The sequence below is a fragment of the Apium graveolens genome, chromosome 11, assembly GCF_009905375.1.
Source record: "Apium graveolens cultivar Ventura chromosome 11, ASM990537v1, whole genome shotgun sequence".
Lineage (NCBI taxonomy): Eukaryota > Viridiplantae > Streptophyta > Magnoliopsida > Apiales > Apiaceae > Apium > Apium graveolens.
This window is the reverse complement of record NC_133657.1, coordinates 177,280,916-177,425,094: the sequence shown is the minus strand read 5'-3', so window position 1 is coordinate 177,425,094 and position 144,179 is coordinate 177,280,916. Positions and strand designations below refer to the sequence as shown.

General features: G+C 36.8%; 8 protein-coding genes across 8 annotated transcripts; all 8 read right to left on the bottom strand.

Moving 5' to 3' along the window:
- Positions 1-30,927: 30,927 nt before the first annotated feature.
- Positions 30,928-33,231, bottom strand: LOC141696186 (replication protein A 70 kDa DNA-binding subunit A-like). Its single transcript, XM_074500366.1, has 6 exons — positions 33,065-33,231; positions 32,278-32,402; positions 31,819-32,039; positions 31,575-31,732; positions 31,238-31,358; positions 30,928-31,092 (listed from the first exon to the last, which is right to left on the bottom strand). The coding sequence occupies exons 1-6, from the start codon at positions 33,229-33,231 to the stop codon at positions 30,928-30,930; spliced, it is 957 nt and encodes a 318-aa protein (XP_074356467.1).
- A 1,964-nt stretch (positions 33,232-35,195) lies between these two features.
- On the bottom strand, positions 35,196-39,270 carry LOC141696185 (uncharacterized). The gene is made up of 6 exons (XM_074500365.1): positions 38,949-39,270; positions 37,997-38,829; positions 37,178-37,290; positions 36,199-36,792; positions 35,388-35,432; positions 35,196-35,283 (listed from the first exon to the last, which is right to left on the bottom strand). Exons 1-6 carry the CDS (start codon positions 39,268-39,270, stop codon positions 35,196-35,198), a joined length of 1,995 nt encoding a protein of 664 aa, XP_074356466.1.
- Positions 39,271-39,291: 21 nt separating this feature from the next.
- On the bottom strand, positions 39,292-62,454 carry LOC141696184 (uncharacterized). Its single transcript, XM_074500364.1, has 7 exons — positions 62,148-62,454; positions 42,260-42,960; positions 42,123-42,212; positions 41,612-41,741; positions 40,541-40,895; positions 39,759-39,813; positions 39,292-39,480 (listed from the first exon to the last, which is right to left on the bottom strand). The coding sequence occupies exons 1-7, from the start codon at positions 62,452-62,454 to the stop codon at positions 39,292-39,294; spliced, it is 1,827 nt and encodes a 608-aa protein (XP_074356465.1).
- A 4,672-nt stretch (positions 62,455-67,126) lies between these two features.
- On the bottom strand, positions 67,127-68,411 carry LOC141696183 (uncharacterized). The gene is made up of 5 exons (XM_074500363.1): positions 68,405-68,411; positions 68,018-68,238; positions 67,774-67,931; positions 67,437-67,557; positions 67,127-67,351 (listed from the first exon to the last, which is right to left on the bottom strand). Exons 1-5 carry the CDS (start codon positions 68,409-68,411, stop codon positions 67,127-67,129), a joined length of 732 nt encoding a protein of 243 aa, XP_074356464.1.
- A 3,601-nt stretch (positions 68,412-72,012) lies between these two features.
- LOC141696182 (uncharacterized) lies at positions 72,013-76,101 on the bottom strand. Its single transcript, XM_074500362.1, has 6 exons — positions 75,848-76,101; positions 75,152-75,338; positions 74,828-75,082; positions 72,965-73,782; positions 72,217-72,261; positions 72,013-72,112 (listed from the first exon to the last, which is right to left on the bottom strand). The coding sequence occupies exons 1-6, from the start codon at positions 76,099-76,101 to the stop codon at positions 72,013-72,015; spliced, it is 1,659 nt and encodes a 552-aa protein (XP_074356463.1).
- Positions 76,102-76,161: 60 nt separating this feature from the next.
- LOC141696181 (uncharacterized) lies at positions 76,162-135,541 on the bottom strand. The gene is made up of 10 exons (XM_074500361.1): positions 132,764-135,541; positions 132,345-132,452; positions 132,226-132,261; positions 131,506-131,577; positions 130,988-131,059; positions 79,321-79,793; positions 78,950-79,271; positions 78,443-78,838; positions 77,410-77,726; positions 76,162-76,644 (listed from the first exon to the last, which is right to left on the bottom strand). Exons 2-10 carry the CDS (start codon positions 132,346-132,348, stop codon positions 76,162-76,164), a joined length of 2,175 nt encoding a protein of 724 aa, XP_074356462.1. The 5' UTR covers positions 132,349-132,452; positions 132,764-135,541.
- Positions 95,816-99,115, bottom strand: LOC141697485 (uncharacterized). Its single transcript, XM_074501890.1, has 3 exons — positions 99,062-99,115; positions 96,614-96,745; positions 95,816-96,505 (listed from the first exon to the last, which is right to left on the bottom strand). Exons 1-3 carry the CDS (start codon positions 99,113-99,115, stop codon positions 95,957-95,959), a joined length of 735 nt encoding a protein of 244 aa, XP_074357991.1. The 3' UTR covers positions 95,816-95,956.
- LOC141697484 (uncharacterized) lies at positions 98,330-102,250 on the bottom strand. The gene is made up of 12 exons (XM_074501889.1): positions 101,819-102,250; positions 101,519-101,731; positions 101,311-101,385; positions 101,115-101,237; positions 100,605-101,030; positions 100,253-100,516; positions 99,859-100,145; positions 99,606-99,776; positions 99,400-99,501; positions 99,238-99,304; positions 99,062-99,160; positions 98,330-98,727 (listed from the first exon to the last, which is right to left on the bottom strand). Exons 1-11 carry the CDS (start codon positions 102,248-102,250, stop codon positions 99,146-99,148), a joined length of 2,175 nt encoding a protein of 724 aa, XP_074357990.1. The 3' UTR covers positions 98,330-98,727; positions 99,062-99,145.
- Positions 135,542-144,179: the final 8,638 nt, after the last annotated feature.

Sequence of the window (144,179 nt, the reverse complement as noted above, 5' to 3'; positions counted from 1 at the left end):
AAAGGGGGTTACCATCAGGAGAAAAAGTTCAAACAAAGCAACCAAACCCAGCAAACAAATGTGGTACAAAACACCACAATTTTCCAAAGATTGGGTCCTAAAACAGAGTCCAAAAGTGATCACGATCCCCCTAGGCAGCAAAGGGAGCCCAGGCAAGAGCCAGAATGGACGCAACTAAACAGAACCCGGGAAGAGATACTGAAGGAGATCAAGGGAAAGCCATTCTACTATCCTCCAAAGCCAATGCAGACTCCCCCAGAGAGCAGGCCTTACAACAGGCAGTGCGACTATCATGAAACCCATGGACACAAGACTGAGAATTGTCTCTCTCTAAAATACTTCATTGAAGATCAAGTCAGGAAAGGCAACCTGAATCAATACATCTCAAGGGAGCAAAATTAGAGAGAAGAAAGGCCAAGAAAGGGTAAAAATGTGGTAAATGTGGTCCTGGGAGGCTCACACTCTCCCCCTAGGAGCCCGGGCTCAGGGGATGAGGTATTCTCAATCCAATCCTACCCGGAGATGATGATCTCATTCAGCAGCAAGGATTATGAAAGAGTCAACCCGAATCACAATGAAGCCTTGGTTGTAACACTTGATATCTTTGACAACGAAGTAAGAAGGATGTTGATCGATAATGGATCCTCTGTAAACATACTCTTCAAGCATACCGTGGACAGGATGAAGCTTGGGAGCGTACGCTCCAATGAATGCCAAGAGGACCCTCTGTATGGGTTCGGGAACAACTTGGTCCCGATCCAGGGAACTTTATACTTGCCAGTCGTATTCGGATCGGGCTCAAACCAAGTTACCCATGTGATAAAGTTCTACGTGATCAATACTCCTTCATCCTATAACGGCATCATCGGGCGCTCGGCCTTGACCAGGATCCAAGCAATCACCTCCGTATCACATTTGAAAATCAAATTCCCAACTCCGACCGGGGTAGGAGAAATCAAGGGAGACTATGAAGTAGCTGAAAGATGTTACAGCCAGGCTCTGGTAATGGCTGAAACCCACCAAGGCAACAAGAGAAAGGCCGTGGTACTCCGGAAACAACAAAGTATTAAGAAACATCGCCCCCACTCAAGAGACGATGCTAGGAAAGAAGTTCAGGTCATAGAGTCCCTCTCAAATCCGGAAGCAACCAAACCAAGCTCAAAAGAGCAAAAAAGCAACCAAGTCACAGAAGGGGTTGAATCGAGCCTAGGCCTTGGCCAAACAAACCCTACTGTGCAAGCAACCAACCCAGAAAAAGAGATGACAGCCCAGGCTCAGATTTATATGAAAAAGAACGCAGAGGCTCGGATACAGAAGATGGTATCAAATACGGATCAATCCAAGATAGAGGCTGCCGTTGAAACGGAAACAATTCTGATCAATACAAGCGATCCTTCCAAAAAGATAAAGATAGGATCCGGGCTCGACCCTAATTTTAGAAAAGACCTGGTTTCGCTACTCCAAGGGTACTCTGACATATTTGCTTGGACACCAAGAGACATGCCCGGGTTGGATGAATCCATAGCAATGCATAGCTTGGACGTCAACCCGGAGAGGAAGCCAGTCAAGCAAAAGAGAAGAAATTTCACCCCGGAGAGGCAGAAAGCAATCGATGAAGAAATTGAGAAACTACTAGAAGCTGGAATAATATGCGAAGTCAAGTACCCAGAATGGCTGGCAAATGTAGTGATGGTAAAAAAAGCAAACGGAAAGTGGAGAATGTGTATCGATTACACAGACTTGAACAGTGCATGCCCAAAAGACCCCTACCCTTTGCCAAATATTGATCAATTGATCGACGCAACCTCTGGGCATGTGATGCTAAGTTTCATGGACGCCTACTCGGGGTACAACCAGATCAAGATGAATCCCAGAGACATTCTAAAGACAGCCTTCATCACCCACAGGGCGGTCTATGCCTATGTAATGCTGCCGTTCGGATTGACTAATGCGGGAACAACATATCAAAGGGCAATGAATAAGATATTCAAGGACCAGATTGGAAGGAACCTGGAATCCTATGTGGATGATATGATTGGAAAATCTACAAGCGTCCCCGGGCACATAGGAGACCTGAGAGAATGCTTCGACAACTTGAGAAAATACTCACTCAGGCTTAATCCAGAAAAATGCACATTTGGAGTAGGGGCAGGAAAATTCCTTGGATTCATGATAAGCAACCGAGGAATTGAAGCCAACCCAGAAAAGATAAAGGCAATTCAAGAGATGAAGGCTCCCAGAACACAAAAAGATGTGCAGAAGCTAGCAGGATCGCTAGCAGCACTCAGAAGATTCATCTCCAAGCTAGCTGAGAGATGCCTACCCTTCTTTGACCTATTAAAAGGAGCAACCAACAAGAGAGAAGTTAATTGGAGCCCAGAATGCCAAAGCGCATTTGAAGAAATCAAAAGGTACCTTTCTCAACCCCCTGTGTTAACAAAAGCTCAACCCGGGGAACCCCTATCCCTTTACCTGTCAGCAGGGGCCCTGGCAGTTGGAGCAGCCTTGATCAGGGAAGAGAATGGCAAACAGCAACCAGTTTATTATGTGAGCCAAGTGCTAAAAGATGCAGAAACCCGGTACCCGAGGCTAGAAAAGTTTGCTTACGCCTTAGTCACAGCATCCAGGAAACTCAGACACTACTTCCAGGGAAGGGAGATACGAGTTGTAACAAATCAACCATTAAGAAAGATAATACACAAGCCAGATGTCTCAGGGAGATTGGTAAATTGGGCAGTTGAGCTAAGTCAGTTCAATTTAAGTTTCATTCCTAGAACAGCAATCAAAGCCCAGGCTCTAGCTGATTTCATCATAGAATGCAATTTTCCAGAAGAAGAGCCCGTGCCCATGAGCATTGACCCTGAGAGAAACACAGATCAAGAAACAGAAGCCTGGGCTCTCAAAGTTGATGGTTCTTCAACAAATGAAAGATCGGGAGTCGGCCTCATCCTAAAGAGCCCAGAAGGGTTCACAATCCAAACAGCAATCTCCTTTGCATTCTCAGCAACAAACAACCAGGCAGAGTACGAGGCCTTGATTGCAGGATTGAAGCTAGCAACAACACTCAGGATCCAGAATCTCAAAATCTACAGCGACTCCCAGATCGTCGTAAAGCAAACAAATGGCGAGTACATAGCCAAGGATCCAGTTCTAGCCAATTACCAGGCTCTGGTCCAAAGCTATCTAGCCTCCATACCAACAGTCCAAGTCATCCAAATCAGCAGAGAGGAGAATTCAGAAGCTGATGAATTGTCCAAACTTGTTCAAAACTCATCAGACCTGGATTGCTTCGTCTACTTCGAAGAATTGCAGAAACCAAGCACAGAGCCTGAGGAAGTCATGGAGATAGAAAACAGTCCGAATTGGATGACTCCATTCATTAAATACTTGGAGAAGGGAGAGCTCCCGGAGGATAAAGGGAAGGCTCAAAGGTTAAAGGCAAAAGCTTCGAAATTCTTCATGGAAGAGGAAATACTCTACCGCCGGACCTTTTCCTCCCCAATCCTCAAGTGCATAGGCCCAGGAGAGGCACAATACTGCCTCATGGAAGTTCACGAAGGAATCTGCGGAGACCACATGTCCGCAAAAGCACTAGCTCACAAAATCATAAGGCAGGGGTACTACTGGCCTACTATCCACCAGGATTCAATAGACTTTGTGAAAAAATGCAAGGAATGCCAACTCTTCAGCAATGTGACACGGATGAGCCCAGTCTTACCCTCCTCAGTCTTGTCACCAATCCCATTTGCTGTATGGGGAATTGATATCATGGGACCCTTTCCCAGAGCCAGAGGAGACCTCAGGTACTTACTAGTCTCAATTGACTATATGACAAAATGGGTAGAAGCAAAGGCAATGAGGACAATAAACCAACAAGACTGCATCAAGTTTATGGACAACATATTGATGAGGTTTGGGATCCCGAGGGTACTAGTCTCAGATAATGGTCCACAGTTCGTTGGTTCAGAATTCGAATCATACCTTCAAGAAAGGGGCATCCGGCACAAGAAGTCATCAGTAGCCTACCCTCAAGGAAATGGGCAAGTTGAAGTAACAAACCGAATACTTCTCAGGGGGATAGAAAAGAGACTCAGGGAAAGCAAAACCAAATGGCCAGAAGAGTTGCCTAATGTACTCTGGGCATACAGAACAAGCCCCAGAACAAGCACAGGAGAAACCCCCTTCAAGCTGGCTTATGGAACTGAAGCCATGCTACCAATTGAAGTAGGATCCCCCTCCCATCGAGCAATCAACTTTGATGAAATAGCAAACGAGGAGGGGCTCAGAACGAATATTGAGCTAATTGATGAAGTTCGAGACCAGGAAGTGGCAAGAATGGAAAAATATAAGCAGAAAACAAGAGAGCACTTCAGCAAGAAGTCCCGGGTCAAAAACTTTCAAGTGGGAGATCTGGTCCTACGAGACACAGAAGCTTCAGATCCCACTAATACCGGAAAGCTAATGCCAAAGTGGGAAGGCCCATACAAAGTCAAAGAAGTTTTAAGGCCAGGAACATACAAGCTCATGAACATGGATGACTCTGAAGTACCAAATACATGGCATGGACTCAGGCTCAGAAAGTTTTACCAGTAGAAAAGCAACCAAAAGCAACCAGAACTTGTAGCCTATGGCAAGCAACCAATCTATGATCCGATATTTTGTATGAAAAAATTTTCAAATCAATGAAAAGAATTTTCCCTTCTCAGAAAGTTATTACTTTTAAATTACCAGTTATGGATGCAAATAACAACCCGGGTACCTTCTCGCACCCGGGTTAGAAGCAAAAAACCAAAGCAACCACTATTTGCTTAGAAAAATTCTAAGTAGATGGAGCAATCACCAATCCGGGTTAGACTTACCCGGATTGAAAGCAAATTTAAATTCAAAAAAAAAAAAACAACCCGGATTAGCATTCAAATCCGGGCTACAAACAACCATCATGTACAATTTTCCAAGTACATAAAGCAAAAAAGCAAACATCAACCCGGGTGGTTCGTATACCCGGATTGAAAGCAAATTTAAAAGCAAAAAACAACCCGAATTAACATTCAAATCCAGGTTGCAAACAACCATTATGTACTTCAATTTTCAAAGTACATAAAGCAAAAAAAGCAAACATCAACCCGGGTGGTTCATATACCCGGATTGAAAGCAATTTTAAAAGCAACAAACAACCCGGATTAACATTCAAATCCAGGTTGCAAACAACCATCATGTACTTTAATTTTCAAAGTACATAAAGCAAAAAAGCAAACATCAACCCGGGTGGTTCATATACCCGGATTGAAAGCAAATTTAAAAGCAACAAACAACCCGGATTAACATTCAAATCCAGGTTGCAAACAACCATCATGTACTTAAATTTTCCAAGTACATAAAGCAAAAAATAATACTTCAACCCAGGTGGCCATCATACCCGGATTAAAAACAATTTCAAGGGCAAATCCGGATACGACTTCATACCCGGAGCAATCCGGATATAAAGCCCATCCGGATCGGGGGCTATAGCCACAACCTGGGTCAGGATCATTTGCACAATATAGCCATGATCCGGATTACTCATAAAAATAAAAACAACAGAAGAAAGAAAAGCAAACATTTTCTACAACGGGGAAAAAGTTCAAAGGAGGATCCGGATTGACATCAATCCGGAACAAATCCAAATATTACAAACAGTTCAAATAGTACGAGAATTGGAAATCCTAGAAAATGAAATTACATGGGCTGAGCCCGAGAAGCTTTGCAAAGCTGGTCCGGATTTAGAGGAAGCTGGGGCTCGGGCCATCATAGGGTTCCGGTTCCCCTTGACCCTGTTCAACTGCAGCCTTTCCAGCAAGAAACTCTTGAATAAAGCTCTCCCAAGAAGCAAAGGGGTCTGTCTTTATATGGCGCTCAGCAACAACCCAGGACCTGCGCACCTCGGGAACCCCGGCCTGAGCAACCTCGAAATCATAAACGTCGCTGGCCTTAAACTCAGCAATTATGGCCTCCTTATTCAGATTCTCCTTAGCAGCAAGCTCGGACTTGAGCCTCTCAACTTCTTTGGCCAGCCCCTCAGCCCAGGTCTCCGAATCCTTCAGCTTCTCGTTCAACCCGGACTCCACTACACGAAACCCCTCCCGGGCCTCCTCCAGCTCACCTCTCAGGGAATCAGAAAGCATCTTCTCTACTTTGGTCCGGTTGTTGGCCTCCTTGAGCTCAGTGAAAGCAACGTCGGAGCAAATGGATATTGCACTCCCAAGCTGAGAAAAGAGAAAAAAAAATATACTATGAGCAAAGCACAAAGTAAATTCGGGGCATAATCCAGAACTAAGAGCATAAAAATCCAGAAATTACCTGCCCCCATTGACCAGTGACCCTCTTCAAGGCAGCAGCCATGTTGTAGCCCTCGACCTCCTCCCAATCTTCTTCTGAGGGGATACTGGACATGAACCCGGCCAGATCAATAAGGCTCTTTGTCCCTACCCGGATAGGAGCCCCATCCGGTCCCTTTCCCTCCGAATCGCATATGACCCGGTCAGCAACAACAGTTTTTCCGCGGGGAGGCCTTCCCGGGGCGGACTTCCTCTTCTTCGAAGGAGGTTCCTCTTCAGAGATTTCCTGAACGTCCGGGTCCTTGGCCAAGGGCACATTGACCGGATCAGACACATTCCGGGGGGCAGAAGATTCGGAACCACCCTCTGCATCCACAGATCCGGATCCGGTACCAGGGGCCCCCTTTGTTGTTTTGTACGCCAATCCCAACGAGTTAAAAGCTGCTGCATAAGCTGAAGAAGACATTATGGCCCGGGATGCAGGGTTGTAATGCGGCAAACCTGAAAAATTGAAAAGAGAAACTATCAGCATAGGATCGATAAAAATGCAAAGACTACCGAATCCGGAAATAGAATAATGCAGTAAGCCCGGACCATGTCAAGACGTTTTATGCAAATCAGCTACAAGTAAAAAACAAAAGGTATGTTGATCCGGACCAAAGATTACAAGTTACAAGCAAAAGAAAGGTAATCCGGTTCTCCAAGCTTGGATGGAGACCCGGATCAAAAAAGAAAAAGAAAGAGCATGTTAAAAAAGAACTTACGGCCAAGTTGGAACATGAGTTTATGGTTCATAAACGTATCCCGGGTTGGCTGGAACCCGAGACTACCACAAAATTTTCTAACTTGGTCTACAGCCTCCCCCTCTAAAATCTCTGGGTTGAACTTCGTCTTAACCTCCCCAGTTGTGAAATAAGGAAGATACTCCAAATCGTAACCCTTCAATATCAGTATCTCCCCATTCCAATGCTTCAAAGAGGTCTGGTGCATAACTGGTTTGGACCTACCCGGACCGAATCCGCACTCTGCTGCCCGGAACCTCAGCTTGTAGAAAAGTTTCTGGCTTGACCTAGAAAGGTAAAAAATCTGGTGGAATAACTTGAAGGTAGGAAGGAGCCTGGACTTGTTACAGCAAGCTATGAACCAGGTCATAGACTTGATCCCATTCGGAGTTATCTGCATAGGAGAAATCCTGTAGACATACTTACAAAGGTGCTTCAGAAAAATGTGCCACCTGGGGCTCCACCCGGACCTTAGATGCTCCAGCCAAACCGGAACAAAACCATCCGCAGGACGATGGAAGATCCTCTCATACGGTTCGGGCCACCTCCAAGCAATATCACTGGTCAATTGAAAAGCAGCCCGGATCGCCTTGTCCATATCACCCGGGTCAGCCTCAGCATGAAAATCCTTCAGCTGGTAATGATCCCGGCTGATCCCAAAGGAAGCAAAAGCTGCTTCCAGAGCACCTTGGTCATAAATACCCGGGTGCCCATCCTCGTGCCTCTCATATCTGACCCGGGTATAATAAATGCTATCCTCGAACCCGGGTGGCTTTCTCACGAAATGATACTTAATATCAGACCAGCGGCCCTCTGGCGTAAAAATAACAGAGTTTTCTGGAAGCCTCTTGAACCGGAAGCTCGTAATTGTTCCCACGGACCCAGACCCCTTTCTAACCATCTCGCCCTGGATCTGTTCTCTACCAGACGAATCCGGATCACTCTCTTCCTCAGAAAAGCTTGGATAGCAATTATATACTTTCCTAGCTCGCTCCTTGGTCCGGACCATATACCTATTAAATTGAAGGTCAGTTAGTCTGTACCCTACAGATTTTATTTGTCTTCCTAAGTGGTCCGGATCAGGTACGTTATTTTATCATAACCTAATGATTCGGACCACCAATGCAAGTCCAACCCGGAAAAACATCAACGATCCGGATCATGTTAACTGCAAACCACAAAAGCAAACCCCCCATGGACCCGGATCTTGGTGGCAAATACCCAGATCCGGATTCATAGCAACAAAAAACATAAAACAAAACCCATATACCCGGATCCCAATGGCAAACACCCAGGCCCGGATCAAAAGCAACCAAAAACAGATAAAACCTAAGTTATACAATCCTATCATAAACCTCCCCCAAATCCAGACTCGGATCAAAGTTAAAACCCTAACCCACAAACAGTTATTTTGAGAATCAAAGAGCAAAACACACACACTTTTCATATACATACATAAATTTTCTTCCAAGAACAAGAACAGCCAAGAAAACCCAGAAAATCCCGAACAAAATCAACAAAAATCAAACCAAAAACGCACCAAAATACCCAAACATCCATAGATCTATACATACATAAACAAAAACGAGCAAACCCAATACAAAACAAACCAAAAAACACACAAATCTACCATTAATCCAAAGCATGCAAGAACTCGGAGAAAACTATGAAAATCGAAAAGAAAGTAAGGACTTACAGATTTGTAGCACGGCAGAAATCGGAGAACAGAGAAAGCAAAGAACAAAGCCCAAGCCTCCAAATTCTTAAAAATTACTTCGAACGGGAGAAGAAAATGGCGACTTTTGGTTTTCTTTTTCTTTCTTGATGTGAATAAAGAGTAAGTTGGAAGAGGAGGTGCAGCCTTTTATAGGCAAGGAGAATTAAAGAGCCCCGGCCACGTGGCAAAGGACAATTGGCCAGGGGGAGCAGTTACAAAAAAAATGCATAAGTAAATATTTGTTTATTTAAACAAATACAAATAATGACACATTTAAAACCCATAATGATTATGGGCCGAGTTTTTAGGAAATAACTGCCCAAAAATTCAAATTCGTGGGAGGGAATAAACTGAAAGACGTTATAACTCCTCGACTTTTCAAATTCCACTACACACTACCCGGATCAAGAGCCCTGATCCGGATCATTTTCATCCAGATACAGATTTGGAAGCAAAAACCACCCAGGACCAATCCGGGTACTTTTTCTAAAGCAACCACTCTACCTCAATCAGGATTGGCATCTACCACACCAGATCCGGATTGGGGGGCAACCAGGACCAGAAATTTTTTCTGGACCAACTATTCTACCTTAATCCGGATTGGTATCCACTACACCAGATCCGGATTGGGGGGCAACCAGGACCAGAAATTTTTCTGGAGCAGCTATTCTACCTTAATCCGGATTGGTATCCACTACACCAGATCCGGATTGGGGGGCAACCAGGACCAGAAATTTTTCTGGAGTAGCTATTCTACCTTAATCCGGATTGGTATCCATCACACCAGATCCGGATTGGGGGGCAACCAGGAGCAAAAAAAATTTCTGGACCAACTATTCTACCGTAATCCGGATTGGTATCCACTACACCAGATCCGGATTGGGGGGAAACCAGGAGCATAAATTTTTCTGGAGCAACTATTCTACCTTAATCCGGATTGGTATCCATTACACCAGATCCGGATTGGGGGACAACCAGGAGCAGAAATTTTTCTAAACAAACTACTACACTTTAATCCGGATTGATATCCATTGCACCAGATCCAGATTCAGGGGCAGAAATTTTTCTCTAAGCCAAATATGCGATCCTAATATACTCCCTCATCCAGAAAATCTGCATAAGGGAGTGGGGGCAAATGATAGGGCATAATAGACCCGGGTAGGTGTCAACCTGGACTAAAGGGAGGCAGGATCAACCAACCTGCTAAGACCCCCCTCTCCCAGGCCAATCAAGCATAGGAGCCCAGGCCCGGGCCTATCCTACTTCCCGGATCCGGATCCGCCTGCATACCCGGATCCGGATCAAGGCCGAAACCACAATGAGGGAAGTCCCAGCAAGCACATGCACATCCCACAACCCGCCAAGCAAAGGTACGTGGGCACGTGACTATGACAGCTATCAACAACCAGCACACCAGACAAGCACGGCGCGTGTCAGATGCCGTTAGGGTACTCTGGAGGTGGTCCTCCCCTGGACACGCGTAAGCAATCCACCCAAGCCAGGCGTCCTCTGGTCCCAGCATCCAACGGCCCATATTTAGAGGTAACTACCCCTAAACCCTACCTTTGGGCTATATATACCCCCAAGACTGAAGGGTTTAGGGGTTGGAAAATATTTTTTACTCTTACACTCACACACTTTCTCATACACTCAAAAACACACAGCAGCCATCACATATAAACACACACACAACAGCCTCGAAATTACATAAACACATATACCTTCATCTTCTCCAAAGCCTGTTCTTACTCTCACACCGGAGGCGCCGTGGGAGCCAAACCCCCCTTCCGGTGTTGTTTTGCAGGTGCCCAACCTGCAGCTACACCTCTCTCACGCGCACAAGGTCCAGGAACGCCGACGACGGAGCCGCCCGCTCACCGGAGTTATCAATAAGTAGGTTGATTACGTCACGAAATAACTTAGTATTAAAATGTCATATATATTTATCAAGAAAAAGTCATATAGCAATAACTCTATACATGTGTCCACCGGAAGCTTTTAATTAAAATGTGTTCGGGCAAGTCTACTTAAATTCGAACCTTTACTCGAAATTGTACTTAGGACTTTTAGATGATTAGACTAGTAAGTCTAGATTACAACCATCTGAGCAACCATGTGGGTTAACAACAAATCAATTTTACGAGCCCCTAAATTTAATGTTTGTTTTTATGTGATCACATACATTATACGCAGTGTTCTAAAAATCCCCGATTTTTAAAAAAATTCACGATTAATCCCCGATTAATCCTTAAAAAATATTTGGCCGATTTATTTTTTGAAATCTGATTAATATTTATAAATTATTTTTGAAATATATATTTCATAATAAATAAGGTAAATATATTAAATATTATTAAAATAATTAAATATATCTGATTTTTGTTCCGATTAATCCCCGATTTGCCGATTAATCCCTAATCGGTACCTAAACTGATTAGTACCGATTACCGATTTTTACAAACCATGATTATACGTCGATGCAGCCTGTTCATGTCTGTAACTTAATATACACACATAAATATAGAATGTAAAAGGTAAACGGCCAAGACCGACCTGTTCCCTAATAAGAGCAAATAAAAAGACTGGGAAAGACTAAAGAATTATGAAAAGAAGAACTGTAGATCCAGTAGTATGATAGTATACACCTGACTATAGTACATTATAAATCATAACTTAATCAATAAACCAATATATTATTCTAGATTTCAGCAATCCATCATATTGTTTCTCAATTGTAACTTCATCATCTTCTCCACTTCTTTTTTCTTGTCACGATCAACAGACATATATATATGCATAGTATAGTTGTTTGTGAATTATAAGAACAAGAACACATGTACTCAGAGATACGCACAAGTCTGCTATAACAATTTGGTTATTCAGAATGGAAACATACAAAGTTTTTTAACGAAAATACAAGAACAATATGCACCTAAAAATTAGGAGCTAACAGATACTGACTTCCTCGCAAATTTCCACCACCTCACGGTCCTAAAAACACTCCACTGATTATTTGACTAACTCAACAAACTTGAAATAAAACATTTATTTAGAATAAACTGGATATAAACTAATAAAGTTTAAGATTAATCAAATAATCTCCCCCTTAATCTTAAACTCCATCATGCTAGCTCACGAACACCCAGAAGCTTCCTCATCTTCTCAAACTTGGCCACGCACAGTGCTTTCGTCATGATATCAGCTCGCAAGAAATACCTTGCTATGTACTTAATCTCTATCTCCCCACGTTCGATACATTCCCTGATGAAATGAAAGCGTACATCAATATGCTTGTTGCGACCATGGAACACCGGGTTCTTTGAAAGGTTGATGGCTGACTTATTATCAACATATATGATCACTGGACTCACGGCTTCACCTGTTATTTGGCTTCGTACATTTCGCAGCCAAATACTTTGGCATGCAGCAGCAGTTGCAGCCATATATTCAGCCTCGCAGGAAGACAATACTACACAGTTCTGTTTCCGGGACATCCATGTAATAACACTGTCGTTTAGATAAAACACAAGACCTCCGGTACTCCTTCGATCATCATGGTCTCCAGCCAGATTACTATCAGAGTATCCACTTAGAATATTGTTCCCACCATTCTTAGAGGACACAAGTCCATAGTCTAAAGTTCCTTTGACATATCGAAGAATTTTCTTCACAGCATTTAGATGCATTTCAGTTGGAAGATCCATATAGCGACTCACAATGCCTACAGAATAAGCGACATCTGGCCTGGTATGAACCAGGTATCGAAGACACCCCACCAAGCTTCTGTACTGCGTTGCATCAACCAGCTTTCCCTGTTCATCTTTGGTTATCTGTTCTTTAGGATCCATCAGGAATTTTGACGAGTTGCAGCTTGCCACACCAGCCTTTTCGAGCATTTTCTTGGCATAGCCAGTTTGTCTTAATTCGATGTAGCCCCCTCCTTGCTTTACTTCAATACCCAGATAGTAAGACAACAAACCCATATCACTCATCTCGAAGTTGTGGTTCATCTGTTCTTTGAATTCCTCGATGAGTTTTATGTCCGTGCCCATAATTAGTAAGTTATCCACGTACACTCCAACAATTAAAACTCCATTTCCATCTTTCTTTACATACACAGCGTATTCATATGCACAGTGTTTAAAACCCAACTTCTCAAGACACCTGTTAAGTTTGGCGTACCAGGCGCGAGGAGCCTGCCTTAAACCATACAAAGCCTTCAGTAAGCGATATACTAGTCCCTCTTCTCCTTTCTTTGCATATCCTTCAGGTTGAGAGACATAGACCTCCTCACTAATTTCCCCATTCAAGAATGCCGTTTTGACATCTAAGTGGTGCACTTGCCAACCCTTTTTCTCTGCCAATACAAGTAACAATCTAACTGTCTCCAAGCGAGTTATTGGTGCAAAGATTTCTTCAAAATCAACTCCTTACTCCTGTACATATCCCTTTGCCACTAGTCGTTCCTTGTGCTTGATTATTTTCCCATCAGCATCCCTTTTTAGTTTGTAGATCCACTTCAAGCTAATCACCTTATGTCCTTCTGGTAATTTTGTTAACATCCAAGTTTCATTTTTTTCAATAGACTCTATTTCTCTGTTCATCGCCTATCTCCACTCTCGACTTCCCTTTGCTTGACTGTAGTTCTCAGGTTCTTCTATCCCCATGAGCATCAGTTCATCCTCCATATCAAAGGCCTCATATATATCACTGATTCTCCTGGTACGTCTCGGTTTACAGCTATCATCATAGTTTTTAGGATCCAACAACGGTGTTGGTGAGTCTGGAGGTGCATTCTGATCATCTCCCCCTGACTCCTGATCATCTCCCCCACTTTGATTGTTCTCTCCGTTGTCTTCAGCCTGATTGTCACCTTCAGCTGAGTTCTCAACATCTGGAACTGAAAAATAGTTGTGATCTTCGTAGTTATTTACTTCAGAAAAGTCCCATGACCAACCTTTCATTTCTTCAAACTCCACATCTCGACTTATGTATATACGCCCCTCTGTTGGATCATAAAACCTATATTCCTTGGTACCCTGTTCTCTGCCCAGGTTAATCACTTTTAAGCTACGATCATCTAGCTTCTTCGTGAAAACTTTTGGAACCTTCATATGTGCGATGCATCCAAAGACACGTACATGATCAATATTAGGCTTGCTTCCCTTCCAAACCTCATATGGAGTTTTAGTTGACAGAGCTCGAGTGGGCAAGTGATTTAGTAGATACACTGAATGTCGTACAGCTTTACCCCATAATTCCCTAGGCAATTTCTTGCCTTTCAGACAGCTCTGAGCCATTTCAACAATAGTTTGATTCCTTCGCTCCATGACACCGTTTTGTTGTAGAGTATAAGGAGCTGTGTAATGCCTTTCAATACCGTTTTCCTCACAATATGATGTGAATTCTTTAGAATTAAACTCACCTCCCCTATCAGTCCTGAACACCTTTATCCTCTTTTCTGAACCATTTTCCACCAGTGCTCGAAACCGCTTGAACATAACAAATGCTTCATCTTTACTCTTGAGAAAATATATCCACATATATCTACTAAAGTCATCTACTAACAGAAGAAAGTATTTATTACCTCCCATAATAGCTGGTTCGATCGGTCCACATAAATCACCATGTATCAATTCCAATGCCCTTGCAGCGGTGTAGTTTGCCTTGGACGGAAAAGGTTTCCTCGTTTGTTTTGACATCAAGCAACCAGAGCAAACTTCCTTAACCTCTTGAATACCAGGAAACCCACGTACCATGTTTTCTTTATGCATTAATGTAACACCCCCAGATCCGGGGTCGGGGATCCGGGTCGTCACGAGTTCTATTTCCCTTAATAACACCCAATCTTAATAATTACTCAACTACTCTGTACTGTGACCCCACAATAAACACACACACACCACACGTTATAGTCTCAGAGATGAACATCCAAAAATAACCACAAGTCATTTTATTCCACAATTATCTGCCAATACACCTTAAAAGGTTTTCTGAATAAATTTACATTTCTTTGCCATTATTACAATTCATAAATATAAATAAATCTGGTCCATCAAAAGTTGAAAGTCTAGCCTATTGGTAGTTCCTACCTCAGCTACGGCAGCATCAATGCTTCTAGAAAACTGCGGAACGTCTCCTAATCGCTTGTGAATCGGGAGCTTGGTTCTGTTCATCTTTTCTATCTGTTGTTGTGTGATGAAAGAAGAAAGCAAGGGTGAGCAGCAAGCCCACCAAAATAATATGTATAATGATTAATAGTATATGAGCCTACTCATAATACTCATGAAAGTCTTGGTCAAAAGAAATGAACCAAGTTTGATATCTTAATGTGATGAAGTCGCAAAATATTCAGTATATATACATATATACTTTTCAAAATATTGGAAGTCCTCTTCCATGCATAATATACACAAAGTCCCAGTGTATAACTGTATAAAAAAAATATCGTTGCAAGGTGATCTCATATATCTAACCTTGTCTCAACTTTTTTCTGAAAATCTTAGTCATTCATAAGACAATTATTAATTAGATATAAGTTTAAAAGATGAAGTTACAAGATACCCCACAATACTTATATCTTTCCCAAATACTACTTGAACTACCCCCGTTCAAGTTATAATCAGTTTCAAAGGTTCATCACATAGATGAGACTACAAGACAAGATTTGAATAGATTCAATCTTTGAATATCATTATAAATAATGAAGTTACGAGATACTTCATTAAGACCCGATATATAAATATATTCATATATATCTCCCATACATTTCCTGAAAACCTCTGTCATGTAAAGTATGAACAGAGTTGCAATATCCAATGAATTTGGAAGGAAAAGAATTTTGGCATAAACCAGATATCTTGCTGATCAGGCAAAGATACCAATAAGTAACCTTTTCTACTAGTAGATGGATGAATCCCCCACCGGTCATCACCCTGGCCACATAAGGACCTTGTGCTGGACCGCCACCCGGCCTCTTACGCGTTGATGGACTGCCACCCAGCCACTTACACTTTGATAGACCGTACCCCAGCCTGTCGCTTATGCCGACTCAATTAGATGGGCTTACTTCCCGAACATTGGGCAAGTAATCAATTCATTTATCAAAACAGCAATCTTGTTGCGAATATAAAATACACCATAAAGCCGGATCCCTCATGTTTTGAGCGAGTATTTAAATCCCCTTAAAAGGAAGATCTTAAATATAAAAATGAGTTTTGGGATCCGCTCTAACTTTTAAAAATCATTTTGAAGACTCGAAAACACTTTAAAGAGTGTTTGGAGTAAAACTGATTTAATGAAATAAATCAGTCTTGACATATTAGAAAATATCTGAATATTATTATTTAAATAATATTCTCATAAAGAATTATCTTTATAAAAATAATTGAAGTAGAAGTATTAAAACTTATACTTGAAATAAACATTAAATAACCAAAGATATACTTATATGAAAGTATTATCTTTATTTGAATAATCGAAAATAAGTTTGATTATTAACACTTTATTCTCTAATGAAATAAAGAATATATTTCAGTAATAAGCGGAGTCATAATACCTCGAATGAATATTATAAATAATATTCATTAAATAAAATAAAGGAGTCATACATCCTCAAATGAATATCCAAGTAATATTCAATAATAATATAAACTGAGTCATAAGCCCTCGAATGAATATTCAAATAATATTCAAATAATAAAATAAACTGAGTCATAAGCCCTCGAATGAATATTCAAATAATATTCAAATAATAAAATAAAGGTATCGAATAAACCTTATTCGATCCATAGTTTTAAAAACTATATCCATATATATATATAAATAAATATATATATATAATATACTCGGGAACATCGACTCCCGGTTTAGAAATATGTTCACCTTTTATCCCCTATACTAAGGGTATACGCAACTACTTGCTTATTTCTAGCATAGGTATTATGCAACTATAAGCATTGAAATCAACAGATAGATAACCAGATTACGAAACAGTCATGCATATATACCATATTAGCATGCTCCAATATATCGCAAAATTTGCTAATAACAATCATGCAATATCACAAGATAATGCATATACATATATTTACATCACAACAACAGTATAACGGGTAGAAAACTTGCCTGAGCGACTGGGGTTACGAATGGCTCGGGACGAGTCTGGTAACCTATAAACAACAAGTAAGTTGGAATTAAACCAAAGTCACTTGTAAATCTATACTTTAACTAACTTAGACTCTAACGCTTGTTTTGCGCTCACTGATTCGCTTAAGTCACTCGGGTACCCTCGGCTCCACCATTTTTAATAATTTAACCTTTACGAGTTTTAAAGCGATTCCTTCGCGAATGTCTTACCAACTGCCTAAAACACTTACCATAAATGTTTCATACATTAATTAACCCTTTTTGGTCTTTGACCTATGTTTCAAAGTAAGGCGAGGGGAAAAGTTTCGTTCGCGAAACGCCGTTACTTGAAACGGTCGTTTCTCCTAAACCGTGCATCGGAATCGAACGAACTACATATCAAAACGAAGCTCGTAACATGAGTTATCTAAACATGGCAGTGGTCATAATCTATCAGGGGGTTCTCGGGTCCTAATGCTATGCACAAAAACAGTCCAAAGAAAATCGGACGTTACGACGGCTATGTTTACGCGATTTCCCAATTTTAAACCATTCAAAACCATCCCAAATCAACCTCAAATCCAACATACAACCAACATCCATCCTTTTCACATCATAAAAACCCCAACCAATTCAATTTAATCATTCATACTTATGCCTAAGCTTAACTTTAATCATACTTAAGTTCTTTTAATCAAAACAACAACATTTACCAATCCAACAACATCCCAAAACTCACTAATCTCTACATACACAACCATCAAGCCTCTCATGAACTAAAATACTCATATTATGCCCTTAACATTCAATAACAAAGCTTGGTTAAGAGATTATACCTTCCTTGAAGCTTTTTAACACAACACAAGAGCTTTGAATGCCTAAAGAACCTTGATCCTTGCTTGTATCACCTTAATCTTTCATAAAAATTCAAGAAAACTAAAGTTATTTCTTGAAGGTTACTATTCACCATCTTCTTCCTTGATTTATAGAAAAAGATTGGCTTGGAATTAGAAGCTTAAACTTATAGGAAGTATGTAACTATCCATGGGGAAGCTTAGATAATTACCTTGCTAAATAGTAAGTGGTGGAGCTTGGATCTTCAAATTTTAAGAAAGAAGCCGAGAGTTAGCTTGGGAAGAAAGAGGTTTTTGTGTTTTGTTTGATGAAAATGAAATGATTTGCTTGGTTGGTTGATTTTTTGTGTTGTTTTTGGTTAATGACTTAATTAACCTTGATTTTGTGTGGTTATAATTCAACCACACTTCCTTCCCTTCTATGTCATGCCTACATCACTTTGTGATGTCATCACCCCTCCTTTGTCCCCTTTCTATTGGTTGGATGACATCACCCCCACTAATCCCTTTGATTAGCTTTTAATTGTTTGCCTAATGACCGCTGATCTGTTATACGGTTCGCTTAACTTTCATTTTCATTTATCGTTCGAGGGATCATACCCGGGATCTTATTACTTAGGTTCCCTTAACCTTTCTCAATACATTAAATTCCTTTTTATGATCCTCTATTATAATCCTTTAATTTAAATCCTTTTATCCTGTTACCTTATACTCAATTCTTTCCGTATCTATTGGATTTCCGGGAAAAATCGAAGTGTTCGGAATTGGATGCTGACGATCTTTACATACACTTATATACCACATAGAGTACTAATAATATTCCATAAGATCAATAACAGAACCCCTACATAGTGTGGCATGAAAATTTTTCTCATTCAGCAAAAACACTATTCATAAGGGTTTCAAAAAAATTTCCAAAAATTGGGGTTATTACAGTCTCCCCTCCTTTAAAGGATTCCGTCCCGGAATCAGATAGAAAACAGTTGGGGATGCTTTTCTAGCATTGTGCCTTCTAACTCTCTAGTCAATTTTCGACATTGTGGTCCTACCACCAACTCTGCCTAGTTTGATAATCCTTCTCCTAAGCACTTGTTCCTTTTCACTGTATAACCTTCCTGGTTGCTCCATATAGGTTACGTCTGGTTGCATGTCTATGCGCTCATATGCCCCTATTTGTCTAGAATCCGAATTACACTTTCTTAACATTGATACGTGAAACCCGTTATGACTTGCTACATGCTCTGGGGTAAGGCTAGCTCATATGCTAACTTCCCAATACTTCTTAATATATCCGAGGGTCCAACAAATTGTAGACTTAGCTTTCCTTTCTTTCCGAACCTCATCAATCCTTTCCAAGGCATACCTATAACATTACTAGGTCCCCTATTTCATACTCTTTGTCCTTTCATGTCATGTCCATCTTGGGCTACTACCAGCCGTCCTCTGATTAGATCTATCATATCCTTGGTCCTTTGGACTACTGCGGATCCGAGCATCTTGCGCTCTACAACTTCATCTTAACATAAGGGAGATCGACATTGTCTTCCCTCAAGGATCTCATAAGGCGACATCTCAATACTGACATATGATCTATTGTCGTAAGAAAACTCAATCTGTGTTAAGTGATCATTCCAATTTCTTTCAAGTCTATTGCACAGACTCTCATTATAGCTTTTAGCATTAGAGCTTCTGCTTCTCAATACCCATTCTTTTCCAGTTCATAATCGCTACTACCTTCCGTTCCTAATATTATACTGGTTATACTTTTGCTCGTTAGCGTTCTATAACCTTTTAATAACCACGTCAACCTTAGTATCACGAATGTGTTCCCATTCCGCATACTACCACCACTTTATTACTCCTTTTTCAGTTGTTTCTATTTTCCAAAATTTGATCAATCAAATAGAAGTAAAGGAATTTGTTGAGAGATCACTATGATCATGAACACTTGTTATATCGCTTAGTTAGTACAGAAGGTGGCCAGCCTTTAGTACTTGACCATCGATTAAACAATAGTTGGTATCCTACTAGGCTTCTATCACATAGATAGATAGTCATTCGGCAATACCTCCCCTTTCTGGAAGGGTTGTTCTTCTCAGCTTACATGAAATGAAAAGAAGAGAAAAGAACGAATTGAAGAGAACTGTATATGTGAAAAAAAATATACTGCCACAAAATATCTGGCTTGGAACCTACCTCTGAACTATAGAGGTTTGTCATAGGAGAACAATTCATATACGTATATAAATCAACATTAAGCATTATAGCCTCGTATTTCCCATGCCTAAATATTTTCGCTATCCCGTCCATCATTCTATGGACCCACACTCTTCCTCGAGCTTATACATAATCACCTTTGAAACTCCCTCGACATCGAAAATCGAATCTGGGATCTCATTCTATACATCATCGTTACTAGAATTCTAAGCTTGCACCGCAACCTTCCTCGTATAATAATACGACTCTCTATTGATAAGAAAGAATAATTATTCACTAGGTAGATACTCTACTTAATTAGTCTATCAATGATAACTTATACACTACCACGACCCGATTAGTGGTACTCAATCTCAACACCCATTCCAATACAACTCTCATGGTTATAATCAGCTTAATACTCGCATAATCATTGCTGCCTTACCATGGTCCACCACTGACCTACTGTAGTCATTCATTTTCCATGAAGTCTTAATAGCTAACCATACGGAGTCCATACATGTCGTATCAAATCCTTCTAAGGAGATAACATAATCACCATTCATGATTCATGGAGTACACTCCTGATTCTGACATACATACATGACATGAAGCATATAAAATTGCAGAAGAGTTTCAATCAAAGCACCGATAGCAGGTTAATACCATTCTTAATCATATGCCTTCAATAGAAGACTTAACTCAAAGGTTTGTTTGGTCCTTTTTGAAACATGGTCCTGGCTTATCTCAAGATGGGACCTTCTAAGATAGATAGCCCGTTCATGGTGATTACACAAATTAAACCTTTACCAACTACTATTACGGTTGGGTGTTGCACAGTCATCAGAAGGAATGTCAATCTTCCAAACCATAATTCAACCTTCACATTTTTAACCATCATCACTGTATTCTTTTGGCACACGCGCCTATAATTATCCACTTACCTTTAAAGTGTTGGCCACCTCTTTGGCCTTCCCTGATAGTAATAGTTCCTTATAATCAATGTCTTTTAACCACCTTCAACTAAATTGTCTACCTCATTTCAATCACAGCTTATGTGAAGATGTTTTCCTTAATATCTGATAAGTAAAAAAAAAATCACCATTTTTCCATAAGTTGTTGCCTCAGTCTTTAGAGGTTAATCAGTGTCATCACTGACTCTCAATCATAATTAGAACATCTTTTATCTTAAGTCCTAATTGCCCTGAATAATTTCGACCATTACTGGTTCGATCCATACTTTCTCGTGGTTTAACACGTGCCCCACTTGGCAACATTATAATTACGTCATATTTCCTTTATCAACATTTCTATTCTTGAAAATTTTGAATATTACTTTTCTCCTTGTAAAACCTCTAAGGTTATCCTTGATTCGTTCCTCCTGTATTCCTTAGATACAGGGCATATCAACATACCCTATACTAATACTAGAACCATTATCTATATGTTTCTGAAAAATTTTCTCCACTGATACTTAAAGGTCATCATTACCTTAATATTTTCCAATTCATACTGTCAAAACTCATACTATCCCTATTAAGGGTGAAATGCCAACCTTCATGCATTCCCCCTATGGTTCATCTCAAGTTATCGAAGTTATAACCTTAATCCCTCCTTTAAAAAGGTACTTGTATCCTTCCATGGACAAATCTAGTCATATATCCTTGATAGATTATCTTATTCGTCATTTCCACCTCGATAGTCTATGCCTAATTTCATAATAGCATCCTTATTCAAATTGAGGTCAATCCATATGGCCTCCAAAAGATAACAATGGTCATCCGCTTTTCTTGCCTAACTTGGTAACAATAACATGGATATTCTGGAAGATATTTGTCATGTTCAACGTGAACTTCTTCTTAATAATTCCTTATTTACTTTCGTTGTTTATCTCAACAGTCACCTCAATGTTGGGATATCTCTCATACCTGGCGCCTCCCTTTCTGGGTATCGAGCCACCGGTCTTACATTTCACATTATTGAAGGTCACTTCCTTCATCCAACTTTCCTACTTTCTTGTCTCCTTAGTCTATCCGCGTCTTATTATTTATCCTTCGAACTATCTAAAGGTTTCCTCGAATCCTCCCAACTTACAGGGGATAAATATATGTATCTCTTACACCTTCAACCATCTATTTTAACTCATGGTGAATCACCCTCATCCTGACAATTACATACTTTTCTATTTCTATTGCTACGAGTCTTTAGGGTTTCCTCATACCCAACTCCCTTATCATACCTCAACTCTATTGCCCTTGTATTCCTTTCCACTTCAGTTTCTTTTTATTTTCCTTTCTCTTACCATTTTTCTCTTTTTAAACCAACACAACATAAGCATTGATTTCAAACATCCCGTCATTCTGGATTCGTGTCCTCAGAACGAATCTTGATAACTTTTACAACTTAGATTCATAATTTATCATACTCGTCTGCCTTTGTTCTGGCTCTAAAGCTTTTACACTATCTCCTTATCTTTGGGAATTAATTTCCCAAAAACAATTGACTGAACTTAAATCAGTTTATTATAATCTCTTGCTCCGTGCCTTCCTTGGCCTTTCACCGGCGGGTGGTCTCTCTCTTAGGAGGGTAAGTGATAAAAACAGTCTTTTGTGATTCGTCAATCATTTAGAATCTTAAATGATTCCTATATTTCCTTTAGCCAGGCTCTTGCCTTGACTGGGCCAGCTTGTTCCTTGGAACTCTGAGAGCTTAGCGACTTAGAGGTTCTGAAAGAATTTCACACCACATTGTTTCCTCAAGGTGGTGGTTGGGAATAAAATATAAGTTCTGTTTAGACAGGTTCATGAATTTCCGTATAGGAGTACCGTCTCGGGTCTCCTTATCTCGCTCGACTTTTGCTTTCTTAGTCTAAATATTTCTTCCTACTCCCCATAATTGGAGTCATCTTTTAATTTAAAATCTTCATTTTCCACTTTATTATATTCCGGGTTCTTTATATCTTAATTGCAACCTCCCTGATTATCACGTTCCAGGTTTGCGCTTAATCTTTTTCCTTGTGGGGGCATATTACTTGGAAAATTTTTTGAGAATCTCCGGATATTTGTCTTACTTACTTTGCTTAAGTCTTCCCCTCGTTTAGTCCTTGCACGATTGCAAATTATGAATTCTTAAGTTCGATAAACTTCATGACACTCTCTTAAGTGCTAATAGAGCAATTAACAATGTGATTTATCACAAACAAACTGACCTGAACTGAAATTAACGAATATATACATAACCATTTATTTGAGGGTACAACAACTGAACATATTAAAGAGGATTACATCATATGAACTTATCGCTCCTATCCCAAAAGTACTACCATAGATAGTCATCTCGTCATTAAAACTAATCATTCATAACTTAGGCTAATCCTCCAAAAGCGGTGCTACATGAGACCCTTGTTTGATTGCTCTGGCTCTGCACACTACCATGGATTAAGAGATGCGAGCACGCACGACATCCCTAACCTGCTCCATCACAGAGGTGATGAGGTCTAAGATAGTCGCAAGTAGAGCTGGATCAACCTGACCCTCAAGATGGCCCCTAGCTGTAACACGGGTGGTAGCCTCAATCCTTTCCATGCTATACGCTAATCCTGCCGGAAGTATCCCACCCTCAATCCTTGGTGCAGTAAGTCGATCCAACAGATCACTCCTAACATTCCGGGCCTCTGACAGGCCACCCAAAGTCATATGATAATCAGCGATAAGAGAAGCCTGAGTGGTAGCATCTAGCAGTCCATGGGGGGCAGGTGGTGCAGACCCAGGGGATCCAAATGGATAACCAAGCACGGTATCAGGTGACAATGGTGCAGGGGACAAAGGTGGCATTTCCTCAGTATGTGCTGGGCTCTGTACAGGGGAGGGAACAGGAATTGGTGGAACCTCATGGATGTCTACAGGAGCCTCTGGAAGAGGGTCTGATACTGGTATAATTGGGGTCGTGGAAGGCCCCACTCCTTCTGCCCTCATTAACCTTTGTGCCCTTGGTAACTCTTCATCCTCTAGTGCCACCCTCGCGGCCATTCTTGCTCTGGTAGTCGCCCTGACTACGGTCATCTGTTCCTCAACGGTCCTCTTTTCATTCTCATCAGGATCCTCCATGAGATCCTCCTCAGCCACAATCCTTTCCGGAATAACATCCTCAACCGCAGCATTCTCTATCTGAACCTCATCTGGTCCCTCATTAGGGTACTCCATCGGATTCACAATTTGATCTCCAACTTGTAATAAAACATCCTCATGCTGATGCTCCTGAACCTCAAGGTTTGGTGCCCCGCTGCCCTATACGAGAACAAACTATGTTACTATCACGATACCTATAAGGGTTCCCATAAGTGTTTTAACTATCAGTGCTACGTCAGGTAGCCCGACTATGAACTTGGCAAGAGTTCTTATTATCTTAGTGAACTTATTATCTTAACGTCCCATCATCTCTGAGGTTTATAACGCTTAGCTCTGATACCATTTCTGTAACACCCCCAGATCCGGGGTCGGGGATCCGGGTCGTCACGAGTTCCATTTCCCTTAATAACACCCAATCTTAATAATTACTCAACTACTCTGTACTGTGACCCCACAATAAACACACACACCACACGTTATAGTCTCAGAGATGAACATCCAAAAATAACCACAAGTCATTTTATTCCACAATTATCTGCCAATACACCTTAAAAGGTTTTCTGAATAAATTTACATTTCTTTGCCATTATTACAATTCATAAATATAAATAAATCTGGTTCATCAAAAGTTGAAAGCCTAGCCTATTGGTAGTTCCTACCTCAGCTACGGCGGCATCAATGCTTCTAGAAAACTGCGGAACGTCTCCTAATCGCTTGTGAATCGGGAGCTTGGTTCTGTTCATCTTTTCTATCTGTTGTTGTGTGATAAAAGAAGAAAGCAAGGGTGAGCAGCAAGCCCACCAAAATAATATGTATAATGATTAATAGTATATGAGCCTACTCATAATACTCATGAAAGTCTTGGTCAAAAGAAATGAACCAAGTTTGATATCTTAATGTGATGAAGTCACAAAATATTCAGTATATATACATATATACTTTTCAAAATATTGGAAGTCCTCTTCCATGCATAATATACACAAAGTCCCAGTGTATAACTGTATAAAAAAAATATCGTTGCAAGGTGATCTCATATATCTAACCTTGTCTCAACATTTTTCTGAAAATCTTAGTCATTCATAAGACAATTATTAATTAGATATAAGTTTAAAAGATGAAGTTACAAGATACCCCACAATACTTATATCTTTCCCAAATACTACTTGAACTACCCCCGTTCAAGTTATAATCAGTTTCAAAGGTTCATCACATAGATGAGACTACAAGACAAGATTTGAATAGATTCAATCTTTGAATATCATTATAAATAATGAAGTTACGAGATACTTCATTAAGACCCGATATATAAATATATTCATATATATCTCCCATACATTTCCTGAAAACCTCTGTCATGTAAAGTATGAACAGAGTTGCAATATCCAATGAATTTGGAAGGAAAAGAATTTTGGCATAAACCAGATATCTTGCTAATCAGGCAAAGATACCAATAAGTAACCTTTTCTACTAGTAGATGGATGAATCCCCCACCGGTCATCACCCTGGCCACATAAGGACCTTGTGCTGGACCGCCACCCGGCCTCTTACGCGTTGATGGACTGCCACCCAGCCACTTACACTTTGATAGACCGTACCCCGGCCTGTCGCTTATGCCGACTCAATTAGATGGGCTTACTTCCCGAACATTGGGCAAGTAATCAATTCATTTATCAAAACAGCAATCTTGTTGCGAATATAAAATACACCATAGAGCCGGATCCCTCAGGTTTTGAGCGAGTATTTAAATCCCCTTAAAAGGAAGATCTTAAATATAAAAATGAGTTTTGGGATCCGCTCTAACTTTTAAAAATCATTTTGAAGACTCGAAAACACTTTAAAGAGTGTTTGGAGTAAAACTGATTTAATGAAATAAATCAGTCCCGGCATATTAGAAAATATCTGAATATTATTATTTAAATAATATTCTCATAAAGAATTATCTTTATAAAAATAATTGAAGTAGAAGTATTAAAACTTATACTTGAAATAAACATTAAATAACCAAAGATATACTTATATGAAAGTATTATCTTTATTTGAATAATCGAAAATAAGTTTGATTATTAACACTTTATTCTCTAATGAAATAAAGAATATATTTCAGTAATAAGCGGAGTCATAATACCTCGAATGAATATTATAAATAATATTCATTAAATAAAATAAAGGAGTCATACATCCTCAAATGAATATCCAAGTAATATTCAATAATAATATAAACTGAGTCATAAGCCCTCGAATGAATATTCAAATAATATTCAAATAATAAAATAAACTGAGTCATAAGCCCTCGAATGAATATTCAAATAATATTCAAATAATAAAATAAAGGTATCGAATAAACCTTATTCGATCCATAATTTTAAAAACTATATCCATATATATATATATATATATATATATAAATATATATATAATATACTCGAGAACATCGACTCCCGGTTTAGAAATATGTTCACCTTTTATCCCCTATACTAAGGGTATACGCAACTACTTGCTTATTTCTAGCATAGGTATTATGCAACTATAAGCATTGAAATCAACAGATAGATAACCAGATTACGAAACAGACATGCATATATACCATATTAGCATGCTCCAATATATCGCAAAATTTGCTAATAACAATCATGCAATATCACAAGATAATGCATATACATATATTTACATCACAACAACAGTATAACGGGTAGAAAACTTGCCTGAGCGACTGGAGTTACGAATGGCTCGGGACGAGTCTGGTAACCTATAAACAACAAGTAAGTTGGAATTAAACCAAAGTCACTTGTAAATCTATACTTTAACTAACTTAGACTCTAACGCTTGTTTTGCGCTCACTGATTCGCTTAAGTCACTTGGGTACCCTCGGCTCCACCATTTTTAATAATTTAACCTTTACGAGTTTTAAAGCGATTCCTTCGCGAATGTCTTACCAACTGCCTAAAACACTTACCATAAATGTTTCATACATTAATTAACCCTTTTTGGTCTTTAACCTATGTTTCAAAGTAAGGCGAGGGGAAAAGTTTCGTTCGCGAAACGCCGTTACTTGAAACGGTCGTTTCTCCTAAACCGTGCATCGGAATCGAACGAACTACATATCAAAACGAAGCTCGTAACATGAGTTATCTAAACATGGCAGTGGTCATAATCTAGCAGGGGGTTCTCGGGTCCTAATGCTATGCACAAAAACAGTCCAAAGAAAATCGGACGTTACGACGGCTATGTTTACGCGATTTCCCAATTTTAAACCATTCAAAACCATCCCAAATCAACCTCAAATCCAACATACAACCAACATCCATCCTTTTCACATCATAACAACCCCAACCAATTCAATTTAATCATTCATACTTATGCCTAAGCTTAACTTTAATCATACTTAAGTTCTTTAAATCAAAACAACAACATTTACCAATCCAACAACATCCCAAAACTCACTAATCTCTACATACACAACCATCAAGCCTCTCATGAACTAAAATACTCATATTATGCCCTTAACATTCAATAACAAAGCTTGGTTAAGAGATTATACCTTCCTTGAAGCTTTTTAACACAACACAAGAGCTTTGAATGCCTAAAGAACCTTGATCCTTGCTTGTATCACCTTAATCTTTCATAAAAATTCAAGAAAACTAAAGTTATTTCTTGAAGGTTACTATTCACCATCTTCTTCCTTGATTTATAGAAAAAGATTGGCTTGGAATTAGAAGCTTAAACTTATAGGAAGTATGTAACTATCCATGGGGAAGCTTAGATAATTACCTTGCTAAATAGTAAGTGGTGGAGCTTGGATCTTCAAATTTTAAGAAAGAAGCCAAGAGTTAGCTTGGGAAGAAAGAGGTTTTTGTGTTTTGTTTGATGAAAATGAAATGATTTGCTTGGTTGGTTGATTTTTTGTGTTGTTTTTGGTTAATGACTTAATTAACCTTGATTTTGTGTGGTTATAATTCAGCCACACTTCCTTCCCTTCTATGTCATGCCTACATCACTTTGTGATGTCATCACCCCTCCTTTGTCCTCTTTCTATTGGTTGGATGACATCACCCCCACTAATCCCTTTGATTAGCTTTTAATTGTTTGCCTAATGACCGCTGATCTGTTATACGGTTCGCTTAACTTTCGTTTTCATTTATCGTTCGAGGGATCATACCCGGGATCTTATTACTTAGGTTCCCTTAACCTTTCTCAATACATTAAATTCCTTTTTATGATCCTCTATTATAATCCTTTATTTTAAATCCTTTTATCCTGTTACCTTATACTCAATTCTTTCCGTATCTATTGGATTTCCGGGAAAAATCAAAGTGTTCGGAATTGGATTCTGACGATCTTTACATACACTTATATACCACATAGAGTACTAATAATATTCCATAAGATCAATAACAGAACCCCTACATAGCGTGGCATGAAAATTTTTCTCATTCAGCAAAAACACTATTCATAAGGGTTTCAAAAAAATTTCCAAAAATTGGGGTTATTACAATTAATGCCATAGACTTGAAATTAACGTGACCCAATCTTACATGCCACAACCGAGATAGTTCATCAGACTTTGACAATGGACAGTATGCTCCACGGTTTCGAGTATGATTTTGTACAGCCTATTGAATGACCTCTTCACCTTCATCAGCATTTTACCTTGCTTTTCATAGACCCACAAATGGCTGTTATTCATCACTACCTTGTTTCCTTCTTCAGCCAGTTGTCCCAAGCTCAGTATGTTACTGTGTAGTGTTGGTATAAAATAAACATCGCGTATCATTCTCTCCTCCCCATTCTTGCATTTTACGATCATTGAACCCCTTCCTTTTATCTCAACTGCAGAACCATCACCAAACTTGACACGGCCCGTGACTGATTCATCCAATTCACAAAGCTTCGATTTTATTCATGTCATATGGCTACTTGCTCCATTATCTAAATACCAAACATTTGACTCAGTTTGATTTCCTTTGTTGTCAGTGTTCAGTTTTGGACTTATGTTCCTTTTATTTAACAAAACCATCTCAACCTCTGTTTTCACATAATTTGCCAGTAGGAGAGCTGGTTCATCCTCTTCAAACTTAGCTAGACGAGCCTCCTGATGTGCCTCCTTCGCCCGGCGTGGTCTCCTACACTCAGCTGTGAAGTGCCCCAGCAGCTGGCAATTAAAACATCGAAATTTGCTTTTATCATGAACTCCTCTCCCTTTGTAGTTTGAGCTGCCTTCATTGTTTCCTCCCTTCACTCGTTTCAGTCACTATTCCCTTGTCAACAATAATTTTCCTTCTCCATTTTCTCTTTTGGACCACTCCTCCTCAGTGAGTAATAATTGTCCAGTTGACCCATCACTCTGGCCCCTCATTCTTTCTTCGTGGGCTTTAAGCGATCCCACAATTTCCTCCACCGTTATCGTATCAAAATTCCCAAACTGTTTTATGGTCGATGCGATCTGCAAGAACTTTGAGGGAACTACACGCAATAATTTCTTGACCACATATGCCTCCTTCATCTCTTCTCCAAGAGCCCTAACATTTGTGACAATCCCATTCAGTTTCGACCAGAAATCATCTAATTCGCTTTCTTTCATAGCCAGTGATTCAAACTCCGCCTTCAGTGTTTGAATTTTTGCACTCTTAACCTTCTCTGCACCTTGGTACATGGTTTTAATTGCCTCCCAAGCATCCTTGGCTTGTTTCTTCTTCACGAGTGACAGCAAAATCTCTTCAGGTACACCCTGATAGATCATAGCCAGGGCAATCTTATTCGTTCTTTCTTCAATGTTGGCTTTTGGATCACTTTGCTCCACGGCCTCCCACACTCCATGAGCTTGCATCATAACCTTCATCTTTAATGCCCAGGTGGTATAATTGGTTTTGGACAGCGTCGGATAAGTCAGCCCCATCGATCTTCCTTTGCCTTTACTTGACTCCATCATTGTTATCTTTTACATGTACTGTTCTGCCACCTTACGAACCTCGCTTTGATACCACTTCTTGTCATGATCAACAGACAGATATATATGTATAGTATAGTTTTTTGTGAATTATAAGAACAAGAACACATGTACTCAGAGATATGCACAAGTCTGCTATAACAACTTGATTATTGAGAATGGAAACATACAAAGCTTTTTAACGAAAATACAAGAGCAATATGCACCTAAAAATTAGGAGCTAACAGATATTGACTTCCTGGCAAATTTCCACCACCTCACGATCCTAAAAAACTCCACTGATTATTTGACTAACTCAACAAACTTGAAATAAAACATTTATTTAGAATAAACTGGAAATAAACTAATAAAGTTTAAGATTAATCCAATATTTTTATCCTTTTCCTAAATAAACTGTTGGTCAATGTGGGGTGCTCTTATTATATTTAATTGTTGCAATATATTTGTTAGCTAGTCTGGTCAAATGCCAATAGGCGATTCATTACTAAAGTTCATGTAACATATTTCTAGGATTATAATTCAGTGTTTAAAGTGTTAAACTGGAAAAAGCTTGAGTATTTTTTTATATTTATTCAGACACATACACGCGTAAAGGAGCGAGTGATATTAATGGGGCAAAGACATAATATATAAATGATTAATAGCAATGATAAATAAGATGGTTGTAGCAAAAAGTCTGTGCACCATGTTTTGTTCATAAATAGTGAAAATTACTTAAGATTTGCATACGGACCTTGTCGTGCAAGCATGCAAGATGAAACGTAGAAATGAAGTCTGTTAAAATAACAATCTACCCATAAACTGGGAATTTGAAATATAGTCTTGAAATATTTATTAGGTGGTGCTGATATGCTTGTTAGAAGTAGTTAAGTCACCTTCTGCTTCTTCCTGGAGTTGGGTCCAACTGGATTTCCAGCACTTGTACAATGAGATAAATTGGCAGTACCAGAATCAACGCCATTAAGCTCAGACACCCTTGTGACTGTGTACTCCTCGCATCCCTGAATAATGTTGTATGGGGTGATTTTGAGCTGAAAGGCGCATAATTTTCCAGCGATATTATTGACAGAAGGAGGAATGACTGCCAATTCATGGAGGGAAACATAATAGAAATTTCATCAGTTGGTTAATGACTTAATTATGGACCTATTTTATTATAAATTAACTGGTCTATACCTCTCCGGCCTCGTCCAAGAGTTTCTGTAAAGGAACGCCTACAAGCTGTTTTGCATCCTTATTAAATAAGGTTACGGTTGTAGATCCAGCCTGATCCTCAATCTGCACCACAATTCTGAACCTGCATAAGATTAAGCGTCAGTCAATATTGTGTGTGAGTATGTTCCAAATAAAAGATTTTGTTCCGTTTTGGCTTGGTATTGACTAATTTTTAATAAAGAGGTGTTATCATTATGGGTGTTATTATAGGTATCTGAATAGTCAGTTGTGATTGAGTCAAAAAAAAATATGCCAGTTGGGTATTAGAGAAGTTGTGGCTTGTTAGTACGTGTATTACCTTTGTGCTAGTGAAGGAATTTCTTCATCACATGCCAAGCAGAGAAAGGCTCCATCCAAGGCTCGAAGTGTACGAGCACAAGTAGGGCAATAATTGTAATACCAGCCATTTCCGTCAAGTATCCCAACTATTTTAGTACGACAGATGCAACGGACAACCTGCATATTAATAGATTTGAATTTTTGAAGCCACTTTGGTAAATCTGACAAGGTATTATTGAAGGTTATTGAAAAAGCTGATTAACCTGCGTGCCATCTGGAATAACAGTTTCCAGTATAGAATTTACTGTTAGCTCCTGCACACGGTCTACGTTTGAGGTGACAAATTGTTCGACTGTTGGAGTAGGCAGTGGCTCCTTTTCTCCGGTGCTACCAGTTGTGAGACCATTTTTAAGGGCATTCAGAGGGGGGTAGTCAATGTTGACATAAGAGCAAGTGCCATCAGTACTTGACAAGGATGCTGCATCTGCATTTTAACTTGTTTTTAGTCGTTTGAATATATAAACTAATTAATAATTAAATAAATTTAAATTTCTTTACTTATTCATATACATAGTATTTTGTTTGATAACTAAATACATTTATGTATATATATATATATATACATGTTACTTTTTTGGTAAGAATGATCATTTGATACGCTTCATGTGTCGGTTTGTTGGTGCACGACTTACCTATACTTATCAAAAAGTGTAAATTATTACCTGAGAATTTTTTTGCAAGTAGGCTGGTAATGACCACAAAAACAGGCCCATCATTTGATGGGGTAAATACCTCGAGAAATTGTTTTGCTCTGGCCTCCCATAGAGTAACCACCATGGCCTCATTCCTGCAAGACAACAAAAATATGAAAGATATTTGTGTTGGGACTGGGTCTTTGGGGCATTCCTATGCAAAGTATTTGCTGTAATGAAGACAATAATTCTCAGGTCTTAAGTTTTGATTTTAATGTTAGCTACACTTTTTAATGGAATTAATAGTGGTGGATGAATTTTGTTTTCTTGAAATCTTTGTTATAGTTCAAATTGTTTTATAAACTTGTGTAAACGGTACTTTCCCAACTGAATTTAAATGTTGCATCTCCAGATTTGGTAGCAATCATATAGTTTAGTAGGGAATGGTACAAAAGGGACTAAAAATATTTTTTTCCCAGTAAGCAGAATGTGTATTGGCCAGTTCAAATCTTAAAACTGGGATATCTAATCTATTGGGAAAAAACCACAAAAAGGAGTATGACAAGATTATCTTAATTTTTATGTGTACATTTCTTGTGAGGTGGATAAAATATGGAAAAAGAAATACCTTATTTTGAACTAAATTATAAGTTGGAGATGTTGTAGACACCTTCTTCCTTAAGCAGGGGTAAATAAATCTGCTTTTGATTGTTTCAAACGGTTGCCAAGATATGGTTATCCTACAAAACAATTATATCCAGGAATAGCATATGAGTAATTTTCTTAGTTTGGGGACATATCGCATTTCCACCATAACATGTTAATATGATTAATAGCAGTAAGGTTAATGCATACATGTTCATCAAGTAAGATGATATTGGTGTCCAACAACATCTTTGTTTTCTTGTTAATAGCTTCCCATATAAGGCCAACACGAACACGAATTGTGTGATTTTCTGTGTTGGATGTTAAAGCCGATGTCATTGTGCTTTAAGGCATTATTGACTGTGTACTGTATGCTGGTAGACTGTAAGCGGGAGGGTGTTCTATGACAAATAATTCCAATCTTTCCTATATATATAGAGGGGGTAGTAACTGCAGGAATAGGAAAAGGGCTGAATGAAAGGGTGTGTAATGAGATAATTAAAATAAATTGAAACGGCCGATGGTGTAGCATTTGAATTAATGTTTTAAGAATTGTATTGTATGTGTTTTGCATCTAATGTGTTAAGTTTTATGCCCTTAAAGGCTGGTTTCATATATTTAATTAATTTTAAAAGCAAAATCACTAATAACAAAAATTATATTCCAATATTGTAATGTTTTATATTCTTTCAGTATGGATGAGTAAAATATGATGAGTAACTAACGGAATTTTACAAATTAGTATATACTTACATATATTATTATACCAAATTTAATAATATTGAAAACATCAAAAATTTAATAGATTATTTATATGTATGTGAAATTAAATTAGTATTAATTATTCAAGAATTTAAGATGTAAAAATATATCCATATGAGACAGGATTTGTAAATAGTTACATAGAAATATTCAAACAATAAAAATTAAAAATCATACGGAAAAAAAAGAATGCAAGTTAATTTATTTATTCAAGTAATGACATAATTAAATCAACATGTATAAGTTAGGTTTGATCTGTGTCAGACGAAGAGTTATATGTCAAGCTCTATGCCCATATTTGTACTATACTAAAAGCAAAAGCAAGGGAGTTTGGAAACTTCTTGGAACGTCAACAATAAATTTCAAAGTAATGTGGGTTAAATACAGGAGCTTGGTATCCTAAGGGCCTTTTACAACTTATAGGATGAATATAATCTGAATTGAGCGGGTGTAACTGATGAATATTAATGCATGTATTTTAAGTCATATAATTATATATTTTAATGAGTTATTTTTTACATATATATATATGATGTTTGTCATCATAACTTATCCATCTTGTTTGATGAGTGTTCTGTATCAGAGTTATATACTTTATACTTTCTTTTACAAGCAATTTTTTTCTTAATACAATGAAGCGTAGTAGTACCAATCTCCAAAGCCTGCCCACAACTATGATTGTTACCATAATGTAGCTAATGTTGGCGGGTGGTTTTGAAGATTTTTTCAATTTTTTTATTGCTTGAGCACAAGCGCAAAGACCCGTTGTTATAGTCCGGTTGCTGAAGGAGTTTCCTTTACGTGAGCTTTATAAGTTTGGAAAAAGCGGGAGTGTTCGTGATATTGCTTATTTTGAGAGATTTTTCGATATCAGCAACCACTTGGTGGTTGATGATGCTATAATGTATACACAATGTAGGAATTTTATTTCCGGTGTTGGAAGCATTAATGACCATTTTCTTGAGCTTGATTGTTTGACCTCTGAGGGTCATTTCTTATCGATGGTTGCTAATTATATCTTAAAATTTTTTTGCTGGAAAAACCAAAAAATTCCTACACTACAAACTCTTGTTGCTATATATAACACTCCTTACCATGAAAGAGATATAATTTCTGCTCTGAATTATCTTCGGGCCATACGGTGCAATGTTGATGATGCGGATATTGCAATTGAACTTGATATTGAAGTGGCATGTGCGATTCACTTGGGTGGTTCAGAACTAACATTGCTCAATAACATGTCGTCAACCGATGAGTGTTTGTTCTGCAGTCTTGCTAGGATGACAAATATGTTTTCAAGTAGTTCATGCTAAATGTTTTTGGTGTGCATGAAAGTAGTTTGTTAGTTTTAAAATAATAGTTTATGATTTTGTTGGAGTTTGAAAATAGGTCTATTAGATAATGGGTAGTGGTCTGTCATTTTTATTCTGCAAATGTCACCTGTAGGTGTCATTAATTGATCTGATAAGTAAATGAATGATATTAGTTTTATTGTATCAGCGCATACTGGTTTAGTCTGTTTCTAAGCGTTAGTTGGTTGTCTATTTGATAGGAGCTATAGTGCTTCCTAAAGCAAATTTAGGTAACTCTGTTATAGGCTCTATTAGATTCTCAACAGTTGATATGTTCCTACAAAATTGTGAAATAAATTAAAGTGTATGCAATTCCAATATTTAGTGACACGTATGAAATCTGTATCAGATTTTGTACCCGTTGCGGAAAAAGGAACTGACCTTTCCGCCTCAGAAACCAGTCCATCATTAGCATAAGCAGTTGCCCTAAAGAAATTTCAATTGCATTTAGGTTAGGTAATGCAACCAAAACAATTGTGGAAAAATATAAATAGAAAGAAAATATTAGGTAATGCAACAAAAATACTTGTGTCAAAATTTATTAAGAAATAAAAGAAATGCTAGGTGCGGCTATGGTATGGACGATGACAATGAAAGGTTATGCCTAGAATTTAAATCCCTTTCAAACAAAGGACTAAATTTTGTTACCATTGCTAGCGGGGGCAATTCACGTTTTCAGTGAGATAAGTTTCTTCCATGTTGTACTGCGGTGATGTTCTGGTGAGGATACAATTACCTAAAGATTGTAAAAGTCCTCCATCTATATAACTTAAAGAAAGAATAGGTGCCCTTATAAGAATTTAAAAGGACATAGAACTACTATGTACAATGTCAATATGTCATAAAACACCTGCTTTTCTATAGCACGTGTTGATTAAGACAACTTTTTGACGCCTAGATTATAATGCACTTTACAGATGCAGCACTACTATTATCATCTATACCGTGAAATTAGTTTGATAGAAGCTAAGCAAGGGGCAACCCACCACGACCCTGACTACAGGCTAATAGATTGACTGAGCAAACATTCTAAATTGTTGCACCTTGTCTTACTCTAATTAAATAAAATTACTCACGTAGTCACTAATCATGTTATCTCGGAACCAAATACCAAATATAGTGATTTTGCCATATCTAAGAATCTGTAACAGTGCGGAAAACTGTCACTAATTTTGATATCCCTGATAGGGACAACGACTGCACAAGATTATCAAATACCTCACGGTAGACAATGTTTTTGGTGTAACCCTTGGTGACCTCGTTATCATCAACCGTAACAATTTTTAACCCATTTGGAGAAGGAACGCGAGAAACTGCGACGTACATCTGGCCGTGCCCAAATATTGGGTCTGGAAGGTACAAGCCCACATTCTGAATCGTTTGTCCCTGGCTTTTGTTCACGGTCATTGCATAGCATACTGCAATTGGAAATTGTTTTCTTTTCAAGACGAACAGCACTGTCTTATCCGCTGGGCACATTGTTATTCTAGGAACATATGTTGTATCGCCAATCCTGGTACCCGTTATAATTAACGCTTCGATTAGAAATGGGTAGCATCGAGTGATTATGAGGCGAGTGCCATTACACAACCCCTTTTTGGCATTGAGGTTACGCAGCAACATTATTGGTGCACCAACCTTAACCGCAATTTCATGATTTGGCATGCCACTAGATTTTAGCGAGTTTAGATATTCGGGTGGATATAACACCTCGTCGGCCTCTGATGTGGACGAACCTTTACAAATACTATCGTAGCTCTTATAGACTTTGAATTCCCCTGGAAGTCTGCGTAAAACAGTGACATTAACGCTGTCAACATGTTCATTGAGGGGTGTCAATACAGCTCTATTACGTAGATATTCTACATCTTAATGTCTGTGATGGAGGTCTTTATAGATTTCATTGACTATTGCCTCAATAGCATCACCAAGATAATTGACAAGGACCTGTAAAACATTTTGTAGTATGTTAGGTTACCATGGTTTAAGAGGCCGATTTACTACGTTAAGAATTAATTTATGTTAAGAGGGGGTTAATGCAGGTACACTAATTTGTGTTAAATCAAATATTGTAATTTAAAAGGTTCTGATCTTGTTCTCTCACAAGTAGTGTATGTGGTATAGCCAACAAAATATTAATAACATAGTTCAATATGAATCAACTAACTTACATGAAATGATCCATTGAAACATAGATACCAATAGAGAGAACAGAAAATATAGGATGTATTTCTAGAGCAGACCAACAAAAACATAAGGGTCTGTTCCAGTTCTTGGTGGAAGCCTGGAAGAGGCATAAATAATTACATTAGGTGCTTTACCAAAGGTAATAATAAACCTCACTCATGGTTTTTAATTTATTGGATATGTGCTCAGGTATAATGCTTACCTAAAATTTGAAGTGTAAGAAGCCACCAAATCCATGCGTCACATGTGAAGACAAGTGTAAGCTAATTCCAGTTCCAATAATTACTCTGAAAGTGTGAATCTGTAGGCATTTCCGTATAGTTTTGTGCCCCCTTCAACATATTGTGTATGTTTGACTAACTTAAGAGGATAATGGTTTAAACTGAATTTTATTTAGCGAATAGCTAATAACCAAGATTCTAGTATAGCAGGTGGAATAATATTTAAAAAACATTGAAGCATCTATTTCTTTGTTAGTAGTGGCAGCAACAAATGTTTACACAAAATAAATTTCCATTAATTAAACGCAAGGAGGAGGGCAGATATGTGGATTTTCTATCACCAATAAGAGAATGGAAAGTATGTTATTTAGTTTATGTTGTTAATTTGGTTGATTTAATCGTTATATGTAATGGAATGTTTAGAACAATATAACCTGAATATACGTAATCTAAGTATATATATGTTTATAGTGTGCTAGAGTGACATGATAAATGGAACAACTCGAAAAATTCATGGTTATTAGCACCCATTTAAAAATGATATTGTTTATGTTTTGGATAGGCAGGGCGTGTAATATGTACCTCCTCGGGTAATGTTATCCATGATGGCTCCGGGTCATCTCCGATTATAATTGTTTGCTCTAAACCATCTCCCAATGACAACACCCAATCTCTGAATTGCACTTTCTTACCACGGATTGTAACTTTTGGGACATTCCTTTCAATCCTCATGTTCTCACGTAGAGTGAATACTTTACAGTATTGCCACAACCGTGACTTGCTAATGCTGGTTGCCACTATTTCCTCGCGACCCTTTTTTTGAATGACAGGTAAAACCGGTCGGAAATCCCCACCCAAGACCATAGTCAGGCCATCATATGGCAAGGTCCCGACATTTGGGTCAACCTTGGACCGTATATCTCTGAATGTGTGATCAACAGCTTCGAATACAAAACGATGAGTCATTGGAGCTTCATCCCAAATGACCAAACTTGTGCTGTATATTAGCTCCGCGAGAAATGTATTTTGTTTTACTTCACAACAGCTAAATTCGTCGGCATCAATCGGTATTTTGAAGCGTGAATGAGCTGTTCTGCCTCCGTCAATCAGGAGTGAAGCAATACCAGATGAAACAACAGCAAGAACTATTTTTCCCTCACCCCTTAGTCTGGCTATAATTGTGGACCATAAGAAGGTCTTTCCAGTTCCCCCAGGGCCATACACAAAGTAAAATCCTCCTATATCCTTGTCCACTGATTCCACAATTTGGTCAAAAATGATGCGCTGCATTTGGTTCAAGCAATGTACGGCCTCACTTGATTTTAAATGAAGTTTCTCGCAATCATACATCATCTCCTCCAATAATAATTCATTTTTATATTTAGAAGTGGAGACAGTATTTAGCTCTGGCAAACCTGGGTAATCAGCCAATTTTTAACCATATTGCTTTAACAATTCATTTATTGCTTCAAGGGCTAGCATCTCCTTGTCAGCAATATTGATTTTCAGTTTTGGAAAATTTGTGATTTTACACCGTTTGTATTCAATATCGTCAGCCATATTTTCCCAGTGGCTTGCCCAGAGTTCTGAGGGGTTACTAACTTCGCAAAAACTAATAAAGTGACAAACAAATTGTGAAGTTGAGAGGCACTGACACATAGGGAGGCATCTGTAAGTGCAATATGCCATTCCTTACCGGATTCAAGCAAGCCTCTGTGAAAGCATGCTTCTTTGTAGGTAGAGTAAACAATCCCATCAACTGTTCTGATTTCTTCAAACATTTTAACCCCAACGACAATGTTTAACAACAAGCGCATGTAAAATCGTTCACCAGAGGCAGGATGCACGTAAACCATACGCCCAATTACATCAATATTTTATTTTTGACGGAACCAATGTTTAGCAGATGCATCCCATCGAAACTTTGTTGGGTATTTGATAAAGGTTAGATTGTGACCCAGGTTGTCATATCGGTTAGATAGCATCCATTGAATGAACATAGTGCCATCAGGATCAACTCTGTGAACAACTTCAGACAATGTCTCATTGTCACGAAATCTAACCTCCTGCTCATTTTCCAAGTGAAAATACAATCATTGTACAAAGGGCTCTATGTGATGAATGGGGAACTCAAATAGACGCCAACATGACTCGGCTGCCGAAACATATCGGCATGAAAGATAATTGCTCACTTCATCTGAACTTGAAGTTTTAAGAGTCGATGAACTCTCACTATTGCTACAGAGATTTTGGTTAGCGTTCTCTAAGCGTGCAGTTGCCGTATCAGGACTCTTGCCAATATATTTAAATAAATATTTTATAGAGAGAGACCGGTTATACCAACATTTATGTGCCCTTGATATTTCACCAACAATCCACGATGATATGGGACAACATGCCTAACGATAGAATGGAACCCATTAAAAAAAGAACTTACTAAATTGCAGACATTTTATAAAAAATTATTTATTATTTTTTTATATTCAATATTGCAGAATAAGCAAATTATAATAATTGCAAATGTTGGCCCGTCATTTGAAAAATTTGTTGGAATGTATATAGTAAACATCTATTCTATAAATCTATATTACGAAGAGTGTTTGATATGGCACAGTGTTCATAGTTGATTATGATGCAACCACGTTTTAAACTACATACTACTACCAAAAAAATGTATAAAAATAATAGTTATACAATGTTTCAGGATGATAGTGATTGTTAGCATTCATTTAACAATAAGTAATATGAATGACCACAAACACACCTATGTATTTATATATAGCTTTCCCAAACTCGTTAGTCGAAGGGAGATTGATTTTATTAGTGAAAGAAAACGAAGATTGAATGTTAAAAGAGTTTGTTCTAATTAAAGTTAATAATGTAGAGTACAATAAGATGTAAGCATGCAATCACTTTCAGAGGGTGGAAGACGTGGCAGGGGTTTCCTACACTTTAATCTAGGTAAATGAGCAATATTACTGATCCTATGGATATATGTGCATGCCATTTTTTATGGGAAAGGCATATGGGTTCTAAACACACTGACATGTAAAAGATTAAAGTAGTCATATTGATGTCGAAACTCTTTCAGGACTTGAAAATAAGATGTCGAAGAAAAGTGTGTACCTATTATCCAAATATATTCTGTTAAACTCCACTGTTACTTTTGTATCTCTCCTTCTATACAAGGCGTAACCGTCAGCGTCCCCAGCCATTTTATCGCTGAAAGATTTGGGATAAAGTTTTGTGCATCGGCCGTTTGACATGCAAGGACATTTTGGATTTGCAGGTCCACATGGTCCATGCATCATGAGTTGGGAAACTGCTTTGTACCCTATTGGATCTGCTTTCTTATCAGCAATTTCAACACTTATGACATTATCAATGTCCTCTGGAGTCAGCAACTTGTCTGCAGCACCCAACCATAATACAATATGAGCTTGTGGTAGTCCCCATTTTTGAAACTCCACTGTGTATACCACTGCAATTCTGTATAAAATAAAGGTAAGAATGTGTGTATACTGCCAGGGACCCACTGTTATTGAAATATACTTCTATATAGACAATTTTATGTGAATAATTGGAGTTTAAAGGACAGGACTATAAATTATTTATGGTTTAAGGCTGAATAAGTTTGTAATTAACATACCAATCAGGATTCCTAACTGGATTTATAAAAGTTTTAAAGTTAACATAGTAAACAACTGCACCAAATTTATAAAGTAGTAAAAGGTCTATTAAATTACATGGCCACAGTTAGTTTTACATTTTAATGCCGCACATAGACATGGACACCTTGATGTTTATGGTTGACATTTATCTCCAAAGAAAACACTGTGATGAAAAACCATGCTTAGGCTTAAGTGCAAAAAAGTTCTCAGTAGACTTCGACTGTAGAAAACCTGAAGCACCTGATGATGGTCATCAATTAGAAAACTCAACTGCCTAAAAGATATTAAAAGGGGACGGTGCAGAAGCATGTAATTAGGTACTACAATATGAGGTAGTACACAAGTTTCTGAATTAAGTTTAAGTACGTGTTTACATCTGCCTGTATGGTAAGGAGCTTCCACTTAAATGTTTTGGTTTCATTCTCTGGTTTGCAAGTTCGTATTATGATGAGATTCAACTAACATATAGCCCTGACATATTCAAAGTCAAGTAGTGGTAGCATTCATAAACTAAGAAAAAATATACCTGCGAGCACACGCCCTAAAATATGTTTTTTGGTGAAGTCATTGAGCATAGCATTGAGCTTCATTTTAAAGACCCTGGCCACAATATCAGGTCGTACAGAGGCACTGTGAGATCCAGAAGCCCGAACAGCCTCCTCAATTTCATCTCATTTTGGATTACACGTAAAAGTAATAAATAGGTCGGGATGTCCATATTCTTTGCAGACGGCTAATGATTCCTGAAAATTTTGTTGCATGTATCGGTAGCCACCAGTAAAATTTGATAGTAAAATCACACGTCTACCTACCTCTGTTGCATCCACATCACCGCGTCATATGTTGTCTACAATATTATTATAAAGATCTGATCTTATGATAGATTGATGCCTCTGCACCCATACTAGTCTCACACGCTCCACTGAGCACCAAGCATCAACTATAAATTGTAGGAATAAATGCCCACCGAGCAACAAAGTATGTCCTTCAGCACCACGATATTATGCCCTAAACGCATAGTATTCGTGCATACTTACCGCGTCCTTTTCACTTTCTGAATTGTTTGCATTACGATGTTTAATATTGATTCTATACCCATCTTCCCCAAACGGGAATAACAAAGGGTACTGCAACGACATAAAAGAAGGGTGCAATTCACTGATATGTTGCAGACCATTTTTTTATGCTCAACAACTACATCCCTCTTATAAGCAAAGTCATTATCAACCACAAGCCCAGCAAACTCATAATCATTGGCAGTTGGGACATTCTGAAATCGACCATCAGAAGTCCGCCTTTCAAACAATCTTAGGTGAATCTGTTCGGGTTGAGCGCCTGTAAATCGCTCATGCGCATGCTTAAATATACTGACTAAAGCATTTTCCCGCTCCAACATTTCTTGCAACATTGAGACAATAGTGGGATCCACTTCCCCTGCCTTTCCTGTAAAGCTTAACCGGGTATCCACAGCCTCCTGACCATCATACATATACAATTGTGCAAATTTCGATGTCAAAGAGCCGAGGCTATGATATTTACGTCCACAGACGCGAAAGATATATGGCCCCTTGCCATTATTAACCGAATGATCAACGTTACCCCCGAATGAACAAAATGCAAAGATGTTGTTATAGACACGGCTCTTGCTAAAATAAACACTTGATCTTGTCCTGTTAGCACCTATTAGGTAGTTCAATTCTGGAGGTGTTTCACGCAATAAAGGAAGTTGAACCTTCCCTTTACCACAACAAATTGAATAGCCCTTGGGTCCTGTACCCACATATCTGCCCGTAAATTCAGCAGCCCAAATGTGTGTTGTGCAGAAACCGCATATCTCTTCTTGTCTAACGATATTGAGGATTTTTTCGCTCTCCACTGTTCCGACAATTCAACAGCGAGTTCATTTAAAAAGAGCATTTGCACTATGATTAAAAGAAACAATCATCCACAAACTTGAAGTCTTACAAAAATCTTTTTTCTTCCGATTTATGGATGTGCACTGTGACGACTGAGAATTTTGCGACGTAATTAAGTCAATACAGTATGTGTTATGTGATGTGATTATAATTATGTGACTAAGTGATGATTAATTTTCTTTTCTGTATATTAGAGTATAGGAGCGTGGATAAAAAAAACGTTCCAATTTAAAGAATTAGCTTAGAAGTTAAGCTGTGGTGTCGGGCCGTCAGGTAGAACGGAACCCGTCCTAATAGGGAGTTAAAGAATATAAAATGTAAATTATGTGTGATTGAATGAACTGAATGTTTAAATAAAGTATTTCGTCCTAAGTGACGTGTCAATTGATAATGATAATGAGAAGCGTAATCGAAACGCCGAGCGTCGGGCCGTCAGGCTGAACTTGACCCAGTACGCGTAAAAGAGGATAAAGATTAAAGAAGGATAAATTTTATGATCAGACCTGAGTCGTTGGATGATTATATATGTGAGATTGTTGTCTGTATGCATGACTATGTGTTATGTGACAATTTTATGAATTTTAAAGGGATTATGTGACTTAAATAAAGGTTTAATTAACCTTCGCGTATTTTTATAAAATCATTCGAGTAAGATAAAAATATGGGATTTGTTCTATTATCTTCATAGTGGTCCTAGAGACTTTTTAAAAATGATGAGTGAATTTATTTGATGGTCTTTTCATTTTTAAATTGATTTTATGTGGAAATATTATTATTAAAGCAAGTTTGCGAAATTCATATAAAATCAACCATTTGCTCAAAAATCTATTATGAGTAATGGTTAAAAAGCTAATTTCGAGGCCTACGTATTAAAATTGTCATTTTCAATAATTCTCGACTTTCCGAGAGAGATATATTTAATATTTAAATTTTGTTGCATTTGAGTAAAAAGAAAAGGGACAATGAGCATAAAATGGAATTAGTAAATTACAAGTTTGCCCTTATTTTTAGTGGTATATAAACCCACTTCCCTTTCTCCTTTTCTTTCTTTTCCTCCCGTCCACTCACTTCCCCTTCTCTTTTCTTTCTCTCTCGAACACTCTCACTCTCTCTCTCGGCTCTCTCCATCTCTCATCTCCTTCACTTGCATGCAACCCTCAAATCTCATCCAAACTCAAAGATATTGCTACCTTTAGACTTTATTTTCGGTATACTCTTCGATTCCTATTTGCATGTAAGTGTTTATAGAAGTTTTGTTGGTTAATCACTATGGTGGTGTTCAAGGAAAACGATTTCTTGATGCAAAACCATGAGAGTGAATTCAAGCACTTTTGGGGTCATAAACTGGAGAGGAGACCCGTTATGGGCTCTCTCAAGTTCGACCACCACCGGCCATGATCCAAAGGAGAGCCGGTGTTGTTTCCATGATATGATAATTTGATTTTAGCTTTGCATGTTATGGTTTCTTGAAAGCTTGAAGAAGGGTTTTGTTTTTTTATGTTGAAACTCGAATATGTGATTGATAAAATGATTCCATTGATTATTTTAGGAAGTAAATGGATGTGTGTAAATGATTGTTGCTTAGAAAATCAAAAATTAAGGTTTGCATGTGAGTTTTTAATTCGGTTATATGCTAATTAAAATAGGAATTTGATTTTTGTAAGTTGATCTTGGTGAACACTAAGCTTATATAGCCTAAAGAGTGATTACATGTTAGTTTTAAAGAAGATCAAGTAGTGCATGTCAATGTTTAGTCCTTGAGTTATAAATCATGTTCTTGCCGAATGGAAAATAAACTTAAAAGGGGATAATTTGGTGATTATGTCGATGTATGTTGATTGAATGAATTGATTAGAGCTAAAGTCACTAGGTAATGCTTGGTTTTGGTGTTTAAGTGAATGGAATGATCTAGTTAAGGACTAAAACAAGTGGGAAATGTGATATATAACCTTGCATGTCAAAATCCATTCTTGCAGGTTTGATTTATGGAAAACCCGAATGGGTTCTAAGGAATAAAAGAGGAATTAAGTTGGTTTTTTTGTCAATTATATTAACGGCTAGTGAGAACTTGATTGCATGATAAAGATGGGGTAGTGTTTATGTTCGAATTTTGATGATTAAAAGAAGTTGTTGATTTTGACTATTAATGTGTTTATGATTCGGATTTTTGATTAAAAAGGATGAGGTTAATTGAGTAAATGACTCTTATGATTTGCATTAGTTGTGCATGATTATATGAGATTGAAATGGAATATATATGGTTGTGTTTTGTATGTATGGTTCGAATTAAAGAATAAAAGAAAAAGAAAATTTAATCGTTCGATATTAAGAGCTATAAGTGATAGTTATGGTAGTAAAAAGAGTTATGTTAGTGTGATTGAAAATATCCAAGGTTAAGAAAGTACGCTTTGGTTGTTAAGGATATAAAAGTTGCGAGAAAGGGATTATGCTATATGATATGTGCTATGTGCTTATGTGTATAAGCTATATTCGTATACTCGAGTCAAGGATATAATCGAGTTATCGTATAGAGTGATCGTTCCGAGAACGAGAGTTAAGAATCTGATTAAGGTTTGGTTTTATTGTAGATTCGGAGCGTGAGGGCATTCAGGGTAGGAAAGGAAAGGGTTTACTAGGTGGCAGTAGTTCAACCTTTAGGAAAGCAAATCCAGGCAAGTAACTCTGATTACTTGTGTAAATGGTTATAAAGAGAATGTTGTTCATACCATGTAGAGTATTGAACTTTTTAATTATGAAACCCTGATATTGATTTGAAGTACCCTTATTCTTGATAATCTGTTATTGATAAGCTTATTGATTCCACCCTTTGATAATATGTCCTTCCTGTTCAAATTATGTATTGAGCCATGAAATATATTGAACCCACTTATTATCCTTGTTAACCCTGTCTAATGATACCCTGTTCTTCCTGATAACCCTATTGATCCCTAAACAAATGTTGATCCTTCTAACTTAAGTGCTTTGTTATCCCTGATACAGAATTCTTATAAATTGTTCCTTGCGTATCTTTGAATCACTCCTTGAACTTTGTTTCCTTAAAATCTGAATTAAGAATGAGTTTCGACTTGAAAGAGTCCAAATGATTTCAAATGCTTAGTAATGATAAAATGAATTTTAGGAAACCTATTTATTTTTCCAACTCAAGGTTTTCCAAATGAATTCCTGATGGATTGGATTGGGACGTAAGAGGCTAGTGGGACTCGTCCAGTCATGGTAAGAGGCTAGCGGGGCTAGTCCAACTTAAGGCTGAAATTATGCCGATTGGTACCTTAAAGGCCGGAATGGAGGTCGATACGGGTTGATCACCCGTATATAATGAAATGGAAAGATAAAGTGATCCAATCAAGGGTTCTAAATTATTATTTAAAAAAAAGGAACTAAAACTTTATGTTCGGTAAATTGATTCTTGAAAATGGGAATGGTTTATACTGCTTTGAAAAAGAGTTGATTATGTTATTGTGAAGCTTAAAGCTCGAGAACCCTGATACTTGAATTTGTTGATCATATGATTGATTCCATATATTGAAATATTGTTGTTTTCCTCTTTTGAAAGATCTATTCTGATCCTTTAATGATTTGTGATGAATGTCGGCTTTCGTCCTGCTTTGAGCCTTGTTCCTTAGAAAGCCCCACATTATCCTTCAAAACCTTTCCTTAACCCAAAAGATGGAAATCTGCCACCTAGATCAAATAAAGTAGAATGCCCTGAGTTTGGTAAAGCATATTGTGATTTGATATTGTAGAACTGCTACATAGTTACTTGTTGAGTTTTATACTCGTTTGTTTTGTTTAATCTAACCATGGAAGTTAAGCAAGAAGATGGCCAGGCTTAGGCGCACTGCTCGTAAGAGCGTACCTGGTGGTCCCTACCGTGTTGAGGGCTTCCGGTTGCCAGAGTAGGTAGTGATAATTATGAGTAAGCTCGCGCCTAGAAAGAAGCGTTTAAAGATACAATGGGTTATCTGTCGGTTCCCAGCCGGAATCCATATTATTTATTTAATAATAATTTGGGTTTGTAAGTTATATTTTGTGATTGGTAGTTGTAATCTTGTCTCAAACTTTGTCCTATTGATCATGTTAGTAGTTTAATCGGGGTTTATGCATATTTAATTATTAGGTTAGAAGTGTGTGAGTCCTCATTTCATAACCCCGAGATTGAGGGCGTCACAAGTTGGTATCAGAGCCACAGGATCTAGTCCCTGAGACAAGTTAGGATTTTAAAAAAAAGGGTATTTTGGGAATATATCTATATCGCGAGAGAGTTCGACTCATATAGAGTTGAGTTAGACTATTAGGTATAGTCTAAGGAAAGTGTTTATTGGTGAAGTGGAAACTAGAGTTAGGGTGTGAGTAACTGGAAGCTTTATTTAACCCTAACATTGTTTCTTGGTTGCTGTTTTGTGTCTTCTCTCAGGATCCTAGTAGTGGTAGTGAATCAGACTCAGAGATTAGTTTGTTTGGTACCCTTGTGGACCCCGTTCCACCCTCTCCAGAGGAGCCTGTGTATGTTAGTTCAGACCCAGAGGAGGACCCTTTTGAGAGTAGTGAGATCCCTATACAGATTTCACCCTTGAGGCCAGATTCAGAGACCCATGCCCCTGAGCCAGAGTCCGAGATGCCTAAGACTGTTTCTGTCAGTGTTGGTGGTAAGTTAGCCCAGGATCGAGACTTTGTGTACTCCCGCATTCCTGAGTTGGGAGCTTTGGTGGATAGGTTGATTCGAGATTCTAGGAAGAGGACTTCAGTAGTGATGGAGGAGTGGAGAGCTAGGATTCAGTTGGTGGAGCAGGTTGCCAGGAGGAGATTGGATGAGGGACCATCCACTAGTGATGCTGATGCTGAGGCCCGGAGGCTGCATAAGATCATTCTCTGGATGTTGGTTGTGTTGAGAGAGATTTTAGATGATTTAACGGGACTGTTGGTTGAGCCCGTAGATTGTTATTTTTCAGCGCCGGTAGGCTTTGGGATACTTGGTCAGATGTCGGGATCCCTTTTTCATTTATTTTGTTGTATTTCAGATCAGTGTTGTAGTAGTAGTTGTTGGAAGTTAGGGGTAGATAGGGGGATATTTTCCAGTTTTTCCTCTGCTTAACCATGCTATTTATTGTACATTATTTCAGAACCTGTGATATCCAGAACTATCTTTATGTACCTCTGGTTTAAATAAATCCTTTGTCTTGCTTTCCATTATGCACCCTAATTATCTCATAAAATGTTCTCAATACCATGTTTTAATACATCCATGTTTTCGTATAACCATGTTTAAAGATCATAAAACCCTGTTCTGTGCCATGATAAAACAACACTGATATGAGAATTATGTAGTAGTAGGATTGCATGTGCAAAATGGGTAAAACTTAAAACTCATAAAAGAGATTTCATAGAAACTATTATTATATATATGTCATGCCATCGTATTGCTAAATAATTACTCAATCAGGTTTGTAAAAAATGGCCAACTCACCAGATCACCAAGAAGAAGAAATACCCACCCAAGACCCAGAAATAAACCCAGAAACCACTATGATGAGCAGACTTGCTCAGCTTTTGCAACAACCTGTGGCCCCTAAAGTTGGAAACTTTAAGCACTTTCAATTTGTTCATCCCCCAGAGTTCTTAGGTTTGCGAGACCCGATTAAAGCTCAGTCATGGTTGAGAGAAATGGAAAAAGATTTTGAGTTAGCAGAAGTTAAGGACCACAAGAAAGCTCAGTACGCAAGTTATTACCTGAAAGATAAAGCAAGTTTCTAGTGGGAATCTTCAAAGGCGTTGTTGGAAGGCAAAGACTTATCTTGGGAGAAGTTCACCGAGATGTTTCTGGAGAAGTATTTGCCAAGCTATATGCAAGATCAGTTGGAGATGAAATTTCTGGATCTTAGGCAGGAGGAAATGTCAGTAGGGGAATATGAAATGAAGTTTTCAAATTGTCTAGATTCGTACCTGAGTATATGAATACAGAGGCGAAGAAGGCTAAGAGGTTCCATCAGGGACTTAAGCCATGGATTAGGAGTCAAATAGCAATGTTGGAGATCAAGAATTATGTTGCTTTGGTTCAAATAGCAATGATAGTGGAAGGTGAGCGGGAAGCTGCCAGAAGAGAAAATGAAGGAAGAAAGAGGAAGTTTGAAAGCTCTGAGCAAGAGCAAGGAATCTCAAAGTTCAGAGGGAAGTTTGGAAAGAATGGTGGAGGTCAAAACCAAAATTTCCAGAAGTTTAGACCCGATAATGGAGCTCAGAAGAACCGTTTCCAGAAGGCTGGACAACTGGGGAAGGATAGCAGACCCCAGATTCAAGAATGCAGGAATTGTGGAAAGAGACACCCGGGGAGGTGTAATAAGCTGGATATAACGTGTTTTAAGTGCAACCAGAAGGGGAATTACTCTTCAAAATGCCCAAGTGGGGCAAGGAAGCCTGATTCGGCATGTTTCAAGTATGGCAAAGTGGGCCATATGGCCAGGAATTGCAAGGAGCCTGTTCAAAAGGCTAATATTCTCAGAATTGCTGGACCGCCGTCTCTACCAACACCATCAGCTCAACCCAGAGCTAGAACCTTTAACATGACGATGAAAGATGCGGTGCAAGATGTGGACGTGGTAGCAGGTATGCTTGTTATAAACTCAGTAGAAGTAAAAGTTTTGATGGATTCTGGAGCAACTAGATCTTTTATCTATGAAAGTATTCTTGATAAGTTAAATTGTGTTGCGTACCCTCTAGAGCCTAATTTGATTATAGAGGTAGCAAATCAAGAGAAAGTTATTGTTAGTAAGATTTGTCCTGATTGTGATGTGACTATAGAAGGTCGGCACTTTTCTGCTGACTTAATTCATTTTAAGTTAGGAGAATTTGAGGTCATACTAGGAATGGATTGGTTGTCAAACCATGAAGCGCAAATAGAATGTAAAAGTAAAAAGGTGAAGTTAAGAACTGTAAGTCATATGTCATAGACCTATTTGTATATTCGAGGATTCAACTCAACTCAAATAAGAATGTAATAAGTAAATAGTGGATCGACCGTCAGAGAGATCTCGTAAAGTAATATCTGTCAAAGGATTCAGAGACAATGTTCATCTACAGACTTGAGGAGTTAATTCACTGGAAGAAGTTCAAGAAGTTGATCATGCCTCAGTGATATAAGTCAAGATCGTGGATTTAATCAAGTGACAGAGATCTCGTCAGGGTATCAATAAATTACAAGGATTTAATCTGAAGAAAATCAAAGTGTCAAAGTCAAGACATGAAGAAACGTCACGGAAGTTAGTCACTCATGAACCAGACAGTACATCGAGTGTCAACGTTGAAGTGGTGGAATTGATTCATAATTTTCAGTGATTTTCAGAAGATTTGCAGAAGAATGGTTGCTGCTCAAGACTAGAATTAATTCTCTATTAATTAATTAATTCATCTAATTTAATTAAGAAAATAAATTATATCTGTGAAGAATAATTTATTTATTAATTGAATTAATTGATTAATTAATTCTGATTTAATTCTAGGAATTTTAGGAATTTTCAGAAGTTTAATTGGATTAAATTTAAGCTTTAAATCAGCAAAACAATTGAAAATGAACTAGCATGACAATCAGGATTGTCATACCGATTGTCATGCTAGGCCAAATTCAATTGTTACACCGAAAGTCACTCTGGGAGGGTGATTGTCTTGCTAGTTCATTCTGATTGTCTTGCTAGTTCATTCTGATTGTCTTGCTAGTTCATTCAGATTATCTTGCTAGTTCATTCAATTGTCCTACCGAAAGTCATACAAGCTTAAAGGATTGTCATTCCAATTCAATTAACTCAGCTGATTGTTTAAATAGAAGCAGAGAAGCAGCAATTGTTTTTAATCTCAATCAAAAAACACACAAGTCAAGAACAAAAGCAGCCGCCTCCTGAAACATTTTATTTTCTTCTCTGCTTACATCAAGATCATAATTTCTAGATTGTAATGTTAAATCTAATCCACTAGAAATCTTTATCTTGTTCTTGTGTATCAATCTAGCGGATTAAAATCCCTAGAACTTAATCTCAAATCGCGTTTAGCATTTGATTCTAATTATTGCAAAAATAGAAAAAGTTCATGTCGAATTTATTCTAAATTTGTGATAATTGATTTGAGATTAATACCTTGTAATCGATACAGTTGTTGTAACACATTTCAAGTTTAATAATATTTTTATTTAACTTGAATTTTGTTTCACATTTTTTTTATTCCGCATTTTATTCGATTATTCGGTACTGTTTGTATTCAACCCCCCTTCTACAAACATATTGGGACCCAACAATTGGTATCAGAGCCTTCTGATTAACGAACAAATCAAGATCCTAGACTTTTGTGATTTTTCAACTCCTTGAATTTTTATTTGTTCAAAAATTCATAATGACTTCACATAAAGTTGGAACCGTTAAAATTCCACAATTTGATAATGAGAATTATATAATGTGGAAGAAGAAGATGCTCTTATTTTTACAAGTTGCTAATCCCAAATATTCAAACTTGTTAAAGAAGGGTATAAAAACTCCGATGGTTATTGAACCGGAGGTAATAATAAATGGTGTGGTGACTACTGAAGCTAGAACCTATCCAAAAGATCCTGAAGATTTTACTCCTGCTGAGAAGGAAGAATTCTCCTTGGATGCCAGCCTTCAATTAATATTAATTGATTCCCTTGATCCCCTAATGAACAGACATGTGATGAACTGTAAAAATGCTAAACACATGTGGGAAACTATTGAGGTAATTAATGAAGGCACAGAGGAAGTTAGGGAGAACAAGTTGGAAATCCTAACCTCTGAATATGAACATTTCAAATCAAATCCAGGAGAAGGAATTACTGAAGTGTTTGAGAGGTACAATGCGTTGATCAACAACCTGAACATCAATGGAAAGTTTTATTCAATCAGGGAGGTCAACAAAAAGTTCCTTTTAACACTGCCAGCTCATCTTGAACATAGAATCACTGCCATTAGAGAAGCTAGAAATCTGAGTGAGATTTCTTTGGACAGGCTCTATGGAGTGTTAAAAACCTATGAGTTGGAGCAGATTCAACAGAAGGAAGTCTACGGGAAGGATAGAATGGTCAGCACATCTACTGCACTTGTAGCTGAAGGTCAACAACAACAGCAATCTCAACAGTCGGAGAGAATGGTACAGTTTTCCAAGGGTGAGGAAAATGAGTTAGTAGCAGAATATGATCCTCCTACTACAAATCAATCAAGTGATGATTTTTATTCCTTGGAAGAGCTGGAGCAATTGGAAGACGAGTCAATGGCCCAAATTGTCAAGAGATTCTCCCATGTCAGATTCAAGAGGAATCCCAAGCTGAAGTACAAGTCCAACTACAACAAATTCCAGAAAGGTGGATCTTCATCCTCTAACACCAGCAGTGGTGGATACAAAACAGGGATGGTTGATCGGAGCACCATTAGATGCTATAACTGCAATGAGTTGGGACACTTTGCCACAGAATGTAGAAAGCCAAAGCAAGTAAGAAAGAACTCTGAAAGGGCTTATCTGGCAAAGGGAAGAAGCTGGGATGATACTGACAGTGAAGATGAAGATGAAGGAAATCTTGCTCTTATGGCTATTGATGGAAAAGCTTCATCGTCAAGAATAGAGGTAAAACTTTCTGATGCTGAAATGGTTTATCATCTAAGAGGTAACTTAGATTGTGCACGTCGTGATAATGAACTGTTAAGTTTACAGATCACAGACCTTGAGAAAGAGGTCAATGAATTAAGACTTGTGCACATTAATCAAGACAAATTAAAAGAACAGGTATCTTTTCTAGAGAATAGAGTTGACTGTTATAGAAAACTCGAAACTATTCTCAAAGACAAGATCACCGGTCTTGAGACTAAGGTTAGAGCCTACTTCAATTCTTGTTCGAAGGCTAAAGAGTTCTACAGTAAGCAAGCTGTTAATCAAACATCTGGAATAGGTTATGATTACAATGCTGCTATTGGAGAATTAGGCATAAACTCCCCTCCCCATGTCTGTGCTAAAGGGAGGGAAGTACCACATGTGCTTAAGGGTGTTGATGAACCCCTCTATAAAGCATCAATTGCTGAACCATTTGATGCGACCTCTTCTGTTATTCAAGAAGAAATACGTGCTGAAGATCATGCTTATGAGAAGATTGTTTCCAAGTCAAGTGAGTCGAAAGTTCCAGTCAAAGTTGTGAAAGCAACTGAGACTAACTCAGACACATATGAGTTGGATAACAATAATGCCATGTCTACCATGCATAAATTGCCTGCTATTAATCACTCTCATAAAGCATGTGGTGTTGCTAATTGTATGTCTTGTGCTTTTAATATGATGTATGCTTATTTTAATGGTAAGCATGTGTCTAATGATAAGACTACTCCTCGTCAGCATGTGAATAACAAGAAGCATGATAGGTCTAAGACTGCTAGTCCTTCTAAGGCTAGAAAGGAGACATTTGTGCCTAAGCTTAAACAGAAATTTGTTAAGGCTGTTTACAAGGTCAAATGTTCAGTCATTGAGAATGTTGAGATCGTTAAAATTAAAAATGTTGTTTTGTCTGACAAAGGTCAGTTCTACAAGTATGCCGGGCCCAACCAAGTTTGGGTTCCGAAGAAGGTCTAATCCATTTGAAGTGCAGGGCTGTATACAGGTATAACCGGTAGTGTGGATTCTTGACAGTGGATCATCAAGACATATGACCGGAGATAGAGCCCTGCTATCAAATGTGGTTGAGAAAGCTGGCCCCCTGGTTACCTTTGGAGATAACAGCAAAGGTTTATCTGAGGGATATGGCTGTTTGCAAGCTGGGAATGTTATCAGTGAAATTTTGTATATTGTGCTAGGTTATTATCAGGAAGCAGTATCTAACATATAGCACCAGTGACGAGACTTGAGAATATTACGACATATCAGACACTTGCTGCACATTACACTTGGAATTGTACTCTAGTAAGATGTGTACAAGTGTACTCCTGGTTGGTGAGTTAAAAGAGGAAGTCAGTGCACCACAGTTCATGGACTTTGCAGCTGCAGATCTATTGGACTATGCAATCTCTTCTTCACAATCTCACTTCAGGTTGGTATGAACTAGTGTACTGCTCAAGCAATCGTCAAGGACATGGTATGGCACTCTAACAGAAGTTATAATGTTATATGAACTAGTAGAGTCGTCATATTTATAACTCTCTTATCACTAAGCACAATCATATTGTTTTATATGTGTAGTGGTATATTGATTATGCAACATAACAATTAGTATCTAAAGTACTTGACAAGTATCGGTCAATGATATCTTGTTAACATTATGTTGCAGATATTTGTAAGCTTTTGATATGAATGAGAATTACTTAGACTTTACCCTAAGTGATCAATGTTTTATCAAAAACTCATTCATATTGAAAAACAAAATCAAACTTCTTTCTACATTAGTGATTTCTTATGTCATGTAAAATCTTTTGAAATCACTATTGTAAATCATTTTCTCTCTATTACCATATGTTCTATGATACAGGTTCAGTCTCCAATGACTTTCTTTCATTGACAGTCATGAGGTTGAAAACCCACAACGTCTATCCCAGACTGTAAAGACAAACACAAAAACAGAACCAACCAACACTCTTTTACCACTAAAAGTAGTATGAATGAGCGTGAGGGAGATAGTGCCTAGTGCACCACATAAGGAAGGTTCTGTAGTCAACCCAGTAGCTCTGTCTCATACATAGATGAGTAGTATTTAAACCGAGACAACTGCTAGCCCCCATACATCTTCTCAAAAAGATGTAATGGCTGAAAAGGTACAAAAACAGTTACTAGATTCATTCTCTCAACAGGGTGAGTCTATTGAATTTTGCCTGTCGGCCAAGGTATCCGATGTAGTGTCACCACTTCAAACATAATCAATTCTTGATGCACAAGGAGAGGTTACACACACAAAGGATGAGTTGACGGAAACAAGAGTTTCGACCATTTTAAGGTCAGATTCGATTGTTCAAGGTTCGTTAGTGGACCAATTGCCTTTACAGGTGTTAGGAGAGGATACTGATCCAAAAGCCATATGTCAGTGGTCAGTGTCTACCTTCCCAGGCTTAAATCCCCTGGATGCATCTGCGGATAGTGGATCTGACATAGGCGCAGATCGGCAACTTGTTGACAATGATTCAGATATTACCTGATAAGTCACAAGGAAATGTCTTCACAGACATTAGAAGGGAACCTTGATCTTTATGCTAAATTCGTTGGATCATTGTTTACCTTCCCAGAATTCAAATCTGGAACCCTAAAAGGGAAACTAGCAACTTGTAGATTATGACTCAGATTTATCTGACGAGTTTAACAAGGATGGGGATTTGTGAACTCCCATTGCACCACCTGTGACCTCCTTTAAGGATGGCTAAGGTGATTTTCCTTGCAGGTACAGCTGGATTATGGAGCTATGAGAGAAGAGTGATACACTTGTGAGAATGAGTGTAAACACGAGTGGAGAGAAGAGTGAAACACATGTGAGGTACACTAAAACACAATCACACACTCACAGTGAGGAAGAAACAGAAACTACTTGTTATTTCTTTTCCAACCAAGTGAAATATGAGAACTCCTTCTGACGACGGCATACATTCCTTCTTTAAGGGGGAGATAAAAGCTTGAGTTATAGTTTGGAGGATTCCTCAACTAAGGGGGAGAAATAGCAGGGAGGAAGAAAAAGATCCTATATGTACACTACACCACACCATTGTTGTTTGTAACTACGGATCCTATTGTACGGGAGAGGTGGTAAACACAAGGTGATTTTCTGATAAGGGAAGAAGCTGTTAGGGGAGTACCATTGGTTTTTATCTGCGGATCCTATTGTACGGGAGAGGTGGTAAAACGAAGGTGATCTTCTTTAATCAGTTGATTCTCATAGGGGGAGAAGCAAGAGATATGGGCTTCTCAACAGGAAATGTGGTTGTACAAATGAAGATGGAACTACTTGAAGATATGTTCAGTCTAGAGGAACATCTACTTGGAATCTGGAAAATGTTAAATGTCATCCAGAACTTTTCTACTATTTACTTTGCATGTATGTTTATATCTTTTTCTTATTTGTTAGTTGAGTTATCCTCTAGGTATTTGTGTGTTATTGTCTAACAAACAAATAGGGGGAGATTGTAAGTCATATGTCATAGACCTATTTGTATATTCGAGGATTCAACTCAACTCAAATAAGAATGTAATAAGTAAATAGTGGATCGACCGTCAGAGAGATCTCGTAAAGTAATATCTGTCAAAGGATTCAGAGACAATGTTCATCTACAGACTTGAGGAGTTAATTCACTGGAAGAAGTTCAAGAAGTTGATCATGCCTCAGTGATATAAGTCAAGATCGTGGATTTAATCAAGTGACAGAGATCTCGTCAGGGTATCAATAAATTACAAGGATTTAATCTGAAGAAAATCAAAGTGTCAAAGTCAAGACATGAAGAAACGTCACGGAAGTTAGTCACTCATGAACCAGACAGTACATCGAGTGTCAACGTTGAAGTGGTGGAATTGATTCATAATTTTCAGTGATTTTCAGAAGATTTGCAGAAGAATGGTTGCTGCTCAAGACTAGAATTAATTCTCTATTAATTAATTAATTCATCTAATTTAATTAAGAAAATAAATTATATCTGTGAAGAATAATTTATTTATTAATTGAATTAATTGATTAATTAATTCTGATTTAATTCTAGGAATTTTAGGAATTTTCAGAAGTTTAATTGGATTAAATTTAAGCTTTAAATCAGCAAAACAATTGAAAATGAACTAGCATGACAATCAGGATTGTCATACCGATTGTCATGCTAGGCCAAATTCAATTGTTACACCGAAAGTCACTCTGGGAGGGTGATTGTCTTGCTAGTTCATTCTGATTGTCTTGCTAGTTCATTCTGATTGTCTTGCTAGTTCATTCAGATTGTCTTGCTAGTTCATTCAATTGTCCTACCGAAAGTCATACAAGCTTAAAGGATTGTCATTCCAATTCAATTAACTCAGCTGATTGTTTAAATAGAAGCAGAGAAGCAGCAATTGTTTTTAATCTCAATCAAAAAACACACAAGTCAAGAACAAAAGCAGCCGCCTCCTGAAACATTTTATTTTCTTCTCTGCTTACATCAAGATCATAATTTCTAGATTGTAATGTTAAATCTAATCCACTAGAAATCTTTATCTTGTTCTTGTGTATCAATCTAGCGGATTAAAATCCCTAGAACTTAATCTCAAATCGCGTTTAGCATTTGATTCTAATTATTGCAAAAATAGAAAAAGTTCATGTCGAATTTATTCTAAATTTGTGATAATTGATTTGAGATTAATACCTTGTAATCGATACAGTTGTTGTAACACATTTCAAGTTTAATAATATTTTTATTTAACTTGAATTTTGTTTCACATTTTTTTTATTCCGCATTTTATTCGATTATTCGGTACTGTTTGTATTCAACCCCCCTTCTACAAACATATTGGGACCCAACAAGAACCAAGGATGGTGAAGAAGTGATATTTAAAGGAAAGAGGCAAGAGAAGAAATTTCTAACGGCTATTGAGGCAAGAAGATTAATACGTCAAGGATGCGAAGTTTATTTGGCTCATGTCATGGACGTGGAGAAAGAATCTGTGAAGATCGAGGATATTCCGGTAGTAAGAGATTTTCCGGATGTATTTCCTGATGAATTTCCTGGACTACCTCTAGACAGAGAAATCGAGTTTATGATTGATTTGGCTCCTGGAACGGAACCAGTGTCAAAAGCTCCCTATCGCATGGCGCCGATCGAGATGAAGGAATTGGCAGCTCAGTTGCAAGAACTGTTGGACAAAGGACTGATCCGACCGAGTGTATCCCCGTGGGGCGCATCGGTGTTATTTGTAATGCCCTCCAGACCCGGGGTATAAGTCTGGGGGTTACGAGCTAATCACCAAACATGTACAAGCTTATTAATAAATAATAAAGAAATGAAACTAAACCCCTTAACAACTACCAGGACCTTTTTAGGTTGAAGTATGAAAACAAGAACCACTAACTACTTTTATTATAAACCAACATTTAAAATCTCACAAACTTTCTTTATTACAAACCATTGTCTAATTCATTTTAAACTAAGTTCAGCTTTTATTCAAACACACATACTATCTATCAACACTCCACCTGCTCGGACAACTCAAAGCTTTCTTCCTGGATTGGGATCAATACCTTGGGTATAAGAGGATCCCGAGGCTTGACCCGCTTCTTTACCACTCGTGTCCTGACGGGTTTCATATTCCTTCTTAACTGAAACAATAAGGTGAATAACAACAAAAAGGGGGTGGGCCAAAATTGCTCAACAAGTCTACAAAATATACACAATGTTAAAGAAATATAACTGAATCCGTAACCCAGGTATATCTGCAAAGATATAACCTCATAAGAATCAAAAGAAGGTCATTACTGGCAAATACAAACGAACTAAACTGGACTCAAGTTCGCAGCTATACCCTGCTGATCAGCCAGGATACAGTGCAGATCTATATCTCACTATATAGATCCCGTCGGGCACCCAGTCACTACGACCCATCTCAAGGATCCGGTTATGTCCCGGTCCTTAGGATTAAGTAAAATTAATCCCTAAAAGTAATGTTATCCAATCCCTGGAATAGCAACCGGAATAATCGGTATACTTTGATATATTCTAATCACCAGAATATATCAATAATTATGAGTAACAATTGGAATATGAATAATAAATTGAAATGAAAAGAAAAATTCAAGTATCGAACTGAGATATGAATAAAGGAATTAAAGTAATGCAAATGTAATAAGAATCTGAAGAGAATATCACTATTCTGGAAAATAGAATAGAGGAGAAACTTGCCTTCTGTGCGACTTACTGCAATTAAATCACTTCCGTCTATTCCCTACTTGACCTGCCTTGCTGGCTTAGTTTCTGTTAGCAAAATAGACTGGTTAATTCATTTTGTACTTCAATTTGCATCTTGCATCGACTTCATTTTGTTCTTATTATCTACCCATACGCTTATCACCAACTCGAATATTATATATAAGCAAGTAAGACTCGATTAACCACATAATACACATAAGCACATAATCGTTTTTATAGTTAAAATAATTTTTAGAATCGAAATCGACTCGCTGATTGCTCCGTTGATCACCTTCTGCTTCATTTCCCATTTTTCCAGAATTTTCCGAGCTCGTCTCGGCACGCATTTCGATTGATAATCAAGCAATCAATAAGGTCAACTAATTTCGAGAAGAAATTAAGTCTTCATATTATTTTTAGTAAAAAGAATTGATTTTTCTGAGTCAACAGGCTTTCGTTTCGCTCAAATCGGACTAACGGTTGAATTATTATCAATTAAACACTGATAATTCAATTTATTATTCAATATAAATAATTATTGCTAATTTTTAAATTTCAAAATAATTTTTAAATAATTATTTAAGAAAAATCAAAGTCAAAAATAAATTTATTATAATTTTTGGAGTTAAAATGAAGAAGTTATAATTTATTGAAAATTATGTGACCATTTATCGAAATAATTAATCACTTTTAAATATTTAATAAATAAATAACTAATAAATAATTAATAGATTATTATTTACTAATTTAAAATAATTAATCCCTAATTATTAGGATTAATCACAATTTATTACAAATATTTACAACTCATCGTTATTTATTCGATTAGATCAATTATTTATAAATAAATAATCGATACAACTAGCTGTTACATTATTTATAGGATAATTAGTTATTATTCGAATCATAAAATGATTGAAACATGAAGCATGAAACGATTTCAAAACTTCCACATGCAATCATGAAGCATGCTCAGAGCAGGCTACAGATAATACAGATTGAAACATTAACTAATGGAAACCAATTTTATCAGTTATATATGTAGAGAAATGCTTGCATTCTTAACAACAAATGTCTTCCTCCACTAATAAAATTTAAGGTTTCGAACATCATCAGATGTAGACCAGTACTTTAAACCACGTTTACAATGGCTCTCTCACAGTTTTAGATCTTTGCACAAAGACTTTTACTATCAGATATTAGACTCTGTTAACATGTACTTATCTAGTGAAAATATGCATGCTACAATGTCATACATGTTTATGTTGTGATCCAGGTCCCCTTAGGACCAGTACTTGGTTTGTCTCTAGTAATCCTTCATGTTGGACCCCCTAAATATTTTCTCTTCGTGAGTCTCTCCCTATATATATTCACATAACTTTGTAGACATTTGATTTTATGATGCTTACTAACAAAAATGAACATTGGAATAGGTCAGGTATGTGCAAAAACTATATTCGTACAAAGCACAAATAAAAAAACTAAGATGTTTAAATCTATAAAATTATACTGTACCTGAAAATTGTATAGAAAATTGAAATGCTTATGAGCTCTGCAATAGACAAATGCAAGCAAGTGCAGCCACTGTATGCTGATGCACAGACACATCTTGTAATGCTGCTGAAGACATTCTTGATGACAATACTTCTTTTAAAACAGTCATTGCACCGTAAGCAACGCACATCGCACACAAGTCATAAATAATTCCATAATCAGTGACCAAAGGGTCAGGTCTCTGAGGGGAAGATGATGAAGTAACCAAGCCAAGGGATGATGGTTGAGGAGGAGAAGGAACAACATTTGCAGGAAAGAACAAGAAGCAAGTATAACGACTGGTATTTTTTTGTTGCATTATTTATATGTATAACTAGCATAACAACCCGTGCGAGGCACGGGTCATTTTCTAGTGATTTACCCATTTTTTGATGCAATACCTATTTCCAGTGTTTTGAATGCTATGAAGGATGTATGGCTGTGTCTTTTGTACATGCAGATTATTAATTTATTTTATTATTTTGTCCTAAAAACCATGTCTGGATGGGGTGTAACGTAGTTGAGCTTCCAAACTTTGCTTTGTTATGTTTGATTTGCGGTTGAGGATGGATTCCCCTTGAAACTAAAGCAATGCAGAAAATAAGTTCTAACAGAAGGAAGCATCTATAATACTGTAGAAGATGTAAGCAAGGGATGCTAACCCCGAGTAATAATTAGGATAGCAGGAAAAGAAAGCGCGACTAAATCTTGAACAAATAGGAAGTTGAGAAACTGGAAACGTATCCACAGTTTCCGGTTTGCAGTAACAGAAGGGAAGCACACCTACACAGTTCTAGTTTCGTAAAACCAGATACAGACTCCCTTCAAACTACAGTATATCTTAAACATATTAAATATATTAAAATAAGGTAAATATATTAAATATTATTAAAATAATATTTTAATAATATTAAAATATTATTAAATATTATATTATTAAAATAATTAAATATATCTGATTTTTGTTCCGATTAATCCCTCCGATTAATCCCTGATTTGCCGATTAATCCCTAATCGGTACCTAAACTGATTAGTACCGATTACCGATTTTTACAAACCATGATTATACGTCGATGCAGCCTGTTCATGTCTGTAACTTAATATACACACATAAATATAGAATATAAAAGGTAAACGGCCAAGACCGACCCGTTCCCTAATAAGAGCAAATGAAAAGACCGAGAAAGAGTAAAGAATTATGAAAAGAAGAACTGTAGATCCAGTAGTATGATAGTATACACTTGACTATAGTACATTATAAATCATAACTTAATCAATAAACCAATATATTATTCTAGATTTCAGCAATCCATCATATTGTTTCTCAATTATAACTTCATCATCTTCTCCACTTCTTTTTTCTTGTCACGATCAACAGACAGATATATATGCATAGTATAGCTGTTTGTGAATTTTAAGAACAAGAACACATGTACTCAGAAATACGCACAAGTCTGCTATAACAATTTGGTTATTCAGAATGGAAACATACAAAGTTTTTTAACGAAAATACAAGAGCAACATGGACCTAAAAATTAGGAGCTAACAGATACTGACTTCCTCGCAAATTTCCACCACCTCACGGTCCTAAAAACACCCCACTGATTATTTGACTAACTCAACAAACTTGAAATAAAACATTTATTTAGAATAAACTGGAAATAAACTAATAAAGTTTAAGATTAATCCAAAAATCTCCCCCTTAATCTTAAACTCCATCATGCTAGCTCACGAACACCCAGAAGCTTCCTCATCTTCTCAAACTTGGCCACGCACAGTGCTTTCGTCATGATATCAGCTCGCTGGAAATCACTTGCTATGTACTTAATCTCTATCTCCCCACGTTCGATACATTCCCTGATGAAATGAAAGCGTACATCAATATGCTTGCTACGACCATGGAACACCGGGTTCTTTGCAAGGTTGATGGCTGACTTGTTATCAACATATATGATCACTGGACTCACAGCTTCACCTGTTATTTGGCTTAGTACATTTTGCAGCCAAATACTTTTGCACGCAGCAGCAGTTGCAGCCATATATTCAGCCTCACAGGAAGACAATACTACACACTTCTGTTTCTAGGACATCCATGTAATAACACTATCGTTTATATAAAACACAAGACCTCCGGTACTCCTTCGATCATCATGGTCTCCAACCAGATTACTATCAGAGTATCCACTTAAAATGTTGTTCCCACCATTCTTAGAGGACACAAGTCCATAGTCTAAAGTTCCTTTGACATATCGAAGAATTTTCTTCACAGCATTTAGATGCATTTCAGTTGGAAGCTCCATATAGCGACTCACAATGCCTACAGAATAAGCGACATCTGGCCTGGTATGAACCAGGTATCGAAGACACCCCACCAAGCTTCTGTACTGCGTTGCATCAACCAGCTTTCCCTGTTCATCTTTGGTTATCTGTTCTTTAGGATCCATCAGGAATTTTGACGAGTTGCAGCTTGCCATACCAGCCTTTTCGAGCATTTTCTTGGCATAGCCAGTTTGTCTTAATTCAATGTAGCCCCCTCCTTGCTTTACTTCAATACCCAGATAGTAAGACAGCAAACCCATGTCACTCATCTCGAAGTTGTGGTTCATCTGTTCTTTGAATTCCTCGATGAGTTTTATGTCCGTGCCCGTAATCAGTAAGTCATCCACGTACACTCCAACAATTAAAACTCCATTTCCATCTTTCTTTACATACTCAGCGTGTTCATATGCACAGCGTTTAAAACCCAACTTCTCAAGACACCTGTTAAGTTTGGCGTACCAGGCGCGAGGAGCCTGCCTTAAACCATACAAAGCCTTCAATAAGCGATACACCAGTCCCTCTTCTCCTTTCTTTGCATATCCTTCAGGTTGAGAGACATAGACCTCCTCACTAAAATCCCCATTCAAGAATGCCGTTTTGACATCTAAGTGGTGCACTTGCCAACCCTTTTTCGCTGCCAATACAAGTAACAGTCTAACTGTCTCTAAGCGAGTTATTGGTGCAAAGATTTCGTCGAAATCAACTCCTTTCTCCTGTACATATCCCTTTGCCACTAGTCGTTCCTTGTGCTTGATTATTTTCCCATCAGCATCCCTTTTTAGTTTGTAGATCCACTTCAAGCCAATCACCTTATGTCCTTCTGGTAATTTTGTTGACATTCAAGTTTCATTTTTTTCAATAGACTCTATTTCTCTGTTCATCGCCTATCTCCACTCTCGACTTCCCTTTGCTTGACTGTAGTTCTCAGGTTCTTCTATCCCCATGAGCATCAGTTCATCCTCCATATCAAAGGCCTCATATATATCACTGATTCTCCTGGTAGGTCTCGGTTCACAGCTATCATCATAGTTTTCAGGATCCAACAACGGTGTTGGTGAGTCTGGTGGTGCATTCTGATCATCTCCCCCTGACTCCTGATCATCTCCCCCTGACTCCTGATCATCTCCCCCACTTTGATTATTCTCTCCGTTGTCTTCAGCCTGATTGTAACCTTCAGCTGAGTTCTCAACATCTGGAACTGAAAAATAGCTGTGATCTTCGTAGTTATTTACTTCAGAAAAGTCCCATGACCAACCTTTCATTTCTTCAAACTCCACATCTCGACTTATGTGTATACGCCCCTATGTTGGATCATAAAGCCTATATGCCATGGTACCCTGTTCTCTGCCCAGGTTAATCACTTTTAAGCTATGATCATCTAGCTTCTTCGTGAAAACTTTTGGAACCTTCATATGTGCGATGCATCCAAAGACACGTACATGATCAATATTAGGCTTGCTTCCCTTCCAAACCTCATATGGAGTTTTAATTGACAGAGCTCGAGTGGGAAAGTGATTTAGTCGATACACTGAATGTCGTACAACTTCACCCCATAATTCCCTAGGCAATTTCTTGTCTTTCAGACAGCTCCGAGCCATTTCAACAATAGTTCGATTTCTTCGCTCCACGACACCGTTTTGTTGTAAAGTATAAGGAGCTGTGTAATGCCTTTCAATACCGTTTTCCAGACAATATGATGTGAATTCTTTAGAATTGAACTCACCTTCCCTATCAGTCCTGAACACCTTTATCCTCTTTTCTGAACCATTTTCCACCAGTGCTCGAAACCACTTGAACATACCAAATGCTTCATCTTTACTCTTGAGAAAATATATCCACATATATATCTACTAAAGTCATCTACTAACAGAAGAAAGTATTTATTACCTCCCATAGTAGCTGGTTCGATCGGTCCACACAAATCACCATGTATCAATTCCAATGCCCTTACAGCGGTGTAGTTTGCCTTGGACGGAAAAGGTTTCCTCGTCTGTTTTGACATCAAGCAACCAGAGCAAACTTCCTTAACCTCTTGAATACCAGGAAACCCACGTTCCATGTTTTCTTTATGCATTAATGCCATAGACTTGAAATTAACGTGACCCAATCTTACATGCCACAACCGAGATAGTTCATCAGACTTTAACAATGGACAGTATGCTCCACGGTTTCGAGTATGATTTTGTACAGCCTATTGAATGACCTCTTCACCTTCATCAACATTTTACCTTGCTTTTCATAGACCCACAAATGGTTGTTGTTCATCACTACCTTGTTTCCTTCTTCAGCCAGTTGTCCCAAGCTCAGTATGTTACTGTGTAGTGTTGGTATAAAATAAACATCGCGTATCATTCTCTCCTCCCCATTCTTGCATTTTATGATCATTGAACCCCTTCCTTTTATCTCAACTACAGAACCATCACCAAACTTGACACGGCCCGTGACTGATTCATCCAATTCACAAAGCTTCAATTTTATTCTTGTCATATGGCTACTTGCTCCATTATCTAAATACCAAACATTTGACTCAGTTTGATTTCCGTTGTTGTCAGTGTTCAGTTTTGGACTTATGTTCCTTTCATTTAACAAAACCATCTCAACCTCTGTTTTCACATAATTTGCCAGTAGGAGAGCTGGTTCATCCTCTTCAAACTTAGCTAGACGAGCCTCCTGATGTGCCTCCTTCTCCCGGCGTGGTCTCCTACACTCAGCTGCGAAGTGCCCCAGCAGCTGGCAATTAAAACATCGAACTTTGCTTTTGTCACGAACTCCTCTCCCTTTGTAGTTTGAGCTGCCTTCATTGTTTCCTCCCTTCATTCGTTTCAGCCACTCTTCCCTTGTCAACAATAATTTTCCTTCTCCATTTTCTCTTTTGGACCACTCCTCCTCAGTGAGTAATAATTGTCCAGTTGACCCATCACTCTGGCCCCTCATTCTTTCTTCGTGGGCTTTAAGCGATCCCACAATTTCCCCCACCGTTATCGTATCAAAATTCCCAAACTGTTATATGGTCGATGCGATCTGCAAGAACTTTGAGGGAACTACACGCAATAATTTCTTGACCACATATGCGTCCTTCATCTCTTCTCCAAGAGCCCTAACATTTGTGACAATCCCATTCAGTTTCGACCAGAAATCATCTAATTCGCTTTCTTTCATAGCTAGTGATTCAAACTCCGCCTTCAGTGTTTGAATTTTTGCACTCTTAACCTTCTTTGCACCTTGGTACATGGTTTTAATTGCCTCCCAGGCATCCTTGGCTTGTTTCTTCTCCGCGAGTGACAACAAAATCTCTTCAGGTACACCCTGATAGATCATAGCCAGGGCAATCTTATCTGTTCTTTCCTCAACGTTGGCTTTTGGATCACTTTGCTCCACGGCCTCCCACACTCCATGAGCTTGCATCATAACCTTCATCTTTAACGCCCAGGTGGTATAATTGGTTTTGGACAGCGTCGGATAAGTCAGCCCCATCGATCTTCCTTTGCCTTTACTTGACTCCATCATTGTTATCTTTTACATGTACTGTTCTGCTCACCTTACGAACCTCGCTTTGATACCACTTCTTGTCACGATCAACAGACAGATATATATGTATAGTATAGCTTTTTGTGAATTATAAGAACAAGAACACATGTACTCAGAGATACGCACAAGTCTGCTATAACAACTTGGTTATTCAGAATGGAAACATACAAAGCTTTTTAACGAAAATACAAGAGCAATGTGCACCTAAAAATTAGGAGCTAACAGATATTGACTTCCTGGCAAATCTCCACCACCTCACGATCCTAAAAAACTCCACTGATTATTTGACTAACTCAACAAACTAGAAATAAAACATTTATTTAGAATAAACTGGAAATAAACTAATAAAGTTTAAGATTAATCCAATATTTTTATCCTTTTCCTAAATGAATTGTTGGTCAATGTGGGGTGCTCTTATTATATTTAAATGTTGCAATATATTTGTTAGCTAGTCTGGTCAAATGCCAATAGGCGATTCATTACTAAAGTTCATATAATAATTTTCTAGGATTATAATTCAGTGTTTAAGGTGTTAAACTGGAAAAAGCTTGAGTATTTTTTTATAATTATTCAGACACACACACGCGTAAAGGAGCGAGTGATATTAATGGGGCAAAGACATAATATATAAATGATTAATATCAATGACAAATAAGATGGTTACAGCAAAAAGTCTGTGCACCATGTTTTGTTCATAAGTAGTGAAAATTACTTAAGATTTGCATACGGACCTAGTCGTGCAAGCATGCAAGATGAAACGTAGAAATGAAGTCTGTTAAAATAACAATCTACCCATAAACTGGGAATTTGAAATATAGTCTTGAAATATTTATTAGGTGGTGCTGATATGCTTGTTAGAAGTAGTTAAGTCACCTTCTGCTTCTTCGTGGAGTTGGGTCCAACTGGATTTCCAGCACTTGTACAATGAGATAAATTGGCAGTACCAGAATCAACGCCATTAAGCTCAGACACCCTTGTGACTGTGTACTCCTCGCATCCCTGAATAATGTGGTATGGGGAGATTTTGAGCTGAAAGGCGCATAATTTTCCAACGATATTATTGACAGAAGGAGGAATGACTACCAATTCCTGGAGGGAAACATAATAGAAATTTCATCAGTTGGTTAACGACTTTATAATGGATCTATTTTGTTATAAATTAACTGGTCTATACCTCTCCGGCCTCGTCCAAGAGTTTCTGTAAAGGAACGCCTACAAGCTGTTTTGCATCCTTATTAAATAAGGTTACGGTTGTAGATCCAGCCTGATCCTCAATCTGCACCACAATTCTGAACCTGCATAAGATTAAGCGTCAGTCAATATAGTGTGTGAGTATGTTCCAAATAAAATATTTTGTTCCGTTTTGGCTTGGTATTGACTAATTTTTAATAAAGAGGTGTTATCATTATGGGTGTTATTATAGGTATCTGAATAGTCAGTTGTGATTGAGTCAAAAAAAAATATGTCAGTTGGGTATTAGAGAAGTTGTGGCTTGTTAGTACATGTATTACCTTTGTGCTAGTGAAGGAATTTCTTCATCACATGCCAAGCAGAGAAAGGCTCCATCCAAGGCTCGAAATGCACGAGCACAAGTAGGGCAATAATTGTAATACCAGCCATTTCCGTCAAGTATCCCAACTATTTTAGCATGACAGATGCAACGGACAGCCTGCATATTAATATATTTGAATTTTTGAAGCCAATTTGGCAAATCTGACAAGGTATTATTGAAGATTATTGAAAAAGCTGATTAACCTGCGTGCCATCTGGAATAACAGTTTCCAGTATAGAATTTACTGTTATCTCCTGCACACGGTCTACGTTTGAGGTGACAAATTGTTCGACTGTTGGAGTAGGCAGTGGCTCCTTTTTTCCGGTGCTACCAGTTGTGAGACCATTTTTAAGGGCATTCAGAGGGGGGTAGTCAATGTTGACATAAGAGCGAGTGCCATCAGTACTTGACAAGGATGTTGCATCTGCATTTTAACTTGTTTTTAGTCGTTTGAATATATAAACTAATTAATAATTAAATAAATTTAAATTTCTTTACTTATTCATATACATAGTATTTTGTTTGATAACTAAATACATTTATATATATATATACATGTTACTTTTTTGGTAAGAATGATCATTTGATACGCTTCATGTGTCGGTTTGTTGGTGCACGGCTTACCTATACTTATCAAAAACTGTAAATTATTACTTGAGAATTTCTTTGCAAGTAGGCCGGTAATGACCACAAAAACAGGCCCATCATTTGACGGGGTAAATACCTTGAAAAATTGTTTTGCTCTGGCCTCCCATAGAGTAACCACCATGGCCTCATTCCTGCAAGACAACAAAAATATGAAAGATATTTGTGTTGGGACTGGGTCTTTGGGGCATTCCTATGTAAAGTATTTGCTGTAATGAAGACATTAACTCTCAGGTCTTAAGTTTTGAATTTAATGTTAGCTACACTTTTTAATGGAATTAATAGTGGTGGATGAATTTATTTTTTCTTGAAATCTTTGTTATAGTTCAAATTGTTTTATAAACTTGTGTAAACGGTACTTTCCCAACTGAATTTAAATGTTGTATCTCCAGATTTGGTAGCAATCATATAGTTTAGCACGGAATGGTACAAAAGGGACTAAAAATGTTTTTTTTCCAGTAAGCAGAATGTGTATTGGCCAGTTCAAATGTTAAAACCGGGATATCTAATCTATTGGGAAAAAACCACAAAAAGGAGTATGACAAGATTATCTTAATTTTTATATGTACATTTCTTGTGAGGTGGATAAAATATGGAAAAACAAATACCTTATTTTGAACTAATTATAAATTTAAAACTTAAATTGGAATCAACAACATGTATGTCATCTACTCAAACTGTATTGTATATACATGAGGTGGTTGATATCATGTAATTAGAGGCCCTGTAATATCCCATATATTTAAAAGTATGGACTGATGTTCACGTAAATAAGTTCCTAATGATTAAATTAGATGAAAGAATATGTAAATTGCAGTTTCATACCATTTTTTTATAGGAGCAATTATTAAGTTAAGGATAATAGGCACATATGAATTGTAATTATAATGTCAGTCACGAAGAGTTGCAAAAGAATGTTTACTTGTCATTGGTGAGGACGACATCCATCTTTTCAGCGCCATTGGACCTCTTTTCCATTTGTCCATAACTGAGTACCATGCCAATTACATCTGACAAAGCATATGATTAGTCATCTATTATCATAAACATGCAGCGAATAAGTAATATGTGTTTTAGCTCTAACCTATGAGAAATTTGACTTGTCCAACCAAGTTTTTCACTCTGTCAAAAGGTTGGAGTTCGAATTTGTAAAGGGCAATCTCATTCATGTTTGTTTTCTCTTCGATCTTAGTCTTGTAATAGAAGCTGATTGCAAGGTCTCTGTCAACACTTCTGTACAACGCAGGCGCTGGTACAAGTTTGAAGTTGGAGATGTTGTAGACACCTTCTTCCTTAAGCAGGGGTAAATAAATCTGCTTTTGATTGTTTCGAACGGTTGCCAAGATATGGTTATCCTACAAAACAATTATATCCAGGAATAGCATATGAGTAATTTTCTTAGTTTGGGGACATATCGCATTTCCACCATAACATGTTAATATGATTAATAGCAGTAAGGTTAATGCATACCTGTTCATCAAGTAAGACGATATTGGTGTGCAACAACATCTTTGTTTTCTTGTTAATAGCTTCCCATATAAGGCCAACACGAACACGAATTGTGTGATTTTCTGTGTTGGATGTTAAAGCTGATATCATTGTGCTTTAAGGCATGATTGACTGTGTACTGTATGCTGGTAGACTGTAAGCGGGAGGGTGTTCTATGACAAATAATTCCAATCTTTCCTATATATATATATAGAGGGGGTAGTAACTGCAGGAATAGGAAAAGGGCTGAATGAAAGGGTTTGTAATGAGATAATTAAAATGAATTGAAATGGCCGATGGTTTAGCATTTGAATTAATGTTTTAAGAATTGTATTGTATGTGTTTTGCATCTAATGTGTTAAGTTTTATGCCCTTAAAGGATGGTTTCGTATATTTAATTAATTTTAAAAGCAAAATCACTAATAACAAAAATTATATTCCAATATTGTAATGTTTTATATTCTTTCAGTATGGATGAGTAAAATATGATGAGTAACTAACGGAATTTTACAAACTACTATATACTTACATATATTATTATACCAAACTTAATAATATTGAAAACATCAAAAATTTAATAGATTATTTATATGTATGTGAAATTAAATTAGTATTAATTATTCAAGAATTTAAGATGTAAAAATATATCCATATGAGACAGGATTTATAAATAGTTACATAGAAATATTCAAACAATAAAAATTAAAAATCATACGGATAAAAAAGAATGCAAGTTAATTTATTTATTCAAGTAATGACATAATTGAATCAACATGTATAAGTTAGGTTTGATCTGTGTCAGACGAAGAGTTGTATGTCAAGCTCTATCCCCATATTTGTACTATACTAAAAGCAAAAGCAAGGGAGTTTGGCAGCTTCTTGGAACGTCAAAAATAAATTTCTAAGTAATGTGGGTAATACAGGAGCTTGGTATCCTAAGGGCCTTTTACAACTTATAGGATGAATATAATCTGAATTGAGCGGGTGTAACTGATGAATATTAATGCATGCATTTAAAGTCATATAATTGTATATTTTAATGAGTTATTTTTTGCATATATATATATGATGTTTGTCATCATAACTTATCCATCTTGTTTGATGAGTGTTCTGTATCAGAGTTATATACTTTATACTTTCTTTTACAAGCAATTTTTTTCTTAATACAATGAAGCGTAGTAGTACCAATCTCCAAAGCCTGCCCACAACCATGATTGTTACCATAATGCAGCTAATGTTGGCGGGTGGTTTTGAAGATTGTTTCAATTTTTTTATTGCTTGAGCACAAGCGCAAAGACCCGTTGTTATAGTCCGGTTGCTGAAGGAGTTTCCTTTACGTGAGCTTTATAAGTTTGGAAAAAGCGGGAGTGTTCGTGATATTGCTTGTTTTGAGAGATTTTTCGATATCAGCAACCACTTGGTGGTTGATGATGCTATAATGTATACACAATGCAGGAATATTATTTTCGGTGTTGGAAGCATTAATGACCATTTTCTTGAGCTTGACTTTTTGACCTCTGAGGGTCATTTCTTATCGATGGTTGCTAATTATATCTTAAGAATTTTTTGCAGGAAAAACCAAAAAAATCCTACACTACAAACTCTTGTTGCTTTATATAACACTCCTTACCATGAAAGAGATATAATTCCTGCTCTGAATTATCTTCGGGCCATACGGTGCAATGTTGATGATGTAGATATTGCAATTGAACTTGATATTGAAGTGGCATGTGCGATTCACTTGGGTGGTTCAGAACTAACATTGCTCAATAACATGTCGTCAACCGATGAGTGTTTGTTATGCTGTCTTGATAGGATGACAAATATGTTTTCAAGTAGTTCATGCTAAATGTTTTTGGTGTGCATGAAAGTAGTTTGTTAGTTTTAAAATAACAGTTTATGATTTTGTTGGAGTTTGAAAATAGGTCTATTAGATAATGGGTAGTGGTCTGTCGTTTTTGTTCTGCAAATGTCACCTGTAGGTGTCATTAATTGATCTGATAAGTAAATGAATGATATTAGTTTTATTGTATCAGCGCATACTGGTTTAGTCTGTTTCTAAGCGTTAGTTGGTTGTGTATTTGATAGGAGCTATAGTGCTTCCTAAAGCAAATTTAGGTAACTCTGTTATAGGCTCTATTAGATTCTCAACAGTTGATATGTTCCTACAAAATTGTGAAATAAATGAAAGTGTATGCACTTCCAATATTTAGTGACACGTATGAAATCTGTATCAGATTTTGTACCCGTTGCGGAAAAAGGAACTGACCTTTCCGCCTCAAAAACCAGTCCATCATTAACATAAGCAGTTGCCCTAATGAAATTTCAATTGCATTTAGGTTAGGTAATGCAACCAAAACAATTGTGGAAAAATATAAATAGAAAGAAAATATTAGGTAATACAACAAAAATACTTATGTCAAAATTTATTAAGAAATAGAAGAAATACTAGGTGCGTCTATGGTATGGACGATGACAATGAAAGGTTATGCCTAGAATTTAAATCCCTTTCAAACAAAGGACTAAATTTTGTTACCAATGCTAGCGGGGGCAATTCACGTTTTCAGTGAGATAAGTTTCTTCCATGTTGTACTGCGGTGATGTTCTGGTGAGGATACAATTACCTAAAGATTGTAAAAGTCCTCCATCTATATAACTTAAAGGAAGAATAAGTACCCTTATAAGAATTTAAAAGGACCTCGAACTACTATGTGCAATGTCAATATGTCATAAAACACCTGCTTTTCTATAGCACGTGTTGATTAAGACAGCTTTTCGACGCCTAGATTATAATGCACTTTACAGATGCAGCGCTACTATTATCATCTATACCGTGAAATTAGTTTGATAGAAGCTAAGCAAGGGGCAACCCACCACGACCCTGACTACAGGCTAATAGATTGACTGAGCAAACATTCTAAATTGTTGCACCTTGTCTTACTCTAATTAAATAAAATTACTCACATAGTCACTAATCATGTTATCTCGGAACCAAATACCAAATTTAGTGATTTTGCCATATCAAAGAATCTGTAACAGTGCGGAAAACTGTCACGAATTTTGATATCCCTGATAGGGACAACGACTGCACAAGATTATCAAATACCACACGGTAGACAATGTTTTTGGTGTAACCCTTGGTGACCTCGTTATCATCAACCGTAACAATTTTTAACCCATTTGGAGAAGTAACGCGAGAAACTGTGACGTACATCTGGTCGTGCCCAAATACTGGGTCTGGAAGGTACAAGCCCACATTCTGAACCGTTTGTCCCTGGCTTTTGTTCACGGTCATTGCATAGCATACTGCAATTAGAAATTGTTTTCTTTTCAAGATGAACGGCACTGCCTTATCCGCTGGGCACATTGTTATTCTAGGAACATATGTTGTATCGCCAATCCTGGTACCCGTTATAATTAACGCTTCGATTAGAAACGGGTAGCATCGAGTGATTATGAGGCGAGTGCCATTACACAACCCCTTTTTGGCATTGAGATTACGCAGCAACATTATTGGTGCACCAACCTTAACCGCAATTTCATGATTTTGCATGCCACTAGATTTTAGTGAGTTTAGATATTCGGGTGGATATAACACCTCGTCAGCCTCTGATGTGGACGAACCTTTACAAATACTATCGTAGCTCTTGTAGACTTTGAATTCCCCTGGAAGTCTGCGTAAAACAGTGACATTAACGATGTCAACATGTTCATTGAGGGGTGTCAATACAACTCTATTACGTAGATATTCTACATCTTCATGTCTGTGATGGAGGTCTTTGTAGATTTCATTGACTATTGCCTCAATAGCATCACCAGAATAATTGACGAGGACCTGTAAAACATTTTGTAGTATGTTAGGTTACCATGGTTTAAGAGGCCGATTTACTACGTTAAGAATTAATTTATGTTAAGAGGGGGTTAATGCAGGTACACTAATTTGTGTTAAATCAAATATTGTAATTTAAAAGGTTCTGATCTTGTTCTCTCACAAGTAGTGTATGTGGTATAGCCAAAAAAATATTAATAACATAGTTCAATATGAATCAACTAACTTACATGAAATGATCCATTGAAACATAGATACCAATAGAGAGAACAGAAAATATAGGATGTATTTCTAGAGCAGACCAACAAAAACATAAGGGTCTATTCCAGTTCTTGGTGGCATCCTGGAAGAGGCATAAATAATTACATTAGGTGCTTTACCAGAGGTAATAATAAACCTCACTCATAGTTTTTAATTTATTGGATATGTGCTCAGGTATAATGCTTACCTAAAATTTGAAGTGTAAGAAGCCACCAAATCCATGCGTCACATGTGAAGACAAGTGTAAGCTAATTCCAGTTCCAATAATTACTCTGAAAGTGTGAATCTGTAGGCATTTCCGTATAGTTTTGTGCCCCCTTTAACATATTGTGTATGTTTGACTAACTTAAGAGGATAATGGTTTTAAACTGAATTTTATTTAGCGAATAGCTAATAACCAAGATTCTAGTATAGCAGGTGGAATAATATTTAAAAAACATTGAAGCATCTATTTCTTTGTTAGTAGTGGCAGCAACAAATGTTTACACAAAATAAATTTCCATTAAATTAAACGCAAGGAGGAGGGCAGATATGTGGATTTTCTATCACCAATAAGAGAATGGAAAGTATGTTATTTAGTTTATGTTGTTAATTTGGTTGATTTAATCATTATATGTAATGGAATGTTTAGAACAATATAACCTGAATATACGTAATCTAAGTATATATATGTTTATAGTGTGCCAGAGTGACATGATAAATGGAACAACTCGAAAAATTCCTGGTTATTAGCACCCATTTAAAAATGATAGTGTTTATATTTTGGATAGGCAGGGCGTGTAATATGTACCTCCTCGGGTAATGTTATCCATGATGGCTCTGGGTCATCTCCGATTATAATTGTTTGCTCTAAACCATCTCCCAATGACAACACCCAATCTCTAAATTGCACTTTCTTACCACGGATTGTAACTTTTGGGACATTCCTTTCAATCCTCATGTTCTCACGTAGAGTGAATACTTTACAGTATTGCCACAATGGTGACTTGCTAATGCAGGCTGCAACTATTTCCTCGCGACCCTTTTTTTGAATGACAGGTAAAACCTGTCAGAAATCCCCACCCCAGACCATAGTCAGGCCATCATATGGCAAGGTCCCGGCATTTGGGTCAACCTTGGACCGTATATCTCTGAATGTGCGATCAACAGCTTCGAATACTAAACGATGAGTCATTGGAGCTTCATCCCAAATGACCAAACTTGTGCTGCATATTAGCTCCGCGAGAAACGTATTTTGTTTTACTTCACAACAGCTAAATTTGTCGGCATCAATCGGTATTTTGAAGCGTGAATGAGCTGTTCTGCCTCCGTCAATCAGGAGTGAAGTAATACCAGATGAAACAACAGCAAGCACTATTTTTCCCTCACCCCTTAGTCTGGCTATAATTGTGGACCATTAGAAGGTCTTTCCAGTTCCACCAGGGCCATACACAAAGTAAAATCCTCATATATCCTTGTCCACTGATTCCACAATTTGGTCAAAAATGATGCGCTGCATTTGGTTCAAGCAATGTACGGCCTCACTTGCTTTTAAATGAAGTTTCTCGCAATCATACATCATCTCCTCCAATAATAATTCATTTTTATATTTAGAAGTGGAGACAGTATTTAGCTCTGGCAAACCTGGGTAATCAGCCAATTTTTAACCATATTGCTTTAACAATTCATTTATTACTTCAAGGGCTAGCATCTCCTTGTCAGCAATATTGATTTTCAGTTTTGGAAAATTTATGATTTTACGCCGTTTGTATTCAATATCTTCAGCCATATTTTCCCAGTGGCTTGCCCAGAGTTCTGAGGGGTCACTAACTTCGCAAAAACTAATAAAGTGACAAACAAATTGTGAAGTTGAGAGGCACTGGCCCATAGGGAGGCATCTGTAAGTGCAATATGCCATTCATTACCGGATTCAAGCAAGCCTCTGTGAAAGCATGCTTCTTTGTAGGTAGAGTAAACAATCCCATCAACTGTTCTGATTTCTTCAAACATTTTCACCCCAACGACAATGTTTAACAACAAGCGCATGTAAAATCGTTCACCAGAGGCAGGATGCACGTAAACCATACACCCAATTACATCAATATATTATTTTTGACGGAACCAATGTTTAGCAGATGCATCCCATCAGAACTTTGTTGGGTATTTGATAAAGGTTAGATTGTGACCCAGGTTGTCATATCGGTTAGATAACATCCATTGAATGAACATAGTGCCATCAGGATCAACTCTGTGAACAACTTCAGACAATGTCTCATTGTCACGAAATCTAACCACCTGCTCATTTTCCAAGTGAAAATACAGTCGTTGTACAAAGGGCTCTCTGTGATGAATGGGGAACTCAAATAGACGCCAACATGACTCGGCTGCCGAAACATATCGACGTGAAAGATAATTGCTCACTTCATCTGAACTTGAAGTTTTAAGAGTCGATGAACTCTCACTATTGCTACAGAGATTTTGGTTAGCGTTCTCTAAGCGTGCAGTTGCCGTATCAGGACTCTTTCCAATATATTTAAATAAATATTTTATAGAGAGAGACCGATTACACCAACATTTATGTGCCCTTGATATTTCACCAACAATCCACGATGATATGGGACAACATGCCTAACGATAGAAAGGAACCCATTAAAAAAAGAACTTACTAAATTATAGACATTTTATAAAAAATTATTTATTATTTTTTTATATTCAACATTGCAGAATAAGCAAATTATAATAATTGCAAATGTTGGCCCGTCATTTCAAAAATTTGTTGGAATGTATATAGTGAACATCTATTCTATAAATCTATATTACGAAGAGTGTTTGATATGGCACAGTGTTTATAGTTGATTATGATGCAACCACTTTTTAAACTACATACTACTGCCAAAAAAATGCATAAAAATAATAGTTATACAATGTTTCAGGATGATAGTGATTGTTAGCATTCATTTAACAATAAGTAATATGAATGACCACAAACACATCTATGTATTTATATATAGCTTTCCCAAACTCGTTAGTCGAAGGGAGATTGATTTTATTAGTGAAAGAAAACGAAGATTGAATGTTAAAAGAGTTTGTTCTAATTAAAGTTAATAATGTAGAGTACAATAAGATGTAAGCATGCAATCACTTTCAGAGGGTGGAAGAAGTGGCAGGGGTTTCCTACACTTTAATCTAGGTAAATGAGCAATATTACTGATCCTATGGATATATGTGCATGCCATTTTTTATGGGAAAGGCATATGGGTTCTAAACACACTGACATGTAAAAGATTAAAGTAGTCATATTGATGTCGAAACTCTTTCAGGACTTGAAAATAAGATGTCGAAGAAAAGTGTGTACCTATTATCCAAATGTATTCTGTTAAACTCCACTGTTACTTTTGTATCTCTCCTTCTATACAAGGCGTAACCGTCAGCGTCCCCAGCCATTTTATCGCTGAAAGATTTGGGATAAAGTTTTGTGCATCGGCCGTTTGATATGCAAGGACATTTTGGATTTGCAGGTCCACATGGTCCATGCATCATGAGTTGGGAAACTGCTTTGTACCCTATTGGATCTGCTTTCTTATCAGCAATTTCAGCACTTATGACATTATCAATGTCCTCTGGAGTCAGCAACTTGTCTGCAGCACCCAACCATAATACAATATGAGCATGTGGTAATCCCCGTTTTTGAAACTCCACTGTGTATACCACTGCAATTTAGTATAAAATAAAGGTAAGAATGTGTGTATACTGCCAGGGACCCACTATTATTGAAATATACTTCTATATAGACAATTTTATGTGAATAATTGGAGTTTAAAGGACAGGACTATAAATTATTTATGGCTTAAGGCTGAATAAGTTTGTAATTAACATACCAATCAGGATTCCTAACTGGATTTATAAAAGTTTTGAAGTTAACATAGTAAACAACTGCACCAAATTTATAAAGTAATAAAAGGTCTATTAAATTACATGGCCATAGTTAGTTTTACATTTTAATGCCGCACATGGACATGGACACCTTGATATTTATGGTTGACATTTATCTCCAAAGAAAACACTGTGATGAAAAACCATGCTTAGGCTTAAGTGCAAAAAAGTTCTCAGCAGACTCCGACTATAGAAAACCTGAAGCACCTGATGATGGTCATCAATTAGAAAACTCAACTGCCTAAAAGATATTAAAAGGGGACGGTGCAGAAGCATGTAATTAGGTACTACAATATGAGGTAGTACACAAGTTTCTGAATTAAGTATAAGTATGTGTTTACATCTGCCTGTATGGTAAGGAGCTTCCACTTAAACGTTTTGGTTTCATTCTCTGGTTTGCAAGTTCGTATTATGACGAGATTTAACTAACATATAGCCCTGAAATATTCAAAGTCAAGTAGTGGTAGCATTCATAAACTAAGAAAAAATATACCTGCGAGCACACGCCTTAAAACATGTTTTTTGGTGAAGTCATTGAGCATAGCATTGAGCTTCATTTTAAATACCCTGGCCATAATATTAGGTCGTACAGAGGCACTGTGAGATCCAGAAGCCCGAATAGCCTCCTCAATTTCATACCATTTCGGATTACACGTAAAAGTAATAAATAGGTCGGGATGTCCATATTCTTTGCTGACGGCTAATGATTCCTGAAAATTTTGTTGCATGTATCGGTAGCCACCAGTAAAACTTGACAATAAAATCACACGTCTACCTACCTCTGTGGCATCCACATCACCGCGTCTTAGGTTGTCTACAATATTATTATAAAGATCTGATTTTATGATAGATTGATGCCTCTGCACCCATACTAGTCTCACACGCTCCACTGAGCACCAAGCATCAACTATAAATTATAGGAATAAATGCCCACCAAGCAACAAAGTATATCCTTCAGCACCACGATATTATGCCCTAAACGCATAGTATTCGCGCATACTTACCGCGTCCTTTTCACTTTCTGAATTGTTTGCATTACGATGTTTAATATAGATTCTATACCCATCTTCCCCAAACGGGAATAACAAAGGGTACTGCAACGACATAAAAGAAGGGTGCAATTCACTGATATGTTGTAGACCATTTCTTTTATGCTTAACAACTATATCCCTCTTATTAGCAAAGTCATTATCAACCACAATCCCAGCAAACTCATAATCATTGGCAGTTGGGACATTCTGAAATCGACCATCAGAAGTCCGCCTTTCAAACAATCTTAGATGAATCTGTTCGGGTTGAGCGCCTGTAAATCGCTCATGCGCCTGCTTAAATATACTGACTAAAGCATTTTCCCGCTCCAACATATCTTACAACATTGAGACAATAGTGGCATCCACTTCCCCTGCCTTTCCTGTAAAGCTTAACCGGGGAATCCACAGCCTCCTGACCATCATACATATACAATTGTGCAAATTTCGGTGTCAAAGAGCTGAGGCTATGATAAGTACGTCCACAGACGCGAAAGTCATATGGCCCCTTGCCATTATTAACCGAATGATCAACGTTACCCCCGAATGAACAAAATGCAAAGATGTTGTTATAGACACGACTCTTGCTAAAATAAACACTTGATCTTGTCTCATTAGCACCTATTAGGTAGTTCAATTCTGGAGGTGTTTCACGTAATAAAGGAAGTTGAACCTTCCCTTTACCACAACAAATTGAATATCCCTTGGGTCCTGTACCCACATGTCTGCCCGTAAATTCAGCAGCCCAAATGTGCGCTGTGCAGAAACCGCATATCTCTTCTTGTCTACCGATATTGAGGATTTTTTTGCTCTCCACTGTTCCGACAATTCAGCAGCGAGTTCATTTAAAAAGAGCATTTCCACTATGATTAAAAGAAACAATCATCCACAAACTTGAAGTCTTACAAAAATCTTTTTTCTTCCGATTTATGGATGTGCACTGTGACGACTGAGAATTTTGTGACGTAATTAAGTCAATAAAGTATGTGTTATGTGATGTGATTATAATTATGTGACTAAGTGATGATTAATTATCTTTTCTATATATTAGAGTATAGGAGCATGGATAAAAAAAAACGTTCCAATTTAAAGAGTTAGCTTAGAAGTTAAGCTGTGGTGTCGGGCCGTCAGGTAGAACGGAACCCGTCCTAATAGGGAGTTAAAGAATATAAAATATAAATTATGTGTGATTGAATGAACTGAATGTTTAAATAAAGTATTTCGTCCTAAGTGACGTGTCAATTGATAATGATAATGAGAAGCGTAATCGAAACGCTGAGCATCGGGCCGTCAGGCTGAACGTGACCCGGTACGCGTAAAAGAGGATAAAGATTAAAGAAGGATAAATTCTATGATCATAACTGAGTCGTTACGTGATTATATATGTGAGATTGTTGTATGTATGCATGACTATGTGTTCTGTGACAATTTTATGAATTTTAAAGGGATTATGTGACTTAAATAAAGGTTTAATTAACCTTCGCGCATTTTTATAAAATCATTCGAGTAAGATAAAAATATGGGATTTGTTCTATTATCTTCATAGTGGTCCTAGAGACTTTTTAAAAATGATGAGTGAATTTATTTGATGGTCTTTGCATTTTTAAATTGATTTTATGTGGAAATGTTATTATTAAAGCAAGTTTGCGAAATTCATATAAAATCAACCGTTTGCTCAAAAATCTATTATGAGTAATGGTTAAAAAGCTAATTTCGAGGTGTACGAATTAAAATTGTCATTTTCAATAATTCTTGACTTTTCGAGAGAGATATATTTTATATTTAAATTTTGTTGTATTTGAGTAAAAAGAAAAGGGACAATGAGCATAAAATGGAATTAGTAAATTACAAGTTTGCCCTTATTTTTAGTGGTATATAAACCCACTTACCTTTCCCCTTTTCTTTCTTTTCCTCCAGTCCACTCACTTCCCCTTCTCTTTTCTTTCTCTCTCGAACACTCTCACTCTCTCTCGGCTCTCTCCATCTCTCATCTCCTTCACTTGCATGCAACCCTCAAATCTCATCCAAACTCAAAGATATTTCTACCTTTAGACTTTATTTTCGGTATACTCTTCGATTCCTATTTGCATGTAAGTGTTTATAGAAGTTTTGTTGGTTAATCACTATGGTGGTGTTCAAGGAAAACGATTTCTTGATGCAAAACCATGAGAGTGAATTCAAGCACTTTTGGGGTCATAAACTCGAGAGGAGACCCGTTATGGGCTCTCTCAAGTTTGACCACCACCGGCCATGATCCAAAGGAGAGCCGGTGGAGTTTCTATGATATGATAATTTGATTTTAGCTTTGCATGTTATGGTTTCTTGAAAGCTTGAAGAAGGGTTTTGTTTTTTTGTGTTGAAACTCGAATATGTGATTGATAAAATGATTCCATTGATTATTTTAGGAAGTAAATGGATGTGTGTAAATGATTGTTGCTTAGAAAATCAAAAATTAAGGTTTGCATGTGAGTTTTTAATTCGGCAATATGCTAATTAAAAGAGGAATTTGATTTTTGTAAGTTGATCTTGGTGAACACTAAGCTTATATAGCCTAAAGAGTGATTGCATGTTAGTTTTAAAGAAGATCAAGTGGTGCATGTCAATGTTTAGTCCTTGAGTTGTAAATCATGTTCTTGCCGAATGGAAAATAAACTTAAAAGGGGATAATTTGGTGATTAAGTGGATGCTTGTTGATTGAATGAATTGATTAGAGCTAAAGTCACTAGGTAATGCTTGGTTTTGGTGTTTAAGTGAATGGAATGATCTAGTTAAGGACTAAAACAAGTGGGAAATGTGATATATAACCTTGCATGTCAAAATCCATTCTTGCAGGTTTGATTTATGGAAAACCCGAATGGGTTCTAAGGAATAAAAGAGGAATTAAGTTGGTTTTTTTGTCAATTATATTAACGGCTAGTGAGAACTTGATTGCATGATAAAGATGGGGTAGTGTTTATGTTCGAATTTTGATGATTAAAAGAAGTTGTTGATTTTGACTCTTAATGTGTTTGTGATTCGGATTTTTGATTAAAAAGGATGAGGTTAATTGAGTAAATGACTCTTATGATTTGCATTAGTTGTGCATGATTATATGAGATTGAAATTGAATATATATGGTTGTGTTTTGTATGTATGGTTCGAATTAAAGAATAAAAGAAAAAGAAAATTTAATCGTTCGATATTAAGAGCTATAAGTGATAGCTATGGTAGTAAAAAGAGTTATGTTAGTGTGATGGAAAATATCCAAGGTTAAGAAAGTACGCTTTGGTTGTTAAGGATATAAAAGTTGCGAGAAAGGGATTATGCTATATGCTATGTGCTATGTGCTTATGTGTATAAGCTATATTCGTATACTCGAGTCAAGGATATAATCGAGTTACGTATAGAGTGATCGTTCCGAGAATGAGAGTTGAGAATCTGATTAAGGTTTGGTTTTATTATAGATTCGGAACGTGAGGGCATTCAGGCTAGGAAAGGAAAGGGTTTACTAGGTGGCACTAGTTCAACCTTCAGGAAAGCAAATCCAGGCAAGTAACTCTGATTACTTGTGTAAATGGTTATAAAGAGAATGTTGTTCATACCATGTAGAGTATTGAACTGTTTAATTATGAAACCCTGATATTGATTTGAAATACCCCTGTTCTTGATAATCTGTTATTGATAAGCTTATTGATTCCACCCTTTGATAATCTGTCCTTCCTGTTCAAATTATGTATTGAGCCATGAAATATATTGAACCCACTTATTATCCTTGTTAACCCTGTCTAATGATACCCTGTTCTTCCTGATCACCTTATTGATCCCTAAACAAATGTTGATCCTTCTAACTTAAGTGCTTTGTTATCCCTGATACAGAATTCTTATGAATTGTTCCTTGCGTCTTTGAATCACTCCCTGAACTTTGTTTCCTTAAAATCTGAATTAAGAATGAGTTTCAACTTGAAAGAGTCCAAATGATTTCAAATGCTTGGTAATGATAAAATGAATTTTAAAAAACCTATTTGTTTTTCCAACTCAAGGTTTTCCAAATGAATTCCTGATGGATTGGATTGGGACGTAAGAGGCTAGTGGGACTAGTCCAGTCATGGTAAGAGGCTAGCGGGGCTAGTCCAACTTAAGGCTGAAATTATGTCGATTGGTACCTTAAAGGCCGGAATGGAGGTCGATACGGGCTGATCACCCGTATACAATGAAATGGAAAGATAAAGTGATCCAATCAAGGGTTCTAAATAATTATTTAAAAAAAAGGAACTAAAACTTTCTGTTCAGTAAATTGATTCTTGAAAATAGGAATGGTTTATACTGCTTTGAAAAAGAGTTGATTATGTTATTGTGAAGCTTAAAGCTCGAGAACCCTGATACTTGAATTTCTTGATCATATGATTGATTCCATATATTGAAATATTGTTGTTTTCCTCTTTTGAAAGATCTATTCTGATCCTTTAATGATTTGTGATGAATGTCGGCTTTCGTCCTGCTTTGAGCCTTGTTCCTTGGAAAGCCCCACATTATCCTTCAAAACCTTTCCTTAACCCAAAAGATGGAAATCTGCCACCTATATCAAATAAAGTAGAATGCCCTGAGTTTGGTAAAGCATATTGTGATTTGATATTGTAGAACTGCTACATAGTTACTTGTTGAGTTTTATACTCATTTGTTTTGTTTAATCTAACCATGGCAGTTAAGCAAGAAGATGGCCAGGCTTAGGCGCACTGCTCGTAAGAGCGTACCTGGTGGTCCCTACCGTGTTGAGGGCTTCCAGTTGCCAGAGCAGGTAGTGGTAATTATGAGTGAGCTCGCGCCTAGAAAGAAGCGTTTAAAGATACAATGGGTTATCTGTCGGTTACCATCCGGAATCCATATTGTTTATTTAATAATAATTTGGGTTTATAAGTTATATTTTGTGATTGGTAGTTGTAATCTTGTCTCAAACTTTATCATGTTGATCTTGTTAGTAGTTTAATCGGGGTTTATGCATATTTAATTATTAGATTAGTGGTGTGTGAGTCCTCATTTCCTAACCCCGAGATTGAGGGCGTCACAAGTTGGTATCAGAGCCACAGGATCTAGTCCCTGAGACAAGTTAGGATTTTTAAAAAAAAGGGTATTTTGGGAATATATCTATATCGCGAGAGAGTTCGACTCATATAGAGTTGAGTTAGACTATTAGGTATAGTTTAAGGAAAGTGTTTATTGGTGAAGTGGAAACTAGAGTTAGGGTGTGAGTTAGCTGGAAGCTTTATTTAACCCTAACATTGTTTCTTGGTTGCTGTTTTGTGTTTTCTCTCAGGATCCTAGTAGTGGTAGTGACTCAGACTCAGAGATTAGTTTGTCTGGTACCCCTGTGGACCCCATTCCACCCTCTCCAGAGGAGCCTGTGTATGTTAGTTCAGACCCAGAGGAGGACCCTTCTGAGAGTAGTGAGATCCCTATGCAGATTTCACCCTTGAGGCTAGATTCAGAGACCCATGCCCCTGAGCCAGAGTCCGAGATGCCTAAGACTGTTCCTGTCAGTGTTGGTGGCAAGTTAGCCCAGGATCGAGACTTTGTGTACTCCCGCATTCCTGAGTTGGGAGCTTTGGTGGATAGGTTGATTCGAGATTCTAGGCAGAGGACTTCAGTAGTGATGGAGGAGTGGAGAGCTAGGATTCAGTTGGTGGAGCAGGTTGCCAGGAGGAGATTGGATGAGGGACCATCCACTAGTGACGCTGATGCTGAGGCCCGGAGGCTGCATAAGATCATTTGCTGGATGTTGGTTGTGTTGAGAGAGATTTTAGATGATTAGACGGGACTGTTGGTTGAGCCCGTGGATTGTTGTTTTTCAGCGCCGGTAAGCTTTGGGATACTTGGTCAGATGTCGGGATCCCTTTTTCATTTATTTCGTTGTATTTCAGATCAGTGTTGTAGTAGTAGTTGTTGGAAGTTAGGGGTAGATAGGGGGATATTTTCCAGTTTTTCCTCTGTTTAACCATGCTATTTATTGTACTTTATATCAGAACCTGTGATATCCAGAACTATCTTTATGTACCCCTGGTTTAAATAAATCCATTGTCTTGCTTTCCATTGTGCACCCTAACTATCGCATAAACTGTTCTCAATACCATGTTTTAATACAACCATGTTTTCGTATAACCATGTTTAAAGATCATAAAACCCTGTTCTGTGCCATGATAAAACAACACTGATATGAGAATTATGTAGTAATAGGATTGCATGTGCAAATTGGGTAAAACTTAAAACCCACAAAAGAGATTTCATAGAAACTATTATTATATATATGCCATGCCATCGTATTGCTAAATAATTGCTCAATCAGGTTTGTAATAAATGGCCAACTCACCAGATCACCAAGAAGAAGAAATTCCCACCCAAGACCGAGAAATAAACCCATAAACCACTATGATGAGCAGACTTGCTCAGCTTTTGCAACAACCTGTGGCCCCTAAAGTTGGAAACTTTAAGCACTTTCAATCTGTTCATCCCCCAGAGTTCTTAGGTTTGCCAGATCCGATTAAAGCTCAGTCATGGTTGAGAGAAATGGAAAAAGCTTTTGAGTTAGCAGAAGTTAAGGACGACAAGAAAGCTCAGTACGCAAGTTATTACCTGAAAGATAAAGCAAGTTTCTGGTAGGAATCTTCAAAGGCGTTGTTGGAAGGCAAAGACTTATCTTGGGAGAAGTTCACCGAGATGTTTCTGGAGAAGTATTTGCCAAGCTATATGCAAGATCAGTTAGAGATGAAATTTCTGGATCTTAAACAGGAGGAAATGTCAGTAGCGGAATATGAAATGAAGTTTTCGGAATTGTCTAGATTCGTACCTGAGTACGTGAATACAGAGGCGAAGAAAGCTAAGAGGTTCCAGCAGAGACTTAAGTCGTGGATTAGGAGTCAAATAGCAATGTTGGAGATCAAGAATTATGCTGCTTTGGTTCAAATAGCAATGATAGTAGAAGGTGATCGGGAAGCTGCCAGAAGAGAAAACGAAGGAAGAAAGAGGAAGTTTGAAAGCTCTGAGCAAGAGCAAGGAAGCTCAAAGTTCAGAGGGAAGTTTGGAAAGAATGGTGGAGGTCAAAACCAAAAGTTCCAGAAGTTTAGACCCAGTAATGGAGCTCAGAAGAACCGTTTCCAGAAGGCTGAACAACTGGGGAAGGATAGCAGACCCCAGATTCAAGAATGCAGGAATTATGGAAAGAGACACCCGGGGAGGTGTAATAAGCTGGATATAACGTGTTTTAAGTGTAACCAGAAGGGGAATTACTCTTCAGAATGCCCAAGTGGAGCAAGGAAGCCTGATTCGGCATGTTTCAAGTATGGCAAAGTGGGCCATATGGCCAGGAATTGCAAGGAGCCTGTTCAAAAGGCTAATGTTCTCAGAATTGCTGGATCGCCGTCTCTACCAGCACCATCAGCTCAACCCAGAGCTAGAACCTTTAACATGACGATGAAAGATGCGGTGCAAGATATGGACGTGGTAGCAGGTATGCTTGTTATAAACTCAGTAGAAGTAAAAGTTTTGATGGATTCTGGAGCAACTAGATCTTTTATCTCTGAAAGTATTCTTGATAAGTTAAATTGTGTTGCGTACCCTCTAAAGCCTAATTTGATTATAGAGGTAGCAAATCAAGAGAAAATTATTGTTAGTAAGATTTGTCCTGATTGTGATGTGACTATAGAAGGTCGGCACTTTTCTGCTGACTTAATTCATTTTAAGTTAGGAGAATTTGAGGTCATACTAGGAATGGATTGGTTATCAAACCATGAAGCGCAAATAGAATGTAAAAGTAAAAAGGTGAAGTTAAGAACCAAGGATGGTGAAGAAGTGATATTTAAAGGAAAGAAGCAAGAGAAGAAATTTTTAACGGCTATTGAGGCAAGAAGATTAATACGTCAAGGATGCGAAGTTTATTTGGCTCATGTCGTGGACGTGGAGAAAGAATCTGTGAAGATCGAGGATATTCCGGTAGTAAGAGATTTTCCGGATGTGTTTCCTGATGAATTGCCTAGACTGCCTCCAGACAGAGAAATCGAGTTTACGATTGATTTGGCTCCTGGAACGGAACCAGTGTCAAAAGCTCCCTATCACATGGCGCCGATCGAGATGAAGGAATTGGCAGCTCAGTTGCAAGAATTGTTGGACAAAGGAGTGATCCGACCGAGTGTATCCCCGTGGGGCGCATCGGTGTAATTTGTAATGCCCTCCAGACCCGGGGTATAAGTCTGGGGGTTACGAGCTAATCACCAAACCTGTACAAGCTTATTAATAAATAATAAAGAAATTAAACTAAACCCCTTAACAACCCCTTAACAACTACCAGGATCTTTTTAGGTTGAAGTATGAAAACAAGAACCACTAACTACTTTTATCACAAACCAACATTTAAAATCTCACAAACTTTCTTTATTACAAACCATTGTCTAATTCATTTTAAACTAAGTTCATCTTTTATTCAAACACACATACTATCTATCAACACTCCACCTGCTCGGGCAACTCAAAGCTTTCTTCCTGGATTGGGATCAACACCTTGGGTATAAGAGGATCCCGAGGCTTGACCCGCTTCTTTACCACTCGTGTCCTGACGGGTTTCCTATTCCTTCTTAACTGAAACAATAAGGTGAATAACAACAAAAAGGGGGTGAGCCAAAATTAATCAACAAGTCTACAAAATATACACAATGTTAAAGCAATATAACTGAATCCGTAACCCAGGTATATCTGCAAAGATATAACCTCATAAGAATCAAAAGAAGGCCATTACTGGTGAATGCAAACGAATTAAATTGGACTCAAGTTCGCAGCTATACCCTGCTGATCAGCCAGGATACAGTGCAGATCTATATCTCATTATATAGATCCCGTCGGGCACCCAGGCACTACGACCCATCTCAAGGATCCGGTTATGTCCCGGTCCTTAGGATTAAGTAAACTTAATCTCCAGAAGTAATGTTATCCAGTCCCTGGAATAGCAACCGGAACAATCGATATACTTTGATATATTCTAATCACCAGAATATATCAATAATTATGAGTAACAATTGGAATATGAATAATAAATTAAAATGAAAAGAATAATTGAAGTATCTAACTGAGATATGAATAAAGGAATTAAAGTAATGCAAATATAATAAGAATTTGAAGAGAATATCACTATTCTGGAAAATAGAATAGAGGAGAAACTTGCCTTCTGTGCGACTTACTGCAATTAAATCACTTCCGTCTATTCCCTACTTGACCTGCCTTGCTGGCTTAGTTTCTGTTAGCAAAATAGACTGGTTAATTCATTTTGTACTTCAATTTGCATCTTGCATCGACTTCATTTTGTTCTTATTATCTACCCATACGCTTATCACCAACTTGAATATTACATATAAGCAAGTAAGACTCGATTAACCACATAATACACATAAGCACATAAGCACATAATCGTTTTTATAGTTAAAATAATTTTTAGAATCGAAATTGACTCGCTGATTGCTCCGTTGATCACCTACTGCTTCATTTCCCATTTTTCCGGAATTTTCCGAACTCGTCTCGGCACGCATTTTGATTGATAATCAAGCAATCAATAAGGTCAACTAATTTTGAGAAGAAATTAGGTCTTCATATTATTTTTAGTGAAAAGAATTCATTTTTCTGAGTCAACAAGCTTTCGTTTCGCTCAAATCGGACTAACGGTTGAATTATTATCAATTAAACACTGATAATTCAATTTATTATTCAATATAAATAATTATTGCTAATTTTTAAATCCCAAAATAATTTTTAAATAATTATTTAAGAAAAATCAAAGTCAAAAATAATTTTTCTATAATTTTTGGAGTTAATATGAAGAAGTTATAATTTATTGAAAATTATGTGACCAGTTATCGAAATAATTAATAACTTTTAAATATTTAATAAATAAATAACTAATAAATAATTAATAGATAATTATTTACTAATTTAAAATAATTAATCCCTAATTATTAGGATTAATCACAATTTATTACAAATATTTACAACTCATCGTTATTTATTCGATTAGATCAATTATTTATAAATAAATAATCGATACAACTAGCTGTTACATTATTTATCGGATAATTAGTTATTATTCGAATCATATTCCAACTCAACAATCAATTACTCATATAAATACGAGCTACGCACTATTCTCGAATACTACCGAATTAATATATTATTATTGGAATTTAAACGATTCGTTAATCAATTAATTATCGGTATTTAATTATACGATACAAACAATTACTGCAATATTATTCGAATAACTAACGCTCGAATAATAATTCTCATTATCGAATCACTACTCGTATAGATACGAGTTACTCGTAATATTTACTAATTATCGGATCATTAATCGTATTATTTAATCTTTAATTAATTACCTAATTACTAATTAATTACCTAATTATTAATTAATTAGATAACTAATACATAATTAGATAAATACTTAAATAATTAATTAAAAATTTAAATTCGAATTTATAAATTAATAAAATAATTCAAAAATTAATAATATTATTTTTCAGAATTCAAAACTGATTTTTAATTGATTTATTGAATTAATCAAAACTAATTTTTTAATTTTACAAAATATAAATAAATAATTAATATTTCAGAAACAGGAAACAGAAATTGGTTTTGAGTTTTGGGGGATCAAACCCGGGTCGTTTCCCGGGTCGACTCCAGGTTGAGGATGAACAACAGCTGCCCTGAAGATTCCAACGCCGGCGGCAGCTTCCGGCGAACCACGACAACAAACAGCGACGGAAGCTTGATTCCTCCCTTCCTCAACTTCATGCCTTCAGCTGCAGCACGAGTTTCAAGCAACAACGTCGACACAGACGACTTCCGCCTCCTTGACGTCAATACAGCCGGAGAATCAAAGAAACACCGCCGACAGCGGCGGTTTCCGGCGAGTACGCAAACCACAACCAAAATCGACGAAACTGACATTTATCGACAGGGAATTTAACGATCTACACGATTTTGGCAACGAAAACATCTAACAATCAATCAAACAAGAACCCCTAATTCGAGTTTAAATCCGAAAATTACGAAATACAAATCAATACCTCTGTTGATGATTTTGACGTGATAATCTGATAGAACAGGCTTTGGGCTTCAAATCGATTACTCACACTTCGATTTCTGACACCGGAATCACGATCAAATTGGCTTTGATCCGCAAGAACACTCAAGAACCCTAATTCCTTTTTCTGAATTTTCTGTTTATTTTCTGATTTTTAATAGTAATTAACTGAATAATTAATTATAATTTAGGTATTTATATTTATGAAAATAATACCCCTAAATAAAATTAAGGGTCTAATTACACTCCTAATAAAAATATTTGGCCCCAATTTTTATAATTTTTGGGTATTAATATTGAATTTTTAAATATCCAATAAATACAAAATAAATGCTAAAAATTCCCAAAAATTGTGAATATTACAAAAATGCAAAGAAAAATGATATATAATAATTTCATGATCATATAAAAATAAAAATGTGATTTTTGTGGGGTTTTTGCTACCCGAAAGGGCCCGGAAAAGTCATTTTTCGCGAAAAAGGTAAATTTGTAAAACGTCTAGGGGTTCAGAATAGTGATATGGTATAGGGCATTTTTGGTAAAATAGGGCCAATGATTTTGTTTGAAATACGGGCTTTTAAAACATGGTTTTGAGCTGTACGGGTTTTGATATAAGATATATAACTTACAATAAAACACTCAATAAATATCCAAAACACGTTTGGATAAAAACAGATATCACGTAACACATAGCAGTTAGGGTTTAATGACTCAACACATTTAATCACATATAAATGACATATTAATACACATATTTTATTATAAATATGATATAATACAACGTAAATTTCCCGGTCGTTACATTCCCCCCCCCCCCTTAATAGGATTCTGTCCTCAGAATCTTCTACGAAAACAAATGAGGGTATTTCTCTAACATTTCACTTTCAAGCTCCCAGGTTGATTCTTCAACCACTGGGTTTCTCCACAACACTCGCACTAAATATACAGACTTATTTCTCAACACTTTCTCTCGCCGATCTAAAATTCTTACTGGCTGCTATACAAAAGATAAATCAGGTTGGATATCTATCGGTTCATATTCTATTACATGCCTAAAATCAGGATTATATCGCTTAAGCATTGACATGTGAAACACATTATGAATATGTTGCATATGAGGCGGTAACGCTAATTCATATGCAAGCTTTCCTACTTTCTTCAAAATCTCAAATGGTCCGACGTATCATGGTTTCAATTTACCCTTATTGCCAAATCTAGTCAATCCTTTCCATGGCGATACTTTAAGTAATACGTGTTCCCCTTCCTGATACTCTATATCCTTCCTTGTTTGGTCTGCATATTTGCGTTGCCTGTTTTGCCCTGCATCGAGTCGTTTTCGAATAAGTTCAATCTTTTCTTACGTTTGCTGAATTAATTCTGGACCCAAAATTTTACGTTCTCCAACTTCATCCCAATGCACTGGTGATCTGCATTTTCTCCCATATAGTGCTTCATACGGTGGCATTCCAATGCTGGCGTGATAGCTGTTATTATAAGAAAATTTCACCAGGGATAGATGCTCATCCCAACTGCCTTCAAAATTGATCGCACAAACTCGTAGCATGTCTTCAATCGTTTGAATAGTTCTTTCACTTTGCCCGTCAGTTTGCGGATGATAAGCGGTACTCATGTTTAATTTAGTCCCAAGGCATTCTTGAAATTATCTCCAAAATCTTAAGTTGAAACGAGGATCTCGATCCGATACAATAGATATTGGAACTCCATGTCGCATCACAATTTCCTTGAGATACATGTGCACTAATTTGTCGAGCGAAAATCTTTCATTAATTGGTAGAAAATGTGCCGACTTCGTAAGTCTGTCAATGATTACCCATATCGCATCATGATTTTCCCTAGTCCTTGGTAGTCCTACCACAAAATCCATCGCTAGATGTTCCCGTTTCCATTCTGGAATGTCTAATGGTTGCAATAATCCGCTTGGACGTTGATGTTCTGCTTTAACTCGCTGGCATGTGTAGCATTTACTCACCCATTCTGCTATTTCCTTCTTCATATTCGGCCACCAAAAGTTTTCCTTCAAATTGCGATACATTGTTGTGCTTCCTGGATGAATGGAATATTTCGAATTGTGTGCATCTCGCATTATTTCTTCTTTTAATTCTGCCACGTTAGGGATCCAGATTCTCGATGCAAAGCGTAAAATTCCTTCATTATCTTTCTGAGTTGTGATCTCTTCTCCTGTTAAGTCGTCATCTTGACTCATCACTTCATCTTGACAACGGTGAATCTTTTCTAGAAACTCCGGTTGGAAAGTCATAGCGTAAATAGCTCCTGCAGATTCGTTGGGAATGCAAATCTCAATTTCCAATTTGTCGAATTCCTTGGCCAATTCTTCGCATGAAGTTAACCGATTCAATCTTTCTTTTCTGCTTAGCGCATCCGCTACAACATTTGCTTTTCCTGGATGATAACTGATCGTGACATTATAATCTTTAATTAATTCCAGCCATCGACGTTGTCGCATGTTCAATTCCTTTTACGTAAAGATATACTTCAGACTTTTATGATCCGTGTAGATTTCGCATTTTTCACCGTAGAGATAATGTCTCCAAAGCTTCAATGCAAATACGATCGCTGCTAATTCCAGATCATGCGTAGGATATTTCTGCTCATGGGGTTTAAGTTGTCTCGAAGCATATGCAATGACGTTACCGTGTTGCATCAATACACATCTTAGTCCGCGATACGAAGCGTCACTGTATATTACGAAATTTCCTTGCTCGTCTGGCAGTACAAGTACTGGTGCGGTCACCAACCGATTCTTTAACTCTTGAAAACTTTCTTCATACTTATCATTCCATTCAAACTTTTCACTTTTTTGGGTTAACTTGGTCATCGGCGTTGCTATTTTCGCAAAATCTTTGACAAACCTTCAATAATATCCTGCCAATCCCAAGAAACTTCGAACTTTTTTCGGCGTCTTTGGTCTTTCCCAATTCAACACAGCTTCAATCTTCACTGGATCAACTTGGATGCCTTCTCTACTGATGATATGCCCTAGAAATTGTACTTCCCTTAACCAGAATTCACATTTTGAGAATTTTGCATATAGTTGCTCTTTCCTCAGAATTTCTAAAGCTATCCTCAAATGTTCTGCATGCTCTTCTTCCGTCTTGGAGTAAATCAAGATGTCATCAATTAATACAATCACGAATTTATCCAAATATTTCTTGAATATCCTGTTCATCAAATCCATGAATGCAGCTGGCACATTTGTCAAACTGAATGTCATTACAAGAAACTCGTAATGTCCATATCTCGTACGGAACGCAGTCTTGGGAATATATTCAGCTTTAATCTTCAATTGATGATAGCCTGATCACAAATCTATCTTTGAAAACCATGCAGCTCCTTTTAGCTGATCGAACAAATCGTCGATTCTCGGTAAAGGATACTTATTTTTGATAGTGAGCTTATTCAACTCCCGATAGTCAATGCACAATCGCATGTTGCCGTCTTTCTTCTTCACAAATAACACTGGTGCATACCATGGGGATACACTAGGTCGTATAATGCCTCGGTCTAGAAGATCTTGCAGTTGCGTTTACAATTCCTTCATCTCAACTGGAGCCATTCGATACGGAGCTTTCGAAACTGGTTCTGTACCTGGTGTTAGATCAATCGTGAACTCGAATTCTCGATCTGGCGGTAACCCTGGAAGCTCGTCTGAAAAGACGTCCGGAAATTCACATACAACTGGAATGTCTTCTATTCTAGGACTTCCTTTTTCAGTATCTAACACGTAAGCTATGTACGCTTCACATCCTTGTCGAAACAATCGTTTGGTCTGCATTACAGTATCTATTCTGCTGCTTTTCGCCCTTGAATATTACCGTTGTATTTTCCGAAATTCGCAATTCAACTTTCTTATTCGCGCAATCTATCTGAGCTTTATGACATGTTAACCAATCCATTCCCAAAATGATATCGAATTCTCCTAGCTTAAAAGGAATTAAATTTAGAGAAAAATGATGCCCGGCTACTTCTACATCACACGCAGGACATACTCGATCTACCGGAACTTGGTCATCATTCGCCAATTTTATAATTAACGTCTCGCCCAACCATTCAATTTCACAATGTAACTTATCAAGAAATTCTTCAGAAATAAATGAACGGGTAGCTCCAGAATCAATTAATACTTTTGAATCTACGGAGTTCACCAAAAGCGTACCTGCAATTACACTTGGATTTTGCACTGCCTCTTTCATTGTCATGTTAAAAGTCTTTGCTCTGGGTTGATTCGGAGGTGGTGGCGGAGGTAATGCCAATACTTTCGGAATACTGGCTGCCATTGCTGGTCCTTTACAATTCCTAGCGATATGCCCTTTCTTTCCGCATTGATAACAAGTGATTTCTGATGTTTTTCCAGTCGGACATTCGTTAGAGTAGTTCCCTTTCTGCTTGTATTTGAAACATGTCACATCTGTTTTAATACATACGCCGGTGTGCTTGCGTCCACAAGTTTTGCAATACGGAACTGGAACTTTAACAATTCCCTGCTGGTTGGAGACTTGGAAACGATTATCTGCTTTTTGTGTACCCTGTCCTATCCTTTTGAAATTCAGATTTGCCCGAGTTTGAAATCCCGGCTTCCTGCTGGAACGGTCTTGGAAACTTCCCTGTCCTCTGTCTCGTTGAGATCTTTCACTTTCCCCTTCGATGATCAAAGCTTTCTGGACTACAGCAGTATATGTTGTTAATTCAAAAACTACAACTTGTCCACGTATCCATGGTCGTAATCCCTCTTGAAATCTCTGCACTCGTTTCTCTTCAGTGTCAACCTGTTTCGGAACAAACCTAGCCAATTCATTGAATTTGGCTTCATATTCTATTACAGACATACTTCCCTGCTTCAGCTCTAAAAACTTTATCTGCATCTGATTCCTTACGTAGCGAGGAAAATGCTTCTCTAAAAATAATTCTTTAAACCTATCCCAAGCAATAACATTTTTACCCTCTAAAGCCTTTTTAGATTCCCACCAATAATTTGCCTCTCCTTTCAACAAGTAACTAGCAAAATCAGTCTTCTGGTCCTCACCTACCTTCACTAGTACAAAAGCTTTCTCTATTTCCTTTAACCAGGTGGTAGTTTAATAGGATCAGTAGACCCGTCAAATTCTGGAGGTTTAACTGACTGAAACTGCTTAAAAGTAACAACAGGTTGAGGCTCAGGACGAGGTGGTTGTTGTAACATTTGTTGTTGTATCTGTTGTTGCTGATGTTGCATCTACTGCTGCATCATTATGATCTGTTGTTGCATCAGATGGAACATTTGGTTCATGGTTTCATTAGTCTGGCCTTCGAAATTGTTGTTAGAGGTCTCAGCCCTAGTCTTTCTTTTTGGTGCCATCTTCTTCTGATAATAAAACAGATGATATTTATTTAACAGTTTAATAAACAATTGACAGTATGTAAGAAAAACAATTTACCCTGTATTAATAACATGATTTATATAAAGAAAACAGTTGCTGAATATAAAAACTAGAAATGTAAGCAGTTAAATAAAATGGTTGTCTTTTTCATTTATTATTTATTTATTTCTTAAACAGGGATTATAGTATGGAAGACTGTAAAGCAATAGAGTGAAAGTAAATGATGTAAAACTATAAAGACTGAAATTTAAATAAAAGAAATTTGAAAAGTTCAGTTTATATATATGACACCAGCCTCAGGTGTAAATGCTTGATACAAAAAGTCTCGCTCCGCTGGAAGTCATCGGGGCTACAAGTCATATTACTACTACAGGTCAAAACCTACTACAGGTTAAACTACTAGTACACACATACACACTACTCACTAGGTTATACTATGCTGCCTCTATATACATTTATACTCTGAAGTCACTGTCTCAACTGTCCCTGACTCAGAACCCTGGTGGCACGTGACTCAACTCCTCTTGCAATGCCTCTAGCACTGCCTCGGTAAGTCCCAATGCTCTACGATATGTTGTCTCTGCACTAATAACCTGCTGTCTCAGATCCATAAGCTGCTGAGAACTAACTCGGTGAATCTGACGTAACCTCTCCCTCAGTATGTAATCTGATCGTAATGCTCGGACGGGACCATCTGCCTGCGTCTCAAACAATCCAAGGATCTCTCTGCACTGGTTCTGGCATCGAACCCTCTCCTCTCTCTCCGCCTGAAAACACTGATAAGTAACTGTATGATGCTCACGAAGATCCGTGCTAGAACCTCGAGAAGGTAACGGCCCATCGACTACTATCTCATCCATGAACTCCTGCTGTGGAAACTGATATACCCCGGGAACAGGGGCATAAATAGCTAAAGGGGCAGGAAATAAGACTGGCTGCTCCATAGGTGCACACACTGGTGGCTCTGCCTCTGGCTCCATCTGTGGAATATCTGGAATCTCAGGCTGCGGTACTGGAATCTGCGGCTCTAAGTCCTCCCACTGTGGAAGATCAATCATATCAGGAACATCAAACATCGGAAACTCCAAAGGTGGAAAGTCAGGCATCTCTGACTCAAAATAAGGGAAATAATCAACAAAGTCTGGTACCTCTAGTGGAGGTGGTATCTTTGGTGCTGGTCCAGGTGGCAATGGTGGAGGTAGTGGCAATGGAGGAAAAATCTGCACTGATACTGGGGCTAGTACTGGGTCTGACTCAGTCTGCTCTGACGAAGAAGCCATCTAATAATATACCAAAGAAAAGAAAAGGTCATTAAACAATTCTAAGATTTATATTTCCCTATTCTAATCTGACCTAAATCCTAACACTATTCTTCCTAATCTGACTATCCCTATCTTATGTGATCTCTCTATCCTATCTTAATCCTAATGTTCTTGTTTTCAGGGACCAAACCTACAGCTCTGATGCCAAACTGTAACGCCCTCCAGACCCGGGGTATAAGTCTGGGGGTTACGAGCTAATCACCAAACCTGTACAAGCTTATTAATATTTAATAAAGAAATGAAACTAAACCCCTTAACAACTACCAGGACCTTTTTAGGTTGAAGTATGAAAACAAGAACCACTAACTACTTTTATTACAAACCAACATTTAAAATCTCACAAACATTCTTTATTACAAACCATTGTCTAATTCATTTTAAACTAAGTTCAGCTTTTATTCAAACACACATATTATCTATCAACACTCCACCTGCTCAGGTAACTCAAAACTTTCTTCCTGGATTGGGATCAACACCTTGGGTATAAGAGGATCCTGAGGCTTGACCTGCTTCTTTACCACTCGTGTCCTCACGGGTTTCATATTCCTTCTTAACTGAAACAATAAGGTGAATAACAACAAAAAGGGGTGAGCCAAAATTGCTCAACAAGTCTACAAAATATACACAATGTTAAAGCAATATAACCGAATCCATAACCCAGGTATATCTGCAAAGATATAACCTCATAAGAATCAAAAGAAGGCCATTACTGGCGAATGCAAATGAACTAAACTGGACTCAAGTTCGCAGCTATACCCTGCTGATCAGCCAGGATACAGTGCAGATCTATATCTCACTATATAGATCCCGTCGGGCACCCAGGCACCACTACTAGAAATATGGGATCAGACATCGGTTCTGAACCGATGTTAAAAAAAACTGAACCGATGTCTTCGCGTGTGATGTTAAATGTCATCAGTCTTTGACATCGGTTCACAACCGATGTCTATTACAGTGCTATACATCGGTTTTAAGAATAATTCTGATGTCTTTGCAACAAATTTCAGCTTATATTACAGTATTTTTAGGTGAATATGAGTATATTATGGGGTAATTATCCATTAAAACATGAAACCTACAAGCTCTAAAAGACATTTTTTTAAATCTTTCAAACAAACCGATGTGAAAGTCTAGATCAGACATCGGTTATGTTGTCTGACCGATGTGAAATGGTCCATCAGACATCGGGTACTTTTATCAACCGATGTAAAATACTGGGTTAGACATCGGTTTCGTTCATTTGGTGATATTAAATCCTTTTGTTTAACATCAGTGTTTTTTTAATCGATGTTTAATCTTTAATATTGTAAAATTTAAGACATCAGCTATTGAAAATTCGATGTTTTTAATATTGTTTCACCTGATGTCTTTTGTTCATTTTTACATTGGTTTTAAATTACCATTCTGATGTTAATGTATTATAAATTGCCTATGCCATCTTGGTACTATTAATAGCCCAGGGAACCAATTGCATTTTCAACCAGAAAAATACCAACAATATGCAATACATCCAACCAAATTTGTAAAAACATAGACGTATACATTGATACCAAATTTACTAACATTCAATCCAACAAGAGCTCAATTCGGACATTACTTTCCAAGTCTAAAATAAACATCCCAACTAAAAAAAATAAAACCTAAATTCCAAAGTTATTACATCCAACATTCTAAACATATTTGACTAGTTAATATGTACCACTTGTCAAATTTCGACAATTCCAAACATAAATCAAAATGATGGATGTAATTGTCACCAAACATCCGTTAATTAACCACCAACCACTAGCAAACACATCATCAATTCACATAGTTCAGAGGAAAGCTATATATATAGATACTTAGCATTTTTACATTTTGTCTTGGATAAATTCAAGCACCTCCATCCGCACCTCATCCAGCTCCTGCCTTGTGTAGGACTTTCAAGTATTGGCTGCCCACTATAAAACACAAGTAAAAATTAGCAGCCAGAATATTATTAACCAGAATTGCCATATGTATAATTAAATATAAACAGAACCAACTATTTATAATTTAACCAGAAGAGGACCTTTTCTATATTTAACCGTAATTTTCTTCGTTAATCCAAAACTATACCAGATAGTTCCTTATCACTAATAGTTATCTATCATTACTAATAATAAAAACAAGATCCATCTGGAAATCACTAATAATAAAAACTGATAATAAAAATGGCACTCATATTTATCTGTTCTGAAAAACTACACAAAAAAATTCTACATGCCATCTATCGGAAATGATTTGCATATATACCTTGGTAGTAAAAGATAGCTCCTTATCAGCAATGATATCTTTCATGTATCGCATTATAACATAGCCACATTCAACCCCTCCTGGTTATTTGGGAGATCCCTGTTACAATATAAAATCTGAATTAGCTCCAGAAATTAATTAAAATTACAAAGTGATAAAAAATACAAAAAACTTACAAGAAAATTCTTTATCTGAGGAGCTTTATTTCCCCTTCCAGTTTGAGCATTGTAGGATTTCATCGCTCTACATTGCAGAACAACAATAATATACATGATTATTTTTCAAAAGGGAGAATATTTACTATATATATTTATATATAGTAAACAGAAATATATTACTCTGTTAATGATTTTTCCAACTCGTCAAAATGTGTTGGATGTGGCAGAGGGTTCAGAATATAAATGTCGCCATCCCAAATTACAACCAAAATCCAGTGGCAACTATGTTTATAAAAAAGAAAAAAGAAAAACACAAGTCAGAAATTTAAAAAAAACTACCTAAATATATTAATTTGTAAAAGCATGTCTAAATTAAAAATAGTTACTTATGATTATGTGGCATGAAGTACATGCGATAGGGACTACTCTCTTTCAACCGATTAACAAAATAAGAATGAAGAGATTTGTTCAACGTAAATGTAGCTCCTGGATCGAAAAATCCATATAAGACCACATCATCATTCTTCCTCTCAATCTTAATCAGTCTTTGCAAGAGCCTATCAGGGGGTGAATTACATTATTTATAATATCCGTATAAAATATGAATATTGAATATGTAACGATAAAAAATTAACTTACGCCATATAAGCAGATATTGCAGCTTGGCCAATCATATCGAACTCCAACAATGCTTTCACATTTTCATGCAATATATAAATTGTTTTCTCAGTCCCAAACACGTCTGAATCACACGGAATCGGTATTGACTCCCCAGTGGCTTTCATGAAAACTGCAGCATGTTTGTATAACACCTTGTACTGCTTTGGCACATTCCTGTTTAGCTTCATTTTGCTATAATCATTTTGAAGTTTCTGCAACTCATCTTTCCGCTTAGACTGCCCCTGCAACACTTCCTTTTTCTTTTTCTACACAAAATTAAATAAAACAAGAATAATCGGTTATTATTGACATAACTACTATAGAATGCAACAATCAATTCAGAGTATATTGACATAATTTTTATATAACATACCGCCACAGTTGGGTAGATGATCAATTCACGAGGCCATGCTACGTGAGAGCCAACTGTTTGGCGTACAACCTCAATTTCACCAGGTATAGGCACTGGAACCGACGCCTCTGGCTGGATGTGTCCGTCAACCGACACACGAACATGTCTGGGTTTTAGAGGCACTCCATGTACTGAAACATTCATCTCTTCGTGATCATCAAAAACTGTTCCAAAAGCAACCTTGTTCTCTATACAATCCAGTGCAAGCTCACATGACTGTGGACCCTACATTATAGTGAGGGATCAATTTAATTTTATTGCATAAATCCCAAGTCTGTAGGCATATATCTAGTAGATCTTAATAATATTTTACCTTCTTTCCGCTCGGAGGAGAGGGGTCAAAACCAACAAAGTCTTCATCATTTACCAACAACTGTTTGGCACTCAGCGGTTTAACAGCAACTCCAACATTCCGCTTATCAGCAGCTCCCTCTTTATTAACAGGTACTTGATAACTTGATTTGTCAGAGAACATAGGAGAGTAACCATTCGAAGCATTAACCAAGGCCTTAAGTTCAGCCATCTCCCGCTGATTTCTTTCCAACTGATCCAACAACTCTACCTTGGTAATTTTAGTCTTTTTCTCTTTCGGCAAATTGAAGAATGCTGTTAGAGTGACAAAGCCGCCAACCCCTCGAACCCTTCCTGCGTGCTCAGGAGTCTGAAGTGCCGTAGTCAACACATCTTTTGTTCCATGTGGAACAAATTCACCCTTCTCCTTCATTTCAAGTAACTCAGCCTGTAAAATAAATGCAAACAATTAGTGCATTATTTATGACGCAATTATCTTTGAAGGGAATGCAGTATTAAAAATATCACTTACAATTCTCGTATTTGTTTCTGCTTGCTCTTCAATAAGCTCATCAGGAGTCTTTGGCATCCTAGCCTTCCACCAAAAAATTGCACGATCAGGTTTCTCTTTCCGCTTTAAGTTCCCTTTCTTTATCTGTTAAAAAAGAGAAAATGTTTAAACTCCCTTAAAACCTAGAATTGCAAAGCCAAATAGATATGGTTCTTACTTCTTCTTCTCGCAAACCAATATACCCCTTCCTTGACAAGCGGTGATGATATTTCCTTTTACCCACTCTATTGCTCTGTAACTTACGTTATTCCTGCACCAAAATAAATTAGTAAAAATTAATAAATATTATTTAACCAAAATCTATTTAATCATTTAGCAAGTAAAATGGCAATCCTGTATATTTTATTAGTAGAATATATTCATACCAGCCATTTGGGGCTCGTCCTCTCTGCAACAAATTTCTTCCAAGTTTCTTTACCAACAAACGCATACTTCTTCGGAGGCTTCATCAATTTCTTCTTTTTTCCAATAAATGGCATCACATATTTTGCAGTTAAATCAGCTTTAAACTGCCTCCATTTTTCACCTGCCAATTGTAGCACAAGCTTTTCACTTTCTGGGGCAATTTTGAATGTGTCCTAAAGAGCCACATAATATAAATTAACCACATAATTTACAGTCACAATTTAAATAAAATGAAGAAGTCAACAAGGGATATAATTTACCTGGACATCATCCCATAATTTTGCTTTTAGATCACAATCCACTTTTGGCCAGTTTTCAGTGTCGATTGGAATCATTGTCCTTGCGAGCATTCCTATGTAAGACTGTAAAGTAGGCCTGGTATTTGCGATGGGAACTCCAAATTCATTGTATCTAACTTTAAATTTCTTTCCCCGAGCTTTCTTCACCACTACTTTGTGAAGAGCTGAAACACCACGCGCACCTCCTAGTCTTTTTTTTGCAGATTCAGAAGTGGTCATCGTTTCTTCACCACTACTTTGAGTTTGATATTGCGGAGGGACTTGAACCAACTTATCATTACAAGTCTCTGAAGTTTTGACATCAGGAACCATCTCATCCTCAACCTTTTCAGAGTTATTCTTCCCGTCATTTTCTTCGAAAATTACTTTCTTGGCTTTTTGCTTCTTTACCATTTTGCTCCCTTAGTCTGCATTAAATTGAATAATAAAGCCATCAGTTGAACAATATATTTTCAGTCCGTCATTAATTACAGTCAAGCATAAATAATAAATTGTAAAATCAGCAAGTACGAATACAACTATACAAGAACAATAATTTACCTAAACTGCAATCAATAATTAATCACATCTGAAATAACTCTAAAGCATTTTATAGAAGTACAATTAAATAATGCAAAATAATTAAAGAAAAAATAATGCCATCAATCAGTAATTATGGATGAATTACTTATATGATTATAACAATGCAAAACAAAAGAAAAATAAATTTAACAATATATTTTACACATTATAACACAATTAAAGGCAAATATATATGGTTCATTCAGTTATCCAAATTCCCATTAAGATATATATTTTACATAAAGCTACATCATCAGTGAGTAACGACATTAGGTGCAGGGGTTTTAGTAGCAGTATTTTTAATCCAAATTCTCTCAACATTAGGTCTAGCAGTATGAGCGACATCATCAGTAGTGACATCAGTTGCGGGGATTTCAGTGCAGAATGGGGGATGTTCCATGATCGTGTCTCCTAAGTCATCTTCATTATACAATTCATGGTAGTCTCGAGTTGTGGAGGACAGAACAATAGACCAGGTAGCATCAACGGGATCTTCAAGGTAAAACACTTGCTTGACTTGGTCAACAGAAATATATTTATCTTTTTTGTGACCTTGTCGACTAAAATCCACAAGTGTGAACCCAAGATCATCAACCCTTATTCCTTTATCATTACTTGCCCATTTACACAGGAACAAGGGAGCTTTGAATGCATGGTAGTCTAATTCCCATATCTCTTGTATGATACCATTAAATTTCAAATCACTTTCTACGGGGTTCAAGTCCTTGGCACTAGAAACCTGGACCGCTTTAGCAATGACAGACACCCCGTTGTTTTGAACAACACGTATGTCATCTCGTTCCTTTGTAAAATATCGCACTCTATTCACTAGATAACCTTGATAAGTTAGTACTGAAAATGATGGCTTGGCAGCGAGCCATCTTATCGTATCTGAAACACCTTTGTTGTTCTCCCTTAGTTCATCATTCACCTACAGATATGATAAGAAATTTTAAATCCTAAATAGCTAATAGTCGTCATTACACTACAGGTCAAAGAACCTAATACAACACTGACTTTGTTTTGAAACCAATCAGCAAAGAGCCGATTGTGCTCTCTCATGAGCCAATGTAAGCTTTTCATTTTCCCTCGGTGAATTTCTTCAAGATATTCATTATGCATTCTGAAAAATGCATATGGAATGATATATTAAAGACACATTACAAGACTAATTACTGGATAATGAGGAATTGAAAATAACAAACTGCATAAACTCACAGAATATTTGGAAACACTTCAGTGTTGTTTAGAAGGACATGTAGATGTGCTTCATCTCGCTCCTCTTCCACTGATTTTATTATCACAGCGGATAATGGACCTGATATCTTATTATCTTGGTCCTTTCGAAGACCGACAGTGGAGTAATTCTGACTAAGAAACTCGGTGCAGAATTCTACGGACTCTTCTCCAAGGTAACTCTCGGCCATACAACCTTCGGGATAATAACGGTTTCGAACATAACTCTTTAGTACTTTATTAAACCATTTAAATGCATACATCCACCTATAAAATACTGGTCCATATAAGCGTAGTTCCTGGACCAAGTGGACTACTATATGTACCATTACATCAAAAAATAACGCATGGAAAACCTTTTCTAGATCGCACAAGGTTAATATGACATCTGACTGCAACTTATCCAGTTTTGACACGTCTACTACTTTGTTGCACAAAGCATTAAAAAAGAAACACAATCTAATAATTGTGACCCTAACATGCTTCAGAAGAACGGAGCGTATTATAACCGGGAGTAATTGTTGAGGAAAGATGTGGCAATCGTGTGACTTCAGCCCGTAAATATTCAAATCAGGCATGGAAACATAATTTTTTATGTTCGATGCATGTCCGTATGGAAGTTTCATCGACATTAATGATGACAAGAAAGTCCTTTTTTCTGCCTTTGACAAAGTAAAGGGAGAAGGAGGCAAATAGGTTTTCTTTACTCCTACTTGGGGAGCCAAATCAGATCTAACGCCCATTTCCATCATATCACGACGGGCTGCCGCACTATCCTTTGTCTTATGGCGCATATTTAGTAATGTGTCAATCAAACTGTCACATACATTCTTCTCGACATGCATGACATCAATACAGTGCCTAACATGGTGAAATTTCCAGTATTCTAACTCAAAAAATACTGACTTTTTCTTCCATGGACTTTCAACCTTCTTTGCCTTCTTCATTTTCTTCCCAAATTCAAATTTGATTTGTTCTTACTCTGCTAACACTTCTTCTCCAAATAGGGTTCGACGCGGCTACCCAAACTCTTGGTGTCCATTAAAAGCAGCCTTCTGCCTTCTATAAGGATGATGTAGAGGCAAATATCGACGATGCCCTTGGTAGCACATTTTCCTACTATGAGTCAAATATTTAGCTACGGTGTCATCTCCACAAACTGGACAACACTTATAACCCTTATTAACGCAGCCAGATAAATTTCCGTAAACAGGGAAGTCATTTATCGTCCACATTAAAACTGCTTTTAAAGTGAAAAATGATTTGTTATACGCGTCATACACATTTGATTCCCCTTCCTTCCAAAGCTTTTTTAAATCATCAATCATCGGTTGTAAGTAGATGTCGATGTTATTACCAGGCTCATGCGGGCTAGGGACCAATATCGACAACGTCATAAATTTTCTTTTTATACATAACCAGGGAGGAAGATTGTAAGTCACCAATATGACTGGCCAGCAACTATATCTATTAGATAGGCCATTATTGTGCGGGTTTACACCATCCGCCGATAAAGCCAAGCGAAGGTTTCTCGTTTCACTAACAAAGGATGGCCACCTATAATCTATATTTTTCCAAAATGGAGAGTCGGCTGGATGTCGCATTTTACCATCTTGTGTCCGCTGTTGCGCATGCCAACACATTAGTTCAGCGGTGGAAGGAGATTTAAACATACGTTTAAATCTAGGAATTATCGGAAAATACCACATGACTTTGGCTGGAAGATTAACCCTCTCTTCACCTTTCTTTGTCAACTTCCACCGAGAAAGTCGACACTTAGGACACTTGATTGCATCAGCATGTACACCCATGTACAGTACACAGTCATTCGGACATGAATGGAACTTTATATACTCTAGACCTAAATTGGAGAGGGTTTTTTTGCTTCATATGCATTACTAGGTAACACATTATCTTTGGGAAGTAGGGACCCAACAGAAGAAAGGAGGTCAGTGAAGGCACTATCGGTAATACCAAACCTAGATTTCCAGTTATGCAACTTCAACATCGACTATAACTTAGTACAGTCACTACCCTCATATAGAGGTTGCTCAGCATCAGCTACGAACCTCCTAAACTGATATGAATCATTATCATATTGACCCGAGTTATATGTCGCTTCACAAACATCAACAGTTTCCGAAGCAGCGACATGCTCCTGATCTTGCTCTGATGCTTCATCAGAGGCTTGCTCAGGAGGTGGGTCTGGAGCTTGCTCTTCAGGTGGACAACTAGCACTTGAAGATTTAGGACTCGTAGAAGCAGTCTCCCCGTGCCAAACCCAATGCACATAACCTAGACAAAAGCCATTGTCATAGATATGGCCCCTGATTGTTTTTATAGAGAATTTTTTAAAATTGGTGCATCGTCCACAAGGGCAAGGAATTTTGTTACGATCTTCGGAATTTTCTTTAGCATATATCAAGAAGTTTTCCACCCCCATTTCAAATGCTAAAGAATCCCTATCTTGCAAAATCCATGTCTTATCCATCAAATTTCCCTACCTGATAGCCACTATAAATATTAAAAATCCAACACATACCTATTTATAATTATTTAATAAAAGGCATATCAAATTTGTGTTGGTTACTGCAGGGATTAATTATATAAACTTAGAAAGGAGTAAATACCTTGATATCCTAATAATTTATAGTACTAATTCATTACTCTAAGATCATATACATAAACCCAATTAATTACAAAACTAGACTAAATTTATAAACTAGACTAAATTAAACCAAGATAATTAAAACAAATTAAACCAAGATATTTGAAAATATCACATAATTAAAAATCAATAATTCCAACATTCACAGCCCAGACAATTGTTAAATTTCCTTCACATAAATAAAACTCAGTGAGAACTTGAGTATTGAAACAAATCCAGCCCATAAATAAATAAATTAAAATTATCTGTTACTTGTATCTGTGAGAAGGATAATTATACAAAATAATTACTATAATACAACACAAGTAACGGATAGTTCATATCAGGAATGCAGAGACTTGTTCATATCAGAGAAATGACTATCATACAAAATAAGAAATGCAGAGACTTGTTCATATCTGAGACCTGTTCAAATGCAGCCCCCAAAACCCCCCCCCCCAAAACACACTAATATGTATGAACAACCCCCAGAAAACACATAATTAAAAACAGAACAGAAACATTTACATTTACATCAATGTACCTAAAACATTGATTTACATCAGTGTACCTAAAATATTTAACACGACATAAAATTCCCAAAAACAGGACATAAAACCCCCAAAAAGAAACAAACATAAAACCCCCAAAAACATAAAACATTTACATGCACAAAAAAGATAAACAGTAAAGAAGAAAAGAAGATAAACATAAAACATTTACATGCACAAAGAAGATATTAAACATAAAAATGAGGGAGATAAACAGTAAAGAAGTAAAGAAGAGTATACCTCCGGATGCTTTCAATGTTCCGAAACCCCAATGTTCTAAAACCTCAGTGCTCCAACCTCCAGATGTTGTCTACCTCTAGATACTAGCTCCAACCTCCAGATACTAGCTCAATTTCAAGTTTAATTTGCTCTAATTTGAAGCTCCAAATCTTGAATTAGAATTGGGGCTAAAATTAGGGTTTCGGAGAAAAGTGAGAAGAGACGGTTAACAGAGACTAAGGTAATAAGAGAGAAGAAAGGTAAGAAGACTAAGAGAGAAGGAGGGGAGAGACGAGAGAGACGAGAGAGGCGAGGGTCGGGGAGAGATGAGAGGCTCGCGGGAGATTTTTTGGAAAAGGGGGGGAAAATATGTTAAGTGAATTTTTTGTTAAAATTAAAGGGGGAAGTGTACTGAAAAGCGGGGGGGAAGCTACTAAGTGAAACCGATGTCAATATGCGTATTCAACATCGCTTTTTACAAAACCGATGTTAAACTGCATTTTAACATCGGGTGCATTACATGTCGATGTCTAAGGACCGATGTTTTATCTACTATTTCTAGTAGTGCACTACGGCCCATCTCAAGGATCCGGTTATGTCCCGGTCCTTAGGATTAAGTAAACTTAATCCCCAAAAGTAATGTTATTTAGTCCCTGGAATAGCAACCGGAACAATCGGTATACTTTGATATATTCTAATCACCAGAATATATCAATAATTGTGAGTAACAATTGGAATATGAATAATAAAATCAAATAAAAAGAATAATTTAAGTATCGAACTGAGATATGAATAAAGGAATTAAAGTAATGCAAATGTAATAAGAATCTGAAGAGAATATCACTATTCTGGAAAATAGAATAGAGGAGAAACTTGCCTTCTATGCGACTTACTACAATTAAATCACTTCCGTCTATTCCCTACTTAACCTGCCTTGCTGGCTTAGTTTCTGTTAGCAAAATAGACTGGTTAATTCATTTTGTACTTCAATTTGCATCTTGCATCGACTTCATTTTGTTCTTATTATCTACCCATACGCTTATCACCAACTCGAATATTACATATAAGCAAGTAAGACTCGATTAACCACATAATACACATAAGCACATAAGCACATAATCGTTTTTATAGTTAAAACAATTTTTAGAATCGAAATCGACTAGCTGATTGCTCCGTTGATCACCTTCTGCTTCATTTCCCATTTTTCCGGAATTTTTCGAACTCGTCTCGGCACGCATTTCGATTGATAATCAAGCAATCAATAAGGTCAACTAATTTCGAGAAGAAATTAGGTCTTCATATTATTTTTAGTGAAAAGAATTCATTTTTCTGAGTCAACAGGCTTTTGTTTCGCTCAAATCGGACTAACAGTTGAATTATTATCAATTAAACACTGATAATTCCATTTATTATTCAATATAAATAATTATTGCTAATTTTAAAAATCCCAAAATAATTTTTAAATAATTATTTAAGAAAAATCAAAGTCAAAAATAATTTTTCTATAATTTTTGGAGTTAAAATGAAGAAGTTATGATTTATTGAAAATTATGTGACCAATTATCGAAATAATTAATCGCTTTTAAATATTTAATAAATAAATAACTAATAAATAATTAATAGATAATTATTTACTAATTTAAAATAATTAATCCCTAATTATTAGGATTAATCACAATTTATTACAAATATTTACAACACATCGTTATTTATTCGATTAGATCGATTATTTATAAATAAATAATCGATACAACTAGCTGTTACATTATTTATCGGATAATTAGTTATTATTCGAATCATATTCCAACTCAACAATCAATTACTCGTATAAATACGAGCTACGCACTATTCTCGAATACTACCGAATTAATATATTATTATTGGAATTTAAAGGATTCGTTAATCAATTAATTATTGGTATTTAATTATACGATACAAACAATTACTGCAATATTATTCGAATAACTAACGCTCGAATAATAATTCTCATTATCGAATCACTACTCTTATAGATACGAGTTACTCGTAATATTTACTAATTATCGGATCATTAATCGTATTATTTAATCTTTAATTAATTACCTAATTACTAATTAATTACCTAATTATTAATTAATTAGATAACTAATAAATAATTAGATAAATAATTAAATAATTAATTAAATAATTAAATTCGAATTTATAAATTAATAAAATAATTCAAAAATTAATAATATTATTTTTCAGAATTCAAAACTGATTTTTAATTGAATTATAGAATTAATCAAAACTAATTTTTTAATTTTACAAAATATAAATAAATAATTAATATTTCAGAAACAGGAAACAGAAATTGGTTTTGGGTTTTGGGGGATCAAACCCGGGTCGTTTCCCGGGTCGAAACCGGGTCGACTCCAGGTTGAGGATGAACAACAGTTGCCCTGAAGATTCCGACGCCGGTGGCAGCTTCCGGCGAACCACGACAACAAACAGCGACGGAAGCTCGATTCCTCCCTTCCTCAACTTCATGCCTTCAGCTGCAGCACGAGTTTCAAGCAACGTCGACACAGACGACTTCCGCCTCCTTGACGTCGCTACAGCCGGAGAATCAAAGAAACACCGCCGACAGCGGCGGTTTCCGGCGAGTACGCAAACCACAACCAAAATCGACGAAACAGACATGTATCGACGGGGAATTTAACGATCTACACGCCTATGGCAACGAAAACATCTAACAATCAATCAAACAAGAACCCCTAATTCGAGTTTAAATCCGAAAATTACGAAATACAAATCAATACCTCTGTTGATGATTTTGACGTGATAATCTGATAGAACAGACTTTGGGCTTCAAATCGGTTACTCACACTTCGATTTCTGACACCGGAATCACGATCAAATTGGCTTTGATCCGCAAGAACACTCAAGAACCCTAATTCTTTTTTCTGAATTTTCTGTTTATTTTCTAATTTTTAATAGTAATTAACTGAATAATTAATTATAATTCAGGTATTTATATTTATTAAAATAATATCCCTAAATAAAATTAAGGGTCTAATTACACTCCTAATAAAAATATTTGGCCCCAATTTTTATAATTTTTGGGTATTAATATTGAATTTTTAAATATCCAATAAATATAAAATAAATGCTAAAAATTCCCAAAAATTGTGAATATTACAAAAATGCAAAGAAAAATGATATATAATAATTTCATGATCATATAAAAATAAAAAAGTGATTTTTGTGGGGTTTTTAGTACCCGAAGGGGGCCGGAAAAGTCGTTTTTCGCGAAAAAGGTAAATTTGTAAAACGTCTAGGGGTTCAGGATAGTGATATGGTATAGGGCATTTTTGGTAAAATAGGGCCAATGATTTTGTTTGAAATACGGGCTTTTAAAACATGGTTTTGAGCTGTACGGGTTTTGATATAAGATATATAACTTACAATAAAACACTCAATAAATATCCAAAACACGTTTGGATAAAAATAGATATCACGTAACACATAGCAGTTAGGGTTTAATGACTCAACACATTTAATCACATATAAATGACATATTAATACACATATTTTATTATAAATATGATATAATACAACGTAAATTTCCCGGTCGTTACATTATTTGTAAAGAAAAAGGATGGAAGTATGAGGTTGTGCATTGATTACTGCGAACTGAATAAGTTGACGATCAAGAATATGTACCCTCTACCGCGGATCGATGACTTGTTTGACCAGTTAAAAGGAGCTTCGTGTTTCTCAAAGATTGATTTAAGATCTGGGTATCTTCAGTTAATGATTAAAGCGGAAGATATACCCAATACAGCATTCCGAACGAGATACGGACACTATGAGTTTTTGGTAATGGCATTTGGCTTGACGAATGCGCCAGCCGCATTTATGGATCTTATGAACAGAGTATTCAAGCAGTATTTGGATAAGTTTGTTATTGTGTTTATCGACGATATACTGATTTACTCCAAGACGGAAGAAGGTCATAAGGAGCATTTGAGGATTTCCTTGGAAATTCTGCGAAAAGAGAAACTGTATGCTAAGTTTTCAAAGTGTGAATTCTGGCTAAAGGAAGTGCAATTTCTTGGTCATGTAGTTAATAAAGAAGTAATTAAAGTGACCCAGCCAAGATAGAAGCTGTAATGAATTGGGAAAGACCCAAGACTCCGACGGAAGTCAGAAGTTTTCTGGGATTAGCCGGATATTATAGAAGATTTGTGCAAGATTTCTCTAAGATTGCCGTTCAATTAACAAAATTGACGAGAAAGAACGGAAAGTTTGTTTGGACAAAAAAGTGCGAGGAAAGTTTTCAAGAGTTAAAGAAGAGATTGGTAACCGCCCCAGTATTGGTACTACCAGATGATAAAGGAGAATTTGTGATATTCAGTGATGCTTCATATAAAGGACTTGGATGCGTGTTAATGCAACACGGGAAGGTAATAGCATACGCGTCAAGGCAACTCAAGTCGCACGAGCAAAAGTATCCAACGCATGATTTGGAGTTGGCAGCAATTGTGTTTGCCCCTAAGATTTGGAGGCATTATTTGTACGGGGAAAAGTGCGAGATTTACACGGATCATAAAAGTTTAAAGTATATTTTTACCCAGAAAGAATTGAATATGCGACAAAGAAGGTGGTTGGAACTAATCAAAGATTATGACTGTGCGATAAACTATCATCCTGGAAAGGCAAATGTGGTAGCTGATGCTTTAAGTCGAAAAGAAAGGTTGAATATGTTTACGTCATCAGAAATATTGATCAAGGACTTTGAAAAGATGGAAATAGAGGTGTAGACTCCAGAATGTGGAAGTGAAGCTATATATGTGTTAGATATATTTGATAATGTCATGGCTAATATGATTTATGTTCAGTTTTCAGATCTTACTTAAACAGGATAAATCAGTACTTACTGAAAGTCAGGACTTAAGGATATCAGTACTTATATTATCAGGAGATAATCATCAGAAGATGGATATCAGAACTTAAGTGCTAGAGTATGTTCAGATAAGGATAGTAGCTGATTAGAGGAAAGAAGATCGAGATAAACATAAGAAGAGATATGCATGAAGAAGGAGTTCCGTGAAGAATGGAATACTTGGAAGAAAAGATATCTGATTGATATATTTTAGGAAGCAGAATTATATTCCATATCAATTAGCGATTATCTTGTAACTGTGTAGTATATAAACATAGACATAAGGTTTACACTAGAAGTGTTATCATATTCGAAGAGATTATTCATTGTAACCCTAGCAGCTCTCGTGATATTTGTTCATCACTGAGAGGTAAGAGTTCCATACTGTAACAGAGTTTATTGTTTCAATAAAGTTTGTTTTCTGTTACTTGAAATATTAAAAGTTCGATTTGATTGTATTTTACACTGTATTCACCCCCTCTACAGTGTGTGTGACCTAACAAGTGGTATCAGAGCCTATCTGTTAACATACATACAGTTAAAGATCCAAACACAATCATGTCTAACACAGAAACTCCAACTAAGCCTACCAAAACTGAAGAACCTCCAAAGACACAAATTCAAAGTCGGTATGAAACCATCAGAGTTCCCATACTGAGACCATCTGAATATGCCATATGGAAGGTGAGGATGACCATGTTTCTGGAAGCTACAGATCCAGAATATCTTGATAGAATCAAGGAAGGGCCTCACAAACCAACCAAGCTCACTGTTGCAGTTGCAGGCTAAGCAGCAAAGACCGTACCAAAGGAGAAGAGTGATTATACTGCTGAAGATATCGCATCAATTGCTAAGGATGCTAAGGTACGACACTTACTGCATAGTGCCATTGATAATGTAATGTCAAACAGGGTAATTAACTGCAAGACTGCTAAGGAGATATAGGATGCTCTGAAAACAAGGTGTCAGGGAACTGATACAATTAAGAAGAATAGGAAGACAATACTCACTCAAGAGTATGAACACTTTGACTCAAAGGCTAATGAGTCATTGACTGATTTATATGATAGATTTGTCAAACTCTTGAATGATCTGTCACTGGTTAATAAGGAGTATGATCTTGAAGATTTAAACGTTAAATTCCTGTTAGCTCTTCCTGAATGTTGGGATTTGAAGGCAACAACAATAAGAGACAACTACAGTCTTGATGAAACAACTCTTGATGAAATTTATGGAATGCTCAAGACTCATGAACTTGAGATGGAACAAAGAAGCAAGAGGAAAGGAGGAAAGTCAAAGACAGTTGCTCTAAAGGCTGAAGAAGAATCCCCCAAGGCAGCTACCTCAAGAAAAGACAAGGGTAAAGCTCTTTTCACAAAGTTTGATACTGAGTCATCAAGTTCTGAAAATGATGATGACTCAGATTCTGAAAGCTTTCCTGAGACTGATGCTGATAAGGAGATGATGAAGCTGTGTGCTCTTATGGTGAAAGGGATCACAAAGATTGCATACAGGAAGTTCAGGAAGGGAAAGAAGTTTTCCAGGAAAGGCACAAGTTCTGATAAAAAAAATTTCAGAAGATCTGAGGGTAGAGGAGGAAAGTCTGATAGAGGAGATTATACCAATGTCAAATGCTATAACTGTGGTGAGAAAGGCCACATATCTCCTGATTGCAAGAAAGTGAAGGGTGACAAAGGCAAGGCTCTGGTCACAAAAAAGAAAAGCTGGACAGACACCTCAGACTCTGAAAGTGATGAGAACTATGCTTTGATGGCAAATGCTGATAAAGAAAGTGCTGAGAGCAGTTCTGAAGCTGCTGAAACAAAGGTACCTCAGACTACTTATGCTTTTCATACTGATGATATTAATGAGTTGAGAAGATATCTTAAAACCATGTTTGTTAGTTATAGAGATCAAACTTTAACATGTGAAAGATTAACTTCTGAAAATCTTGCTTTTAAGAAAAGAAATGATTTCTTAGAAAAAGAGTTAGTTATGTTCCATCAAACTCAGAAGGATAGAGATGATGTTTTTTATGTTAGGGATGAAGTGCTAAAAATGAATGAATCTCTAAAAACTGAGTTAGAAAAGGAAAGAGAGATAATCAGGACTTGGACTAACTCTGGCAGAACAACTCAAAATTTGCTAAGTAGTGAAAATTGGAAAGAGGGCTTAGGTTATGGAGAGGATAAGAATGATAAAGGAACTGTAGAAATTAAGCCTGTTGTTAAGCAAAAGCCAAAGTTAAAACCTGTTAAGTTTGTAACTGTAAAGTCTGATAATGATAAATCAGAAGTTAGAGAGGGATTAACTTCTGACAAACTAAAATAGGAAAAGACAGCTGAAGTAAACATAGGCTTAATGACTAAAAAGCAGCTTAAGCATAAGCTGAAAGATGTTAAGAATGCAAACAAGGTAAAATCACCTAGGAAAAATAGGAATGGAAAGGAAGGTGTGAATAAAAGCAATGATTATAAACCTGTTTCTGATGCTCCTAGGAAAACATGTCATAACTGTGGAAGTTCTAACCATCTGGCCTCTTTTTGCAGGAAGGATAAGAACATAAACTCCTTACCTTCAAAATCAGGAGTTAAGAGTCAGTCTGTTAGATATAAACCACAAAATCCTTGTTTTCATTGTGGTAGTTTATGGCATTCCATTTATACTTGTAAGGAATATCATAGTTTGTACTATGATTATTATCAATTAAAACCTTCTTTGAAGAAAGTTTCCATTGTTCCTTCTAGTGTAAATTCTGATTCAAAGTCTGATAGTGTAAGTTCTGATAAGAAAAATGTTAACATAAACTCTGATGCTAAATCCACTGCAAATGTTAACAAACTTGATAAGGCCAAAGGATCCAAGCAAGTCTGGGTCCTTAAAACTAATCATTAGTGGTCTTTGTGATTGCAGGGCAACAGGAAAAATATTCTAGTTCTGGACAGTGGATGTTCAGGACATATGACCGGAAATAAAGCCCTGCTATCAGACTTTGTGGAGAAAGCTGCCCCAACTGTTTCTTATGGAGATGGCAACATTGGAAAAATATTGGGATATGACAATATCAATCTAGGGAATGTCATCATTAAAGAAGTAGCTCCGGTCTTAGGACTTAAACATAATCTGCTGAGTATAAGTCAAATATGTGACAGAGGTTATAATGTTGATTTCTTTGAAGAACACTGTGAAGTTGTGAGTAAATCCAAAGGCAAAGTTGTTCTAAAAGGATACAGGCGTGGTAACATTTATGAAGCTAAGCTTTCAACAAGTACTGATGGTTCTGCAATCTGTCTGATGAGTAGAGCATCAATTGAAGAAAGCTGGAATTGGCACAAGAAACTCTCTCATTTAAATTTCAATAATATAAATGAACTAGTCAAGAAAGATCTTGTGAGAGGACTGCCAAAGTCAGTATTTGCTCCTAATGGCCTTTGTGATTCTTGTCAGAAGGCCAAACAAAGAAAATCTTCATTCAAGAGCAAGACTGAATCATCAATTCTTGAGCCTTATCATCTACTACATGTTGATCTATTTGATCCAGTGAATGTCATGTCTATTGCAAAGAAGAAATATGCGTTGGTCATAGTGGATGAGTTCACCAGATACACATGGTGTATTTCTTGCACACAAAAAGTGAAACTGCATCTATCTTGATTCATCATGTCAAACATCTGGATAAATTGGTCAAAGATTCTGTGAAAACCATAAGGAGTGATAATGGCACTGAGTTCAAGAATTTGATAATGGAAGAGTTCTGCAAAAATCATGGAATTAAGCAGGAATTTTCTGCTCCTGGAACTCCACAGTAAAATGGAGTTGTTGAAAGGAAGAATAGAACTCTCATTGAAGCTGCACGTACAATGCTTGAAGAAGCAAAGCTTCCAACCTTTTTCTGGGCTGAAGCTGTGCAGACTGCTTGTTTTACTCAAAATGCAACACTCATTAACAAGCAAGGAAAAACACCATATGAGATGGTGAAGAAAAAGAAGCCAAATCTGAAGTACTTTCATGTATTTGGATGCAAGTGTTTTGTTCTCAAGACTCATCCTGAACAGCTATCTAAATTTGATCTAAAAGCTGATGAAGGAATCTTTGTTGGATATCCACTTTACACAAAAGCCTTCAGAGTCTATAATTTGAGAACAAGAGTGGTCATGGAATCTATCAATGTCTCTTTTGATGACAAGAATATTACTGGTCGTGAAGATTTTATTGATCATGATCAGCTGAGATTTGAAAATGAAGACTCAAGTACTGATACTGAAAATCCAGACAGTCTAAGTCCTGATACTGTAAACTCTGATGGTTTAAACTCTGATGTTATTGAAACTGTGGTGACTACGCCAAAGGAAGATGCACCTATGCAGAGGGAGTATACTCAAGAACATACCACATCTCAAGAAGCATCAGAATACACATCTGGCTCTTCAAGTTCTGATTCGTCAAGTTCTGACAAGCCAAGTTCTGATAGTTCTAAAAATCTAAATTCTGAAGAATCCAACTCAGATAGCATAGTTTCAGGGGGGCATCAGAAAATGAAAATGAAGACAGCATGGATCATGGGGGAGCATCCAGTTCTAGAGAAAACCTTCCATCTGCAAGGAAGTGGACTAAATCACATACACCTGATTTGATAATTGGAAATCCTGATGCAGGTGTCAGAACTAGAATAGGTACTTCAAACGAATGTCTTTACAATTCTTTTCTCTCTCAGACTGAGCCAAAGAAAGTGGAAGAAGCTCTTCAAGATACTGATTGGGTGTAAGCAATGCAGGGAGAGTTAAATGAATTTGAAAGAAACAAAGTCTGGACCCTAGTGCCAAGACCAAAGAATAGATCTGTTGTTGGTACAAAGTGGGTGTTCAGAAACAAAACTGACAGTGATGGCATAATTACAAGGAATAAGGCAAGGCTGGTTGCAAAAGGATATTCTCAACAAAAGGGAATTGATTATGATGAAACATTTGCACCAGTTGCTAGGTTAGAAGCCATAAGGATATTTTTGGCTTATGCTGCTCACAAAAAGTTTACTGTCTTTCAAATGGATGTGAAAAGTGATTTTCTCAATGGAGAATTGGAGGACGAAGTATATGTTGAACAACCTCCGGGCTTTGTAGATTCCAAACATCCAGATTATGTCTACAGGCTTGATAAAGCACTTTATGGACTTAAGCAAGCTCATAGAGCATGGTATGAGACTTTAGCTCAGTTTCTTCTGGAAAGTGGATTCAACAGAGGAACAATAGATAAAATATTGTTCTACCTCAACCATGGAAAGGACTTACTTCTGGTCCAGATTTATGTTGATGATATCATTTTTGGGTCTACAAATGACAGACTTTGCAAGAAGTTTGCCAAACTGATGCAGTAAAGGTATCAGATGAGTATGATGGGGGAACTTAGCTATTTTCTGGGCCTTCAAGTCAAGCAAAATGAAGAAGGCACTTTTATTTGTCAAACTAAGTACACCAAAAACTTGCTGAAGAAATTTGGAATGCAAGATTGTTCAAGTGCATCCACTCCCATGGCCACTGTAACAAAACTGGATAAGGATACTGGTAAATCAGTAGATATTACTGATTACAGAGGTATGATTGGCTCTCTACTCTATCTAACTGCTAGTAGACCTGATATCATGTATGATACCTGTCTTTGTGCAAGATTTCAAGCAGATCCAAGAGAACTTCACTTAACAGCTGTGAAAAGAATTTTTAAATATCTTAAGGGAACAATTGATCTGGGATTATGGTATCCCAGAGAATCAGATTTTAAACTAATAAGTTACTCAGATGCAGATTTTGCAGGTTGCAAAATTGACAGGAAAAGCACAAGTGGAAGCTGCCAATTTCTTGGAGGCAGATTGGTTTCTTGGTTTAGCAAGAAAGAAAAGTCAATTTCCAAATCAACTGCAGAAGCAGAATATATTGTTGTAGGAAGTTGTTGTGTACAGATTCTTTGGATGAAGAATCAGTTACTGGATTATGGGTTAACATATTTCAAAATCCTTATTTACTGTGATAATCAAAGTGCTATTGCTATGACAGGTAATGCAGTTCAACACTCTATGACAAAGCACATCAGCATCAGGTACCACTTCATCAGGGAACATGTAGATGAAGGTACAGTGGAATTGCACTTTGTTCCAACAGATCAACAACTAGCAGATATCTTCACAAAACCATTGTGTGAAGCTACTTTTACAAGATTGGTAAATAAACTTGGAATGGTTTCAGGTTCTTTCTCTAAATCTGCTTAGTTTTGTTCTGTTACATCAGACTTTATGATCAGTATTTACAGAATTCAATATCTTTGTGTATTCTGTGCTTAAATGAAAAATATGTTTAAGTATTGTCTGTTGTCTGATCAATGTTTCTAAACTCTGATAGTGATATGTCTGTTTAGGTAACTATTCAATTCTATGAGGATAACTGTGCTAGATGCTGACCTAGTAGTCTTCAATAAACAAGGGATCCCATGTAAGAAGTAATTATTTCTGTGGAAATCTATTGACACAAGCAAATTCTGATAATTGAGCTTAGTTGAGTTTACTTTGTCTATCTTATTACTAAGTCACAAACTAGAATAATGCTGCTCATCTGTTAAGTTCTGATGCTAGTAAACCTGTTGAATGAACTAAGTGCTGATAAACCTCACTTATCAAAAGAAAAAAATGAAACAAGGATTAAAAATCAGGTACTCCTTTGAGATCTAGAGTAAAAATGTGGAAGGGAAGACCCAAGTGCATTGCTGGTATTAAGTAATATGCATCAGAAAAGCAAATAAAATATTTTCTTGGTGACTTTTCACACTCTATGATTACTGGAGAAATACTCTGATAATAGCATAAATTCTGATAAGCAGTCGTGACTCACTTACACTGAGAAGCCACTGTAAAAATTAATTTAAAAAGATGCACAAAATTAGCACACAATAGTTGAGGTGGACTCAAGCATGAACTCATTCACCAGTAGGTTTCAGGATAATGACAGCTCTTTAGCAAAGTTTTAGTTATGCCTTATTTCTAAGATGTACTAAAGTGAATCAGACTTTACTCTTTGTCTGATATTTAGCTTAATGCACACACTAACCACTCCATATGAATGATGAAAATCACTGTGGTGATCTATGTTGTTTTAGATGAACAGTCATTGTGTCACATTGCACAAATTCTGAGGATAAGTTTTGATTGCATGTTCTGATGATTATGTTCTGAAGAATATAAATCAGAATTTGTGTGAGGATTTACTAAGATAGGCATTCATTTTTTAAGTTAAGAGATTATGTTCTGATGACTGTTAAGTTCTGATATAAGTCTAAGTTCTGATATTCACGTCTGATTCTTTACTTGACTTATTTGTGGATAAAATTTGACCTAACAGTCTCAGTTTAAACCTGAATATGTTGAAGTGGAAGATTAATAGTCACTATGGTTAGGGATAGTGGTACTCGTACTTGAACAGTCAACTTTTACTTGCTTCTTGTGCGCATTAAACCATGTTTTCTCTTTCCAATGAATATTTTTCTTTTTCCAAGTCTGGGGAGACGAGGTAGAATTAATTCCACCTGTAAGCATTAAATTTCTTTACGTCTCCTGGCATTCTCTTGCCTATATAAGCAACCACTTCACATCAGCCTTCCCATCAAATCTCTTCTCACAAACTCACCTTCATACTTTTTATATCAAAAACACCATGGTCAGATACAATATGTTTTTGAACTACGAAACTTTCAACATGGAGCCGAGCTGTGCTGATTGGCAGCAGGAATGGCACGTTACTGCCATTCCTGATGAGATATGGGACTCCTTTCCATAGAAGGTTCTCACCCACCTCCTGTTCTTCTATATGGATTACCATCGCCATCTGGAGCGATTGGAGGAGGAAAGGCTGGAAGCTCTCCGCCAGCAAGAGCGAATCATTCGACTCGCTATTCTGTTTGTCGAGAGTAGGAAGAAGAAATGATTTATTTTCTTCTTCCTATTTTTCTTCATCATCAGCCTTGCCATGCTTCTTGAGCTAGGACAAAGGCTGTTGACGTTAGGTTTAGCAGCTTAGGGAAATCTTGTACAAATTTTAATGTAATTTAAATTTCATGAATGTATTCTCTTGATATATTAATGAAATTTGTTTTTGTTTCAAGATCTTGTCTCTGAGATATTTTGTAATGCATTGATAAATCCTGATATATATTCATATTCTGATGACCATATAAATTCTGTTTTCACTTAAGTTCTGATTTTATTTTATCAGTACTTGCTCATCTGATTTATTATGGTCCTTTTCACTTGAATTTTTTTTTCAGAATATTGATGTTGCAGTGATAAATAATTAAATAAGTGGGAACGATTTTAATTTTGAATTAAAACTGTTTCACCTTGATTAATGGAATAACTGGGTAAGTGGAACGGTTTTTCCTTGAAAAACTGCAAGTGGGTAAGTAATGATTACTGTTTTCTCGAGCCCAGTAACTATCCGTTATTACTGCATGTCTGATAGGTGTCCAACGGTTACATTTTTTTTAAGGTATAAGTAAGAGAGAGAGAGAGAGGATTTTTTTTTAATCTTTTATTTCCTTTCACACTTTTTCTCTCTATTTGCTTTTACTCTCTTACTTCTTCCAACGTTGGTTTTTCATATAGACATTCTATCAAACACCTAACAGGCACTTACACATCTCGATTAATTTCATGGCACCAAAGGATTTAATCATTGATGGAGCTAAATTTGTTCCAAACAATTATGCTGCTATTCTTGATAATGCTGAAGCTCCATCTGAATTGCATTTTGTGCAAGATCTTCTTGCACATAGTGAAATCGGGTATGCATTGACGCAACCTTCCGTCTTCTCAAGTCAACAAGTTCTGACACTTTGGAGGACTGGAAACTTTGATAATGGTGGTCCAAATGGACTCCTAGTATTGTTTTCAAAGTGGGTGATTCTTCATATGCAGTCACTCCTGGTACAATATGTAAGGCTCTACATCTCCCAGAAGGATGTACTTTTTCAATTCCAGAGGAATCAGCTCTTCAGGAGTTAATGGCCAGTTTGGGATATGAACAGAGTTTGGAAAAGCTTGGGCGTTGAAACGGGCTCATATCAGGAGGGAATGGAGCTTCTTCTTCGACTGCATCACTAAAGCTTTTGGGAACAAGTGTTCGAATTTTGATGTCATCCCCATAATGAGTCAGCACATCGGGTATGCCATTATAAACCAAACTCATTTTGATTTTGCAACGGCTATAATTGGTTTTATTGGGGATAGGATGACAGAGGATAGGAATGTTGTCTACTTTGCTCGATTCTGTCAACTTATATATACTTTTTGTACTGATAAACCTCAACTAATTAGTACCTCAACTCCACCTTTTAAAGTTGCAAAACGATACTTTAATGACCTGGTAAATGCTGACACTAAGAAACCAGTGGTTAGACCTTTACAGATTCCTCAGTCTGTAAAATAGATCTTAGTAAATGCTGATCCTGATACTTATAAATCTATTTATCCTGATATCCAATCAACAACAACCTCCCAAACACCACAACAACCATCAGCACCTACCACCCATACTACTCAACCTACACTAAGGCAATATCTTAGATCATATCTCTCAACTTCACAGACAGTTTAACCCTCATCCTCAGAACCTCCTGTGAAACCTTCATCTTCTAAGCCTAAGAGGACAAAGACCGTTCCTCAAACACCTCAAAAGAGAAGGAGGATTGCTTTAAGAGATGAATCTGATACTGAGGAACAGGTTCCTTCTTCAGAACCTGTTGTTAAAGAAGCTGAGAAAGTGACTTCTCAGAAGGATTTTGGAATTGGGGGATCTAGGCTTCTCAAGAGGCTTAGAAGAATGACTGTTCCTGAAACTCCCAAGAAATCCATATCTACAAAGAGATATAAGAAACAGAGGGCAAAAGGCCAGTTTCAGATGATGAAGAAGCAGCAGCTAAGGAAGGGGATCAGGAATCTCTGATCTCACAAGAAAAGAAATCTGCTCCAGTCTCTACTTCTCCATCAACTCCAACTCAGGAAGCTGTTACTGAAAAGGCCACCACACCATCTACATCTCCTGTTCAAAAATCTGTATCTCCTGTTGATCCAGGCACAAGTGCTGATATTGATATTCAGACCTTGGTTGTGCCTGAAGTAATTCTCTTAGAAGCTCCAACAGCAGCTAATCCTTCAATAACACCTGTTACTGATGTTGTTCAAATTGCAGAGTTGTCTACTACACCTTCTCAGCATCTAGATGCTGATGATCAGAATTTCGGTGAGCATCAGGATATGGTTGTTGATCAGAACTTAGAACCAGATCAGCAATTAGAGGATGCTGAAGCCTCCATTGCTACTCACACTATTGTTTTATCAGAAGATACTGATTCTGTAAGTTCTGATGCTGCAAATGCTGGAGATACTGGTGATGCTGCTCTACAAGCAGATGCTGATGAAGCAGGTCCTTCAGAACATGCTCCTCAACAAACAGTTCTTAAATCTGAACTTGTTAAGAAGTTTGTTACAAGAGAAGCACCAGTTACTTGGAGTGAAACTCCTGCAGGACAAGAGTGGACTAAGGAATGGAACTCAGTCACATGTGCTCCTTCTGCACAGAATCTGGCTGAGCAATTGACAAAAGCTGATGAGATGTTAAATACTGATGATTTCAAAACACAGCTTAGAGTCACTGCATTGAGTACTAAACATTTACAAGGTCTTCATTCAAATACTCATGCAGAGTTACATCTCTTAAGGGAAGAACTAATGAAGCAAGAACAAGTTCACAAGATTGATAAGAAAAAGTTCTTCCAACCTACCTTTGACAGGATTGCTTATATTGAGAAGACTCAAGAAACACAACAAGCTCAGATTGATGATATTCTGATAAATCAAGTTGCTCAGCAATCTCAACTTACTGAAATCCAAGCCTCAGTGGAATTGCTTTTCTCTCTTCTACTACCTGCTGATGCCAAAAAGGGGGAGAAAGTAATTAAGTCCAAATGCAAGACTGACAAGACACTGAAAGGGAAGGATGATGAAAAGGATGATCAAGGAAACCCTGGAATGGGTAGAGGTCATAGTCAAGGTAGAGGTTTCTCATCAAGAAAAGCTGAAATTACAAGTCACATGACAAGTTCTGATGCTGGTAAAAGGATAAGTTCTGATGAACTTTTAGATCTTGATGAAGAAATGTCAAGACAGTTATTTCTTCAGGAAAATCCAGGAATGGACTTGGAGAGTTTAATGGAAGAAGAAGTCAGACTTAAATCAGAAAAAGTCACATCTAAATCTGAAGCTTCTGGTAAAAAGACACTTCCAAAACTCAAAGGCATTGTGATAAAAGAAAGGACATATACTGAAGCAACATTGGCTAAATCACAACCGCAGATAGATCCAAGATCCAAGGGTAAAAAAAAGGTTGGTGAACCTATCAAGGTTTATGTGCCTCCTGAGAATGAAGAAATTACTGATGAAAAGGATGATCTTGCTCTGACTTCAAGAAAAATTCTTAAAACAACCTCTGACATGGCTCAAGTTGTTCAGAGTCAAGAGACAGTAAGTTCTGATATTCCAAAGAAGCAAGTAACCTCTGACATAGCTCAAGTTAACTTGATATCAGAAGATAGACCAAAGAAACTTCTACCAGGATTCACTAAAGCAAAACAGACTCAACCTTTGAAGACTACTGCAAGTGGTTTTGAAGCAAGAGTAGTTACTGGAAAGGAAGCAAGAGATAAAACTGGATTGGGAAGTGCTGATGAAAGAAGAATACAGAACACTGCCAATGATCCAACTTCCTTAAGTGAACTAGGTATTGGAGCAACTTCTGAGAGATTGAATCTACTGGAATCTGTACAAATGGTTTACCATACCTATTTGAAAGAACACATCCTGTTGTACTTTATGACAGATGGTAGGGTTTATCATATAAGGCAAAATGTCATTCCATTGAAGTATTTTGAAGAACTGGAGCATGTACTATTCTTACTTCATGTGGATGACAGATTGACAGGAAGTGCTGCAAACTATTTGAAGGATCAGATTCAGAGACAGAAAAGGCTTTATTATGTTAAGTCTGACAGCACATATGTTCCAAAGTACAGAGATCACAAGGGTGATATAGTTGAAATGAAGCCCAACACTGCTAAGATTATAACTACCTTTCTGGGTTACAGGGCTGTGGAATTCAATCTTGAGTCTGATAAAGCTTATTTGATCAGACTGGATCAGGATATAAGAAAAGCAAAGATTAATGATCTCAGGGCTGCAATCTTTCAAATTGGTGAAGATAATGCAGAGCTTAAAGATGCTAAAAGGAGAATGATTGATGAACTTAGATATGCTGAGAGATGTTTGTTGAAGAACTATCTCAGAACAACTCCTGACATCAGAGAGATCAGAAAGTGAAGCCAAGTCAAGATCTACAACTGCTTAAATTCTGATATTTGTACATACTGAAGTTTTTATCAGAAGTTAAAAATTGGTAAAGCTTTAAGGACTGTAAGTTGTAGTTATCTAGTCTAATTCTCATGCACGTGTACTTAATGTTTTGGACATCATCAAATATCTGTTAAACTTGTATATTATGCTAATTTACAAGTTGGGGGAGATTGTTAGATATATTTGATAATGTCATGGCTAATATGATTTATGTTTAGTTTTCAGATCTTACTTAAACAGGATAAATCAGTACTTACTGGAAGTCAGGACTTAAGGATATCAGTACTTATATTATCAGGAGATAATCATCAGAAGATGGATATCAGAACTTAAGTGCTGGAGTATGTTCAGATAAGGATAGTAGCTGATTAAAGGAAAGATGATCGAGATAAATATAAGAAGAGACATGCATGAAGAAGGAGTTCCGTGAGAATGGAATACTTGGAAGAAAAGATATCTGATTGATATATTTTAGGAAGGAGAATTATATTCCATATTAATTAGCGATTATCTTGTAACTGTGTAGTATATAAACACAGACATAGGGTTTACACTAGAAGTGTTATCATATTCGAAGAGATTATTCATTGTAACCCTAGCAGCTCTCGTGATATTTGTTCATCACTGAGAGGTAACAGTTCCATACTGTAACAGAGTTTATTGTTCCAATAAAGTTTATTTTCTGTTACTTGAAATATTAAAAGTTCGATTTGATTGTATTTTACACTGTATTCACCCCCTCTACAGTGTGTGTGACCTAACAATATGCAATGTTATTTCAACCCAAGATTCTGGAAAAGATTCGATGCTGTCAAGAGCAAGTGATGAATCGTGAAAAGGACAAGTTGACGGGAGAAGAAATTAAAGCTCAAAAGGATGGTAAAGGGATATACCGTGTTAACTCACGTATTTGGATACCTAATGTTGTGGAACTAAAGCACGAGATTTTGCAAGAAGCGCATAACTCGAGATTTTCAATTTACCCTGGGAGTACGAAGATGTACCAGGATTTAAAAGAAAGTTATTGGTGGCCCAACATGAAAAAGGAAATTGCGGAATGGATAAGTAAATGTTACACGTGCCAAAGAGTCAAAGCGGAACATCAAAGGCCAAGTGGATTGCTTCAGCCACTAGACATACCCGAATGGAAATGGGAACATATAGCGATGGATTTTGTGGTAGGATTACCTAAAACCAAGTCAAATCATGATGCGATTTGGGTGGTAATCGATCGGTTGACGAAGTCAGCGCATTTCTTGCCAATAAATGAAAGGTTTTTGTTGGAAAAGTTGGTCAAATTATATCTGGATGAGATCGTGATGCGTCATGGAGTTCCTGTATCTATCGTGTCTGATAGAGATCCAAGATTTAACTCGAGATTTTGGCAACAATTCCATGAACATTTGGGAGCTAAATTGAAAATGAGTACAGCATATCATCCGCAGACAGACGGACAAAGTGAAAGGACGATTCAGACAATTGAAGATATGTTGCGAACCTGTGCAATAGATTTCAAAGGAAATTGGGACGATCATTTGCCCTTAATTGAGTTTTCCTACAACAATAGTTATCACGTGAGTATTGGCATGCCGCCTTATGAAGCGTTGTATGGAAGAAAGTTTAGATCCCCTACTTATTGGGACGAAGTTGTTGAGCGCAAGTTAATTGGCCCAGAGCTAGTCCAGCAAACGAAGGAAAAGGTTGAAACGATTCGAAAGAGATTAATTACAGCTCAAGATCGCCAAGTAAAGTACATAAATCAAGAACGGAAAGATGTGCAATTCGAATCTGGAGACAAAGTCTTGTTAAAGATATCTCCTTGGAAAGGTTTAACCCGATTCGAAAAGAAAGGGAAGCTGAGTCCTAGGTACATTGGACCATTTGAAGTATTGTGACGAGTTGGGAAAGTGGCGTATGAATTGGCGCTACCTCCGCAAATGCAACATCTGCATAATGTATTTCATGTCTCCCTTCTAAAGAAGTATAATGCTGATGCGAGCCATGTGATCGAGTTGGAACCTGTGGAAATCCAACCAGATTTGTCCTATGTGGAACAGCCATTGCGAATTTTGGATCGAAATGAAAGGACGCTTAGAAATAAATTTGTACCTCTAGTTAGAGTGTTATAGAGAAATCCATTAGTCGAAGAATCGACTTGGGAATTAGATATCGAAATGAAAGAAAAGTATCCCCATCTATTTGCTTAGATTAGATTATGGGGACAGAATCCTTTTAAGGAGGGTAGATTGTGACGACTGAGAATTTTGCGACGTAATTAAGTCAATAAAGTATGTGTTATGTGATGTGATTATAATTATGTGACTAAGTGATGATTAATTGTTTTTTCTGTATATTAGAGTATAGGAGCGTGGATAAAAAAACGTTCCAATTGAAAGAGTCAGCTTAGAAGTTAAGCTGTGGTGTCTGGCCGTCAGGTAGAACGGAACCCGTCCTAATAGGGAGTTAAAGAATATAAAATGTAAATTATGTGTGATTGAATGAACTGAATGTTTAAATAAAGTATTTCATCCTAAGTGATGTATCAATTGATAATGATAATGAGAAGCGTAATCGAAATGCTGAGCGTCGGGCCATCAGGCTGAACGTGACCCGGTACGCGTAAAAGAGGATAAAGATTAAATAAGGATAAATTCTATGACAGACCTGAGTCGTTACGTGATTATATATGTGAGATTGTTGTCTGTATGCATGACTATGTGTTCTGTGATAATTTTATGAATTTTAAAGGGATTATGTGACTTAAATAAAGGTTTAATTAACCTTCGCGCATTTTTATAAAATCATTCGAGTAAGATAAAAACATGGGATTTGTTCTGTTATCTTCATAGTGGTCCTAGAGACTTTTTAAAAATGATGAGTGAATTTATTTGATGGTCTTTGCATTTTTAAATTGATTTTATGTGGAAATGTTATTATTAAAGCAAGCTTGCGAAATTCATATAAAATCAACCGTTTGCTCAAAAATCTATTATGGGTAATGGTTAAAAAGCTAATTTCGAGGCCTACGTATTAAAATTATCATTTTTAATAATTCTCGACTTTCCGAGAGAGATATATTTTATATTTAAATTTTGTTGCATTTGAGTAAAAAGAAAAGGGACAATGAGCATAAAACGGAATTAGTAAATTACAAGTTTGCCCTTGTTTTTAGTGGTATATAAACCCACTTCCCTTTCCCCTTTTTTTTCTTTTCCTCCCGTGCACTCACTTACCCTTCTCTTTTCTTTCTCTCTCGAACACTCTCACTCTCTCTCTCGGCTCTCTCCATCTCTCATCTCCTTCACTTGCATGCAACCCTCAAATCTCATCCAAACTCAAAGATATTGCTACCTTTAGACTTTATTTTTGATATACTCTTCGATTCCTATTTGCATGTAAGTGTTTATAGAAGTTTTGTTGGTTAATCACTATGGTAGTGTTCAAGGAAAACGATTTCTTGATGCAAAACCATGAGAGTGAATTCAAGCACTTTTGGGGTCATAAACTCGAGAGGAGACCCGTTATGGGCTCTCTCAAGTTCGACCACCACCGGCCATGATCCAAAGGAGAGCCAGTGGAGTTTCTATGATATGATAATTTGATTTTAGCTTTGCATGTTATGGTTTCTTGAAAGCTTGAAGAAGGGTTTTGTTTTTTTTGTGTTGAAACTCGAATATGTGATTGATAAAATGATTCCATTGATTGTTTTAGGAAGTAAATGGATGTGTGTAAATGATTGTTGCTTAGAAAATCAAAAATTAAGGTTTGCATGTGAGTTTTTAATTCGGCTATATGCTAATTAAAAGAGGAATTTGATTTTTGTAAGTTGATCTTGGTGAACACTAAGCTTATATAGCCTAAAGAGTGATTGCATGTTAGTTTTAAGGAAGATCAAGTGGTGCATGTCAATGTTTAGTCCTTGAGTTGTAAATCATGTTCTTGCCGAATGGAAAATAAACTTAAAAGGGGATAATTTGGTGATTAAGTGGATGCTTGTTGATTGAATGAATTGATTAGAGCTAAAGTGACTAGGTAATGCTTGGTTTTGGTGTTTAAGTGAATGGAATGATCTAGTTAAGGACTAAAACAAGTGGGAAATGTGATATATAACCTTGCATGTCAAAATCCATTCTTGCATGTTTGATTTATGGAAAACCCGAATGGGTTCTAAGGAATAAAAGAGGAATTAAGTTGGTTTTTTGTCAATTATATTAATGGCTAGTGAGAACTTGATTGCATGATAAAGATGGGGTAGTGTTTATGTTCGACTTTTGATGATTAAAAGAAGTTGTTGATTTTGACTCTTAATGTGTTTGTGATTCAGATTTTTTATTAAAAAGGATGAGGTTAATTGAGTAAATGACTCTTGTGATTTGCATTAGTTGTGCATGATTATATGAGATTAAAATTGAATATATATGGTTGTGTTTTGTATGTATGGTTCGAATTAAAGAATAAAAGAAAAAGAAAATTTAATTGTTCGATATTAAGAGCTATAAGTGATAGCTATGGTAGTAAAAAAAGTTATGTTAGTGTGATTGAAAATAGCCAAGGTTAAGCAAGTACGCTTTGGTTGTTAAGGATATAAAAGTTGCGAGAAAGGGATTATGCTATATGCTATGTGCTATGTCCTTATGTGTATAAGCTATATTCGTATACTCGAGTCAAGGATATAATCGAGTTATCGTATAGAGTGATCGTTCCGAGAACGAGAGTTGAGAATCTGATTAAGGTTTGGTTTTATTGTAGATTCGGAGCGTGAGGGCATTCAGGCTAGGAAAGGAAAGGGTTTACTAGGTGGCAGTAGTTCAACCTTCAGGAAAGCAAATCCAGGCAAGTAACTCTGATTACTTGTGTAAATGGTTATAAAGAGAATGTTGTTCATACCATGTAGAGTATTGAACTGTTTAATTATGAAACCCTGATATTGATTTGAAGTACCCTTGTTCTTGATAATTTGTTATTGATAAGCTTATTGATTCCACCCTTTGATAATATGTCCTTCATGTTCAAATTATGTATTGAGCCATGAAATATATTGAACCCACTTATTATCCTTCTTAACCCTGTCTAATGATACCCTGTTCTTCCTGATCACCCTATTGATCCCTAAACAAATGTTGATGCTTCTAACTTAAGTGCTTTGTTATCCCTGATACAGAATTCTTATGAATTGTTCCTTGCGTATCTTTGAATTACTCCCTGAACTTTGTTTCCTTAAAATCTGAATTAAGAATGAGTTTCGACTTGAAAAAGTCCAAATGATTTCAAATGCTTGGTAATGATAAAATGAATTTTAGAAAACCTATTTGTTTTTCCAACTCAAGGTTTTCCAAATGAATTCCTGATGGATTGGATTGGGACGTAAGAGGCTAGTGGGACTAGTCCAGTCATGGTAAGAGGCTAGCGGGGCTAGTCCAACTTAAGGCTGAAATTATGTCGATTGGTACCTTAAAGACCGGAATGGAGGTCGATACGGGCTGATCACCCGTATATAATGAAATGGAAAGATAAATTGATCCAATCAAGGGTTTTAATTGATTTTTTTTTTAAAAAAAAGGAACTGAAACTTTCTGTTCAGTAAATTGATTCTTGAAAATGGAAATGGTTTATACTGCTTTAAAAAAGAGTTGATTATGTTATTGTGAAGCTTAAAGCTCGAGAACCCTGATACTTAAATTTGTTGATCATATGATTGATTCCATATATTGAAATATTGTTGATCATAATACTGTTGATTATGTGATGAATGTCGGCTTTCGTCCTGCTTTGAGCCTTGTTCCTTGGAAAGCCCCACATTATCCTTCAAAACCTTTCCTTACCCCAAAAGATGGAAATCTGCCACCTAGATCAAATAAAGTAGAATGCTCTGAGTTTTGTAAAGCATATTGTGATTTGATATTGTAGAACTGCTACATAGTTACTTGCTGAGTTTTATACTCATTTGTTTTGTTTAATCTAACCATGGCAGTTAAGCAAAAAGATGGACAGGCTTAGGCGCACTGGTCGTAAGAGCGTACCTGGTGGTCCCTACCGTGTTGAGAGCTTCCGGTTGCCAGAGCAGGTAGTGGTAATTATGAGTAAGCTCGCGCCTAGAAAGAAGCGTTTAAAGATACAATGGGTTATATGTCGGTTCCCAGCCGGAATCAATATTGTTTATTTAATAATAATTTGGGTTTGTAAGTTATATTTTGTGATTGGTAGTTGTAATCTTGTCTCAAACTTTATCCTGTTGATCCTGGTAGTAGTTTAATCGGGGTTTATGCATATTTAATTATTAGATTAGAGGTGTGTGAGTCCTCATTTCCTAACCTCGAGATTGAGGGCGTCACAAGCACATTCTCCGTGATTCCGCGAAGTATGGAAGACTAACACATAAGCATGGAAAAAGGCATCATACCTATTTATTTTTAGTGGGAGGCATATCCGCGAATTAACTATAATTTGGGAGCAAAGATATTTAGAGAATATTTTACAGAGTTGGACAACGTTTGCATGAGAATCTCAGTGAAGCCATTCGGCAGAGTAATAATTAATGCATACGGAAGAAGGTGCACAGAAACAGTAATACCTTGGTTTGTTCCTCCGCCACTTGCTGAGTTGGGGTCTTTGTTCCCCTTTCCACCTTCTGCAGGCTCCTCATCTGGTTGCAACAATTTGATCAACAATATATGGAAATATATATCTTTAAAATGGTGTTATAATGATAAATCAATAACAAACAAAGGCTACTATCTATAGTATATAATGTTATGTCGAATAACTAATAGCATTACCCTATATTTGGGCATAAAAAATATAAAATAGTAATGTGTAGAATTGGCACACTAAATCATAAAAGTGGAATCATGTTAGGATTTAGTAAATCCAATAGGAATAAACATTTGATGGACAATGTGCAGGCAATTGTTAGAAAATGCAGGTGTAAAGGTCTAGTTTATATCTACGTTTTTTGTGCGAATTACTACATCCTGCCTGGAACTACGCTCAATTTTTGGTTTTCTGGATGAAATTTAAAACAGCCACAAACAAAAAGTCTAAGGATCAAGATGTAAATGTGCATATAAAAAATTAATGAATGGATGCTACCTTGCGTTGAGCTTGTAGGTGGAATGAGGGGCCATGCAGCATCTGTGTGAGAGGCCTCAGACACATTATTCTCTGTAGAAATAAATTGTTGGACATAGGAATTTATGAGAACAATTGAACATAACTTGGCTCATTTATATTGGTCGGGTATTAATCCATGCTCTTAATAATCGACTTAGGTCCGGTAATTAATGCAGCTTAATATCATGTTAATATGCCCACAAAAGATTGGAGCAGATGAGATAGCAGAACTTAAAGTCTTAAATCTGGATTTATTAAAGGACTCATTCATAATGTTCTGAATAGCAGGATACGGAAAACCTCAAACCCACACAATATTATATTTCCGATGTGCCATACTTTATCTTTGTTAAGGTAGTTATCGAGTGTAAATTTTTTTCTTTTATTTATTTGATGTGTATGTGCAATAATAAATTTCATAAATGGTGCTTACATTGTACATGCCACTGTAGTTTTCTAAAATGTATATTATGGAGCTTATACTAATATGCAAACCATGAACAATAGAATTATTATATTTTTCCTTTCCCTTGAAACTTGGTAAATTTGCAACACAAGCCAGACACGGGTACGTGGATGCACAGAATGGAGACCTCATAATTTATTAAAATTTACCGGAACTTAATGACTACATTAAGAAATGTAATACATGGAGGATACCTTGTGCTTAGATTTCACATGGAATTAGATTAACTGTACCTGTCTGTGTACACTCAGCATCGCTAGCAATGATACCTGCAAAAGGAGGCACATGGAAGAAGAAATTTATGGAAATGCAGAATCACGAGTTTTATGCATATAATATTGGATGCGCTCACTCATTATTGGGCAGGTTTAAAGCCTTGGCAATGATAGGCTCTGCGAATTCAATACAGCTTCGTCTATCACGCCCTTGGACCTGCCTCTTTTTCTAGAAGGGCCTTCCCCTGCTTTCAGTCACAGAAATTACAAAAAATAAATGCATAAAATCATATTTATAGTAATTAAAACCTTTTTATTTAAGTCTTGGGGTATAGTGTTATGAAAGCTAATCTATATTTAAATTTGGGGGACAAAATTTAAGCGAAGGGAACCCACTATGTGTTTTAACATTATGCGCAGCAACTAACAACATCGAATAAGCCTGTATTTATTCTGCGAAAATATTAGAAATGCATATAACTGTGAATTTGCAGGTACTTGTTAAAAAATACAAATTACAAAACTTTTATTATAACTCACTCTTTGAACGGCGTACATTATATCTTTGCATTGCTAACCTCCATCTTTCCAAAACATCTTCAGTCACCGCAATCTGAGGATGACCCCTTTTTTTAGCCGGGCCCATATCGTCTTTACCTATCAAGTGCTGACATAAACGGTTTCAATAACTTGCACATTTAGTTGTAATCCTGCCTCTACCCTAACAATCTGCGCAGAAAGGATGTTTGAATGCCCCTATTGTGCGACCAATTTGATTTGGTTTTTCGATATTACAATTCTGAATTGATTGAAGGTTAAATTTGTAAATCATGTGGGAGGGCCAGGCTACATAAACATACAAAGGAAATAAGAAACCCCATATAATGCTGCCATGTGCACTCAAGACTTGCTATACTCGACTCACTAAGCATACAATTTAAGATCAAGCCCCCGAGTTTATCGAGTGTGTAAACGAGTTTTATAGTTTATCGAGCTTTGTAACAAATTTTTACCGAGTTTGCGAGCATGGGGCCCTATTTAAGTTCTCGATCTTATTAGTTGCATTTAGAGTTTTGTAGTTTTAAATTTGACAATTTCATTAAAAATATGTAATTATATTTACAGTTTTAATTTTTATTTTTAATTTAACATCAATGTTGAACACTACACTATCGCCTTATTATTATTATGCCTCACTTTTCTACGAAGTATTTGGATGCGAAATTCAACAAACAGCTGGATGTGAATGTTTAAACATTTACATCCAAAACATAAGCTTCCTGAGTAGAACTGCTCCCATGTTAGCAATTGACTTCCTGGTCCCTTCCAACTTGAGGTTTGACTGTAAAAGCTATAGCAGCAATGCAAGTATATATATAAGTGGTTATGCTATCAAAGTTGGACTTACTATTGTTTCCAGATACTATACTAATAACATGGGTAAATGTTCATCAGCATATAAAAAATTTCATCCCACAAACTATAAAATTTAATTATATTTCTTCCTGGCTTCACATACTATAACCAAATTAGCTTACAAGATTATCATCTAGTTGTACATAGTATACAAAGGCTGAGCCGATCCTTTAGCACAGCTCCCAAAAATTGGTCTAAATAACGGTCGCGCCTAGAATCAAAGTACGGTTACGATTTTAGACAATTTATCTAGACATTTTATGTGCTTGAATTGAATCTATATAATGACCTGCATGTATCAGCAAAACAACCATATAGTCATGCAGGTTTTTTAGTTGTGCTACATCCTGAAAAACTAAGCTCTGCATTACAATAGTTTCCGATATCTAAACTACTCAAACAGCGAACCCATCAGACAAACACTTCCCAACTTGTTAATTGCATGTTAACACAAAGTCGATCAAGAATTATTAGGCATATAATTCCCTGCAGGTTTGGCCAAATTTTAGTTACTTTGCTTCCCACCCTCTAATTTCAAATAATTAAGAATGTGTTTATTTCTAATCCCAGACCCATATTGCAGGGTTACCGTTTGAACAGGAATGCATAAATTAAATATTTATTGATCATTTTGGGGAAGCTAATTTAAAGGACCGCATATTGGGAGAGTGTTTGGGAGAGATAGGAACTTGCATACCTAAGCTTAAGCCGACAAATCTTAGTGGTCAATTACGTTGTTTGTATCTGCGCTTTATTCATAATATTATCCCGGCGGCCAGGCCACTACATGAATTGATACTATAATGATAGATTCTACACCCTCAAACCAGCATTTAACATGTGATTAAGAAAGTTCCCGGCCCAAACAATTAAATGAGGGAACCATGTTAAAAGTGCACGGCTCAAACAATTTAATGAGGAGACCAGATTTGTAAAATAATCTGGACAACTATCATTAATTTTTAGAGATTAATCACGATTTACATAAAATTTCTATTAATTCAACTCACACTTATAATTTTATAATAAAATTTATTAAAATTATTAGGTTAATCATGATTTCAATATGTTAATTCTCTGATACCGTCCCATGGACATCAAGTTTATTGGGAATGTTTCACAGGGTGATGCCAATAAAACCTATTTGAAAAAAATTATTCACAACTCCATTTTTGTCGAGATTTGAATCCCCGGAAACATTATTTATGGGATAGAGGATATTATTTGTATAATTTCCAAGCCCCTATCAGGAAGAGAAACAAAGCTTTTAAGTTCCTATTTACAAGGATGCAAAGTAATTTATACCTTAAACATACTTACATCACAAAAAAAAACTAATGTGTATATCAGTTTAATATAATAGACTGCCTAAACCCATCCATGCCTGTATCTATACTAAAAAGGGAGGAAGGGTAATACAGCTGAACCTAGAGGTCTTTGGCACAGAGAGCATTTTTATCCTTCAATGGTTCATATTTACTGAAACAGGCCAAAGCTGGTATATGTACCAAGCTAGCACATCACTTCTCAAATTTCAAATTTCAGCAAATACCAAGTTAAAGTACCTAATCTAAATGTTTACTTACATCAAGCAACTGTAAAACCCATTTAAACTACACACACCTACTAACACAATGTAATAATATAAGCATACAGGTATACAACTAACCACACTGAAATTACCAAACTCATCAATTACCTAACACACCAGCATGATCCATATAACCAAGCAAACCCACCAGTCCAAACCCCCAATCCCTAATCTACAAAACCCCGATTCCCAAAACTCTAAGCGATGATGATTGACCCGCACCTTTTCAGTCCCCAACCCCAAGGATAGAATTACGGCTTGGCCCGCCTTCGATCCTATGTATTATCAACCTCCTTTTTGGACAGCTTTGAATTCTTTGTAGCTTGTTCAGACAGCGGTGGCCTGTTCAGACAGTGATGGCTAGAATATAGACAAATAGAGGACAAATAGAGAGGGGTAAAATTGTCTTTTTATCGGGATTAAAATGACTCACGATTTTTTACCCCGTGTTCTGCTATTATATAGATAAAGAATTATTGAATAATTGAGTAAATAAAAATGCATTACTGTTGTCAGCTATGTGTTGTACCCATTATGGATTGTATGTGTTGTATTACTTCACAGTAAGTGATTTTAGTTATCACTATTGTGTTTTGTGGTTAAATTGAATAATTATTAGTGCTTTAATTGCAGTTTTATTTTTATAAGATTAGAAATTATTTCAAAAATTATTTTGAGTGTTTTATAATTTTAATATGTATTTTTAGAGATTTTTAGAAATTATGAATAATTATTTTATTTATTTATTAATCCTGTGTGATTTAATTGGTATAATTATTGTTAAATTTGATATTAAATAAAGAAAAGTTTTAAAAATTATGAATATCGTATTTTATTAAGTTTGAAATATTTTGAGAATTTTAAAATTATTTTGGGAATTGTTGGGATTAATTTTACCCGCACATTTGTTCATTAAATCGTTAAATACGGGTATAAGTCGCGTTTCAAAAATGGTTTAAAAATTTTAAAAATTTTATTTGATTAGTTTTTATTTATTTCGAAAATTTTAAAATTTCTTTGGTAATTTTTTGGATTATTTTATTCGCGCCATTATTTGTTAAATTATAGAAACGGGATAAAATAGGTTGTCAAAATAAGGGAAAGGACACGTGTTTAGTCCTCAGCAATTTGTTCTGTGTGTGTCAATTACTGGTTGGAAAAAAAATAATAGAACAAACCCCCTATTTCACAGTCCTCCCGTCTTATCTCCATGTCTCTCTTTTAGTCTCTAGATATTGTTTCTCTCTCTGCAGTTCATCTCTCTCCTCTCTCTCTGTAACTCCTCCTCCCTTTATTTTCTTTCTCCACCGTATTTCCTTTCTGGCCGCTGTTCTCCGGTGAGTTTCCGGCCGTTGCTCCGGTTGCTTGCTTTGTGTGATTCCGGTTTTTGCTTGATGGGTTAATATGTATATGTATCTGTATGTATATGTGTACCCTCAATTGAGTGGTGTGTGCTTGTTGTGCCTTGGGTGCCACTTGTTCCTCTGTTCTCCGGTTGCCGCCGGTTTCGGCCGGCGAGGCAGCCTGTATGCATATATTTGTTATGCGTGTGTGTTTATTGTTGTTCTGTGTTGCAGTTGGTTACTTCTATAATTTTAATCTGATTTCCTTTTTATTTCAGGAAATTGTTGATTAAAATTCGTGATATTAATATGAATTGTGCGGGAATATTGTGAATAATCGGTGAAATTTATTTGGAAACCCGAATAATATCAGGCACCAATAAAATTTTCCACCGTCGGCGATGAGCCTCAGCGCGCTGATGGTGGACCGTGATAAATATTCTGAGTCGTAATATAATACAAATAAATAATAAATTTATAAATTTTATATTATAATTCTCAAAATAAAAATAGTAGTTAAATATTTATTATCGGGATTATTTGGATTGCGTGATTGGTTTGGACAGTGATCGATTGGTTGTTGGTTGTGATTTGACGTCGATTTATGGTTCGACGGGTAGGCCGATAAACAGAGGAGACGCTGCCCAATTTTCGAAAAATTAAATTCGAAAATTAGGGAGCGTATCCTGTAAATTATCGAGAAGATCGGTCGAGCGTATATACTTATATAATTATAAATAAATATTGTGTGAACCTACTTGCAAATTATGATAAAAATATTTTAACAACCCTACCTTGCTAGATGTCTGGTATAGGTATTTATTGGATGGTTGTGTAAGAGGCCCGTAACGGCCTCGCGGGTTTGCGTAAGAGGCTAAGTCAGTTGCGCGCCCTATTTAAATCGCTGAGTCCAACGTGACAGAGACCTAGCTAGTCTTTGAGTTCCGGAACAGGTTTGTGGTGGGATTGACTAATCAGTTGTCCCTAGGATTTGTCCAATATATTTATCTGATTATGGTTTTGTGATCCCCGTAACGGGACAAATGGTTTTGTGGTTCCTGTAATGGAACAGTGGTTTTGGAAATGAAAATAGCATGCTAAAATTGGACTCTGGTATTTATACACAGCACACGACTGATGATATTGTTTTACAGGGCATGCTAGTGTTGATATCCAGTTTATACATGTTTTACTTGTTTTCTAACAAGTTATGAATTTTGTTCCTATAACCGCCTTATCATAAATTGTTTTACTTGTTATTCATATAGTGGTACAGCTGAGCAATTGATTTCTCACCCTTGCAGAATGTTTTGTATATATGTATTACAGATGCCTTGGAGACTCTTGTGTGTAGTCAGGGCAGGGTTCCAGTTCCTTTCGTATCAAGCTCCTCTGAGGTAGTTGTGTCATCCCAAAGACGGTATGTTGAGTTGTTGTATTAAGATAGTATTGTCAAGATTGTTTGTAATAAGTTGGTTTTATAATAACTGTAACCTAAGTCATACTTAAACCTGGAAAAGTTCTTGGTAAAAAGGGGTCGTGTTTATGTTTTATCATTAAAGTGGATTATATTATGTTGGTTGTTATTGTTGTTGATGACATCAACTCCTGATCCCAGGGTTGAGGCCGTCACAGTTAGTATCAGAGCCACAGGTTTGAGTCCCTGATTTAGGTTAAGAGTAGAGTCAAAAGAATGTAGAAAAGTTTATATAACGGTGTGAGTTAGCAACTCAATCAGAGGAGAGAGTCTATGAGTTTAGTCGAGGGTTTCGAACGCGTAACCCTGACGTCTATTGAGGATTGGCTAGAATTGCCCTAGCTTAGAGTACGCCTCCTTCGTATATGTATTATTGGTAATGTCCGATAGAGATTTCTAGTTTTCCTCTCGAGAAAAATGAGTTGATCGCGTGAGTTCAGTGCCTGAGCGGACCCTTGATGTGTCAGCTGAAGAGACACCAACGTTATTTCTAAATATCATATTTTCTATGTCAAGGAATGTTACTGGACCGAGTATGCGACCTCAGTGAGTTCAGATAATATGTGATGATAGTATTCGGTGGCGGCTATGACATCCAAGTCTCTTAGTGTATGGGGATCAGTACTGTTGTATATATCTTGAACCCTTTCACGCCTTTCCTGAAATGCATTATGTTTCTAAAGTAATTGTTTACCCTTTTAATTAGTTGCTTGTTTTTCCCGTAAGAAAGTCAAAGTTCGAATTAAGCAACTTAAGATTCTGTTGATCTCATAATAAATCAGATTTCCCCTTCCTATATGTGAATTTTCTATCTAAACATTGTTCCCTTCCTCGGTGATTCTATCGATTGATTGGGGCAGACAATGCATATGATTTGACAGTTTGTCTGTGTGATAAAGATTCTGGTGGGACGTCACCGTATTATGTGTTGTAAACTGTATGGTACTAAGACTGGCCATCTTATGTACTTGTATGGTTGCTCCCAGTCATATTTATATCTTCTTCATCTTTCCTTCCTCTATAATTGATTTCTTGATTTTGAAATTCCATGGAAATGGATTCGTCAGTAACCTATGTAGTTAGACAATCTTGGTTATTGCAAGTAAATAAAAGTTGACTGTCAAGAGAAATAGAAGTTTTACATCTGGTTGTTACTTCACAAATGAAGATAGCAGAGAGGATTCAGGATTCAATATAGGAGGTTGCATCTTTAGAAAAGTTAACCCGGTAGAGGAAGGGTTGGTTGGAACTCGGACGGGTGGGCTCAGCAGAGTCCAGAATTCCCTAAGTTTAACTCGGTTTACTAGTGCTCTTTGTAGTTGGTGCTAGATATAGCCAGCCCAGTTGTGCGGTATATCGGATTAGTTAGTGTTCCACTTAAGTAGTGGTGGGACGTTAATCAGTTGTTGTTATATTGAGAAGCTATACCATGACGTCTAGTATCCTTATATTTCAGTTTTCCTGTAATGTTGTTGATTCTGATACTGTCATTATTGTTATTGTTTCTAGTGTTGTTAATCTAGATATCTTTTATAAATGGATCCTGATAATAAAGACATGGGTACTTTGATTGGGCAACATTTTCCTGACACAGGTGCACCGTTTGAACGATGATATTTTCTATTATACATTCTCATTATGTTTTTGAATAAATTCCCTGCTATATTTCAGGAAAATGCCACCCAAGAAAGCTACCCAGTCTAAAGAAAATAGTAGTAGTTTGGCGGAGGGTCCAGCTATAAATGAAATTCTAGACTTATTACGCTAACAGCAGCAACAACAGTTTCAGTTAATCCAACAAATTCAGCAGCATTAACATCAGCAAAGAGAGCCAAACCAAACTAAAAGTTTTAAATCCTTTCATTCTGTTAATCCCCCAGAGTTTAAGGGCGAAGTGGACCCTGTTGTTTCCGGAAATTGGCTTAAGGAAATGGAAAAAGCATTTACCTTCACTCAAGTAAGTGATAATCTTAAGACAGATTATGCGAGCTATTTTCTTAAGAATGAAGCAAATTATTGGTGGGAATCCACCCGTGCGTTGGAAAGAGAAGGCCATGTTTCTTGGACGAGATTTAAAAAATTGTTCTTGGAGAAGTATTTTCCATATTGTCTAAGGAATCAGTTGGAAGTTGAGTTTTTAGAACTGAAACAAGGTGAACGAAGTGCGTTGGAATATGAGGCCAATTTTACAAAATTATCCTAACTAGTTCTTGAGTATGTAAGTACGGAGACCCAGAAGGCATGAAGGTTTCAACAAGGGTTGAATCTTGAAATTCGCAGCGGAGTTGTGACATTGCAACTAAAGACATATCCTTCCATAGTTCAGCTTGCTTTAGTAATTGAGAGTGATCAGAATCTTGCCATCAAGGAAAAGGGTGATAAGAAGAGGAAGTCTGAGGGTGTTATCGACAAAGCGGATCAATGAGAATCCAGTCGGAAGCTTCAGAAACGGCTTCGCCGAGGCAGGAATAAAAGATTCAGGAGACAAAGTTTCTCCCAGGCTAGGTCTAGTGCTACTTCAGTTGCTTTCACTCCAGCCCAGTCAGTAAAGTCGGTAGTAGAGTGTACGTCATGTGGAAGGAGACATGGTAGTTCGTGCAAAAAGGATGTTCAATGTTTCAAGTGTGGTCATAGGGGTCATTATGCTTCAGAATGCAAGCCAGAAAATCCAGGATTTACTTGTTATAATTGTGGGAAGGTTGGACATATTACGAGGAGTTGTGAAATAGCTACTCAAGGTACCGTATCTCAAAGACCAACGTCCAGCATAGCCAGGGCCAGAACCTTCGAAATGACTAAGAGATCTAACGCTTAGGACTCGGACGTAGTCATAGGTATGCTTTCTCCCAACTCCGTACCTGTTACAGTTTTATTTGAGTCGTCTAAGACATTTATATCAAAGAAATGTGTGAATAAAATGAATTTGATACTAGCTAGAAGACTTAGCCGGGCCTTTAACCATAAATGTGGTCAATCAAGATGGACTTTCAGTGAGTCACCTATGTCTTAACTGGCAATTAGAATCCATGAGTATTCTTTTCAGCTGATCTGACACCCTTTGAGCTAGAAGAGTTCGATGTGATTTTAGAAACGAATTGGTTCAACTGTCATAAGGCAAAGATTGATTTCCAGAAGAAGCAAATTATTAAACTACGGAAGCTGATATTAAGGTTAGCTTCTAAGGGAAGAAGCAAGATAAGAAGTTCTTCCAATCATGCGAGAAAAAGGAGTTAATAAGCTAAGGATATACGGTAGATCCACCATATATAGAGATATAAGAAGAAAGTACTTAAACTGGAAGAAATTCGAGTAGTAAATAAATGCCCGGGAGTCTCTCTAGATGAATCACTAAGATTATCCTATATTATGGGATAAAATTTCTCGTTGATATAGTAATCTGAACCAAACCAGTGCCAAAATCCATGTTATATGGCCAGTAGGAATGAAAGAATTAGTTAAGTAATTGCAGAGGTTATTGGTAAGGGAGGTGATCCTACCAGATTTATCCCCGTGGGGTGCACCAGTGATGTTATTGGAGAAGGGGATGAAATTATGAGATTATGTACCGATTATCAGAAATTTAATAAGATGACGAATAAGAATAAGTAACCCCTATTTACAACCGATTACTTATGTGACCTAATTTAAGGAGTGTGTTATTTTTCGAGGATTGACTTAAGATCAAGTTTGAGGTCATACCAAAGGCTATGTTTAAAGCGAGATATGGGCATTACGAGTTTCTGGTAATGTTATGTGGATTAGAAAATGCACCATTCACCTACAAGGATTTAATGAACATAACGTATAAAGAGTACTTGGATAGTGCAATTGTATTTATTGATAACATCCTTGTCCATTCAAGGACCAAGGAAGACCAAGCCGAACACCTGAAGATTTTCCTATAAAGGATTGAAAAATATCAACTGTATTCTAAATTTTCAAAGTATGAATTATGGTCGGAATTGATTAAGGACTGCGATTATTTTATTAATTACTACTCAGGAAAAGTCCACTTAGTGACAGATGCCTTGAGTCAAAAAGAAAAATTGAATATCATTACGATTGTCGAGGAGTTGGTAAAAGGAATTCGGAAAAGTTGGAAATTGAAGTTCGGGTGCCAGAAGATAGTTTGGAACCATTGTATGAGAGCACTTTTCCACAAGAGGTAATGGAAAGAATCAGGAAGTGCGAAGAAGAGGTCGTGAATCAAATGGTTGGACAGTTTGGCTGGAGAAGAAGTTGTACTCAAAATAATAGAAAAAGTATGTTTAGGATTCCCTCGAAAACATGGATTTCCAATGTGACTGAGTTGAAGAGTGAAATTTTGGCGAGAAACCCATGATTTCAAGTTTTCGTCCACCCGGGAAACACTAAGATGTACCAGAGTTGAAGCAGAACTTATGGTGACTAGGAACGTTGGGAACTAAGTTCAAGATGAATACCGCCTATCATCCTCAAACGGATGGTCAAGTGAAAGAATAATTTAGACGATAGTAGATATGTTAAGAGTATGTGCTGGGATTTTAGAGGAACTGGGATGATCATTTGCCATTAACCGAGTTTTCTTATAATAATAATAATAATAATCATGTCAGTATAGGAATTCCATCTTGCGAAGCCTTGTATGGACATAAGTGTGGAACCCCACCTTATTGAGATGAAGTGGGAGGAAAGAAGTTATAAAGTGCTGAATTAGTTCAGCAAACCCAGGACGTAGAGATATTGATCCGGACAAGGTTAACAGCAGCTCATGATAAACAGAGAAAGAGCGCGAACTTATATCAAGAAGATATGGATAGAGAAATAAGATCGTTGGTATTGTTAGCAATGTCACCTTGAAGAGGATTGGTCAGATTCGGATGGAAAGACAAGCTGAGTCCTAGGTAAATTAAACCGTTTGAGGTATTGAGAAAAGCAGGTAAATTCGCCTATGAGCAAGCGTTGTTGCCAAAGCTGTAGCATTCTCATAGTGTGTTTTATGTTTTTATGTCAAAAGAATATATCCTTGATTGGAACCAAGACAATGTGTATGAATCAATCTAGATTCTAGATCGTAAAGCGAGACTTTAAGAATACGTTTGTTCCTATAGTGAGTATGCTTTGAAAGAATCCTTGAGTAAGAGAGTCTACTTGAGAGTTATAGTCAGAGATGCTTAACAAATATCATCACTAGTTTAATTAGTTCAGATTCTGAGGACATAATCTTTTTAAGGGGGAAGGATATAATGACAGGTATTTTTTTTTGCATTATTTAAATGTATAATTCTTGAATAATTGAGTACATAAAAATGTATTATTGTTGTCAGCTATGTGTTGTAGCCATTATGGATTATATGTGTTGTATTATTTCACAGTAAGTGATTTTAGTTATCACTATCGTGTTTTGTCGATTAAATTGAATAATTTTATTGATTTAATTGCAGTTTTATTTTTATAAAATTAGAAATTATTTCAAAAGTTATTTTTAGTGTTTTATAATTTCAATATGTATTTTTAGAGATTTTTAGAAATTTTGAAAATTTATTTTATTGATTTATTTATCCTGTGTGATTTATTTCGTATAATTATTGTTAAATTCGATATTAAATCCAGAAAAGTTTCAAAAATTATGAAACTCTTATTTTATTAAGTTTAGAATATTTCGAGAATTTTAAAATTATTTTAGAAATTGTTGGAATTAATTTTACCCGCACATTTGTTTGTTAAATCGTTAAATGCGGGTATAAGTTGTGTTTCAAAAATGGTTTAAAAATTATGAAAATTTTATTTTTTTAGTTTTTATTTATTTCAGAAATTTTAAAATTTGTTTGGTAATTTTTCATATTATTTTATTCACGCGATTATTCGTTAAATTACATAAACGGGAGAAAATAGGCTGTCAAAATAAGGGAAAGGACACGTGTTTAGTCCTTAACAATTTGTTCTGTGCGTGTCAATTACTGATTGGAAAAAATAAAAAATAATAAAAAATAATAATAAAACAAACCCCACTGTTTCACAGTCTTCCCCTCTCATCTCCATGTCTCTCTTTTAGTCTCTCGATCTTGTTTCTCTCTCTGCAGTTCATCTCCCTCCTCTCTCTCTGTAACTCCTCCAACCTTCATTTTCTTTCTCCACCGTATTCCCGTTCTGCCCGCTGTTCTCC

Excerpts from the sequence above, each read along its gene's own strand:
- LOC141696186 (XM_074500366.1), bottom strand. The coding sequence starts at position 33,231 with ATGACATCGGCTTTAACATCCAACACAGAAAATCACACAATTCGTGTT. Across the intron at positions 32,040-32,277 it reads ACTTGCAAAAAAATTCTCAG|ATGCAGCATCCTTGTCAAGT; the intron begins GTAATAATTTAC and ends GTTAAAATGCAG. Across the intron at positions 31,733-31,818 it reads TTATTCCAGATGGCACGCAG|GTTGTCCGTTGCATCTGTCG; the intron begins GTTAATCAGCTT and ends ATTAATATGCAG.
- LOC141696185 (XM_074500365.1), bottom strand. The coding sequence starts at position 39,270 with ATGGTTTACGTGCATCCTGCCTCTGGTGAACGATTTTACATGCGCTTG. Across the intron at positions 37,291-37,996 it reads GGATAACATTACCCGAGGAG|GCTTCCACCAAGAACTGGAA; the intron begins GTACATATTACA and ends TGCCTCTTCCAG. Across the intron at positions 35,433-36,198 it reads GATAATCTTGTGCAGTCGTT|GGCAACTGCTTATGCTAATG; the intron begins GTCCCTATCAGG and ends AAATTTCTTTAG.
- LOC141696184 (XM_074500364.1), bottom strand. The coding sequence starts at position 62,454 with ATGGCTGCAACTGCTGCTGCGTGCAAAAGTATTTGGCTGCAAAATGTA. Across the intron at positions 42,213-42,259 it reads TTGTTGAGCATAAAAAAATG|TACCCTTTGTTATTCCCGTT; the intron begins GTCTGCAACATA and ends ATGTCGTTGCAG. Across the intron at positions 39,481-39,758 it reads AATATCAAGGGCACATAAAT|GAGGTTAGATTTCGTGACAA; the intron begins GTTGGTATAACC and ends GAAAATGAGCAG.
- LOC141696183 (XM_074500363.1), bottom strand. Across the intron at positions 67,558-67,773 it reads ATTCCTTCACTAGCACAAAG|GTTCAGAATTGTGGTGCAGA; the intron begins GTAATACATGTA and ends AATCTTATGCAG. Across the intron at positions 67,352-67,436 it reads TCTTGGACGAGGCCGGAGAG|GAATTGGTAGTCATTCCTCC; the intron begins GTATAGACCAGT and ends GTTTCCCTCCAG.
- LOC141696182 (XM_074500362.1), bottom strand. The coding sequence starts at position 76,101 with ATGGTTTACGTGCATCCTGCCTCTGGTGAACGATTTTACATGCGCTTG. Across the intron at positions 73,783-74,827 it reads GGATAACATTACCCGAGGAG|GTCCTCGTCAATTATTCTGG; the intron begins GTACATATTACA and ends AATGTTTTACAG. Across the intron at positions 72,113-72,216 it reads CTGGTTTTTGAGGCGGAAAG|GAACATATCAACTGTTGAGA; the intron begins GTCAGTTCCTTT and ends ACAATTTTGTAG.
- LOC141697485 (XM_074501890.1), bottom strand. The coding sequence starts at position 99,115 with ATGCGATACATGAAAGATATCATTGCTGATAAGGAGCTATCTTTTACT. Across the intron at positions 96,746-99,061 it reads AGCTATCTTTTACTACCAAG|ATGGCTTCTTCGTCAGAGCA; the intron begins GTATATATGCAA and ends GTATATTATTAG. Across the intron at positions 96,506-96,613 it reads AGATACCACCTCCACTAGAG|TGGGAGGACTTAGAGCCGCA; the intron begins GTACCAGACTTT and ends GATCTTCCACAG.
- LOC141697484 (XM_074501889.1), bottom strand. The coding sequence starts at position 102,250 with ATGGTAAAGAAGCAAAAAGCCAAGAAAGTAATTTTCGAAGAAAATGAC. Across the intron at positions 101,386-101,518 it reads GGACGAGCCCCAAATGGCTG|AGCAATAGAGTGGGTAAAAG; the intron begins GTATGAATATAT and ends CGTAAGTTACAG. Across the intron at positions 99,305-99,399 it reads TTGGAAAAATCATTAACAGA|AGCGATGAAATCCTACAATG; the intron begins GTAATATATTTC and ends TCTGCAATGTAG.
- LOC141696181 (XM_074500361.1), bottom strand. Across the intron at positions 131,578-132,225 it reads TGCTGAGTGTACACAGACAG|AGAATAATGTGTCTGAGGCC; the intron begins GTACAGTTAATC and ends TTATTTCTACAG. Across the intron at positions 131,060-131,505 it reads ACCTACAAGCTCAACGCAAG|ATGAGGAGCCTGCAGAAGGT; the intron begins GTAGCATCCATT and ends TGTTGCAACCAG.